This window comes from Mixophyes fleayi, chromosome 10 (genome assembly GCF_038048845.1).
Source record: "Mixophyes fleayi isolate aMixFle1 chromosome 10, aMixFle1.hap1, whole genome shotgun sequence".
Taxonomy (NCBI): domain Eukaryota; kingdom Metazoa; phylum Chordata; class Amphibia; order Anura; family Limnodynastidae; genus Mixophyes; species Mixophyes fleayi.
The window spans coordinates 26,205,141-26,340,713 of NC_134411.1; the positions used below are offsets into that span (position 1 = coordinate 26,205,141).

Consider the following 135,573-nt stretch of genomic DNA (forward strand, 5'->3'; position numbering starts at 1 on the left):
TTTACCCCTGGGCCTCCGTTTATCCCTTTCAGTTGTACTACTGCAGAGAAACGCAATTGTAAGCAAACTTTGCCCAATGTAAACCAACAGATTCAAGCACACACCTCTAATAATGACAGTCTCACTTTATGGCTAATTGAAGCCATCAACTAGTAGACACATTGAAAGCTTTACTTTAACAGACAAAAGAAGTAGGAAGTTGGATTTTTGAATGTGATGTTTACACTTTTCCAGATTGGCCTGTTTAGATTTTTTTCGACCTTTCCGTCCACCTTGGTGTACGTAAAAAGTGAGGACCATACAGACAAACTGGTGCGAATCCAAGGGTTCTACATGATGAGTGTGTTGTCAACTGGATCCTTTGTCTCTAGCACATTTCCTCTGTTAATATCTCACTCCCCCTCTGCTTGTTGGACAATGAGCAATAGCCGGATGATGTACAAGTGTGGACTCCACAAACACGCGATTATCAGGTACTTCTAGCCAAACTTAGTTTTACACCTATACAACTCTTTGTAATGTAGCCTGTCTTACAGGGTTCCTGTGTGTGATCTCGGATGACCCAGCAATTAGACCCAGGTGTTTTGGGGCGTTATTCCTGGGTAGCCTCCAGTGTGAATGGTGAGAGACCCGGGTCTCATCGAAAGCTATTGTATAGTTAAAAAAAATAATAAAAATAAATTCACAAGAGGACCCAATCAAAGCTCCTCTTATGATGTTGCCAGGGAGACCCGGGCAGATCCATGTTCAGTGTGAACACGGTCTACCCAGGTATTTGCCAGGGGGTGTCCTGCACTGTTGCCCGGCAATATCCCGGTTCATAAAACAGCAGCCTATTAGAAACATTTTAAAGGACTGGCCCTGCCCAGAGACCCGTAAAGGTACATTGCGTAAAAGTAATTTTTTACTTCTGCATTGGTTCACTCCAATGAGGACACTAAAATAAAAAAAAAATTGCTAGCCACAGCAAAAGGTTTTTGTTGCTCGTCTTCCGGACAGGAAACCCCTTTCTGCCTCCTGTAATGTGCACTCCAAGTACAAACGTTGTTGTTGGGTGTGATTACAGGTGATAAGTTCAGTGGACAACCAGGAGCAAAGGTCATATGTTAGAAGGAGCAAAACAGAATGTTCTGTCTGATTGGTTAGGTGGAGTGGGAGTAACTCCCCATTTAATCAATGTAATGATTACATCTCTTAGACATTCCAACTGCTAATAACATGTTTTCCTGTACAGTCAGGGAACAATCAGTACTTCAGATTAGTTATCCGTAAGTAGAACTATATCCAGAAAAATACTGTGATCTGTAGAGGAGAGTGAATCATATAGTCTTCCGTTTCTTTAACCCCACTTCTCCTGAGAGCTGTTCAGTAATGTCACCTCAAGTCACAGGGAACAATAAATAAACTTTACATATAAGACTATTAAACAAATAGACAATCAGTTGTTGGTTTAGATACAATACAGCCTACTCAGAAATATCATCAGGGAAGCTTAGTTAGCAAAAACTGGCAGTGCATCATACAGAGATATGAACTAGCTGTTGTGGAACTACAAGTTCCAACATACCCTACCAGAGGCTTAAGTCTGGTATCATGGAGATATGTCAGCTTATATTACCTATGTATTACTGTCACATTACGAGTAGATTGCTAAATTTTGAACCGTTATCTTGCTTGAGGGGTCCAGTTTAATGATTGGGTTTAAAGTTCGACTGTTGTTACCATATAATAGGTACTAGATCTTTTACGCAGGACCTAGGACTCCAGGATGACTTGCAATATTCTTATCGCTATAAGAAGGTGTTTCTTCCAATATACATATTGTGATCCTGGTCAGGGCCTTCTTAACTCTCTCCTGTCTGTTAATGCCCAGTTCTGGTTTTTCTTTTATTATTTTGTTTGTTTGTTCACAATTGTAAAGTGCTGCGGAGTATGTAAATAAATGTCACTAATAACCATAATGAATAGTGATACTGGAGTTTAAACATATTGTTGTCAAATGTTCTCCCCGTGTTTGAGTGGGTTACCTCCGGGTGCTCCGGTTTCCTCCCACACTCCAAAGACATACTGGTAGGTTAATTAGCTACTATCAAAATTGACGTGTGTGTGTTTTAGGGAATTTGGACTAAGCTCCAATGGGGCAGGGACTGATCTGAGTTCTCTGTACAGCGCTGCAGAATTAGTGGCGCTATATAAATAGCAGTTGATGATGATTTGTGTAATTCATATCTTGTATCTCCTCCAGTGTGGGTACTATGAATATGTTAATGCAGCATAGGTGAAACTCCTGGAAAGCTTATTTTGAGAACGCATTTCTCCAGCTATACATTATATACAACGCACGCAAAGCTCCGAGAATGTGCACTATGGGGCATATTCAATTGTTTGAATATCGCGCCGCGTTAAAACTATTACCGTTAATACAGTAATAGTAAGCTGGATTTCAGCTCGTGGCTCAGGGAGTTGCGAGCTGAAATCCAGCGAGAAAACTACCGTAATAACGGTTTTTATGCGCACTATTACCGTAATAACGGCGGTAATAGTGCACGGAGCGTGCGATTTTCGGCGTTTCCGCCGACAATTGAATATGCCCCTAGTGTACTGATCTAACACTGTTGTGGTGATCTGAAGCCCCAGCAATTGGTGCCAGCCTTAGATATGACTGGCAGTGTGCTGCCCCTTTCACAATATAGGCTGTCAGCGCATGCTGGTGATTGTAGTTCCAACTGGAGAATCACTGGTTTCCTTACCTCTCGTGTTAATAACAACTGTGCACCATGTGACAGGTCTGCTTTTATAGACTTGTTTGTATACAGCAAAAATAGTTTCATCATTCCCTACATACATACAGCTGCAGGGCAAATAGTCAAAGATAACGTGCACGAGATTATTACGAAACATGTAGACTGCTTAATACCACGTGATGAATGTTCACAACTTCAATGCATTGTCGTAACAGGATCTTTTGTTTCTGAAGCTGCTACTGTCACTGTGTGGATTAAGGCTACAAGCTGATGACTATTGGACTGGAGTCAGAAATGCTCTACTAAAGATATACAATACTTTAAAGCAAACTTACTTTGCCTAATTTGCAATTGCCCCCTCCCCATGTATTCCCTTTTATCAGCCAGTAAGCTCTTCTATAAGACGTCCTGACATACTCTGTGCCGCTGTGAGGCTCATTTCCCTCCTGTTCCACGTCTGCCGCTCTGCCAATCTCTACATTGGTAGTTTGCTCCCTACAGAATCCAATTCAAACTCATCACCATCACCTACAAAGTCCCTAGTCACCCCTCACCCTACATCTACCATCTCATTTCACACAGCACTCCCTCCTGCCCTCCGGATGATGTACACTATTATGGTTCATTTCTTACATTTATGCTACTTGAATATCCTGTATCTTGCCCTGTTGGTCCGGGGCTGCAGATCAATAAATAATAAAAATGGCTGTTTGTGGACTATACTGGTCCTGCCATGGAAAGACTTTCTAAAACTGCCCCCACACCGAGATTAGGGGAGCGGATGACCTCCATGCTAGGGCATAACGTGTGCAGCCAGTTTCTGACGCATCTTGATCTTATTTGATAAAATCTATAAACTTTGGCTGTGGCCCAATTACTGATGATCCAATCAGATTGTAGCTTGTGTCCAAGATAAAGTCCAGCAGCTGTTAGTAAGAGGAGAGGAGAAGGAACCTCTTACTGAGTAACATTACATTCTAGGGGAGCGCACAGCTATCAGTAAGCAAGAGCGTCGCTACCATAGGTGCAGGTGCTATGGGGCCCCACAGACCAAGGGGACTCGCTTTCCCTGTGGAGCTCCACGGGTAAATGTGACTTTATTGTCATTAGGCAGCACATGGCGGCTCTTACAAAATGATGTTAAAGGGCCCGCAAATGTCTAGTTACACCAAAGAAAAAAAGATTTATCATAAAAACACAATATTTTATTTAACTCTGCAATACATTAATTAAAAAACATTGAATCTGTCAATTTTAATCATTCATAACACATGTAGGTAGGAAACCACTAACTAGTCACTTCTCCACAAGGTATTTACACTGATGTAAATCTGGATCTCGCACATCCCTCCTCCTTGGCCCAAAAGTTCCGATCCCCTGGAGAAAATAATACGTTTAAGGTCCTCAATGTTTTTACCCAAACTGGTCGCTCTATAGTGGTGTTACTCTGTATCTCTTTATTAAATGTTCTGTTGATCGGACTGTACGCACGCTAAGTATTATACTTTGGGGCCTATATATCAAAGATCTCCCCCCTGTAATTTAGAGGTAAATCCCACTAAATTACTATGTATTATTTTAGCATTGCAGCAGATATCTGCTGATTTGCTTCTCTCATTGTTTTACTGAGCACTCCCCCATAACAGTGTATGGGAAGTGCTCAGTAACTCTATGTACCAATGACCGATACTTAGTTTTCAATCATGTTAATGTACGTCACCTGAAGCTGGCGTTCATTACCATGATTGAAAACTTTCACTGAAAACAGCTCTGCTCCAAAGAGCAGAGCTGCATAGCGCATGTGTGGAGGAATCATGTGATCCCTCCATCACATGCCTCGGGTTCCGTCAGACAGGGATCTCTGTGCGCATGCCCGAGTTTATCGGTCGGTGCATATGCACAGGGAGGAGAAGAGAAGACCCAAGTGAAAGGTAAGTGTTAGACTTCACAGGAGCAGCCGCTGTTCCTGTGTTGACTTTTTGATCATACTTACCAACTTTCTTCAGCTCTCTTCCGGGAGCCTGCCAGTGAGGGGGGCGGGGTGGCAAAAATTTGCGGCATTTTGGCCCCGCCCCCCTGGGACATCATGGCGTCATTTGACAGTGGGGGGCGGGGCCAAACGCCGCGATTCACCGGGAATCGTGGCGTTTGGGATCCAATTCTGCCCACTTCACTAGGAAGTGGGCAGAATTTGGGAGATTGCCACACTCACCCGGGAGTCCAGGAGACTCTCACACATTCCGGGCGAGTTGGCAAGTATGTTTTTGATACATATGAGAAACTTTTCAATCCGCATCTATGCGATGAGGATTGAAAAGTTTCAATCATATGTTGCGGTGATTGATAAATAGACCCCTCTTCACTCCACAAATAAAATATCTCAATCCTATCAAAGCAGTCTAAACTTTCTATTCAGCCGGGTCATACAGTTTTACCGTCCACTTACAAGTCCCAGACAGTCTCACAACTTGCTCGCTTTCAGTAAGTTAGTAAGCACATTCCTTGGATCCATAATAGTATAGAATTACTGCAAGCTAAGCGCAGAGCAACATCTTATTAAAAGTAACGTTTAATATAGAAATCCGGAAATTATTGCACAGTGATACAGTACGTCACATTCTTATTTTAAATAGTGCAACATCAAATTCTCTTCCATCTCCATTCTCCTGACACAGAAAGGGCAATTTGTGAGTCCCAGCTCCCGGCCTCCAGCGGCAGTTCCGCTATTTGTGCCTACATTAGCACAAGTAGAAACGATTGTAAACAAGATTAATAGATTTGAACGTGACAGAGAGCATTTTACTATCATTGGTCTAGGCTTACAATGGGATTACTTTCCAGGCACACTTCATATGGGAAAGTTCATTTCTTACCACATTACAACCATTGTAATAAAAGCAGGGAACACAGTAATGACACATATAATGACTCATGATTCATTCAAGATATAAACGAGGCTATAACAAGCAATTTTTAAGTTCATAATGGAAAAGTTGAAATGAATGGACGGCGTTAGAATGATATCAGAGTGGATGTTGCAGTTACGTTATCGCACTTTTATCTATGTACATTCTAGTCGCACCGCAACACCTAAAAAGGACAGAGGCACCTATAGATTTTTGCGCTGCAGTTCCCAGACTGGGTTCCTGCACCTATGTATGCGCCAGGCAAAAAGTTAGGCTCATTTGCAAAAAAGGAAAAAGCTCTGTGTGTTCACGTGTTGCAGTTTTGTACAATGCATTTAAGAAATAAAGAAAAGATTCTCGACTAAGAAGAGATTTCCCTTTTAAGTCCAGTCTGAGGTCTATTGTGTGTCTTCATACAGTGGTCCAGGACATCCCCTGTCAAATTGTTTCCTTGTTACCCAGGTCACCCTGATATAACAGAGGTAATTCCAAGAAGAGATGACAAAGATGTCTTCACAGCTGGGCTGTCAGTGTTACAGACATAGTTTGTGGCAGCTGCTTCACTGGTTTACAGCTGATGCCTCAGGACATCCAGTTTTTCAGCTTCCACCGGACAATGGCGGGTAGGGGCAGCATATCAGCCGAGTCCTTCTGTGTCAAGTTCCGAGCCAGCGTACTGAGACACCGCTCCTCCAGAGTGGGCAAACTGCAACAACGAATCCCCAGGGCCAGCTCCGTTCCGGGACTGGTGGAAGAGACCATGGGATATAACGGTAGCTGGACCTGAAAAGTGAGAGCAATCATCAGATGCCATAATAATACATGGAAATTCTCATCATAGTTTGCTGTATTGTGATGCTGAAAACAACCCACCCCAGTCAACTATCCAAGATGTATACATACAAATATAGTGGGTGATATAGAAATATTATTAACCCCCCAACCCCCCCTCCCCCTTTGAAAATGAAAAATTAATTTATTTAATAAATAAATATTGTTGCTTTTAATTGTCTCAACTGGTAACAGTTAAACATCAGATGGGAGGTGGAGCCGTTTGACATGTTTGTCTTTGACAGCGGTTCCCAAACTGTACACCAAGGCGATCTCAAAGGGGTGCCGCAGCCAGGGCCGATGTAAGCAAGGCGGGGGACTACTTGGTAATTATTTTGGCTATGGGGTGCCTTTAAAAAAACTAAAGTTGCCTCGAAATGAGAAAGCTTGGGATCCACTGCTCTAGGAGTAGATTTAAAGGGGTCACGTAAGAACTTTACCTTTAAACATTAGAAAATAAATACCCATCAGTTTTTTGGCTACAAAAAAAAAAGTTGCATTTCAATTACATAGATTGGCAAGATATGGTTTCCCTATTTTATACTGATTATTATATCACCACTGGAATATTTGATAGTTGTCAACAGTCCCTGATTTGCAAGGCCAGTCCTATATTTTTTGGAATCTTATTTGTCTCAGACGCTGTGTTTGTATTTCAGTTTTAAGCTTCTACCCTCTCTTGTTCTGTATGTGATATTCAGAATCTCTCCTTGCTTTACAGTATATGTTGTATTAGCAAATGATTCATTCTACTGGATTGGTGTATTTGTCCATTGCGGGCGACATGCCCATAAAATTTAAATTCAAATGTCAACAAAGATTTTTTTTCACCAGTTTTAAATGATCTTCTCTCGTCACCTGTGACTCTACCTTGTGTAGTCCGGTGAAGGCCAGGCCCAGACTCTGTCTGTCCCGATAAAAGGTCAGGGTCCCTTCCTCCATATTCAAGTGCACACCGATTACGGTCCCCTCCCGGTAGAACGGCTCAGTGTACCGTCTACTGCTACCTCCATGCCAGATGGTGCCTTTATAGGATAAGCCCCAGCTCTCCGCATCTACCCCTGGGGACAAATGCAAATCAGATCACATCTCTACATCACTCTACATTCAAAACAGAATTGGATTCTATCATCTTCAGATTCCGTCCAGTTTGATTTGGGATGGTATAAAAAATATGTGATCAATTCCAAAACAAATACGTATTTTATTTTCTCTCAACAGCTACACATGATCAGTGCCTCTATCTGCACAATCTCCTATTGGTTGTGACCTGTTGGCCTGACAAGCAGAAGAGGATTAGATTCCACCAGTGACCACACTGCGCTCATTAGTTGCTATGTCTGTAGTTATAAATATAAAACTCACCTAGTAAGTTGACAAACTGGAAGCTCCCAGCATGCAATGCGGCTCTGCTGGTCCCAACACCGACCATGACGGACAATCCAGACGGGGGTTCAAGGAACTCTACCTCCCAGTAATGTTCCCCTTGTAAGAAACCTGTAAGAGGAAACAGCACTGTGAAGAAGGCATGAATGACGAGAAACTGGGAAATAGGAAATAAGAGGAGGTGTTAAGAATTGGTTGAAAATTGTAAAGCAAATCATGTGGGGGCTGGAAAACAAAATATGTTATATATAAAACGTATAACTTTCTTTTTCTCAGATCTTACTGATCGACTCACATGTTTCAGATATAGGATGGTCAAGAAGGGAACTGCAAAGCCCCTCTGTAAGCTATTTTATGTGTAGCTAATTCTGAACAGGTCATCAGCATCTATTTATATAGCGCCACTAGTTCCGCAGCGCTGTACAGAGAACTCACTCACATCAGTCCCTGCCAGTGGCGGATCCAGGGGGCTTAGCAGGGGCTTGCTGCTGACGGCTGCACACTGTGCAGGTCCGTTCAGCAGTGACAGTGTGCTGCCCTGATTGTGTTTTAAACACAATCAGAGCAGCGGGACAGCACACTGTCACTGCTGAACAGACCTGCACATACTGTGCAGCCGTAGAAATTAGAAAGGGGGCGGGGCCTAATCGCCCCCCCCTAAAATCGCCCCGGGTAGAGCAGTTGCCTAGATCCACCCCTGGTCCCTGCCCCCATTGCAGCTTACAGTGTAAATTACCTAACATATATAGACTGAGAGAGACTAAGACTTGGTACACACTGGAGCGTCTTTGTCCAATAATCGGGCAAATCAGCTGACATACGACTGTTCGGTCGGAAGTCGGGTTAGTATGTATAGTGAGACGATGCTCGAAAGTCGTTCCAAAGTGTCGATTGTCAGCTCATTTGGTTGGTCGTACTGTTTAATATTTTCCAACCAATCACCGACCGATCATGTAGTGTGTATACACTCACGCTCACAATCTCCACAGAGTTTACATAGTCGGGCTCTTTCAGCCGATGCTAGCAATGAATGTCACAGTGAATAACTATAGAGAGTGCTGTAGAAAGAATAATTCATTTGTTCGTTCTGAGACAGAATGTTTTGTTTCAGAGTCACAGAAGCGAACGAAATTCATTAGGACATGTGGATAGCTATAGCAAGGCGGTTTTATTCAGTGTGACAATAATGAATGAATGAATGAATTAATATTGTGCTGTCATTCTCTAAAGACTAGAGGACCAGATGAAGAGCACAGATTTGAAGGTAAATCGTGTCGGTGTGTATGTACGAATCACCAGACTGATCGGACCTTCAGTCATAGGTACAATCGTTTGACATAACACGTCGGTCTGAAAATTCGTCAGTGTGTACCCAGCTTAAGGTCTATTTAATAGCAGCCAATTAACCTAGCAGTATGTTTTTGGAGTGTGGGAGGAAATCGGAGCACCTGGAGGAAACTCACGCAAACATGTGGAGAACACACAAACTCCACACAGACAAGGCCATGGTTGGGAATCAAACTCACGACCCCAGTGCTGTGAAGCAGAAATGCTAACTACTGAGCCACCAATCTGCCCCAGAACACAGCAACAACCAGCTGTAAGATACATCCTGAACCCCTGCCAATCTCAATATGTCCAATGTGTTCCTCTTTAGTTGTTTGCTGAGAAAATAATGTTGGCAGGATAATATCCTGGTTTGCAGGACGGCTAAATACAACTTTATTTATCATTTCAACAGGCTGTGTTCCATGCACTGAAGGGCTTCCTGATTGTTGGCTGAAATAACAGCCATTAAAAACACAATTTTAGGAACACTGGAGCCAATGCAAAATATCTCGTCTTCTAACGTTCTGGTAGGAGTGTCTGCAGGACTAATGTTGGATCCCAGGATAAAAGGGCAGATGTGAGTAATCATTTAATATTATTGACAGCCTTAACAAAACTTCTAACAAATGTATCATGAGATCAGCTTGTTTACACTAAGGCAGATAACGCTGTACTTATCTCTTAAGCTTATTAAGGTCTAACCCTTGATCCATTCTCCATGATGGAATTCTGTTATCTCTTTAGCTGATTGGTCATAAAAAGGGCTGATTTTTGCCAACAGGTCTAGAATGTTTGCCATTGTCTTCCCTATTTGGCTGAGATGAAGTTAGGATGTCAACAAAGGTTCTGAACTGCAATGGGAGAATTGTTTTCCTTCCATCCTTGACCTTTCAGCCCCCTGCAGTTAATGCAATCAACAGAGATTAGTTTCTGCCCACTGAAGAGTCAGCAAAGTATTGTGGTAACTTCCTTACTTAGACGCTTCTAAATCGCTTCTAAATCGTCTAAACTGCAGGTTTGAAAAAATGGAGATGTTGCAACCAATCAGATTCTAGCTATCATTTATTTAGTGCATTCTACAAAATGACAGCTAGAATCTGATTGGTTGCTATAGGCAACATCTCCACTTTTTCAAACCCGCAGTTTAGTAAATATACCCCTGGATGTCTTTCCTCTGGGACAGTAACTATGAGAATACCAGCCACCTGTGTTGGAGGATTAGGTTCCGGCTGTAGGGCACGTGATCCTTGGTTCATCATCCCCCGTAGATGGTCTCCCCACCAGTGTGATAGACGTGCATCTGTTATTAATCTGATCCAGTGAGGAGCGAGTGACAGACTCCCTAAATTCAGGCTCTATCGCTGCTCCCACCATCTCCGGTGTCCCTGTCCTGTATGTTTTATATCCTTTCATTAACTGAGTTTGGAGGACAGAACGTGTAATGGGGCCCAGTATTTTCTAGTTACACCCCTTGATGAAGAGCAGGGTCTCTTACCTGTGTCCCCTCGTACTGCTGCTGTCCCGCAGCTCCCCAACACTGGGTCTGTGTGAAAATAAACCTCACGCTGAGACTGGGACAGCTCTGCCATAGGGGCCTGGCCATTCTCCTGCCACACCCAGCTTTCCTGCACATACCCACAGGGCATAGGGGGGTTCTGGGGTTCTGCCCTAAAATCAGAGAGAAAAAGATCCTTAGATAAGTAACCACAACAGGGGTGCACAAATATATTATTACCTAGCTCAGTGTGTAGATAGACAGGAGATGGATGGATATATATATATATATATATATATATATATATATATATATATATATATATATTTCATTATACAGTATATGAGGATATTACCTGGGCTCAGTGTGTATACAAGCAGGACATATATATAATTTTATACAGTATATGATGACATTACCTGGGCTCAGAGTGTATACAGGCAGGATATATAATATTATACAGTATATGATGACATTACTTGGGCTCAGAGTGTATACAGGCAGGATATATAATATTATACAGTATATGATGACATTACCTGGGCTCAGAGTGTATACAGGCAGGATATATATATATTATATAATGCAGTATATGATAACATTACCTGGGCTCAGTGTGTATACAGGCAGGATATATAATATTATACAGTATATGATGACATTACCTGGGCTCAGAGTGTATACAGGCAGGATATATAGATATATATATATATATATTATATAATACAGTATATGATAACATTACCTGGGCTCAGTGTGTATACAGGCAGGATATATAATATTATACAGTATATGATGACATTACTTGGGCTCAGAGTGTATACAGGCAGGATATATAGATATATATATATATATATATATATATATATATATATATATATATATATATATTACAGTATATGATAACATTACCTGGGCTCAGTGTGTATACAGGCAGGATATATAATATTATACAGTATATGAGGATATTACCTGCGCTCAGTGTGTATACAGGCAGGATATATAACATTATACAGTATATGATGACATTACCTGGGCTCAGTGTGTATACAGGTAAGATATATAGATATATATATATTATATAATACAGTATATGATAACATTACCTGGCCTCAGAGTGTTGCTCCCGTAGAATTCTCATGATAACTCTGTTCCAATTTCTTGTTCTACGTTGTTATGGACAGTTGCGCCTATCACTGGTGAAGGCGTTAATGATCCCACCAATAGAATGCAGATACGAATCCAGCCCCCGGAGGTAAAGCTCTGATTGGCTGCGGAGTAGTTCCAGCTACAAACAACACGTAGAACCTCCCCGGGTAATTAGCATATTAACCCTTTCCTGACACTCTAGCCCCGTCTAGTGCTGATAATGTGACTGCACAGATCTGCTGCTCCACTCTCTCCTCCGTGTCTGTGCGTTTTGTAGTATAACATGACACTGTGTGTACATTCCTGTCTATGTTACTGTGTGTAGATTCCTGTCCATGTTACTGTGTGTAGATTCCTGTCCATGTTACTGTGTTTAGATTCCTGTCCATGTTACTGTGTTTAGATTCCTGTCCATGTTACTGTGTTTAGATTCCTGTCCATGTTACTGTGTTTAGATTCCTGTCCATGTTACTGTGTATAGATTCCTGTCCATGTTACTGTGTGCACATTCCTGTCCATGTTACAGCACAACATATTTAGCAAACAACAGGTCGGGCAGGTTTATGGGGCGTTTGGGGTCACGTCTGACCGCAAAAGTTTGCTCTAAATATATCAACCAAAAACGTCCATAGAATCAAATAGAAGAAGTATGTGTGTGGCCAGCAGACACAGGGCGCCGTGGTCCTATCAGCTAACCCTTTACATTCTATGTTGCTATTATATTAATCTTATTATTAGCCATATAAAAGCACAATGCTGTAGACAAAGTATTTTTTTACACAAATCATATATATTATATTGTTATAAGTACAGCCTTATATATTATATAAGAGCATAGCAGGAAAGCCGATATGTAGATCTCAATACAAAGTGCCTTTACGTCACTTTGCAGCATTGGAAGACGTTTTATTATTGAACTTAGTTTCCCAGATGGGTGCCTGTTTGAATATCTGAAAAGCAACATGTGGGTTTTTGTGGCTCACAGGGCTGTTTGGGAGGATGCCTAGGTCCAAGACTAATATAGGCAAATCTTAGTCCCCTCAGACTCCAACTTTTTCCAAGGTGGTATATTGCATTTGCATCTAGTTACAAAACTCCACATTTGTCTCTATCCAAGTGTGAAATGGTTGGGTACATAATGAAGATTATGATCATGCTTCAACTCATGGACAAGGCAGCTGGCTTTTTGTTGCATCATCGACATTTATTTATATAGCGCCACTAATTCCACAGCGCTGTACACAGAACTCATTCACATCAGTCCCTGCCCCATTGGAGCTTACAATCTAAATCCCCTAACATACACAGATCAAGAGAGACTAAGGGCAATTTAATAGCAACCAATTAACCTACCAGTATGTTTTTGGGGTGTGGGGGGGAGACCGGAGCACCCGGAGGAAACACGGAGAGAACATGCAAACTCCACACTGATAAGGCCATGGTCGAGAATCAAACTCGTGCTGTGAGGCAGAAGTGCTAACCACTAAGCCACCGTGCTGCCCATGTTTATATACCCTGATATAGTATGATGGTGCCATCACTACATTCCTATTCCATCCAACCTGTAATTAGTACTCTTCAACATTATGGAAAATTAAATACATGTATTTATACCTTCAAGAACCAGACAGCAAATGTGATTGTATTACAAAAACCGTACAGCAGTGGGCGCTGTTCTGATGGTCAGTCTTACTGACATCATAGTCCATGCATGACTAGGACTGGGAAAGTAGTTTATGTGATAATTCCCAGACAGATTGGAACCTTTCTGAATTCTCTGAGGATACATCAAGTAATCTGTGATTAGACAGTAAAACAAGCAATATCCAGACACATGATTTACTGTTAATATATATGGATATAAGTGTGTATTTGGAACATGAAATATTCATGTCCATTAAAGCCACCTTGTGAAAGACAGTGTAGCTTTATAGTGCAAGCTCCAAACCAGAAAGTATAGCTGAAGGTCAGTGAAGCAGCTGAATAATATGATGATCTTCGAATTTATCCTTTAAACATCATCAAGAAAATCTCAATTATCTGCTTTGGGGCAAGTGAAGGATTCACAGGGGAGATTACGACTCCGCATTTCTCCAGATGTAGGTAGAAATAGGTTGGGGCAAAAGGCTCAGAACTTACAGCACTAAAAACATATCAAAGCATAGCAGTTTTATAGATATAAAATGACACAAGTGAAATTAATATACAGTATGTATAATCTCATGTAAGTAATATATGTATGAACAGTGAATCACTCAGAATGGGTGAGATCTGCCATCATCACTGCAGTTTACATTATGAACATTTATTGAATGGAATAATGCAGTTTGTATTCTGTTACTGCGAATATTAGAAGTCACATGGGCTTTCTGTGATCTGTATATAAGAACCTATACTCTAGCTTTGTGCTTTTATACAGGCAAAAGAACTCCACGAAGACTCCAAAATCCATATAATTACACCATCATCATCATCATCACTATTTATTTATATAGCGCCACTAATTCCGCAGCGCTGTACAGAGAACTCATTCACATCAGTCCCTGCCCCATTGGAGCTTACAGTCTAAATTCCCTAATATACACAGACACACATACACAGACAGAGAGAGAGACTAGGGTCAATTTTGATAGCAGCCAATTAACCTACTAGTATCTTTTTGGAATGTGGGAGGAAACAAGAGCACCCAGAGGAAACCCACACAGACACAGGGAGAGAATACAAACGCCACACAGATATGGTCATGGTTGGGAATTGAACTCATGACCCCAGTGCTGTGAGGCAGAAGTGCTAACCACTTAGCCACTGTGCTGCCGGGAGAGCCGTATCCCATATATACCAGAAAAAACAAAAAAAACCTAAAAGCTCAAAGTTGGACAGTTAAGATACGACACATGCAGATATATGCATTGTTACTTATGAAGTAGACTTTCTAATACAACTCTGACAAAAAAGTACCTGCTCAATCCATAACAAAAATCAGTAGTTCCTCCACATATTAAGAGACTCATGGTGTAATGGGATCTGATGCTGTTTACTATTGTGACATCAAAGTACCTACTTCTGTGTTTGCATCCACCAATCCACAAAGTACGTTTCTAATAGCAAGAGTACAAAGCAGTCACTCACACTCTGCCTGCTCAGTTCGAGAATCACATCCCTCCTAACACAGCACCCTGCTGCGGGCATGCTGCCGTTATATAAATGTATAAAATATATAAAATGTTAATACTGTACTCATCTGCAGCTACCAATGAACATTACATTATTAAAAAAAAAAAAAAAAGCAAGATATTTTCCTATTTGAGTTTTTTGTGGATTTGGATATTAATCTGTTTACACTGGTGACTGCTACAATGAGGTATTAACCCCCCCCCCCCCTTTCTGGTAAAATGGATTTGAGTTTTTATATTACAAATCACAGTAACGTGTAATGTGTATATAAGCAGCATCTTGTCTCCTCCTAACATCCTGAACGTTGTCTACATTGTCTAACAACCAGAGTGGATGGTAGTATAAAAGGACCAAAGGCATGTGTCTTGGAAATACATATATTTATTTTATAATACATATCTGAATTACATCTCTTTCATAATAACAGTGCTGGATTTCCTCCCACTGGATGCCATTGATGTACTGGGAGGGGAAGGTAGCAGCATTAAATCCTCTGCAGATCCCTACTAACGCTATACACCAAACTGCATGCGACTTATCCCGCAGTAACCTAACTCCTGCAGGCAGTGTACCTGAGAGCATCCTATCATCTACAGTAAGGGGCACACTGAGGAAGCCAGTCTGCTGCAGACTCTCTGCCGTGTCCTAAACCTTAACTATTAGTGTTATAACATACAATGTATTATATACATTGAAATACCAAATTCTGCATTTATGGAGTAGTAGATATCAGGATGATAAGCAGGGTGATGAGGAGAAATTGAATATTGGTGCTTGCCCGTTACAGTCATGATAACCCTCTCAGACAGCCGTAAGTGCAGTAAGACTGGGCAGTTACACTGTCTCACCTCTAGGAGGCAGTAGACTGAAAGAGCTGGCAAGACTACAATGAACATCTGTGGCAGTATGACAGCAATAGCGGATATTGTGTACTATATGAGAACCCTTACTTCCTGACATACCAGATATGGACACAGAAAAGAAGGGCTTGATTAACCATATAATGGTATTGCTGATGTTATTTATGCTCTGAGCCCCACGTAGGGCATGCTTGGTGCCAGCCTTGTAACAAAAGCATTGTATTTACAGCAGCTGACTGCGGAGATACAGGGGTTGTAGAGTATTGTTATAGACAACTCTCGCAACTTCTTATGCTCTTCTCATTCAGCTGAGCAGCTCCTGCCTATGGCTCATGTGCCGCCGCTTTAGGAAAAAGGGCAAGTCTGCATTTCCAGCAAAAGTTTAAATAAGGAATCTGGGGCCAGGTTGTAGCAGAATAACTTCTTCATTACTGAATCCTGTACAATTAGCAGCTGTGGCACAAGAATGCCTTAAATGCTCCTTCAAAATAGAATTACAGGTAGGGGGGAAAAACGGGCCTGAGTTTGAAAACAGGGCTGGGCAAATGGAGAGACAAAACTGTACAAGAGCAGTTCCCCAAGATCTGGATCCTCCCTCTTCCTCTTACTGCAACGATTCAACAAAGGCATCAAACTCCTCCATGTTTTTTTCATGCATAGCCAACTTCTCTGGCAACGAATCCTGCAAAGAGTAGCATAGGTTGACAATTGGGCACACTATAAAATGATAAATCTTGCAGTATTGACTTCGATTACCACTTACAGATTTTAATATATTGGTATAATGGGCAGGAAATTATCGCCACATATGGCCTGTGGAAGAACGGGTATAATGGTGCTGGTTTCAGAACACAGACAAGTGTGTTGTAACCCGTAACAACCAATGGGATTGTAATGGTCATTTAACTAGTGGAGTTCGGAAATGAAAGCCAACACTGATTGGTTGCTATGGGTTACAGAACATTTGTGCACACTGAGCCATGCAAGTCCTCACCAGGTCTTCTGCCATTGACTGCACAGCGATATCTATGGAAAGGCTGCTCAGCTGCGGTGGGTTCTGAAACTCCCGGTAGAAAGTCCCCACATCCATAGGAAGGTCATCCTTAGAGAAGGCCGGTCGCTAAAAGACAGAATAGAAGTAAACCACAGTCTAACTTGGTCTAAAGAAAAATCATTTTAAAACACATCATGGGCCAAGTTATCATTAAAGTTGTTTATTACGGCACTTTTTTAATGGAAACAACTTAACTCCATATTCACGACTGTCTACAGTCAAGTTTCCTCCAGATTTCTATGCATTTGTCAATACAATGTTAGCAAAGACCCTTTTTTGATAGTTATATATTTAATGATAGATGTTTATTTTTTTAATGTTAGAGGGTGGCGTCCCCAAATTGACAACACATCTGTGAAGGTGCCTAAAATCTGGTAAACTGCCCTGTGCATTAATACTTAAAGAGGATGCAAACTGCCAAACAAACAGGATAGGATGTGAGCCAACCACATGACGCTCACATCCAATCCGGGGATGACCTGGAGAGTCAGCCCCCCCCACCCAATACCATAAATACTGCAATATGGTCAGAAGGTTCCCGTCCCTCTAATAGTTAGCCAAGTGCAGGCTATAGCGGTATCTCAAACACTGGTCTGGAGTATGGTGCAGGCTTCTTGCCTCTCTCTCCCTCCCTCCCTCTCCTGTGTACAGAACTGTGGGTGTTTAGTTGCAGCAATTGGCTGTAGATCACCGTGGCATTAAAGAGCAGGCCGTGTGGTACCACTTACAAAGTCCACCATCACAAAGTCATCCTGGGGCACCTCACTGCTGGAGCAGGAACTCTGCAGGCTGTGGGCATCTGGTGAGACCTCTTCTGGGGTCTCTGGACAAACCACCTGGAATACAGAGTGGATACAGACAATAGACATTCAGGGTCTATATTAACATCGCCAGCGACTTTAAACATCCTGAAGTTATGTCCCCGGCTCACTCTGCTCTCACGAGACAATGGTTTAAATAAAATACATTAAAAAAAAGGTAAGCGCACTAATTATACAAAGTACTTGCTACATTGTGATACTGAGTTAAGGTTTGTGAGGTAGAGAATTTAGACCGTAAGCTCCACTGGGACGGGAACGGATATGACAGATTAAACTTTCTTTGTACAGCCCGTTGTTATATGTTGGTGCTATACAAAGAAAGGGTCACAATAGAAGTTTATTTATTAATATGAGTTTGTTGTGAAAAGAAAGTGTCTTTGCTGACATAGTGTTAAAAAGGACACTAAGACAATAATAAAACCAATGATAATATTGTTTTCTGTAATCAATGTGATTTACAATATAGGATAAGTCTACCAACAACGTGAATGGGAATTTCAAGTGGGAGGGGCATTGACACCTGTTCGGCTTGTTTCAAACAGGCCAAGCTGGAAGATGGGAGTGGAGTGCGGGACAGTTTGATCTATTGAGGTGCATATGGTAAGTAAGCGCTTTTTATCTAATTATTTTGTAATTAGGACTTATCCTTTCACATTTCCCTCCGTTTTATGGATTCAGGATTCATGTGCACAGTAGTTTGGGAATCACTTGATTTTTGTATTTTTTTATGCATTGAATTGTAATTGAAGCTATAGACAACACAATAAGCCAATGAGTAATAATGCATCCATCTATAGATTGCAGCACAGTGAGAGGTAAGAACCCAATAAGAGGGAGAAATTTACAATTTGCAGCTTCTAAGAAAACGTTTAAAAAAAATCCTTTTTTTTGTAAAAAAAACAATCACAAGAATAAATGATACAGATTTAGAATATTTAAGAAGACTTAAATAGAAGCTATTTATTAAGCAATTCTGCGGACACTACATATTAATAACCATAAACCTCCGTCATCGTCCGTCAGTATCAGGCCAAGCGTGTAGACATTGTACTTGGCTGTGGTACCAGCACATATAGAGAGATCTGTGTTTATCAGTAACCGGGGAGAAGGGGAAGGGGGCACATACCATGGGGTCAGCATCCTCCAGGTCAGTGAGCTTGGGTACAAACACAGCGAATGGTATGTCCGTGCTGGCATAGGTGACCTGTGAGTAGAACAGAGGGAGCAAGAGCTGTCATTATATCACATGCAGGAATGGATAGAAGTTTAGTGTCGGTCTACAATACTACATGATGAGAGCACACACCTATCTGCATCAACCTCGCCACTCACTTTCACTGACCTGAGGGGAGGGTTTGTCCACGAATGCCCCCACTTTGCGGGTGAACAGGACGTGCGGAGGCTTGTTGGGGGAGTTGCTCCTACCTGCGGGGCTGTTGCCGGATGGGGTGTCAGCTTCCTCACTGCAGGGAGAGGAGAACGATAAGTACGAGCACACAGACCCTGCAACACCTCTGTGCACACACACACGCTGCGGGCCTACCTGCTGGAGGTGGTGCCCGCTACGTTCGCCGGCGAAGTCAGAAGAGTTCTGTCGTGATCTGCTTGAGCTCCATGTGCAGGTTGGGTTGTAGTATTGGGCAACCCGCCATCCTTCCCTGGCACCATCATCTATGAATAGAACCCAGGGTCAAAACTAGAGCCTAACTGATCAGCTAAAGCCGCCACAACAGTGGGTACTATACACAGAGTGTAGTGTAAAGAGCAACCGGTACAATGAGCAACACAAAATAACCCTTGGATAGTCGTATAGTTTTAGTCAGACACTTCGTAAAGGTTCCTTAACCTAAAGTACAAGTTTTCTTATATAAAAATGAACTATAAAGAACACATTCACAAATATAAAGGTTTTAGGAGTTTATCAGCATTGAAGTTGTGGAAGATATTTCTCCACACACAGCAGCACCAATCCTATAGAAGGACTCTGCAGGCGGCCTTTTCTATCCTTCTCCTGCAGAACACTGCTGATAACAGAGAACAATAGTTTACACTCATCTGAAAAGCAAAAATACAATAACAACCATTTCAAGTTCTGGCAGATATGAGGTTTTTTTTTACTTTAATATAATTTCGAACGTCATTAGTAGCTCTTTATAGAGGACAACTTGTAATTTAGGTTGAGTGGCCCTTTAAACACAGCAGATGAAGGTCACAGTTTGCTAGTGTCTCACGTGTCAAGCGCATGCCAGGAATGAACACACACATGCAACGCATCCGTGGCCGCTGCGTGAATTCTACAAACTCAGTGAGCACCTAAATCCTATACTGCTAACTCAGAGACAGGACTGCGGAGAGGGGTGTTAAGTGGTGTCTGCATTCCCCCTATAGAACAATGCTTATTAAGATGGAGAAATAAGAAAAATACAGCTGGAGCAATAACACTGACTAATAAGTTTAGGAAGCAGAGTTTCCCTCTGTACCTTTTAGCACCACTTAGGGGGGGATTCAATTCCCTGCATTGTTCTTTAGAACAATGCACATTATTACCGTTGCTACGGTAATTGATGCGCATTATTAATGTTAGTACAGTAATTTCAGCGCCTATTTTTGCTCGCAGCTCCGAGAGCCACTAACAGAAATCCGTTTTAAAATTACCGTGCTAAAGAACAAACGTGGGGAATTGAATCTCCCCCTTGGTGTAGCGAATCCTAAACTACTTAATGAATATACACTCTAAACTATGGGATAGATTTATCAAACCTTCTAAAACGAAAAGTGGAGATTCTAGAATGTACTAGATAACTGATAGCTAGAATGTGATTGGATGCTATGGGCAACACCTACACTCTTTCTAGGTTTGATAAATCTACCCCTGTGTATTTTTATATGTAATTAACATAAGTATTGATAGGTTTGTAGGATATAAATCCTATACATATTGTTAAACAGTTATACCCTCCTATGTCCTTTTAAATGACCAGAGCATATCATGTCATGTCATATATATATATATATATATATATATATATATATATTACACACTTTAAGCATAAAGTCACGTGAACGTCAAGCTTCAGTTTTTAGATCTATTGTATAGGTCAGCAGTGATGTTCTGTGTATGCTCTGGTTTGCGGACGCTCTCCTGAGTGGAATATGATTATTGTTAGGAGAGATCACACTGTAAAATAAAAATATACCTGCAAAAGCCCCCCACCCCCCAGTAATAGTGCACAAGCTCCTCTCACAAAATAAATAAATCTATAATCAGCATGCGTTTCAAGGACTAAGGATCTATACAGCAGCATAGCTGGGGATCTCCGATCCGGAGTACCCTGCAGTAACGGAAAGTGCACCTGTCACACTTATTGGAGGAAGCCATTTTGTGCTGTGAACCAGTCACAGGTCACATGATATCACTGGTTCATAGTGAATGGATAGGCTGCAAAATGGCTACCTCCACTGTAACTGGTACATTTTAAGAGTGAGGAGTGTGGTAATAAGTTTCTCACCACAACCCCCCATCCCTTATATTACTGCCAAACCCTTTGCTTCAACACTTCCCAGCTACATGTATCAGCTTCTGACAGCAGCAAGGATGTAAAGGAAAAATATAGTCAAAATGACAGTTTTGCAAGTTCATATATTCTCCTTCCCAGTATTCTGCGGATCATATATAAACAGAGGCGGTGTTGCAGAGTTGTCCGCAAATTTGGAGTAAAATTACTCTAAACCCCCCCCCCTCCAAAACAAACAAAACCAGCATATTTGCGCCCATATCCAGTACCTGTCTCGAGATGTGGACGCCTCTGCAGCATACGCGCCAGGCTTACAACAAGTGAGTATTAGCACCTGTCCTACAGCCTCATAACTGCAGGTCTGCATGAGCTGCATTTGCATAAACACGCCTTTACTGTACTTAACCGACGCCCCTTCCCTCCCCCGTCCCGCCTCTGGAGGTGCAAGCGGGAGAGTAAGCGCCAGAATCGCACACGTCTGCAATGTCACATATTTCTGGATATGCACAGAGCTATTTCAGGCAGACTGACTTATATCCCACTCCGTATTAGCCCCGAATCTCTCAGCAGAATGAATATTCTCGTTTTCACCTGGCAGACATAGTTTTTAAAGCTATATATCCCTTTAAATCTGTGCTGCTGTGCAGAAAGGAAAAGGTGACAATCGGGCCAGTCTTCTGAGGAACGATCGTACTCACCCCAGCGGACAAGGCCACTGGGTAACACAGCTCAGAGGGTCCTGCTCCTAGGGCAGTCGGCTGATAGGAAAGGCGAGAGCTGTACAGCTAGACAGCACAGGAGGCGGGAGGGAGGAAGAAACAGAGAGATGGAACAAAAGAAGAAATGCAAGATTAATAAGCAATTATCACCCTCCCTTGTGTCATCCCAGTAATGCAGGGTGGTGAGGAGAGATGGTGTTAAACTCCATTTGCCATTCCCATAAGAAGCTGAAGCGGTTACACTAAAGCATCAAAAAAGGATTCATCTAACTGAGTATATGCTAAAATAGATCAGTCATCTACACAGCGGAGGCAGCCATCTTGTGTGCTGAACCAATATATATGAGAAAGCAGCCTATTAATCCACTAGGAGATAGTGACATCACTTTGCGCCTCTATGATGTCACCCAGTTATTAGTGCACACAAGATTGTCTGCAAACCAGTGAGTTTTAGTAAAGAGGCTCTGCAGACTCCGGCAGTAACATCTGCTACACAATTTGTTTTGTTTCTGAAGTATTTTTTAGTCAGAAAATTTTAAATACTTCAGCCACCTACACACAGTGAACGCAGACACTCTGTGGGCTGATCCAAGATTATCGAGAAGGCAGCCAAGGAGCTAAAAATACCAATGTGTGTCTCATGGCTGTGTAATGTCACTAGACCCTAGTAAATGGATATGCCGCTTTTAGGGAATGAATAGGCTGCATTATCAGGATTGGCTAAGCCCACAAAATGGCTGCCGTCACTGTTTAGGTCAGTGATGGCTAACCTGTGACACTCCAGGTGTTGTGAAACTACAAGCCCCAGCATGCTTTGCCAGTAGATAACTAGCTGATAGAGCATGCTGGGACTTGTAGTTTCACAAACAACTGGAGTGTCACAGGTTAGCCATCACTGGTCTAGGTGACCGTTTTGCTTTATTCGTTTTGACAGGAAATAAATGAGAAGTCGTTTTGGAACAGAGACAACTGACAGTATCTAGATAAGCTGGTATAAGCGACTAAAACTAGAGCTTGGTGTAGGAGCTAAATAATATGGAAAAATGCCTTTATATCAAGGTTATAAAAACAAAAAACAAACTAATCAAAACAAAATGGTAGCAAAAGCTTTCACTGTGGTAAAACATCAAAAACAGTTTGTTTACTTTGTTATTTGAAAACAGTTCAACAAACTGTTTTCCTGCAATGTACAGAATATAAAAAGACAAAAAAAACCTAGACGTAACATATAAAAATAATTATAAATAAAGTACATTTAAATGTTTCAAAGTACAAAAGAATCTATATAGAACTTGAATTAACTTCCTGTGAGACTCTAAATGTGTATTAACACCGCTATGTCTGATGTCTCAGATATCTGAACATAAGAAAGTACAGAGCTAGGAATTAAGCAGTTAACTACATTTAAATATACTAAAGATTACATTGTTAAAGATTCATCTTTGCTTCAGAAAATTGAATATAATTATCTAAATAAGCTTAACATGCTCACACTCATGGGCAGGAAGCATTAAAGGAATAATTAATAGTATTGTTCACACAGCACAAACAAACTTTAACCATATCAACCAATCAGATACTAGCTTTAATGTATTTAAAGCTGGATACACACTGCAGGTTTTTCAACCAATTATTGTGCCAATCACATGATAAACGACTGTTAGGTCCGATATTGTATTAGTGTGTACACTCCCATGATCATGTTTTATCAGACCAAAACTCATCATATCTGTTGATTTGGTTTTCTAAACAATCACGTTCAACGATGTCGGTCAATCGTGTAAGTGTGTACACGACCAGCAGTGTAGGTAGATATCTGTAGAGTGTACAGAGCCAGGATATTTTCAGCAGATGGTTATGACAGATGAGGATCTCAGATCTGAAGGTAACTCGTGTAGGTGTGTACACATCAATCTGTATAGTCATCAGGACTTTCAGTGTTGGTGAAATAGTTACAGAAATCTCATCTGCAGAAATTGTCTGTAGTGTGTTCCCAGCTTAACGTGCAATTGTCTGATCAAAGCCAATGTGATTAGTTTGCTGCAGCACCTGTCCTATTTGCATCACATTATAAAACTGGCCATTTAGGGGTTAATACAGTTCTCTTTCACAATTCCACTGAGAAAATTATCAAACACCAATAACGGGTGTAGTACCTATTAACGGTACTGACTACCCCAACAGAGAAGACGACGACAGGAGGAGACAGAATAGCAAGTAGAGTGACCTGAAAAAAAACCTACTTCCTAGGATGCAGATGCCTTCATGGGACGAATCGTCGCGTTGCCGACTGTGCAATATGACGTCATCACAAACCGCGATTTGTCTTAAAGCGGCGATGGACGGACCCAGCTGTCATTGATGTAATGTAAGCATTATTTTAGGGGTTAGGAGAATTAGGTTTAAGCGTTAAGGTTAGGGTTAACCCTACCCCCTAAAATAATACTTACATTACATCAAGGGCCGCCGAGAGGGGGGGGGGTGGTTACGGGTACTAATTACTCGGGCCCGGGCATGTCAATTTTTTTTTTTCAAAACAATTTTTTTGTGGCGGGGAGGGGGCGTCATCATGTCACGCCCAGCATTCAGTCAGTATGGAGCACAGAGTAAAGGGAGGAAAACGGGGGGGGTTTTGGCCTGTCATAGAGGGGTTAAAAAACGAGGGGGGGGGCTGTCATAGAGGGGTTAAAAAAGAGCCCATTGATTTTGATGTGTTAGCCACACCCCCAAATGCATGACCACATATCCCAAAAATTAGGCGGCGCAATTTCTTTTACCATACTCGACTATAAGGGGGGCCCCATTAATTTGTTGTACCGGGGCCATGAATTCCTCTTGGCAGCCCTGATTACATCAATGGCAACTGGGTCCATCCATCGCCGCTTTAAGACAAGTCGCGGTTTGTGATGACGTCACCTTGCACAGTCGGCAACACAACGAGCCATCCCATGAAAACATCTGCATCTTGGTAAGTAGGTTTTTTTTCAGGTCGCTCTACTAGGCATTTGGTCTCCTCCTGTTGTCTTCTTCTTCGTCGAGGTAGTCAGTACCATTAAACTGACTACCACCGTCAATAACTGGATGCAGATGACAAGAGTGAGAGAATGTAAGAATGTAACCTTCGCCCACAGCCTCAAAAAGGTCCCTAGAGACCAGAATTTCCACTGTTTCAAAAGCGTTAGCCGAGCTAATAATCAGTATTTCAAATTCATTAGGAACCAGAGGTATGAGGCACTTTGTTCCTCGTGCCTCAGGGATGCAGCACTGTGCAGAATATCGGTACAGCCCAGAAAACATTGCTGCCTGCACTGCATGTAGGCGATGTTACTGAAGGAGGCTAGTCCCGGGGGGAGGGCTAGCTTCCTGTTGTATAGCTAGGGAGCTGCACAAGACACAGACACAAATGCTCACACGTTATACCTGCCTGTATGGAACTCACTTGGTGTGAGAAAGCCAAACCCAGGACCCTGTGAGAGTCCGTCACCACAGGAGCAGCTGTCTGACACTGTGCCTTACTGAGAGTGAACACACACTACACACAGTACACCAGAGAGAGAAAGAGAGAGAGAGAGAGAGAGATCACACAGGTAAGACATGACTGGAGATACCGGGCTACCTTTCCCTAAGTACCACAAGTTGGCGTATAAAAAGCGAGACACCTACTTCTGAGCGTACACCATCCGCCATCAGACATGAATTTCTCAGCTCTGATTCATAGTGTTTATCACAGATGGATCTCTGCATCAGTGAACACTACAGAGATTTGCATATTGGATGGCGTTGGGTTCTGCAGAAACTACAGTAACAAGATCCGGGCCTGTCTCACCTGCGAGGGGGGGGATGTAGAGAACGACGTGGCACAAACGTCCTGGGAATCCTCCACAGTCGGATAGGCAGCACCCTGCTCCTCAGGAGCCCTGTTGGGAAATAGGAGAAAGATCCTACATAAAGAGATTATGTCAGAGAATGAACAAATTGCTGCTAACATGACCGGTGAGAATGGAAATACCTGCAATGGCCATTACTGCATATTAAGTTGGGGGAGTTAATATATTCCAGATATGCAAGCTGTAAGTCACTGACTAAGGAACCCAGTAGGCAGCTACAACAACAGCAGCATCAACAGACACCACAGCAGTTATGCTGGACACACATGCAAAGATCTGGCCGTCCAGCCTGATTGACCAGATCTGTGGCTTGTTTGCCCACACACGGGCAACCAGACTGAGCAGATTTGGACATTCTGTCTAGTAGCTGAATGCCGGTGACACAAAAGATTCTTTGCCACTGAACAGGATCTCGCTGTGTGTGGCCAGCTTAATACTTCCACTGTTAATATGTTGCAGAGGCTGGTACGAGAACAGGCTGTATGTCTAGCTCTATGAATGTAAAATTAAAAATGATCCCACAACATTTCAGGTGAGGAACTGGATCCTGTGCTAGTGTGTCATAAATGTCTTTATTTAAAGTGAAACCGTCAATAGACACAGTGAAGGCAGCCGCATTCAGCCTACCTATTGGCTAGGAACTAGTGACAGTAGCGAGGCGCCAAGCAAATACTGAATATTGGTTCAGACCATGAAAGTGCTGCCTTCACCATGTAGGCAATAGGTCCCGTTTAGTATTGGTGCAAATAGATAACATGTGCTGTAAACTACAGCAGCCAACCTGGTGCAACATGAACTACCGAGAAGAAGGTTGGCTGCTGGGGGAGAAGACACTAAGTTATCCCTTTGTATTTATGTTCTGTATTTTATCTGGGCAGACTGGAAACATCCTGAGCTGTGGCATTAGATGGTGCGTGTGCATGATGCGTGTGCATGATGCGTGTCTCCTCACCTGTAGTTGCAGGGATGCATGTGTGATGTGCTGGGAAAAGGTCGGTCAACAAAGTGATCAATAATAATCCCCATGATGGGCTGGCTCCTCTCATACTGCCTGAAATGCAACAAACACATTGATGTTATTGAGCTGCCGGGCCTCGCTGTCCTATAGACCACCCGCTCCCATCTCTTAGTCTACAGTGTAAGAAGATCAGGGGGCACAGATGACACAACAGCTAATTGACGGACAAACGTCAGCGCGCCAGGTATCTGGAGCAACGCTCTGTTAGTCTTGGGCAATATGAGTTGTGATGTATGTAAGCTGAGAACAGTGCTGTAGACATTCCTCTACGGAGGGTCCGCAGGGGAGCCGCAGCGACCAGGCTTACCGAGAGGACATGAATGCCAGGTTAGTTCTGTAGGCGCAGGTCAGGGTGAGGGTTCCGATGGGAGTCCCCACGGTGCCGACACGTACTGCTTGGAAGCCTAAATGAAGAAAAACAGGGGAATGAGGTCCAAACACCCAATGCTTATGTTCAAATCACATTACGTGGTCAACATATGGACCCTGAACAGAGACTGTGTATGTAATAAAACTTGTAACCAAGAACTCTGCACAATAAACTGATCTTTCAGCAAACTGGGTTTATCCTATCAATCGTCTATATAAAAAGTGTGTTATCCACTTCTACAATTACATATGAACATTTAAAGGGACACTGAAAATAAAATATTGCTTTATATAAAAGTTTTTTGCTATCAATCTTTCTTTATTATTAGTACACTAGTGGACTTGATCATACGTCTATCTGCTTCAATTACAGTACACTTATTCTATCACTCTTGTGTTGATCTCTGAATTGATGAAGATTGGAAGAGGATGATCTTATATCTGTATAGGACAGTGCCGCTATGGCGGCCACTTAGTTAGCGCAGGGGGGGGGGGGGGTTTCTGGAGACTCAGAAACCCCCCCTGCGTGCGCCACTGCACCGTGCATACATATGAAAGAAATATGAGGTAGATGACAGATACCAGGCAGATAAATATCAGTAGGATAAATATGTGATACTCATATAGATGCTACTGCACATCGGTATAGATCAGTGTAGTTTTGGGCCATCAGGTAGAACATAAAGCAGGTTACCAGACAGAAAAACGCATAGTCAGTTGTCCATTAACAGCAGGGGGGGGGGTTAACACAGCAGATTACTAATGGACTGTTATGTTGGTTATGTACAAGAGTCCTTTAAGGGTTTGTACAGATTGGTTTCTCACATGCGGAGGGAGACATGACAGGCTGGGACCACATTTATCTCTATGCTGTGTCCTGTCTCTAATATCCACATGGGAAACAATGAGATATGTGGTATGGAAAATAGTCTGCAAAACACTGTGTAATCTCTGCACAGCCATTCCAAGCCTACCTACTGGTTTATCTGTGAGGAATGAGATCCCTGTCTGGCTGAATATATCAATGGTGGACAGTGAGGACATTATTACACCCAGCACTGATCAATCACCGCTTGGGACAGCTACACATCTATACATTACCTTCTTTAAGCCCCAAGAGCTGCACATCTCCAAAATAAATCCTACAAAGAGAAGAAGTGAGGCACATTAATAGCTGAATAACACAGCGTGATCTTCTCCCTATAACTGGAAAACATGGAAGGATAGTGAGTAACAAGTACAATGCAGTGGGTTGTAGTTAGAGAGCTCATCTGGTCTACTGGGCAGTATAAATAAGAGTACACTTCATATAAGTTCCTTATTTGTCTTTATACGATTGGTTATATACATCTATGTGGCCTCCTATCATCCTGTCCTAGAAAGGTTCTTCTTTTATTTGGCTTCACTCACTGACGTAATGCCATAAAAGTGGTAGATTGTCTACAAGTGGAATTAGGATAGAACATTAGATTGTCAAACAGATGTGAGAATTCTGACAGATGTAAGATGTCACATGATTAATCATCTCTGTATGGCAGAGAGCCGCACACACACCTGTACAGAATAACATATTCATGTCCCTGCTTCCTGGACAGTCTGTACGCCGGGGTCACCCGAGTGACAGCGAGTAAGGATTTCAGCAGCAATGACAGCCGGTTATATACAGTGTAGGAAACCTTGATGTCCTGATCACACCTTAGATCAAGAAAGAAAACGGTTAGTTAGGGGGTCACACAACCTCTACAGATTACATGTCAATAAGATAGGGACATGGCCATAGAGCTGAGCGAGACTCAGAGCAGAACATCATTAAACTAGAAAAAAGAAACTTATAGTGTTTGCGAGATTTGGTGGCATTCTAGAAGAATAAAACAACACTGGAATAAGTTAGGGCAACTGCTAAGATATACATGCCACACACACTTTAAATTACCGCACACCCCATTCCAATATGCTGCATCCCCATTTGATGGCTGAAAATCAGGTCTATGAACTGCCAATGACAATGCCCATACATGCGTGTACATGAATAGGTATAGCCTGCCAAGGAGTATAAAAGCGAAACAAATGAAAAGACAAAAGTAACAAAAACTACAGGCGCCCATAGAGGGTACGTACACCAACGGATATAGTATTTGAAAAACATGAATTAAAACATGAATTAAACTTTTATTAGGTCATCCCCTTCATAACAGCACACTCACTACAATGCCAGTTCTGTCAGTATAAAGCGGAAACACAGTAACATTGGGCTTTAAAGAGGTAAACATTCCAATGAAAGGTATTAAGTCGGCCTTTCCCAAAAGCAAAACAAAATTGTTACTAACTTTTCGTTCATTTCCAGGCACCAAACTTCAAGCTCCATGGAGTCGCCCTGCAAAACAAGTCAAGATGTTATCACGATTTATACAGAAAGAAAGATTTCCTCTCCCTGCAAACTGCACCTGTCACTTTATATTGCATCTCACTTACAAAGCAAGCTTGATGCGCCGCGCAAAACGCTTTCATTTTGCACCCGTGTGCCCAGATGTTGGGGCCCTGCTCACATCAAGGCGCCCACCTACTCTCCGCTCTCTGAGAAGGGTGCCTTGGTGTGCGGAGAGGCGCACTGTGAAAAGTCTAAACGTCACTTTATAATCTACCTCATAGCTACCCTTAGCGCACTGCTCTACACCTCAGACGTTCTGTGCTCCGTAAGAATCGCCCATCAGAGGAGCTAGAACTATTAACAGACGACTTACGCACCCAGAACATAAGACAGCTATGGTACACATTATATTATGGGCAGCACGGTGGCTAAGTGGTTAGCACTTCGGCCTTACAGCACTGGGGTCACGAGTTCAATTCCCAGAGGAAACCCACGCAAACACGGGGAGAACATACAAACTCCACACAGATAAGGCATCTGTGTGGAGTTTGTATGTTCTGCCCATGTTTGCGTGGGTTTCCTCCCACACTACAAAAACATACTGGTAGGTTAATTGGCTGCTAACAAAATGACCCTAGTCTGTGTGTGTGTGTGTGTGTGTTAGGGAATTTAGACTGTAAGCCCCAATGGGGCAGGGAATGATCTGAGCGAGTTCTCTGTACAGAGCTGCGGATTAGTGGCGCTATAGATATATATATATATATATATATATAAATTGTGATGATGAGGATGATAATGATGATATCCATACCTCTGAGGTCTTCAGAGAGATCTCCACACACATGGAGCGCCCCACGGCTGGCAGCTGGCCAGAAAGAGCTTTTTTAGCTTCCTGGGTCACCTCCGGGATATCTTTGATCGCCAGATTAAACTGCAATAGGCAAAAGTTCATCAATGCTCACATACAAAATACTCGCTCCCCTGCCATTGGGTAAACCATTACATATTACATCAGTGCCATTCATTACGATCTGATTTAATTATTATTATATCACTGCATATTTATGGAGTTAAGTACAGAGGCAACAATTCAAAATGTAATCTAACAGTAAATTATTAGAAACATATAATTGCGGGGAATAGTTGCAGAACCTTTAATTAAAGTTTATGCATCATGAAGGACCTTGTCCTATACGATCACGAGGAGGACCTGGAAGTGGCTTCCGGCATGTGCAAATAGATACTAGCAAGCGGAAGGTTAGCAGGGTGTTGACACACTTCGGCTAGGTACACACTGAAGCGTTTTCGTCCAATAATTGGACAAATCATCTGACACACGACTTCGGTCAGAAGTTAGTTTCGATTGTCGGCAAATTTGGTTGGTCGTACTGTTTAATATTTTATGACCAATCACCTAACGATCATGCAGTGTGTATACACTGCACGATCCCCATAGAGTTTACAGAGTCGGGCTACTTTCAGCCGCTGTTAGCAATGAATGTCCCAGTGAATAAATGTAGAGGGCTGTAGAAGGAATAATTCATTTGTTCATTCTGAGACAGAATGTTTCGTTTCAGAGTCACAGAAGCTAACGAATTTCGTTAGTACATGTGGATAGCTATAACAAGGCGGTTTTAATTAGTGTGACAATGTGACAATAATGAATGAATGAATATTGTGCTGTCATTCTCTGAAGACTAGAGGACCAGATGAAGGACCAGATGAAGAGCACAGATCTGAAGGTAAATCGTGTCACTGTGTATGTGTGAATCACCAGACTGATCGGAACTTCAGTCGTAGGTAAAATTGAGATAACACGTCGGTCGGAAAATTCATCAGTATGTACCTAGCCTTACTAGACGACAGCCAGGTTGGCTTTGCCGAAAATACCAGGGGGCCCATACGGCGTCACATTTAGTTTGTTTATCATGGAGGTAGTAGGTGATGATTTTTATGCTTGTAATAGGTCAGAGGGACGAGAGCAGAAATGTCCAGGGGTCTTTCGGTATTGATTGCTCTGAAAGTGAATAATAGAATGTACTTTGGTCCAGAAAGGTATAATAATTGCGTTAGCCACCAGATGTGGAAGAGAGTGTTCCTGTGTCCACAATTCCGCCAGCAACTCAGGTCAGAGGTTGGGAACATTTTAACTTTAGACAGTTTTCAATGGTATAATATCATCTTTAATAAAAATTATATGCAGTTTTTTTAATCAGAGAGGGAATTAAACCGGTAGCTATTCCCTCTCTAACCTCCTCCCAGCAATATTGGTCAGGGGGTGGTCCCAGATCCCTCACCCTCTCATGTCGGCTCCAAGAGTCAAGGATAACCTTTATAAGTAAATTATAAATCATGGAGATCATATCTTTACTTGTTGGGTTACTATCACAAGTTTTATTAGAAATATTGTTTTTCTTTAGATAAAAATGTTAAGTGACAGTAAGTTACCATACATCAACCAAGGGGAGAGCCGACGGGTCAGGATTCAGAGGTTGCAGATACAATAGTAACAATAGGAGGCAATGAGGAGAGGAACTTACACTCCTCATAATACAAAACTAATATATTATATATTAATATATTTATTCCAAAATGGGAAATAATTAAAACTTTCTCCACCCAAATATGTTTTTTTAATTTGACAGTGCAAATATTTTTCTTTTTTTTTCTTTAATTTGTACAGTGTAATCTGCTGACAGCGCTGTCCACCACTGTCTGATGATTCACCGACCCCTTGTGCTAGATCTTGGTTAACTGTTGCATTCTATCCCCACACTGCACATGGCTTTCCGTTAAGGATGATATACAGCCTATAGTGTCAATATACACGGGCTGGAGAGGCAACAGAGCGGTAAGTACGTTACACACCTAGGGGTATATTTACTAAACTGCTGGTTTGAGAAATTGGAGATGTTGCCTATAGCAACCAATCAGATTCTAGCTGTCGTTTTGCAGAATGTACTAAATAAAGGATAACTAGAATCTGATTGGTTGCTATAGGCAACATCTCCACTTTTTTCAAACCCGCTTTTTAGTAAATATACCGTCTCTTGATTGACTGTGCAAGTCAGTATATTCCCAGTACTTGCTGTCTAATTTCCACCATTAAAGCTGGGACCTTTAATGGCGGAGGAGACGTTCAGTGCTGAAAAGCACACAATCAGTAATGAGTGACTAACAACAACTCAATTTTACTCGCCCTCATCTACAAAGCCCTGAACACCACCCCTTCAAACATCTCAAATCTCATCTCAAAATACTCTCGCTCTAAATCCACCTCTGACCTTTGCGTTGTCTCTTCTGGTAACCACCTCTCACTCCCGCCTACAAGACTTCTCCCGTGCTGCTCCCCCACTTATGGAATGCCCTACCACACCCAATCAGACTCTCCCACAGCCTTCAAATCTTTAAATGCTATCTGGAAACCTGTCTCAATATTAGAGCTTGCCCTACTCCCACCTGCACTACCCACACTGGTACACCCTCATACTGTCCCAATTCCCACCGGTTTGTAAACTCTTTAATGAGCACAGCCCCTCTATTATTTGTTTTCATGTCTGCATTTATTTTGTTTACCTAGTTCGTCCTTATTTTAGGTGTGCCCTGTTTTCCCTAATGTTTGGTGCTGCAGAGCACTGTGGCTCCTTACAAATCAATGCTAACAATAAAAGCAGTACTGGCATTTAAAGTGTGTAAAACCTTTTTTATGATATAAGCCCCCATGAACATCCTGCACTTGCCCCAGCACTTAGTACTCACCCAGTCTGATCCTGTTGGAGAGGAGGATGAACGAGTACATATCTTATCTCCCAGTCGCGCTTGTACGATCACCTGGACAGACTGCGGGATGAAAAGACTGCTGATCAACTCCAGAAAAAAGAACTTCCTAATAACGTTACATTACTTGAAATAAACAATGTAAAAAAGAAAATATCAGTATACATTGGTTAGGTCTATTTTAAGAAGTGCACAAGCAGGAATTAATTATTTTCCTTTATTTATAAAGCCTTGACATATTAGCTGTACGTCGAGGAGACCATGACACAAACAATTTACAAAGATATGAAACAGAAGGTAGAGATGGCTCTATCCAAAAGAGCTTACAGTGTAAGTAGTATGGGGAAGACTTGATACATAAGGTAACGTAATGACAAGTGTAGTTGCTAGTGGGGAAAGTGTGTGTAGCTATTGTAAGGTGCATTATCAGCTGCCAATAATACAGCAGCCATTGATGACCGGCATTTCTCTGTTACTAGTGGTGCGGTATGGTTGGAACGAGGAGACATGAACTAATCATTGAAGAATTTTACAGACAGTTTCCGCGAACTGTAATCGTCCTTCTCCATTTATCTTAACTGAATCTCCTTCCTCTTCTGGTTCTGAGAAAGGGTGTTGCCTTGTGCCTCACGGGCACTCCTGTGGTCATTTTATCATAAAAAGCAATTCTATAGTTTATATATGAATTGCAGTGTATAATGGCTCAGTGGTTAGCACTTCTGCCTCACAGCATTGGGGTCATGAGTTCGATTCCTGACCATGGCCTTATCTGTGTGGAGTTTGTATGTTCTCCCAGTGTTTGAGTGGGCTTCCTCCCACACTTCAAAAAGCACACTTGTAAGTTAATTGGCTGCTATCAAATTGGTCTTAGTTTGTGTGTGTATGTTAGGGAATTTAGACTGTAAGCTCCAACGGGGCAGGGACTGATGTGAATGACAAATATTCTCTATACAGCACTGCGGAATTGGTGGCTCCTTCATAAATGATGATGAGTGTAATTTACTATGACAATAATATTATTAAGTTTACGCATGCACATCGAACAATGCCAATTAAAAATGTGACCTTTATTATTTAGTATTACGTGCACAGTAAAGTTTTAAAATGTAACAGATAAGTATAGTGAAGCTCAGCAGGCAGTAGTGTATATACGCTCAAACATATGAAAACATCAGCAAAGTAATAGCTCCAATAGTTTGATTTGCTCTGTGTGATGCAGTAAATGATGGTTATAAATGGGTCATTCTCATGTCCCATTTATAACCTCGTGTCCTCATCATCATGTTCTTCCATCATACTGCGTCCCAACTCTCAGTCCGTCCAATGTTGTAGTGGCCGTTCAGTCAAACACCGGTCATCACTCTACAGAGTCGCCTCTCTCTCACTCACTCATCCAAACATCTATTATCCAATAGCAAGTCAGCTCCCTCCCCAGCTAACCTTAACAGATAAAGCTACCTTCATGCTGCTACCTGCACAGTGTGATGTAAGGACTTCTTTCAAGGACTTCCTAGGTGTAGCTGGGTGAACTGCTCAGCTGCCGTCTGACCCCATCCTACTATGCACATGAGCTGAACTCAACTTCACACCCGATTCCATGTTTCACTGCACACCCTAAAAATATTCCACAGCCACAAACACTTAGAAAATCTTTCATTACTCAGTTGTTTAGTAGATATGATGGGGAAGAATGACCCAAATCTCATTATCTTCTATGACAGATTGTGAGAGTGGTGTCTTTTTAAACCTACCACACAAATTGATTCTATGTAAAATGTATTTTACTATTCATATATACACATTATTATTTTACATTGTATATAAACTGGCTGTATAGCCAAGTACAGACCTTTGCTATTGAGCATCTGACATTTTTGACATTCAGTGGATCCTTGCACGGTGTTTCAGTAAAGGTGGTGTACAGATTATGGGGTTCCTCTCCGTGGTGTCCTGCGGATTTTACACCTATACTACAAGCAGCATTCAGCAGTCAGTGAACGCAGCTAGACACCACCAGAGGGAGCCAGAGTGTAGTGTATATGGGCATCATATTAATTGGTGTAAAGGGCTTATTTAATGACATGGTACAAAAGGCAATCTGGTTTTGTAACGACCAATTAAATATGTCCATATCATTGCTACACCAGTACATTAATCCTCTTTACATCTGCGTTCAAAGTTTGTTAGTATTATGAATGTTACAATAGTTGCCTTTATGAGGACACAATTTAATTTAAACACAGGGACATTTGTAAAAGTCCAATACAAAGGGTTTACTGAGCACAAACTGACAGCAGGTTCCAGATACTATATATTACTGAGACCGCCAGAGATGGCATCTTCCCCGAGAAGAGCGCTCACTCTTGGAATTTAGGATAAATACACACACTATATGTGGTTTTCATAGACAGGTAATGATGTTCCTGCAACCACCATGGTTATATAATGATACTAATGGTAAAAGTGAGATTGGTCTAACAGAAGAATGTCCCATTACTCTCACCTGCACATCAATGAAAAGCAGCTGACCAACCAGAGGCCTGGATACATTCCATGTCAGCACACAACATTTACTTGACGAAAAACCTTGTTAGGAAACTAACACTTAAAACAATACAGATAACACATTGGTTTACCTTTATAGCAAAGAATTTAACAAACTTATCCAAGTCCTTCCGGTCTTGTGGGCTGAGGTCGGTGTCCATCGTGTCTGTAAACCTTAAAAAATAAGATACGGTATTAGTTAACAATATGTTAGGAAGAGCCATCAATTTGCCAATGGGTCCCCCCAGATAATACTGATAATCATTAAAGGAACTGTGACAATTGCATGCTAGGTTGTGCTGGTTTGTAGCCTGTCCACTGCTGTATCAGTTGTGATCCTCCCTTACAGAATCAAAAGGGTATCTGACTATACCCATCTGGACCTCAGTAGAAAGCTGAGTGTGGAGCGGACCTAGACTTCAGACCAGTTGGTGACAGGAGAGAGTCCTTTCCCTGCATAGCTAAGTGACCAGTGTGACTGGCTGAGCAGGGAACTTCAGAAGTGCAAGGGCTGCGGATTTACATCATAACATTACAGCGAAAATCGGTAGTTTTCTTGGGGTCTAAGTTTGTTATTTTCACTTCTGTTGCTACAGCCGGAAAAAAAAAAGCTACGTTTTTAACTGTGGATTTCCTGGAGTATTTACTTGCACCCAGCAGCTACAACTTGGTCACTGACCTTTAGGACAAAGACCCCACCGAAATAAAGTGAAAGGCCACTCAGGACACACATTACAATACCGAGCCTCACAGTGACATTGGCCTGAAATGCTGATTAAGCCTCGGTCCCATTACAGAAGAGATCCAGAAGAGCTATAGGACTAAGCAACGGACATAACTAACTTATTTATAATGAAGCAGTCTTTGCTTACTTAAAGGTACGGTGATGAGATCAGATGTATGTGCATGTAAGTCCACCTCCACTCAGAGAAACAGGTGACTTCTCTTGTTATGTATATAATTCTCACTAACTACATTTACTCTCTAGGACAGTGAAGGCTAACCTGCGACACTCCAGGTGTTGTGAAACTACAAGTCCCAGCATGCTTTGCCAGCTATCAGCTCGTAATCTACTGGCAAAGCATGCTGGGGCTTGTAGTTTCACAACACCTAGAGTGTCACAGGTTAGCCATCACTGCTCTAGGAGAAGTTCATATTCACTGAAGCGTACTAATAGCAGAGATACATTATAATCAGGCACAATGGGGAACCAGACTCATCATGATATATCAAACCAGCAACTAAGTGTCTCTGAAATTGCAGTGAAATGTTTAAAAAGCTCACACAGATGATTAAACAATGGTAAAATATAATGGCCCCTTGAGATGAGAGAGGGGATGTGTTTCTGAGAATAAGCAGAATACACAGTTGGGTCTGTGGTCACAGATTGAAGCTATGTATGGCCCCAGGGTCATGTTTCCGGAGATACACTAACTAGGGCACTGCACACAGGGACAGACACCAAAACAACAGCTCTCGGCCACAGGTACTGCCTTCCTTCCCATAGGGCCGTTTGATGCCAGGCTCAGCTTCTGGAAAACCAGCTCAGCAGTTTCAGAAGATATATCCCTGGGACACAACAGAATCTAAATATTCAGTTAAATATTTAAACAGAAGCTTCAATTCAACTCCCTGGGAAAGTAATGAATCCTTATTAAGACCCAGCATTTTTACTTCCAAAAACTTTGAAAGGTGTATAGAGCAAACCTGAAGAACCTGTAATGCCCAGACACCATTAGTGTTGCTGTTTTCTCTGCATATTCTATATTATTACAGTGTACTGCGGGTGTAAGGACAGGCCAATAATGACACAGGGTGCTGTAGAAAGAAGAAACTTAAATCTAATTTTGTAGGCACGAGAGTGGCGGTTACATTAATATTGGTCCATGCAATTTAGTTTTACAAGACATTTATGCATCACAATATGAACGCCAAAGTGTTTACCTTGAAGGAACATGACTGGTGTTATAAAGCAAAAAAAAACCACCAAAAAAACCAAACAAATGATGTTTGAGGTCCGCTATGAAAATGTTAAATAATGACAGTAACACACAAAAGCTGCCAGATCTGGCTGTCTGGCCTGATTGACAGGTGCCAAAATGGCACACGTCCCAACAAACCCAGTTCTTAAAGATTTGTTGCAATGTTCCAGTTATATTACTCAACGGCACATAACTACTTCTCTTGTTCATTCCTGCTGGATGCAATTCTCAATATCCATACTTATTTTGTATAAGAGGCAGGATATACGAATTTAGTTTCTCCAAATTAATCAGCATTGTAAACAGTTCTGTATAGTGATCATACCAAGGAGAACAGTATAGCAACAGTTTCTGCATAGTCTACAATATTTTTTTAATCTTCTGTTGATTGATTAAAGTTGGTTGTGTAATATAACCTACATCCTAGTCATGAATTTATACAATACCAATGTATTCAATGGACAAAAGGAAATGTGCTAACAGCACTCAAACCCTCAATCCTTAAGGACACCTAGTATATGGTATTCAATAAAACATGATTTACAGAATAAAATGCAATAAAAAGGGTGCAAATGTGGAGTAACAATTGCATCAAATTGCACTACAAGACAAACATTGTAAAAAATAAAATGTTAAGTTTTGTTTTTGGATAAAATCACTAGTTTTGAGTTCAAACCATAGCACTATGTTAGACCAATATTATTTTTGAGAATGATCTGTGAGACACCTCCCAGTGGTACTGCAAGTTAGGGGCAGGTGGTTTCTGTTGGGAAATTACCCTGGGAATTCTTCTTCACTTAATACAAACCGATCGGGACGACACTGTGATCCATTAGAGGAGTGTACAAAACCGGAGACAGAATTAGTCACACAATAAGTGTTTCGGTGGAGTCCATAACTGATTAGATAAAATTAAAGAATTGCATGTTTGGATAGAAAAAAAGACGAGGAACACAGCAGAGAGTAATAGGCAGGAGAGAAGCCAGACCAGCAGCTGTGGGCGACAGTGCATTGGTGCTGCTAGATCTTTCAGACAGAGGCTTTGGGCTAGATTTACTAAGCTGCGGGTTTGAAAAAGTGGGGATGTTGCCTATAGCAACCAATCAGGTTCTAGCTTTCATTTATTTAGTACCTTCTACAAAATGATAGCTAGAATCTGATTGGTTGCTATAGGCAACATCCCCACTTTTTCAAACCCGCAGCTTAGTGAATCTAGCCCTTTGACAGTAATACAAGACAGTTGAATGACAGACACACCAGTTTGTAGAGAGAAGCAGTCTTATGACAAAAGAAAGAACAACATATTGAGTCCTATGAAACATACAGGGGCTGGCTGAGCTGGGGGGCATCTGTACCCAGGGACGGTCCCATAGTGGGCTATAAAGCTTCGCTTGGCCCCTGAGTAAAGTTTGCCAGCCAGCCCCTGGAAACAAGAAACGCATTACTGCAAAGAAATTTGCCTCATGTAGTGCAAGAAAAGAAAATATGTAAGGGACATATATTGTAAACGGAGAGGCATGAATAGTGGGTGCCACTGGCAGTCTCGTTTGGTACCTGAGAACCATACAAGGGGGTAAATAAACCTGGGAGATGGTTGAGTCACGTAGAAAGCTGTTACATACATACATACACACATATATATATATATATATATATATATATATATATATATATATATATATATATATCTCCCTGATTTCCCATCATTTTCCAACTGCAATTCATTCTGATTTTATAATGCCAATTAATTTGTTGGAGTAACAGGAGCAGGACATGAGGACTCTGTGATGGACAGCCAGGTGTGAGGGTAATGCTGACCCTGTAAAGGACAGCCAGGTGTGAGGGTAATGCTGACCCTGTGATGGACAGCCAGGTGTGAGGGTAATGCTGACCCTGTGATGGACAGCCAGGTGTGAGGGTAATGATGACCCTGTGATGGACAGCCAGGTGTGAGGGTAATGATGACCCTGTGATGGACAGCCAGGTGTGAGGGTAATGCTGACCCTCTGATGGACAGCCAGGTGTGAGGGTAATGCTGACCCTCTGATGGACAGCCAGCTGTGAGGGTAATGCTGACCCTCTGATGGACAGCCAGCTGTGAGGGTAATGCTGACCCTGTGATGGGCAGCCAGGTGTGAGGGTAATGATGACCCTGTGATGGACAGCCAGGTGTGAGGGTAATGATGACCCTGTGATGGACAGCCAGGTGTGAGGGTAATGCTGACCCTCTGATGGACAGCCAGGTGTGAGGGTAATGCTGACCCTCTGATGGACAGCCAGGTGTGAGGGTAATGATGACCCTGTGATAGACAGCCAGGTGTGAGGGTAATGCTGACCCTCTGATGGACAGCCAGGTGTGAGGGTAATGCTGACCCTCTGATGGACAGCCAGGTGTGAGGGTAATGCTGACTCTGTGATGGACAGCCAGGTGTGAGGGTAATGCTGACCCTGTAAAGGACAGCCAGGTGTGAGGGTAATGCTGACCCTGTGATGGACAGCCAGGTGTGAGGGTAATGCTGACCCTGTGATGGACAGCCAGGTGTGAGGGTAATGCTGACCCTCTGATGGACAGCTAGGTGTAAGGGTAATGCTGGGTAACACAGTATAATGAGGGCACAGACATCGGGATAATCACCTCTTCTCATTCCAGGACTGCTCTTTGTCTCCAGCCGATGATATGAGAATCCAGACCCGAAAGGAAGCCCAGCTGCTCGGCCTGTACCGATCACGTCCCCTCCACAGCCCCCAGAGCCGCCATTATTGTTTGTGTTTTGCTTTTTTCCTGTAAGGTAAAGTCAGTCCTGATTTCTCATCAGCACATTCCGCACATCGGCGGACACACCGAGCGCTCCAATAAAAACCCACAGCTCGGCAACACAGCTCCTCGGTGACGGTAACTCGATTACCGAGGACAGAAACGGTATTTCCAGCCCGCGTCTTGTGGAGGAAGGCGGAATCTGCAGATGCCAATGGTAAGACTGAATGTGTGCTGGAGCTAATGAAGCTCAGGGTATGTACACCCAGACCCGTCACCTCTGTAAGTATCTTCATATAATACAGTTGTGGGACATGGTGTGCTGGAACTTGTAGTTCCACAGCAACTGGAACGCTAGAAGTTACATACCTATAGTTTATAAGATGTGTGCAAAGTCTAATATACCAGCTAGCATTTTACAGTGTTGTATGTGTGTGGGTATAATGCGTGCATTTGTTATGCTTTATGTAACTGTTTATATATTAGAATTATCTTATACATGCCTTGCTTATGCACTTTGAGAGTATTTTCTTGTATACATCTGCCCCTCTCACTTGCCATATCCAAAATTGTTCTATTGCACTATGTATTACTTGTAATGATCTTTGACCACCTGTTCTCTCTCCAAAACACAAGACCACTTTAATTTATCCCCTCAGATGTCCTTTCAGTGTTCTTTTGATGTACATTTGCCAATAATCCCTAGTGGCAGAGGATGGTCCTATGCTATCAGTGACATCTTTTTAAGCTGCTTAGAGAGTTGAAGCAGGGCAGTAATTGGTTTTCAGTAGGGCTCATTTACTAATGTGGTACTAAGGGGTAAAATTTGTACTAATCCATAGCAACCAATTATACACTTACTTTTATTGTATGAATTGCCCTGGCTAATTGCTGATTGGTTGCTGGGGTTCATTGCACATGTTGCATGTAAACATAATTCTAATAAATGACCCCCTAATGTGTAGAATGATTCATTAACACCAAGCGGCACGGCCGGTGATGGCACAGCATAACTGAAATCCTATGCTTTGCTATTTATGCTTTTTGTACCTAGTCAGCATCTTTTTAGCCATTGTCTAAAGGCTGTGTCTTTTGTAGAATATGATGGATGGTGGAGGATATACTCCATCACATATTACAAAGCTGCAGTGGAAATTCAAGGTAATAGTTTGTATATACTAGGTCCTGATGCAGAGTTGCATAGTGCAAATTCACACTCCGCATGACCACAAACAGAATGCCTGCATATGCACCAATACAGACTTGCACATGTCTGGCACTTGTACATTCTTACCACTTGTAGCCTCTTACGACTGGAGAAGCAAAACAGGGGAGGGGACGGGAAAGGGGGTGCAAAAGTAGACGAGTACAGTAAGGGCGTGTTCACACAAATGTGGCTTTCTCAGAAACAAGCGTATATGATTTTTTAGGAGGCGTATCTTTTGCACCTGCTAGAAGGCAGATGGTGAAGTATGGACAGTGAATATGCTGCAACCTCTTTTTTCCACTATTCTTGTTCTTCATAAAGCACCTGTATTCGCTGTCACATGTATCTACATATAGATGAACGATTATCTGTTTCTCCGCCATTGTTCTTTCAAGAACTGGAATGGAAGGGAAACAGGTTTAAAAAATAGCCCTGTGCACATGGTGTGACTGTGTCGATTAATAGTATTTCATTGATCTCTATTATATCTGTTCAAGCTGCCAGTAGAGAACAAAAACAAAAATATTGTTTAAAATGAGTGTGTACTTATCTATTGCTCCATTCACATTCAAGAAGCTTTCTGTTTATAGTAATGTGTATTAGTATTTCACAGTACATACGTGTAGATGTTGTAGATATTTGCTAATGGCTACATTGTCCATCATTTCACATTTTCAGATACCCCCGCAGTGATGTAACGCAGGCTGCTTGTGGGAAGATATTTGGGGAACAGTGTTCTAGCGGAGTCATCTGGTGATTTACACATGGCTATTTCTATCACTGTCCTAGACTGCGATCTGCTGCTCTATGGCCGAGGACACCGAACACTTGACCGATTCCGGCTGGATGATGTCACCGACGAGTACTTGGTTTCTACATATGGCTTTCCTCGTCCATTTATAGACTACTTGGTCGAGCTGTTGGGCGGCAGCCTATCCCGGCCAACTCAGCGCTCTCGAGCAATCAGCCCCGAAACCCAGATCATGGCAGCTCTTGGATTTTATACCTCTGGTTCCTTCCAGACGCGCATGGGAGACACAATTGGAATTAGTCAAGCTTCTATGAGCCGATGTGTTACCAACGTCACAGAAGCTTTGGTGGAGAGAGCTTCACAGTTTATTTGTTTCCCACGAGAGGAGGCATCAGTACAGAAGCTAAAGGATGACTTCTATAGCTTGGCCGGGGTTCCTGGAGTGCTGGGAATTGTAGACTGCATTCCTGTAACCATTAAAGCCCCCAATGCGGAGGACTTGTCATATGTGAACAGGAAGGGCTTGCACTCCTTAAACTGCCTCCTTGTTTGTGATGCTCAAGGGGTTCTTCTGTGGGCTGAAACCCACCGACCAGGCAGCGTGCAGGACAATGTGGTCCTACATCAGTCTGACCTCTCTTGCTTGTTTGAGGCCAAAATGCACAAAGAAGGTTGGATGCTGGGTAAGTTACCTGCTGCGTTGATCAGTAAGGCTGGGTACACACTACAGACAATTTCTCTGATTATTGTTTACGATTTTACCAACGACTGAAGAAAAGAAACACTGTCCCGATCAGCAGCCGATTCATGTGTACACACAAAACAAGATTTACAAGATTTACCTTTAGATCTGTGCTCTTCATCTGTCATAACTATCGGCTGAAAAGATCCTGACTCTGCACACTCCACAGAGATCTATGGACACTGCTGGTCCTGAGTGCAGACACACTGCAGAATTGGAACGACATAGTTCCATTGTTGAACGAGATTTTTAGTCCGGTTTCAAAATGATAGCTAGAATCTGATTGGTTGCTATAGGCAACATCTCCACTTTTCAAACCTGCCGGAAAACTCTCGGCTTGATACATTTACCCCCATGTCTTTATTAAGTGCATTTTCTGTTTTTTTTTCATTTTTAAACGTTTTTTGTTTAAATCAACTTGCCTGCAGGGGAGGGGGCCAAGTGTTTTCAGCGACTGTCAGCAAAAAGATTTGAGAACCTACCCTGTCTCAGGACCAACTCTCAACCTCACCGAGACCTACAATCAGCCCTTCACCTCTGTTGCAGCAATGTGATCTCTGCTAATTGCTCTAATCACCTAACCTGGGACTTGATCCCAGAGAACCCCTCGGACTTCCCTTAGGCTTATGTGTTCCTTCCCCATCTCCTAAGTTTGATTGTCAGCACAATTAGTGGAGATCACTGAAGCAAAAACTAAATAGGGGGCAAAGAAGGTTCTCTGTGTACAGGGTGGATGTTTGCTGCCATATAACCTTTAAAATCACTTTTCGGTTTTCTAGAGTGTGTAGTTTCTGGAAATATATGGGTTGTTGGGGAACTAGTGTTGTTTTGTGACTCAATTCCAGTTTTTCCCATAGTGGATTTTCTTTACAAATACTTAGCATATAAATGCTACATGTTTGGGGGATGTGATTGTTATACATAGGGTTCGGATTATCAGCTTACTCAATAGAGTCTCCTTTTTGTTTTTATACATTTTTTTTTATTACAGAACATGTTCTAGTTTAACAAAAGCATAAAATACAGACAGAACATATATAAAATCTTTTACAGTAAGATGTTTGTAAAGTCTTTGTTGCCCAAGATTAAGCTTCATATTTAAATCAAACATTTTGCAGTTTGCTGACATACAAAGGTGACAAAAAAAACAACAAGCTCTCGCACAAGATTAATATAGTATAAATTTTTCTAAGAATTATGCCGGATACTCTATTCCAAACTAATACATTATTATGCCTATAGCAACCAATCAGATTCTAGCTGTCATTTTGTGGAATGTACTAAAGACTTAGTAATGGCTAGCATCTGATTGGTTGCTATAGGCAACATTTCCACTATTTCAAATTCCCAGTTTAGTAAATATACCCCTTAGTGTGGTGTCTTAAAGAAGAACACACTAGCAACTTAGATCAATCTATGTAATAATCTTTATTTATTAATGATTATATTATTCCATACTTATCCCTTTAATTCTTATTTGCATTGAGCATATTTGTAATTATATAAAGCTCAATATAATTATTGGTAATTTTATGTTGTTATAAGAATTGATTTTATTTAATGCCGATATTTGGAGAAATGGGTAAATTCAATACCACTTCATTACTGATTGAGAGGCTAAGAGGATTTAAACCGTAATATATCGAATTTTGTTAGCCTAAAGTTCTTATTTCATTCCTAAATCATTTGTTAATCATATCAAAGTATATTGTAATTTGTATAAGTCATACACGCGTTGTTAATCAGCACAAGTAATTCACTTTAATATCAGGCAGTGAATGGTTAGTGCTTATAAGATGAAAGACTTTGTTATCTCCCAAAATGAATATTGCGGAGAGAATGATTGATAATGTGGTTATAATTCAAGAGCAATGTGTCAAATAGCTTGGAATGGAATAATAATATAATTAATAAATAAATAAATAAGTGGTATTACTATTACAAAGATTGATCTAAGTTCCTAGTGTGTTCTTTTTTTTTTTTTAAGACACCACACTAATGCTCCTACACTTTTTAACTACAAGTTCGCTGGTAAAATGTTTTGAAATATAAATAAGGATATTATTTTAATCATTTTTGTGATTTGTGGAAACTCCATACAGTGTGTAATTTATTTTGATTAGTGTAAAGCATATATTATTTCCAGATAGATGCACCGTTCTCGACTACATGCTTTTCTTTGTCCTTTGTATGAAATTTAAATGTACAAATATTATTTCATATAATAGGGATGTAAACTATACATTTATCAGACAGGAAGTCCTCTCCTAAAGGATTGAGCAAGAGTCTTGGCTTTTGTGCTGGGTTTGATCACTTGATTTAATTTGTGTCATGCACATGTCTTATTTATTTTGCAATCAGCACAAAAATCTGGCCGTGAACAGAACGGTAGTTAAAACTAAAGCATTCTACTCTACACTAACTATAAAAAAAGGTACCAGGGCAAAAAGAAGGACCACAGGCTTAAAAAAAGCAAAAAAAAACAAAAACAGATTGTTGGAACCAATACAGGCAACTTTCCACTACTACACCTTTCCTTCATCAGAATTACTTCCTAGTTATTTTCCTTGTTCATTGTTTTCAACACAAGGCGACACACATTTTTATTTTTTCCAGGTCTAACTAGCCGTTATTTTTCAACTACAAAATAGGTTTGCAGAAAATAACCAAAGTGCAGCAACTGATCACTACGGGCTTAATTTGAGTATTGGTAGCAAATGTATTTATTTTTGCATGCAGGGAAATGCTGTCTGCTTTTGCATGTAACGCACAAATTGTATGTAGCCTTGTTTCTATACTCTGGACTGAGCTAGGACACCCCTTCCCCCTCCTCAACTCTAAATCTGCAGCAATATCACAACCAGCATAAATGGGGCCTGTTCGTGCTTCTGGAAGATGAACGCACACACGGGCTGATAGCCGTCATTTGCAATTATCTTCCCTGCGCACTTACCAACATGATTTTGATAATGATGCTATTAATTTAGATCATACTTGACAACTTTTCCCCGTTGGCTTCAGGGAGATCCCTGGGGATTCCGGACGTGTGGGGGCGGGGCTTGACGAATCGCATCATGTTGGCCCCGCCCTCTAAACGATTGTCACAATTTTGGCCAATTACAGCGGGGTTAAGAATAATGCGATATTTGCGTCATTAAGCCCTGTCCCCTGCCACTTATGTATTGCGGGGACGAGAACCGGGAGGTTGCCCTGCTCTCCCGGGAGGTCTCCCAGAAATGGGGGAGTCTCTCTGACATTCCAGGAGAGTAGGCAACTATGCGTTAAAGAAAAGCAGCTAATGAATCTCTAGAGACTGAAGTGTCTTTTACATTTCTGTCTCCATTACTGAAGTCATGTTGTCTTACCTGTCAGTCTTTGATTAAATCTTGGTCTCCATGAAAATGGCCACCTCCATAGGCATCAATACATGGACATAGGACACAATTTCTGAACTGTGTCATTATGCCACAGATGGCAAAGCCAACCACGTCTTGTACTGGCTCAGCATCTGGGAGAATGCCAGACTCTTCAGGGAGTGAGGGAGATTACCCCTATTTTAGGGAGTCTCCCTGACATTCAAGGAGAGTTGGCAAGTATAATTTAGATTAGATTGTCACGGGGCATTGCAGTAGATATTTTGGCCTACTGGTCCTGAACACACCAACATTAGCTATAATACTTGTGCACAAAGTAATTTGTAGAAAATAATTGTCAGCAATGTTATAATTTTTTTTTTTTAATTTTTTTTTTAACAGCGGACAGTGCTTTCCTTCTCCGACCGTGGCTCATGACTCCGGTGCAAATACCCGAAAGCCCCCAAGAGTATCGTTACAACATGGCTCATGCTGCCACTTACAGCATCATGGAGCGCACCCTGCGGGCGCTTCGCCAACGTTTTCGTTGCCTGGATGGGTCACGGGCAACACTGCAGTACTCGCCTGAGAAATCTGCTCAGATTGTTTTGGCTTGCTGTATCCTACACAACATCGCCCTTCAGCATGGCCTAGACATTTGGTGCGATTCTGGAACAGCTGTCATGGAGAATGAGGAGGAGTGCAGTAGTATGGAAGTGGTGGACACAGAGGCTTACCGCATGAGACAAGAACTCATCTTAACTCATTTCAGCTGACACCGGGACCTTCTAAAAACGTTTCATCAAAAGACTTAATCGCTCCCAACGTTAGACCACATAGTGAAGAAACATTATCAGACGCCTCCATGTACCATAAAATTATAATACTAAAACTTGTATGAACAACTGTTAATAAATCTGCATAAAGGCTTCTGATGTCATCACTAATTTTTAGGAATAACTAAAGGGTACACTATCATAAAAATGTTGTTTTTTACCATTCTTGTGTTTTTATGACTTTTAATACTTCTACATTTAAAAAACAAAAAAATGCTGTAATCAAATGAGTGAAAAATCAATGTTGGGTGGATGCTTGTCTACTGTGTCTCTAAAGAGCCTAGCACAACAGGTAGGTCTGACAGTGATATCTATGAAGCTGGCTGCACACATTGCAATTTTGTCTATCAGTTTGGTTTTTAGACAAATTGGTACATCATGATGGGTGTAGCTTTCCATTAAAATACAAACGTCATGGAAAATCCAGTTAAGCAATAATCATATTGTAATAGTATGTCTTTGGTGAACCGCAAGGCTCAGGCCGTTTGTGATCTGATTGTTGAGATCCCACGTTTGCCTAAACTGGCCACAGAATTGTTTTCTATCTAGTTATTCAATGAGCGGGCTGAGTGTGACCAGCATTACTCATTCAGTCAACCTCAGGCTTCCTACGAAAGTGGTTTCCAACTTTTTGGTGCGTTGATACACTTCTACATACAATATCACTTGATTAACTTTTACCAGTGTTGGCGCTACAACTAGGTGAGCTGAGGGGGCACCTGCAACACTAAATGAGTGGAATAATGTCAGTCATTCAGTGTTTTTATTTTCCCCGCGGTGAACCCACAAGAACGCTGCAATGGAGAAGCAGCACTCACATGTGATGCTGCTCCTATGTCAGTGATAGGTTGGGAGTGTGACGCTGGGTTATGATGTCACAGTCCAGTGCCCCACCCCCCCACTTGCTACGCACACAAGGAGGGCAGCAGCCCTGCATGTTACCCATCCGTATTAAAATATAATAAATAAAAACAGTTTAATTACTAAAACATTGAATGGGATGGCAGAAAAGGATTGATTGGTCCTTCTTGTCAGCCCATTTGAGTGACTTGGTTTTTATTTATTTACTTTTTTAATTTTGGGTTTGGTTGTTTTTTTTTTCAATTTGTAACTTTATTGAAAGGGAAGTGACAGGCTTTAGTTAAAAGTCTTCCCAACAGTCCTACATTTATACCAAAGGGAACTAAAGCTAATTTATTACACTTAAAATATATTTTGCATATAATCCCCATTGTATATCTACAATTTATTTTATATTTAAGGTCCACATGACAACACTCCAGATAGGAATCACTGGTATACAGAGAAGACTATGTCCAGATGATCATGGACAGGAAAATGGTCCTTAGCTCCAGGATGTTGATGGGAAGAGAGAACTGCTTAGAAGGCCATGTGTCCATCATGACCATCTGAGGACTGAGAATGGCTGCGTAGGGGAACTACATGTAGTGTGTTTCACAGTACTTATATCACCCCTTCAACGGAAGCTGTAGAGACGAGATACTGTTTCCTTGGATAGTGCGCTGGAGAAGCAAGAGGGCTATAGGGGAGAGGAGTAGTGGGTTATCTTCCAGTGCCATGGCTTGCAGGGGTGGAAAATAACCCATTGGTTTTGTTCTACTGCATTATGGTTGCAGCCTATTTGATACAACAGATAGTAAGAATTACAGAAGAATAGGGGACATATTAGAAATATACCCTTGATCTTTCTCTGGCTATTCAGTCACAAATGCTAAAGGGGAGCATTTCTAAAGTTGCTTTGTGAAATAATTCATGAAAGGTGGGGCTTTTCCCGAAAATGCAGTGGTAACACCGGTAGAAACATTTATCAAAGACGTAAACACTAGATAGATTTATAAGGCTTTTTACCACCCCAAGGGGCTAGCTTACATGGCAAAACTTTGTATGCTACACTCTGTGTCACGCTGGCTTAGAAAACAAAATGCAAAGTAAGTAATTTGAAAGCAGCAACAAAGAACAAAAAGTTATTTCTCATTTCTTGTGTAAGACATTTAGAATGTTTTGTGTGACTTTTGGACTTATGGGGACAGTTAAAAAAAATGGATAGAAGAGCATTTGCTGGGTGAAGAAGAGTAATACATCTATTTGTTATGATTGCTTTTAACTAGCCAAGGATGTACATCTTGTTCTAGGCCACAGAGGAAAAAAATCTTTAATACTTATGGTGCAAACAGACAGCTGTGATAAAGAGATGCAAAGGGAAGAGAGAGAGCACCGGAAGACACTACATCATTTTCAAGATATAGACATTGCAAAACATACCGAAGAAAATATCATGCCTATCTTTTTTTTTATAAATAATACTGTAGTAGAAACTTTTGAATTTCGCATATGTGCAATTTTATTTACAAAAATATCCTTTTAGCTCATACTATAGAGACGTGTAGAAGCACCTGGGGGTATATTTACTAAACTGTGGGCTTCAAAAAGTGAAGATGTTGCCTATAGCAACCAATCAGATTCTGGGGCCTGGTTCATTAATGATCGTAACTTAAGAAACTTCTTATTTCAGTCTCCTGGACAAAACCATGTTACAATACAAGGGGTGCAAATTAGTTAAATACTGACTTTTTTCATGTAGCACACAAATACTTGATAGCTTATTTGTACACTGAAATTTAAAGTTGATATTTGTGTGCTACATGAAAAAACAGTCAGTATTTAACTTATGTGCAAAACAGAAAACTAATTTGCACCCCTTGCATTGTAATATGGTTTTGTCCAGGAGACTGAAATAAGAAGTTTCTTAAGTTAAGATCCTTAATGAATCAGGTCCCTAGTTATCATTTATTTAATGTATTCTACAAAATGACAGCTAGAATCTGATTGGTTGCTATAGGCAACATCTTCACTTTTTCAAACCCGCAGTTTAGTAAATACATCCCTTAGGGTTACTTATAATGTCTGCTGGTTGTATGTCCACATAATATAAACTGATAGGACCACATAATATAAACTGATACAGCCACATAATATAACCTGATAGCCAATAAATGCATTGCAATGCACATTATATGTAATTTATATAAAGCAAATGTATTATAGAACTTATAAATACAATAATAAAGAACATGAGTCTTGGGTGATCTGTAGCTCTGAAGCTGCCATGGAGGTATCAGCATGCCCTGCTGGCACTTGTAGTTCCACACCTGGAGAGCCAGAGACTCCTCTGCCATTAATCAGCCTACAGCTGTGCTGACAGGTCCCTCGGCGCTCGGCTGCTCTTGCCTGGACCAGACGCCGCCCTCTGATTGGCTCAGTTTGATCCTAGTTGGCTCCCCATCGATGTGCTCGGGTATCCGGTGATTATCGGTTCTCGGCTACTCCGGTCTGGCGGCCGCCATTGTCCCGGATGGTCGCTGCTCTCGGTGTCTGCAGCCGCCGAACCATTTTCTTTTCCTCTCTCCGCCGCCCGCTGGTCGTCCAGGATTCATCTCACACAGAGCTCCGGGACACAGCGCGGCCTGCCAGGCCCAGGCTTCACCCCCTAGTACCCAGGCCGGAGCCGAGGCCTGCGCCGCCCGAGAGGGGACTGCTGAGAGCTACCGGGCAGAGGTGACACCTGACGTCTGTGTGTGTATGTGTGGTGTCCGGGTGTGTGCACATACGGGTCTGCGTGTACTGGCTGCTCCTGGCACACACACAGCTACATGTACACACATATTGGTGGAGCAGTGTGTATGTATGTATATATATATATATATATATATATTAGTGTGTGTGTATATATATATATATATATATATATATATTTATTTATTAATGGCACACACACAGTTACATGTACACACATACTAGTGTAGCAGCAGTATGTAGCACTGCACACTATATATTTATATATATATATATAATATATATCAAACACTGCATGTAGTAGTGCACACTAATATATATATATATATATATATATATATATATATATATATATATATATATATATATTGACACACACACACTCATATGTATATAACAAAAACAGACATAGATCCTCTGCACTCACCATGTACAGACTGGGGTGCAAGAGGGGGTTGCCCACATTGTATAAACAAGAAAACAGGGATACTCTGCACTCTCCAAACTCATAATTAATACTATACCAAGTACTGTTCTATATTAAAAACAGGGAATGTTAGTTCCACGTATTGCAATATATGTTTAAGCTGACCAACTCACGCCAAAGTACTCGGTATAGCAGTAGTTATGTGTTGGAGAGTGCAGAGTATCCGTTTTCTTGTGTGTGTGTGTATATATATATATATTGGACAGCACCAAGGTAGCTCTGTAGTTCTGTCTCTTTTGTATGCATTACCTGACTTGTGTATGTGTGGTATCTGGATAGATTTCACACAGAGATTTGTACAAATATTTATCACTTGTGTTTATTTGTATACCTAAATCACCAAGTGCCATTAATATTTGTAGAAACCTGTAAAATATGTTCTGCTATTTAGAGAGAGTTGTGAGTTCATCACTTTTTTTATTTGGTGCTCAAAGCTTTATACTGATATGCATGTGCACCATGGTTCATTCTTGGTTGGAAATCGTGAAGGTTAGCTCCCGAATTATTTCAATGTGAAAGCAGTAAAAGGGACTTTGTACATTTTTATTAATAACGTCCCAATTTGGGTCAGAAATGACTACATTGTGCACAATTATTTCAACTTCATGTTGATAATAAAGCTGTGTAATTAAAAAGGGTTATTATATACAAGCCTTGTGTTATATGTGAATCACTGTTTTTGACGTTGATTGGCGGGAATCTGTTTAAAAGTGATGGAAGCAATTGTAGCGGAGAGGGAGGCATATGATTGGTTGTGAGAGGCATTGCCTTTTCCAGCTCGTGAACAATCCAATGTTGCCAACTCTGACATTGAACTTCACGTCTTTCAAACTTTACTTAGAGAAATCGCTGTCGGAAGAAGAGAACAGCATTTAACACAACCCCCATAGGTGGCTTTAAAACTCCATCTCTTCAGAATGTGACTATTGGCTATTTTATTTTCATCTTTTTATTTATAACAGCAGGTAATAAAAATACAGGTCATTAAATATTTTAAATATAAATGACAAGGACGGCAAAGAAGGAGCATAAGCAGAGAATAAATAGTATATAATGTTAAGAGAAACGTCCTATCATAATTATTTAATGAAGATCCTTATAGCAAAAATAGAGAGACCATGTACAGTTGGGGACACAGGAGAGGTGAGAGACTGCTGTTTTTATATTTTTTCTAGGGGGTTTCAAAGTAGGAGGAGGGGGTGAGGGCTATTATTAGCGAGGCATGACTATTGGTTATTTTATTCTTCATTGTCTTAAACAGCCTTCGATTGAGCCCTTGGGGTATATTTACTAAACTGTAGGTTTTAAAAAGTGGAGATGTTGCTTATAGCAATCAGATTCTAGTTATAATTTATTTAGTACATTCTACAAAATGACAGCTAGAATCTGATTGGTTGCTATAGGCAACATCTCCACTTTTTAAAACCCGCAGTTTAGTAAATATTCCCCCTTTGTCTGCACTGGAGTGCTGATACCACAATGATACTATTTTCTGGTGGTGGGAGGTGTTTCTTGGGCTAACATCTTTGTAATTGCATTGAGCAATTCTGTTCACTGTATTGAAATAATCTGGAACACTAACACTTTAAAGCCTTTTATCAGCCAAAAAAGTTTAATTCGCAGGTGTCTGGGCCTCACTCATCCAACCCCCATTGTTTTAGTCTGGTTTTTAAATTGACACTTTTTAATGCTCTTGTTGCCTTCCTTTGTACAGTTTTGCAAGATAAATTATCACTTTATAAATTATTGTTTTGTGCAGGGTGCTTGTTGCCTTGTATTTGATGACATGAACAAGTCAACACTTATGTAAGATTTAGTTCGTTGTGAAACTGATCCAGTAAAACATGTTACATAGTGTGCTAGTTATACAATCGAGTATTAAGTTTCTAGATCAGTGCAGACTGCATATACTTGTGTGTATTATTATTTATAAAACACCAGCGTATTAGCTGATTATAGTGCATTACATTTAGACAGTGAGATATATATATATATATATATATATATATATATATATATATATATATATATATATAATCAATCATTGGCCCTTCCTGGTTGTGTGTCTGTTATATAACAATGTGGATAAAGTGTGAAATGGCTATACGCCTTCAGTCTTGCTATTGTTGGCAGGAATCCTTCCAGGAAAGATTTCCTAACAATTAAGTGTTGGTTTTGGGCTGGAACCCTGTGCTGTGTTGTTGTTGTTCTGTCTTAGCAGTGCACTTCAAGTAGTATTTGTATGCAAAATTGATACACGTCTGTGCAAATTGTTTATTGGAAAAAATCTAAGCAAGCAGAAGTTGACATGACTTGTACTAAACTCTACACAAAGTGTTTCTGAAAATTTTGAAGCATTATTAAGCGTACAGATTCAAAATAAATATGAATATGGCTTCTGCAAATGTTTGCATCTTCTCAGTTTGTATTTTGTTACCCCCCCCTCCCCTTGTCTGAAATTACAGTTTATAAGTGGTTCCAAAGTGAAGTCTTTCTGCTCTTAAATGTAGTTATTTTCCCCACTCTATCTTGCAGAACTCTCCTAGCTTAGAAATATTCTTTGGTCTCCGTAATGCGCTCTGTGTGAGATCTCCCCACACGGTTTCAGTAATATTCTAGTTTTACCTGTCTTTCCTGTACGTGCTTCGCTATTTATTTTGAGAAATTATTTGAATTGTAAAAGTTTTCCCACTTCCATTTCATCTTCAATATTCTTGGTCTGGACCATGAGCTTCTTGGATTTGCTGTTATTCAACTGAATTAATTCTTTATTCCACCCACAGTAAACCGTGGTCCCCAATCCCCGTTAGCACCATCATTGCTTACCACTAGATGTCTTCTCTGCACTAAAGTGCATTCAAATGTGTTAATTTCATTATGTCGCCCTCTTTATATCAGCAACCTGACTATAATATTAGTTTTGGCTCATGTTCCCAGCTGGCGTTATAAAGAGACTATCCAGGGTCCTAAGGGTGTGGGAGGAACCTTGGCTATTGGGAAGGTAGTATTACTATATCTGAAAATGTCAATTTTGTGTTAACGTGGTTGTTCTATTAAAATAAAAGTCCACTTGCCGTAACGGTAAGCAATAACCCTGGGGCAATTCTGGTGGCAAGATGTTTCCTTCCCTGGCATCTAATTGGTTGCTTTCCAGTTGAGCAGTCATGTGATTACACACAGATGACATGTGACTAGCAAGACTCAGAGCAATCACCTTCCTAATTATCTCCTGTATGATTGACAGCTGTCTGTGGATGACGAGAAACATAACCATGTTTGGGTTTAGAAATCCTTTAACTGCTGGCAAGTTATTCTTTGCTTTAAATGTTTTATACCTTCTTGCCAAATGTATGTAACTTGGTTGTGCCTAAAGAATTACATTTTTCTTCACTCAAACGCACTTATTCCTCCATGATTATCGTTAGTATTGTTTATATTTGTTGAAATAATAGAAAAGGGTCCCTGACAACTGTTCCACGTATGTCATTGTTGTAGTATTATCTTTTCATTTATAAAATGCTAACGTATTACTCGGCTCTGTACACTGAGGGGGGATCATGACATTACACAAACAAATCACATACAATCCATTATCTTTGTCTCGTCGGACGTTTGGTATATTTTAAGCAAGTGTTTATATTGGCACTCCTTACAGAGGTGAGAGAATTGAGCTGTCAATTGGAAAAATAGTCAATTCTTAGTGCTCTATAGGAAGAAACCGTGACTAAAGATGTGATTCCAAGGCACTTGGATCAGAACCTGAATGATATGTACAGAAGTTTGTGTATGATCCCTATCAGCCTACATTCATGGTCAACCTTCTTTAGAGACCATTCAGGTTCACATCCAAGGCCTGGAATCACATCCTTTCTCTGCTACATTTTGTCTTAAATAATAAGTGAATTATGCATTTGAATTTGACTTATTGCAGCAGATAACTTGACCAAGGGAGGCTAAAAGTTTTCATGCTCCTCTAGTATTGTGTGTTAAGTCAGACGAGGGAATAGTATACGTTTTTAAGTCTTGTAACCCTATTATATGTTGACAATACTATATTAGGGCTTGGCAAGTACCAGCCGCAGTGTCAGCAAATTTTTCTAATTCATCCTCGTTGACTTTTTCTAGGCCGGCAATGTGATTATTAAGCAAGTAAGGAATTTCAGTCCCGAGAATCCCTTTTTTTTTAAAATTCATGCGTACGCACCTTGGTTTCAGCTGTTTTGCAAATCTGCTTGTCCTCTAACCTTTACACGTTACAGTGGTGTGTGTGTGACCTCCACAAACATAATTCCCAAATAATCCATATAGAGTATTACCGGAGGCACCTATAAATCTTGTTAAGACTTGCTGCTTTCGGACGCTCCATCAGGACCTCCAATTAGCTTGGAAGTAATCTGTAGATTGCCCTAGATCTCATCTGAGGTCGTCTCCCGTATTTGTGGCCAGAATCCGTAGTGGTCCTGTCACTCAGCACTCGGACTCTGCAACACAACCGGATCTTGCATGGAAACTTTTTAATAGTAGGTCAAAACTCTGTTCACTATTCAGATTGAATGTAAATCGGCTGATGATCTTTTTTGGAAATAAGTTTAGCAATTTGTGAACATTTCCAGCATCACTAGTTGCTGCTGGCTGCAGGGCAGACTCATTTTAAGAACCTGCATACATTATCTGTTGTGCCACCCCTACTTATGTTTTACTTCTAATAGGGCTACACTTCTACACGTTCTTTAATGAATAAAAGTTTTTGTTCATAGAGGCTTTTTCAGTGCTCCTTCAAAGCTTTCTCAGGGCAATGGGGCAACCATTTAACAAGCTGGGAAAGTGGTATTTGGAACATCATCTAAAATACATTTTAAAGTATATCACTGTGCTGCCCCTGTCTCTCCCATTCCTCAGTAAATAGTTCGGCGGTGCTTCTCACTGACTGTAGGAAGAGGTACTTTCTGTTTGGGTCTGTGTTTTTGGCATCATCACAAAGCATCAGCAATTATTTACTTTTTCTGTCTGGTTTTCTGAATTGTCTGGATGAGCGGTTTCCAGATAATAGATCTCACACCTGTATTGCTTTCCCTGTATTTGAACTACCCCCAGCAACCTTAGATAACCCCGAGGCTGAAGGCAGCTGCTAACCTGGCTGCACACTCTGATATCGCATCTGACAACAACTCAATACCGCAGATGGTCGGCCAAAACCATCCGCAAAGGGCTGAATAACGATGTGTTTGTGGACACTGATCCGTCCGCTTAGCCCATGTGTTACACAAGTTTACCTTCCAATGTAAAAGAGCCAGGTAGGGCACTCCCTCAGCTAAATAACGACTGGTATGGAAGTAGTGTAGATCCACGTTGTTTTATAAAGGTGCAGTTAACCATTATTAATGACACTATGCTTTTATGCCCTCATGGCAACTGTGCGTTAGTGCAAATGATCAGTGCCGTGGGGTTTCTTTGCAAAAAATATATTGGCTCTATATTAAATTTAATATACAGAGCAAACGGTAGCAAAGGTACATGCAAAAATATTATGGCAGAAGTCTGCCAAAATCACACATTTTCACATCTATCATTTGTATCGTCCTGTGGTTATTTTTCTACCCCCTGGCAGACGTCTCTTAGGAACCACGAGTGTTACTTTTGTTTCACTTTGTGTCTTGTTTTCTCTTGCGACACATCCATCATACTTGTGACTTTTATTTTTTTTTGTTTGGAAATAACTTTTTTGCTTCCTTCTGAGAAGCAAAGTGTGGTTTATACCAGGAACTTAATCATGCTTTTATGTGAACATATATTGTTGTGATTAAGAGCTACATAAATGAACTAAGAAAGCATTGCTTAGATTAATGTTAGAAAAGGGGGAAGCAGTCGGAGAGCATAAGAATTATATTACTGGTAAAACTGCTGAAATGAATGGACTGTAGTATCTCCTTTAAAGTGTAAATAATGCTCCTCACAGTGGAGTCACTTTGTGAGCTGGTCCAATGTGTGACAATACAGCTTGTTGTTGCACTAAGAACTAGAGGCATCGCTGAGGTTAGAGGCATTTTATACCTTGGTAATGTCACTAGTTGCTATTGTATGACGGGCACACATTGAGCTCTGCTATCGTCTAGTCACCCCTAGGAAAGTGCCGATATTGTGTGGACTAGTGGTTTCTAAAGTCATCAAAGATCTTCGTAAGATCGTACATGGTCCACTGGGTATTGCTATTCTGTCTTTGTTGTTGAAAACCAGTAATACTTCTTTAATTGAAGTAAGTCTTAAATGGCATGCTACCTGAACAAACTGTAACAGGATTAAGGTTTCTCTCCTAATATTTGCCAGGTACAGGTGCTCTGACCATATCTGCGCACAGAGAGAGAGGTTTTCTCTGACTATTATGGGATGTCAGCCAGCAGTAGAAGCCTCTGTGTATGCCAAGCATTTTTACATATCACTTTTGTACTTTGCAAGTGTATAAAAAACAGTTTTCCTATGGTGCCTGGGATGAGCCCATAACAGTGCCAGTGTCGTGGCATTCACATGTATCCATGTGCTTTTGGTAATGATCTCCCCCAAAGTGAATTGAGCACTGATGAACTTAGGTACATTTACAGAACAGTTGATTTTGTTTATTTGGTTTTTATCAACCTATTCACAATCTGCCAGTTAACATTTTATATGTTTAGGGGACTGTTTCAGAAATGGCAAAGTGTGTCTTTCACGCAATGTGTGCAACAGTGTCTAATGCAATTGTTACGAAGTTGTCTGGCAGGGGTTACTGTTCGTCTGCATTCTAAGCTACGCTACTAAAGTACTACGGTAACAACGCGTTTCATGTTGGAGATCAGCGGCGAGTGTGAGTGAATGTGTTGCAGTGTGTCAGAAAAAGGTGTAATGACTTTATAAGTAAGACAAGTGTTGTAAGGCATCCAGGTATATACAAAGGCCTGACTGTAAATGTGGCACTTTGCTTTGTAATGAGAGGTAAGAACACTTTTCTGACACTTCAATACAACATATCTCTAAGTGTGCATTAGTGATATTTTAGATCTTTATATATTAGATCTTTTTCTTTTTCTTTTTTTTTTACACTTGCAAAGTACAGACAGAACTATGTAAAAATCCATTTATCTACAAAGTGACAGATCCTCTTTTGGTTCAGTGAGTGTTTTGTGTAGGTGGGGGAAAACTACTTTTAAAGGTTTCTTTTATTTTCCTTTATGTGATTTGAGTTCTACCTCTGTTATTTAGTGCTTTGCTGTATTCCCCAGCGTAACACCCCTGTGTCTGTTGGTCATTTAGGCTTCCATGAAGTCTGCCTGTCTGCAGCTGGATGTCAGCTCCTCCGCGTTGTTCTGAGAAGTCGTAGTGACGGCACCAGAGGTGCCATGAGGGTTGTGCCCGAAAAGAATGCGGTCCGGATCCTTTCGGGCCGAGAGAGGGGAACGCAGGCGCAGGGAGCCCAGCGTCTCCTACAGTGTCTGGTGGAGGATAAAACCCGGCTGATGAAATGGGAAGGCAAGGTGAGTGGCCTCTACAGCGTTACAGTAGAGGGAGATCCACACTACACAGGTGCAAGTCTGTCCTTTACCTTGCAGTAGCACCAGACCTCACCGCTTTAATAGTTTTTCTGCACCTCCTTCCTAGTCCTAGTCTCTGGCCAATATCACATTTTTATCAGTTAGAACATTGCAAAACCTTAAAATCTGATAATAGCTTGTGTTATAACCAAGACCATCATGGCAGCTCCTGGGAACTCCTGCTACAAATGAGAAAAGTGCCTCTAGTTTTGCTCTTTGAAAGACAAAACTGTCTCAACGTATGAACATGAGGTGCATTATCTGCAGTGTTTAAATAGCATTTTAATTTGGCACTCGCTGGTCAGCAGCATTTTGTAGTTGGATCTACAGATCCTCTATGCAGCCTGTGAGAATCCTAGCACTGGTAGCAGGGAGAGAGAAAAACGTTTCTCCAGGATCTGACCTTCTCTTGCTGGTCTCCGATGTGCTTTCTACTGTGCTGTTTTAGTTGGTGTAGAGTTCTGTTGGCAGGAGACGAGTGCCACAAATGTGATAATCTCAGCACCCCAGCCAGTGGAATAAATTCAGAGACATATGGTGGATAAGCCTTGAGTGCAGTGTGTGTGTGTGTGTGAGATCACCTCTTGTCTGCTCAATGACAGCATTTAATCAGACCTTGTGACTGTTGTCCTCTCGTGTTTGTCTTTGCAGAAGGTGGAGCTTCCAGACAGTCCGCGTTCGACATTCCTACTGGCGTTCAGCCCAGACAGGTGAGGTTTCTCCTCCTCCTTTTGCTCTTCCTGACAGACCTGTCTGTGAGATGCCACCAGGCCTCTCCTGTCAATAAAACATAGAGAATATTGATCGGAGCTTAGCAGCGAGAGCAGCATTCACTCTGCACCTACCTAAGGGGCTCAATTAGTCTTTGTGAAATGTCATTGCAGGACGCCTGGTTATTTGCTTTGCCTCATTAGTAGCAGTTGGGCCTATTTTTCTTTTTCTTTTATAAAGTAATTGGGAAAAGTGCTATCAATCTATCCTGAGGTTAATTGCCAGTAAATATCTTAAAAGGCCATAAACCCAAAATAGAACTAGATGCAACGTAAATGTGTGTCTACATCTGACCTGGAGGGAGAGACAAGTGTATTTGGAAGCTAAAAAGCCTGGGTCAAAAGTTGGGAGCAATCAGTTTTGTAAGGGGAGAGATTAAAGTATGCCATGCCCATGCAGTATACCAGTCTGTGCCCCCGTATAGCAGGTAGCTCTTACCCGTCTGCATGTCGGGGGCACCACTGCCCCTGTTCCAGTTGCTGGCACAAATGTTTTTTTTTTTAGGCACCATGGTGTCAGGAATTTGATGTCTTCACCAGAAAAAGTCAAAACTATTGCGTATATGTTTGTCATTATTATTAATGGCTCTTTTACATACAAACAACTATTTAAGCTTAGTGCAGTTTATATTCCACGTAAACCTCACCAAACCAACCTATAAGCACACAAATCTACATTAAGAATGAAAGTGTATCCAAACACTTCCCTCCATGTCTGCTGGAGAACGTCCCGTGTCAGACGTGATCAGAATACGCTGTGAAGCATTGTAGAAAGACTTGCTGTTATGTCTTCATTTACCCCCTTAACACTTTCACCCCCACAGGACCTTGCTGGCATCCACTCACGTCAATCACAACATCTACATTACAGAGGTGAAGACCGGACGTTGCATACATTCTCTTGTAGGACATCGCCGTACACCGTGGTGTGTAACCTTTCACCCCACTATCCCAGGCCTGATTGCATCCGGTTGCCTTGATGGAGAAGTGCGAATATGGGATTTACATGTAAGTGTTTGGGGACCTTGCCTAGTAAGCAGGACTGCTCAACGGCCAGGCCCGATCACCCCATTGTTCTGGGCTCAGTGTTGCTGCCTGCACTCCCTTGTTCAACGGTGACCCCATTTATATAGTGAAAGGAGGTGGATGGTCATCCTTCTACCCAAACTTTGTTTTATTCATATGCATTAGGGAAGAATCTGTCCTTATACGCTCCAATTTGGTCTGTCAATATGTACTTTATGAAGAAAATTGACTGATAATTGAAGTGTATAGGATAAAGGCTATTGTGTTCTCCAGAAAAAAAAATTAATCTGTTTGGAACAGATGGAATTGTTTTCATATTTTAAAATCCAAAGGTTTCTGCTGCATGGGTCATTGGTCTGCTTGCAGTGATTGGTGAGGCTGAATGACTGGATCAGCACTTCTGATGTCCGAAAGGTCAACTAGATAATAACGGACTAGAATATTCATTAAGATTCTACACTTATTTATAAGTTTTGTTGATACTTGTGTAAAACAGAAAATGACATATACCGTAAATATTTGTAATTTTCAAATAAGGACATCTCTGTGTAATATGCAAACACTGTGTGTATTGGAGGAGGAAACGTGATTATTCTGTTAGTCCAGTACCTACAGCCACCCACAGGGTGTTTGGGTTGGAGCGGTTGCATGTTAACTATCGCATTTTGTGTCCACCAGGGCGGCAGCGAGAGCTGGTTTACGGATAGTAACAATGCCATCGCATCTCTGGCCTTTCACCCCACTGTCCAGCTGCTCCTTATCGCCACTGCCAATGAAATCCACTTCTGGGACTGGAGCCGGCGAGAGCCCTTTGCCGTGGTGAAGACGGCCAGCGAGATGGAGCGTGTGAGGTGAGTTCTCTTTTTTAGGCGATCGGAGAAGGAAGCAGGGTGGGGTGAGATTTGACATCACTTTTAGGGGGGGAAAGTTGGCGGAGTGCCTGCGCGTCGGTTATGGGCGGCACTGCGCAGCAATGTAACTTTGTAGCTTTCTCCTCACACCCATAGCGGTGTGTGGGAATATCCGTGAAGTTGGGGTACCGTAGTACCCGAAAATGTGCTCAGCCGTGATGTTCTTCAGCACATCATGCACAGTTGATTATCCAACCACTTCACATCTTATGACCTGATCCCTGAAGACATTAGACGGCTGTCATTCTTCCTACCACCCATGCTATATGGTGTTCCCCCTTTATATTACCCCCGTTATAACACCACTATCCTTCCACCAGTTATATTTTCTATCACATTGTACAATACAGTTGCCCACAATTTGTGTGCTACATGCACCACTTACGTCACAAGATGATTTGTACAGATGCCGATCTGCACCTGTAGCTCATTTTGCTCTTAACTCTAAATGAGTCCCACTATGTCTTTATTTACAATTATTTCATCCCTATCGTCCATGAATATTATTTTGGCCAGTCTTGGCTAGACTGACCCCTGCTGGATGATGGAGGAATGACTGCTGAATGCTTTTCATTGAGGGAAATGTACATCCTACTGCACTCTGAATGCTTCTCAAAGAGCTAGAACGGTAGGAGCGAACCCTACATGTTTATAAGGTTACTGGTCATAACCATGATACAAGTATAATATGCTCTTCATATGCATTCCAGCTACAGGAGCAAATAATAATTGTCAGCTCTTTTTCCTAATTTTTGTAGATGTCACCCAGTCTTTGTTACTGCAGTTTTCCCAAATCCATATATATATATATATGAGGAATGATATTATTTTCATTCCTTTAAGCACGGTGGCTCAGTGGTTAGCACTTCTGCCTCACAGCACTCGGGTCATGAGTTCAATTCCCGACCATGGCCTGATCTGTGTGGAGTTTGTATGTTCTCCCCGTTAAAGCGAACCTCACCTGCTAGTTGCTTTAAAATATCTTTAAATTAGTTCTTATTTTTTTAGTTCTTAAAAAGAAAGTAAAATTAGGCTAAAAGGTGCCTTTGACGCTAGAGAGAGATTAGAATGAAGTTCCCCTTTTTCATGAGCTGGCAGACCATCCACAGTACACTGAATAACACTAATAAAACACTAAATGAAATAATAATAATTAGCACCACCGTTTAAATAAATAAATGGGTTTTTTTCCCCTCCAAATTACATCAAAGGTTTTATTTGTCAGAAAACTATGGCATGCAATTTTAGAGCTTAATCGTGTAGCCGCGATAAGTTGTTTTGTATTTAATTGTTTCCGATGAGTTGTGGTGCACAGCTGTAGTGCAACGTCTTCAAGTGTTTAATGTCGCAGTCTCATCTCAGATGAGCAGTCGGAGATTACCATTTAAACTAGGTGGACAAGGTTAGTGGCCTTTTCTCCCCAAGAGATGTTGGGTGATTCTAGCCAGGAACCCCTCATTTAAAATAGAGACCACAGAAAGTTTATCTTGTTTCGGCAAGTAATCTTGTGATTAAGTTGCATGAGGTTTAATCATGAAAATTTCCTGTGTTGCATTAGCCGATATTAGTTATCCACTTGTAAGAGTAAAAAAATGTTTCTATCGTTATGAATCACAGTGTATATATTTAGGTTTTGAAATGATTCATCTCGGCTGTATCCAAGTAACAAGATGAGCCACATACATCGCATCTATCTCCATGGCTGGCAGTCCTTTCCTTTAAGGCAGGTGATTACAGGTGGTCTCAGTGGAAGTCCTGACAGTAGTCCCCGTTCTTCCTGCCCACTTGTGTTAACGTCATACCGGACTACAAGAACACATAATATAGCTGGTACCATGTGTCTCATCACACTGTGCGTACTGTATGCACAGACTAAAAAGAAACAGGGATCACGCACCTACTGACCTGTGCAAAATACAATAATCCAAAAAGGAAATGTTAGCCTGCCTTTAAAGAAAACAGACATGCATTTTGTTGAAGCTATGTGTGGAGACTGACATGACCTATTCTGATTGCTCACTCCATACCTGTATATTGTTGTATGTCTACAGAACCATTGTTTTACCTCAATCCCATAATACTTTTAGCTTTATCTCAACACCTCCCCCTAATAAGAATTAACTAAAAACACCATAGTATTTTTTTTTACTTACGTTCAATACAACCGGGTTATGCAAGTCACTGCAGGTATGTTGTTGTTTAGGCTTGTTCCCGGGGGGGGGGGGGGGCCCAAAAAATGGCAGACAAAGGGGAGTCACGCCTCCAGACAACACCCGCTTTTGCTAATAGACCGTGCAGAGAAGCAACAATGTTATGTCTAAGATATAAATCCCCTTGTACTGGGCAAAATTGAGCAAAAGATTTATGTTGTGACTTTGCACAAAGCATCAGTTATGGGAGTACTCCTGTTTTATTCAGCAAGTGCTTATTTTATGTTTATGCATTGATCAATTCCAGCCGAGATTGAGGTCCCAGTATTTGTCTTGCATTTTGCAGCCTCATTTTGCGGAGATTTAATTTGTCACCACGTGTGAGCACTTGTTGCCATATAATGCAAGCATATGCCTTACAGCATGTCAGTCTCCTTGTGTCATCTATGGACCTTTCTGCCTTTGTTATAGATCACTCTAATGTAATGCAGGAAGCCTGAAAAAGCATGGTGTCATATATTCCTGGATTGTCCTATTCAGGAGCATGCTCTGATTGTATCTCCGTATCGGTTATAAGTGGGTAATCTCACATGGGTTTTGGAGAACTAGGATGCGATAGCTGCTGCCGCTTCAGTCATTGTTAAACGGAGTTCAGCTGCCTTTGATCCGTGACTTGATAGCAAGTTGCTGTATGTCAATGTATAGAATGCACTGTTACTAAGGTCTGAGGACCTGGTCTCACTCTATATCTACTTCTCATCTGTTATGTCCCCAGTTGTAAGTTGATCATTGTTAGGACAACATGAATCCAATTGGATCATCAGGATGTTCACAGCAGCACATATTATTTCAGGATACTGGGGTGCTCATACTATGTATGCAGCGACTTGTCCTCTTTTGTGATGTTAGTGATGGCAGGTCTGCTTGTGGCAGAGTATCGAGGCAAACCGGAAACCACAGATGGAGATATTAGAAGGAGCAGAGTCCTCCATCAGCGCAGAGTTATTACGCGAGTCTTATGTAAAACTGACGCTGGCGTGTTGTGTCCTATAAACCTATATGTGCAACAAAGATCATACATACGTTTTGTCTGCTACGGTGTATAACTTCTTGAATGATTTCATGCATTTATCAGTACTCTTTGTCTCCTGCAGATTGGTACGATTTGACCCCCTTGGGCATTATCTTCTTACTGCTATTGTGAACCCCTCTAACCAGCAGGTAAGTGTCATTGATGTGTTTATTAGACTGACAGTCATGAAACAAAATGTTAAACTGCTCAGGGTAGCTTCCCCTCCGCCAGGCACAGATGTAAGTCCATTCCTGGCTCCACAGAAAGGAGGTATGTGGAGACCACTGAGCCCAGGCGTCTAGTGCCTGTCTTTTGTTGTAACGCTTACAAAAGACTCCAAACTACAGGAAGAGATGGCGCTTTTCATGTGCGTACATAGAGGTAAAGAAGTGGAACGCTCCTGTCTGTAGCTCCTCTCCCGCTGTGCACTTTACAATGAGCATCTCTTCTTATATTCCTTACTTTTTTAGTGCTGTTGACCTCTTTGTGTTTTTAATAATGAGCCTGATGCTTTTTATGCTCTTTCTAATTAATTTGTGATGCTGAGTAGTGAAATGTGACGTTGTGGGAGTTTGTTCTGTACATTTCAATATTCTGGACTAAATGCAAATTTTCAGATAAGAGCTTCTGGGAATTCTCAGTGAATTCTTAGTGAATATCCCTATGTTTTCTCAATATTTATATAAAATATAAGGACAGTTCGCTCCTATTAACCAGTTATGCATTTTATTGCTGTTCCATTAAGAAGTAGGTGTAATTTAGTACATATAATGTAGGGTGTTCAGTCCCTCTGTGTTAGATGTAATAAATCTATATTTTGACCCTCCCTAACCTGTATTGTTGGTTAGATACACTGCAGAGCTAATCTAACGGTGCTGGACTCCTCTCTCTCCTGTAGGCAGCATAGTCTTCAGTCTTGCATATGCCAGACACCCTCTGCCATGTATCTTCCTCTGTCTGTCGTTTTGCACTTTAAGAGCTATTTGGAGTTTTATAAAACCATTAATGTCTAGCAGATGACACGGTGTTGTTGTGGATGTATGCAGGGCTGTATTCTATGCCTGTTCCCTGAAGAGACTACTCTGTATGTCATACACTACCTGCATGTGTAAGCTCTAGTAGAGTGGATCTAATAAATTCTTAGGTGGATTTGTCCATTAGTATTGCTTTACCTATTGGAGTGTAATGTTGCAGACTGGCTCCAGATACCACTGGTCACCTCTTGGTTTTCTTGCAGAGTGATGAAGAGTCAGAGATCCCCCTGGACAGTGCAGAGATCCCCATCTACCGGCAGCGCTCCCTGCTCCAGACCCAACCAGTACGTCGCACCCCGTTGCTCCACAACTTTCTGCACATGCTGTCATCTCGTTCCTCAAGCACTCAGGCTGGAGAGCAGCCACCTGTACAAGACTCTGCTACTCCTTCCCCTCCGCCTCCACCCCCACCTCCCCCTCCAACAACGGAGAGCAATCAAAGGCTCATTTATACTCGCATCCGAGAGCGGGCCCCGTGTGTCACCACTCCTTGCTGCCAAGACCCCAGTATGCTGTGCCTCTGCATCCGCTGCTCTAGCGCACGGCTGTCTTCTCCCCTTTTCCCCCACCCTGAAGCGCCTGGTACTCCCTCCACTTCTTCAGGGGCTACCTCCACTTCCTATTCTCCAGTACAGACAGATCCTCAGCATTCTTTGGAACGTCAGCACCACCAGTCCTCTGCTCAGCACGATCATGGGCTTCTGAGCCGACCTTCTGCCTTCAGCAGCGTACATAGCAGTACAGCCGGTAACACACTGCGCAATCTGAGCCTGGGACCTACGCGCCGCTCGCTTACAGGGCAGCCCTCTCGCTACCAGCCGCCGCCCACAGACCTAGCTGGATCTGAGTGGACTCGCACTGTGCTTAATATGGGAACCCGTTCCGAGGTGGAGCCCATGCCACCGCCCAGGACGAGTGCCTCATCTGTCAGCCTGTTGTCTGTTTTGCGGCAGCAGGAAGGTGAGGCCTCTTCTTCTGTATATACTTCAGCCACCGAGGGACGAGGTTTTCCCAGCACAGAGCAGGAGAGCTCTGCTGCTCCGGCACCCGTTCACCCCACAACAACCCGAACGGAATTACAGTGCGACCTGAGGCGCTTCTTCCTGGAGTATGACCGGCTACATGAGCTGGAACCTGGGGCACCAGGCACTACACCGGGGCAAGCTCATGAGATGCTCAATAACAATATAGAGCCTGAGCAGCCTGGCACCTCCCACCAACCAAACCCGGCACACAGTAGTGACCCCAATGTAAATCAGCCTAGAGGACACCTTAATCGCTGCCGTGCATGCCACAACCTGCTGACCTTCAACAATGACACTCTGCGCTGGGAACGGACCCCACTAGCTTATCCAGAGGCTGCGGGCATGTCCTCATGGCAGCCCCCACCAGTTCCTTCACCAAGCACTTTCCAGGCTGGTCTGGCCGCTGGCAGCACAGAGCAGCCTGGTGCACCCGTGGTGGAAAGATCTGATACCGGAAGCATAGCAGGTGGCAGCGGACGTTTGGAAACTGGGGCATCGCAGGACGAGAGAACAGTGGGTGTAGCGTATAACCCGGAGACTGGACACTGGGAACGGGTCTACAGTCAGCCTGCAACTGTAAACCAAGCTCCGAATGTATCCCAAGAGGCCTTACCCCAGGATCTCCCCGAGGAGAGCACAGAGGAGGACTCCCTGAGGAGGTGAGAAATGGGGCTGAATGTTTCTGTCTGAGTTTATTGTTCTTTGGATGTCTAAATATATGTAATTTTTTTTTTTTTTTTTTTAAAAAAAAGATCGTCTAGACCTAGTATTGCTTTTTACTGTATTTAACTCATTAGTAATAACACAAATATGTCAAAGCTTTCTGCTCTCTCTTTAAAAGTCTTACCAGGACCAATACCAGGCCTATGTAGGGCACAGAGGGTGAACAGCCTATTAGCGTGTGGTATCCATTGCTTTATAAAACACTACATGCATGTGAGGTCATGCAAATGGGCCGACTAATATATATTACATTATACAATAAAATGTTTGATTATTGCTATTTAACCTTCAGAAGGAAATGAATTCCACTGATCTTCGGTCATTACAACTAGATTTGAGTCCACTCTCTCCCAAATCATTGGTGAGAATTCAGTTCCAAGCTACAGTAAGTAATGGCTGGAAATAGGCTCAGCTGCCCATCCTGTCAGCCTATAGGACCTCGCATTGAATAGAATTTCCCCATGGGGGTGGATTCATTGCAGCATGATGTGCCTCAATGTCCGAGAACAAACACCTTTCTGTGCACGTTTATAGGGATCGAGGATTTCTTGCAGGCCGTGACGCTTCAGTGTGTCTACTTGGACTGTTTTGTAGGCACGTTGCGCTGAATTAAAGCTCAGTCATAGTGTCCAGAGAACTGCAACGGGTCTAATATCGGACATGCCCACCATTAGCCCCACACAAACACTAAAGGTGCGTTCTGTAGAGATGTGCCCACCTTATCAGAATGATTGGTGGTTGGCCCTTGATAGGGACACATGAATTGTGAACCTGGGTTGTTTGGCCTACTTCACACCATCAATAATTCTTAGTTGGTGCCCAGGCAACTGATAACCAGTCTTAAAGGCGCCGCACTGTATTAGAAAACATGTATGTTTGGTGTTAAAGTATAATTCCATCCAAAACGGAATCTGGCGAGAATGCAAGGACCGTAACACGCTGTATTCCCTGTTTGAGGCAGGCGGGAGAAGCGATGAAGAAAGTGTTGTTGAAATGTTATAGACCTGACCGTTCAGTGATGCGCTCTTCGATGCTTCTCTCATCGGGCCTCCTGTAAATAATAGTCAATGTCATTGTCTAACTTGAACTCCACTCAAAAACTTTTAATGGATTTAAGTACTCTTATTTGTTGGAATTTGGTCATGCCCTGTAATGGTCCATCTTTCCACTGGGTGGTGCTGTAGGGCTGCAATTTCGTACAGTCTGTTCAGAATATCTATTATCTTGGGTAGTTATCAATTTTAAAGGATTACTGAATGTAAACACATGTTGCATCGATACTGTTACTGATAACATCCGCAAAATGGTGTGTGTGTGTGTATATATATATATATATATATATATATATATATATATATATATATATATATATATATATATATATATATAATAATAAAGTTTTGTATGCATATCAGGTTTGCAGTTGTATACGTGTTGAAAGCCTCCAAAGAGCTTTTGCAATGTACCCATCACCTATCTACAATCACTTTTCACTTCCTACATTGGCTTATAGACGATGACCTTTGTTGGCAGTAACATGACTGAATATTAATCGTGTTCGTTCCTGTTATTTGTATGGGAACTTCCACGTGTGTGTGTGTGTGTGTGTGTGTGTGTGTGTATATATATATATATATATATATATATATATATATATATATATATATATATATATATATATATATATATATATATATATATATATATATATTCCTAGCCATGTGAGAACTAGTAACTATTATAGAAGGTGCAGATACTGGGACTCAGCCAGCCCTGTCTGTCTCTCTCTTTTGTGCATATGGTTAGCATTGATGCCTCACAGCGCTGGGATCATCAGCTATATATATAGCGCCACCAATTCCACAGCCCTGTACAGTGAACTCCCTCACATCAGTCTCTGCCCCATTGGAGCTAAATTTCCTAACATACACACACAGACATAGAGAGAGACTAAGGTCAATTTGATAGCAGCCAATTAATCTACTAGTATGTTTTTGAACCCACGAAGACACGGGAAGAACATACAAACTCCACACAGATAAGGTCGTGGTCAAGAATCAAACTCATGACCCCAGTGCAGTGAGGTAGAAGTGCTAACCACTAAGCCACAGTGCTAGTTGTCAAAGTAAATGTCATGGGTCACATGTACCACTATTAAACTCCTAGCAAGTGTTAATAACACACTCTATTATGTAATATAGTGCCAGATATTGCAGGACTAAAATTTAGATAACTAGTAAGGAGACTAGATAAAGTGGTCCTGGATTCTGTTCTCAATGCCCATGTCATGGGTTTCATTACAACCAGGGCCCTATCTATGTGGAGTTTGTATGTTCTTCCCGTGTTTGCTTGGACTTCCTCTCACACGCCAAAAATATGCTGGTAGGTTAATTGGTTTCTGGCAAACATGGATCTGTGTAGGTGGCAAGAAGTTTAGACTGTAAGCTCCAATGGGGCAGGGACTGATGTGAGGGAGAAATATTCTCTGTACACCGGAGAGTAATATTATTTGTGCTATAGAAATAAACCATAATATACCCCTCTCCCACAGGCCCATCTTCTTCAGCCTCTTATGTATGTCTGTTTTATGGACGATGTGTGACTTGTTGTACCTTCTGTGTGTGTGATTGTTATGTAGAGCAGCATTGCATTAGTTGGGCCCAGCTGCTGGCTCTCTTAGTAACAGACTATAGGATGGAACCTGTTCTTTTGATCAGCATTGTCACACTGACATATATAAAGCTGGAGGGTGCGGTTTGGTGAAAGCATTCATTTGTATATAACAATTAGGCATGTGTTCAGCAGTGACACACAACTGTTCCTAATAACAGACTTGCTGAAGTCAGGACCTCACAGCGAGGATTGCGTATCGGGGAGATGAGACCTGGGCCTCGGCAGAGATGCAAAATGAGTGGTTTTATGCACAGCAGATTGAAGGTGCTAGGTTAATTATCTCTGTTCCGGTTAATGACTCAGTTAACGCATGCTTAATGAGCATAGGATGTCTGTGGCCGTGTTCTATATTAAACACGTAGGATGACTGAAGCTTGTCTGGTGGGATGAAAGTATCTGCTAGCGGAGGACTAGATTGTGGGCGACTTCCTCTACTCTCGGAGAGGGGTGTACAGGGAGAGAAGTCTATTCTAGCTGTAATTTAGTGACCCTTTAAAGCCAGTCACCCTTACAGACCCGTCACACCAGCATGTTGAACACACACTGCAGCAAGAAGGACTCTGACCTAAACCTAGTCATCGGTGATCACCTACAGTGCACATAGGACTTCTATAAAGTGCATACTGTATCGTGAGCTGTAAGGAATGGTACGATCCTTATATAAAATCCCACCTGGTAATTTAGCAAAGAGATTAATTATCACTCTGCTTAAAGAAAAACTAAATCCGGCATGGACATCCTGTGGCTCTCCAGGTGTTGCGAAAGTACAAGTTACAGCGCTCTCTGCCAGCTATCGGCTGACAAAGCATACTGGGACTTGTAGTTTCACAACACCTGGAGAGCCAAAGGTTTTTAGGACAGTGTCCTGATGGGATCTGGTGCTGGTCAGAATGTCTGCAGAGATTTCCCTTGTGACATCACTGCCCCGTACAAGAATCAACCAATCCACACACACTTCTACAAAGCAAATCTGCCTAATGTTCCAGTCACTGTCTCCCACCCAACATGGCAGCCTGCGAAGCCGTCCATCCCTAGTCCAGTGACTGAGAAGGTCACAAAGCAAGCTAGGAATGCAGAAATACCACCTAATGAATAACGCTAGGCATGGCAGAACAGGGGAATCTCCCATGTGTGGGGCTTCCTGCAGTTCATGAGAAACTCGCTCTAATCTTCGCTGCCAATGGTTACTCTCCAATCTGGAGAACGGATGTAATGGTGAGAGGGTTTGAACCAGAAAAGAGAACAGCTTTACGTTTACAGAATTCTGCAGAGGGGTAAACTAGGGCTCTGTCTGGCATTTGCATTCCCCTGGACTAGGCACAATTAAGGAAAGAAAATGTTTAGAGTTACATGTTTATGTCAAACCATTCTGACCAGAATTCATTGCATACGACTTGTCAATTAGCTGAAAAACGACGCGTAAGATGGATCTTCTTTGCCTTTTACAAGTTCTTCTGCTTGTAGTAACTTATCATACACAGTAACATTGCTGCCTGTCCGTAGTTTAATCAGGACACAGAACTCTCGGGATAACGCAAAGATCCAGTTGTATACATAAAGTACCAAACCTATTGAAGTAACTACAGAGCTGCACTTTATAGAGATGGTTAATTGCACCTTCATTTATTTTATTTAAAAAAATGTGGCCCCGAGTCTCCAGCAGAAAAGTGGGGAGCGCCATGATTGGACGCTCCCGACAAACATTGCATGTTGTCCTTGGAACTTTAGTTTCACAAAATAGAAAAGCGTTAAATTAACCTTTTGTGTGAGTTAGTGCAGCTCTATATTTGCTTGAACGCATCTGCATGGATTTTCTTTGGCATGGTGGGTGTGATGCAGACACAGGCTTGATGTGAAACGAGGAGTACTATGTAAGTGTATTGGAGTATTACCAGGACTGCCGTTAGTACCTCTCTTGGTGCCGGACGGACTGTAGCATCTCCAGGAAATACAAGCCAAGTCTGGCTCGGTCAGCCGGAGCCCTGCATCCAGATGTAACCACTCTGTGAGCATCCGCTGCACGGGCAGGTGCTGCCCTCATTCTGCCGATGCTCTGCGAGGGGGAAAGAGCTATTTATGGAAGCAGGTGGTGGGGGCTCCCGCTTACCCTGCATTCCTGAAAGTGATGCCTTTAACCCTTCCCATGCTGGGCAGTAGGCTAGAACCACCTTTTAGAAGAAGTGTTTTACCCCAGTGTTTTGCTGTTTGCAGGTTGCTGCTTTGAATTATATTGGGTCTGGTACTGATGAGCGTTTTTGCAGATGTTACTCAACGCGTTAAGCATGGAAGGCGTCTGGAGTAACTGCTCTGCAATACTGCCTTGCTCTGACCTACGCTTTATACGGCCTCTTATGCGCACAGGCGTCCTGATCGTAGAGGTGAGGGCCGTTTGGTAAACGGGGTGAGCATGTTCTGCAGAAACGCTCGGGTGAATGAGCCTTTTGGGAGGTTTCGTTGGTGTGAATCCTGTGGACAAGCAGAGCAGCCGAACCTGCGCCCTATCGTGTATATTTCAAGAGATCTTTCTTGTCTCGTCTACCTAGTGTGTCTTTTCCAGGCCACTAAATGCCTATGACATAAGGATATGATTCTGTGTTGGGTTATTTCAGCTCAGTGCCTCTTCCTTCTGGGCATCAGCTCCTGCTTGATCGTAATAGATTATTTTCTATACTGATGGAGCAAGAGTGGATGGAACATCACCTTCCCTTACACCTCTAGGGCCAACAAAGGTGCCTATGCACTCTGAAGTGAATTTAACTATAAAATATAAAGGTTTTTACCCTAATAGCACATATGTATTCAGTTACATTTGTACTTTACTTGGTTGGAGACTGTATGATCATTTAAAATCGCACATGCTAGCATCCATCAGCGTTCCCTCATCACCAGATGGTCAATGTAGGAGGATAGTATTCTTATTTTACTTAATTAAATAATAAGGACTGAATATGTCCAGGAGCCAGGTAGCTAATACCTCTTAAAATTACAGCTGGTGCCTAACTGTGGGAGTCGTTTCTGTTGAGGTCCATGGACATATATATCGTATATCTTTCCTGGCTTCTGAGGGCCGGTTTTACTGAGAATTCTAAAAAGAAGTGAAGGAGTTGTCCATAGCAACCAATCAGATTATAGCTCTCCTTTATCTAGTACAGTCTGGATAATGATAGCCAGAATCTGGATATGTTGCCCAAAGCAACAATCACTTTCCCCACTTAGTTTATTAAATCTACCAACTAGATTCCTGCTTTAATGTATCCGTCCCTGATGTAATTTTTTAATAATTGTGTAATTTGAAAGATCTCTCCCTTAGAACAACTTGCAAACTTTCATAATTTATTTTCAGGGCTGTTCGATGCCCTCCTCCTGTTGATGTATAATAGCTGGGTGGGCATTAACTGGTTCTGTTTCCAGTCCAAAGAGCAATGCCAGCCCTCTCCTGTGCGCCACTCACCTTATCTTCCTCCAACTTCTACTTTCCAGCTCACATAGTCTAATGAGAGAACAGCATTGATTGCTGAAACAGACAGTGTCGGTCATTCTGACACTGCTGGCTATGAGACGGAGCAAACTCATCCCAGAAGACAAGATTGGATGGACGGGAAGAGTGGAGGCAGGCATAACAATAGCATTAAAACACAGCTATTTGGAGACTACAAAAATAAATAACTAGAACAGCTTATTTTAATGTGATACCTGACAGGTCCTATTTAATTAGATGGCAGCTTATTAATCCCCACCTAATCAATATTATTTGAAGTCTATAGGTCTTCGTTCTGTAACATACTTATTCAATGTTATGAACTATCTTGGTTAAAAAAAAATATTCCTATTCCTCTTTTCTCTCCAGGAGGTGTGTGTGTGTGTGTGTGTGTGTGTGTGTGTGTGTGTGTGTGTTTTTTTATTTTAACAACTTTTTATTAACCGCACCAAATGAATACAAACGGGATACAAGCTAGCATAAATGCAATCGAGATGCAATATGTTATAGTACAATGATTACATATGAGTGATTGCACAGACAGCGATGCTCAAAAAGGAAAAAAGTGACTGGTCTAGTAGAAATTTTGGTAACCGAAGTTTGAAAACAATGTCTTCTTTGTAGGTATTGGTGAAAAGCAGAGTAGAGGATTCTTGGAGGTTCGCACATGTAGGAAATATACCCACATAAAATCCTTTTTAGAAATTGGTTATTAGCTGATACGCACTTAAGTGAGTCCCAGAGGAAAGTCCATGTTGTGCCAGAGTGGTATAAGGGGAGATGGATCTGGGGTATAAAGTTTGGTACAGTGGGACCATATTGCAAGAGAGCAGTGGATGACGTGGTGAGAATGAGCTTCTGGAGGCCAATGGGCACATGGCAGCCACCTGATGGGAGGAGAATGCCATTGAATACATTGTGCAAGCTGAGCAAAATAAAAATATTTCTTGAAATTTGAGACAAACCAAACTCCAGCCATCCCTGAATGTCGGAGAATATGCCATTCTGGGTTTTTATCTGACCAAATGAACAATGTGACCATTCATTGGAGGGTGTCCAAGGTCCCAGAGGTGGATGTATATGGGTAATGCCTAGAACAGAGTTTCCCAAAGTGTGCGCCGGGGCTCCCAGGGGTGTCGTGACCAGGAAGAAATGAAATAAAAAAACGAACTTACCAATCCGGCGGCACCTGGGACCCAGCAGCCTCCTCGCTTCTCACTGAATGTTGGGGCGTGACATCATCACGTCCGACATATTCAGTGAGAAGCTGCAGGAAAGAGGAGGATACTGGGTCCCGGGCACCGCCGGATTAGCAAGAAGACAGAAGAGGAGACCGAAGAAATAGAAGAAAGAAGGCCAGGTATGGTGAGTAAAGAAAGGGGGGGGTTGGTGATGGGAGACAGCAATGGAGGGGCAAAAGGATGAAGGAGGGGCCCAGGGGGTGTGGGTGAAGGAGCGGCCAAAGTAATGATTTTTGTACACATATTTTGTTTGCTCTTATTCCTCTTAATATTAGCTGTAAATTATTCTTACACAGAAATATAATTGAAAAAAATATATAAAAATATTCTTTTCCCTTGGATTTATGTATATTTTTGCAAACAACTTACTAAGTATTTCTGTCCTGACCTAAATACTAATTACGTTATTTTGACCCAACTACTTATAAAACGGTGATGCTCCGTAATTATTTTGGAGGGGTGCCTTGAAGAAATTATGTAGACTCTAAGGGTGCCGCAAACTGAAAAAGTTTGGGAGCCAATGGCCTAGAATATAGTCCTTAGTGACCTAAATATATAACTTTTTAATTAGCAACCCAATAAATTCAATTTCAAGTAGCTTTTCAGTGGTAGAATGTAAAAAATAAATCATGTATTTCAATTTTATTAGAATTCATTTTAAAATTAGAATGCGCTCCAATAGATAGCTTTATATGCAGATCAAATTCTATTTGTGTCCACAGTGATCTACCTAATACCATGTAGATTGTTCAGAAAAAATTTACTTTTTTTTAGGCAGCGGTGTCTTTAAATGTTTATTGCTAAATGCATGTAATTCATCTGCTGAATTCTCTGCACAGTCGGAACCCTGAAGTGGCAGATTTGTCCCAGAGGAGGCGGAATGTGCTTGTGAGACGTGCGCGCCGCGCTCTGAAGCTGCTCCCATGGCGAGCAGAGGGCCAGGAGCAGTAAATCTTACTGTTCGCGTCTCTGGGGGAGCAGAACAGAGAACGTGAACTTTGAATTAGGACACCCTAGGAAGAGAGAGCCCTGAAAGTGCAGATTGCTCATGTTTATGCCGTACGGCCGACGTTTGCTTCTGTGATTCTAGGTTGTTATAAAACGGCCTCCTCTTGCACCACTCGTACACGGTGATGTAGGGCTTTCATTTGTTGTATTCCCTGTGGGTTTCTATGGCTGTAATACATTTTTAAATCTGACAAATGTCTTATCTTGTGCGTTGTTTTAACAGTCTTTGCCTAAGACCATGATAGAATATTATACGTATATAGCTTTGATGTTCAGGTTTGTTTGTTTGTTTGCTCTTGCCTCCTACGTGACTGAAAATGTAATTTATTCTTAGAGAGCACCTTTCCTGCACACAGTGGGAGCAGCCATTTTGTATGTCTGTCATTGCCTTGAATCCAGTTAAATCATACTTGCTGCTCTTGGGGGAGTTCTCACAGACTGTCTGGATTGAAACGCGTCGTCACGGCCTCCACCCTCTGCATCGCTATGGTGTCATCACACCAATAGGGTCGCTGGAGGTGAGGTCCATAAAGTATGAGTTACATCACGGATCGACAGAACGGCTGCACCTCCATTTTCTAGGAATCTGTCCCGTTACTGAGGCACAAAATGGCTGAACCAGCAGTCACCAGAATGCTGGTGTGCCTGAGTGATGTCACTGGTTCCTATTACATTAATAGGCTGCAATCTTATGAATGATGGTACCGCCCACAAAATGGCTGCCCCCTGTTTATATAAGTGACCGGTGCCCTGTAAATGTTCTCTGCTCGGCTTGGACTTGATTTCTGAATGACACAAAACAAGAATGTTCTGTTTTTCTTGTCTTGTCAACAGTCCTCATCATCATCAGCTATTTATATAGCGCCACTAATTCTGCAGAGCTGTACAGAGAACTCGCTCACATCAGTCCCTGCCCCATTGGAGCTTACAGTCTAAATTCCCTAACACACACACAGACACACGGGTCAATTTGATAGCAGCCGATTAACCTACTAGTATGTTTTTGGAGTGTGGGAGGAAACAGGAGCACCTGGAGGAAACAAACGCAAACACTGGGAGAACATACAAACTCCACACAGATAAGGCCATGGTCGGGAATCAAACTCATGACCCCACTAAGCCACTGTTCTGCAGTATGAATAATTATTGGTTTCTATCTTGGCAGAGTAGACGGCATGGCAGCTTGTATTCACGATAATGAGTACAGATAGGGAGAGAAATAAAGATCTCTGCTAGAAATACGCCAGTGTGAAAAATATTGAAGCAAAGCAAGATTAAAGTAAATCCTACACAGGCGGGGGTTATATTTTCCTTGTCTCCCTGCTGTCATGGCTGCCTTTTGTCTGACCTTTGACCTTTGTGTGGATATCCAGCATCTCTTCTCCTGTCTTTATGTATTCCCTCTGTAGCGCTCTCTGCACTCCTGTATCCTCTCTTCCCCACATTATCTGACTCTGCTCTCTCTCCCCTCTTTCTTTATCTCTTGTCTGTGAAAAGAAGCTTAGCTCCAGGCTCCGTGGAGGCAAGTTGCCGTTTTCAGCGCTGTATTAAACCTGCTGTCACAGATAAGTTTTTAGTACCATTAAACACAATTCAGCATCTTTTCCTTGCCCTCAATTCCATTCTTCCACTCTGGAGAATGGTAGTCCCGCATCACCTGCCACTATCAGGGGTGGGGGGGTGTTATAGCGGCATTGAACGCATACGGGCTTTACCCGTGCCACGTCTTCCACTCCTTTGTTCGTCCTAATAGAATATGTAAATTTCAGTCTGAGAGAAAATGGGAGATTTTTTTTTTTTTTTATGAAATGATGAGTACAAAAGCACTCCAAATCAAAAGGAAAATCCCTTTTGCTTCTGAATCAGCCTGAATCAGGTTTTCGGAGTTGTGTAGAGAAGTGCTGGAGACAGTGAATGGCCTCCGTCGCTTCACTTTCATCCTGCTGAACCAGTCGAGTTCTTCTTATTCCACAGAGCGGACTGAATGCAGCTCTTTGTCCTGTTATCTCCATATAACCCCCCTCCTCACGTACCTGCTGTACAGGCATGCATTGAATGGCACTGTCCTCCGTGGGGCATGTCTGACAATTAGCAGGCACTCTATGCGGTACAACCTGTAATCTACACATGACATAGGATGCGTTTGTCTCGCTTGTCTAGGGAATCTCTAACCTCTGTCGTGTACCAAACGAACAACTGTTAATTTGTCAGTTGTTACTTTTTCCTTACATTCAGCCAAACTATTTTGATTTTGTATATAAAAAAAACCTCTTGCACAGCTACGAGTAAAAATAGTGTTGTTGCCATAGCTACATCATTGTTCTAGTGTTTGTTGCTATGAGTTACAGCATCATTTCTCCATGGTTACCTGTGTACCAGTCTTAATACAAATCCCTTGGTATTTCATGAAATGTATAGGCTTATAGGCAGGAAGTCTGCTGTGCGTAGACTCCTGTGGTAGATTTACTAAAACTTCTACAAACGGAAAAGTTGAGTTGTTGCCTATAGAATGTACTAGGTCAGCAGTGGGCAACAGATGGCCAGCGGCCCGCTGTGCCCTCTCCGATGCCACCCCAGCCTGCTGCTATCAATGCTTTCAGAACGAGGGCGTGTGCAGGGAGTTCACCCGGCATACACTGAGGGTGTCGGTGACACTGTGCTGTCCCTGTTTCCTCTGTGCGGCCCCTTTTGGAGGCTGGAGTGCCTCAATCTCTTTTACTTTGCCCCTCACTGTACTAGATAAAAGCTAGAATCTGATTGGTTGCTACATGGAACACCTTCACCTTTCGTTTTTATTAATAAATTTTAACGATATCTGCCCCTTGCACTTTACCCTGCCCGATGATATGTTCCTGTACACACTCTTGTATAAGTGTGAATGTCACTTGTATCGCTCTTTATACCATAATTTGCTTTTTTAGTTTAGTACTCAATTGAAAGAACATTTTCACCCACTTGGTCAGACTTCTCGGTCTTGCAGTTCAGCTCTGAAAAGAGAAGTTCACCTTCTGACATTATCTTCCATGCATTTTTTTATTTTTTATTTATATCCAACAGCCTTTGTTTCTTGAAATTGTATCTACGTAGCTCTGTTTTTTCTAAGAACAGAAATAAATAATTCTGATTGATAAAGTTGCACAAAGGTGATCTAGTCCTTTATTCTTGGTAGCAGTGGTTACTGGGTGCAAGGCCGTCTCTGTAAATGAAGTACGTTCGGGGATTTTCATCTTTTATTGTAATTGTAGGTCAGTGTCTTTGGTTTTATGGGTGAGCTGTGCTCTAATTTTGGCACAATGTCCCCGTCTGTTTTAAGTCTGAGAATATGCTGGCTGCTTCTCTAAAATCTTCACTTCCCTTTCTCCCCCCTGCTCGATATCAGCTCCTTGCATAGCTGCCCTCCCTCATGTCTGCCTTGTCACCAGGCGGAAAATCTGCTCCTTGCAGCGGAAGATTCTCCATTTAATGGAATTAAGAGATTGGAGTTTGGCTGAGTTTAAAAAAAAAATAAATAAATACTGAAGTGTCCGGGATCAGTGAGCACAGAGAATACTAATAAAATGTCATTTAGCCTTCAGGCAAAGCACTAGTCTGCCCAATGACACACTTGTACATAGTATTAAGTTAGAATCCTATCTAGTATCTCTTATGTGGATACTCCGGTGTATTGGAATGTTTACTGTTAACCCTACATTCTAGAACTCTGCCATTCTATAATCACTCCATAGAGAGCACAACTACATGGCTGGCGGGGATGTGAGCAGATACATTGATGCACATAAAATAATCAAACATTCCATACATGGAATAATGTTCCTGTATGGCTAATGCCTTGTAAAACAATCTGCAGAGACCTTCTCTGGAAAGTCATTTCTATCTGTGTAATATTGTGAGCACAAGCAGGAGGAAGGCTGTGGGGCTGTAAGGACAAGGCACAGTGTGCCATACAGAATGGGATTGCGGTGCTCAGCAGGGGAATAAGCTGGTGGGAGATAGAGGATTACTGTCACAAGTGGCAGACTACTTTTTTTTTTTTTTTTTTTTTTTTTTTATATTAAGGTGTAATATCACCTGTATGTCAGCCCATAGCACACAGATCAGTCTAGTGGTAACCTGTTGTAATCTCATAATGTATTGAATGGCATTTTTCCCATATTAGTAGGTAACCTCTGCGGTGGTAATATTGAGCATGAATTGGGAGTGTTCTAGTGTTTGGATCCTTCGTCATCATCACAATTTATATAGCGCCACTGATTCCGCAGCGCTGTACAGAGAACTCATTCACATCAATCCCTGCCCTATTGGAGCTTACAGTCTAAATTCCCTATCAAACACACGCACGCACGCACACACGCACGCACGCACACACACACACGGGTCAATTTTGATAGCAGCCAATTAACATACCAGTGTGTGTTTGGAGTGTGGGACGAAACCGGAGCACCCGGAGGAAACCCACGCAAACATGGGGAGAACATACAAACTCCACACTGATAACGACATGGTTGGGAATTGAACTCATGACCCCAGCGTTGTGAGACAGAAGTGCTAACCACTAAGCCACCGTCCTTATGAACCACCTTGTTTAGAATACACAATTGCCTAAAAATGTTGCTTTGCAGAGGTTTGATCACTGAGAAGGTTCCGTGACGACTGCATTATTGCATTCATTTATAATGCAGCATAGGAATTGCTGTGTTTTATGGTTGTCACAACTTAGTACTTAATTCCTCCTGTGTAGATGCATAACTCTCTTGAAAACCGGCCTGGTGTCAGTGGCCGTCATCTGTTCGATATGTCTTCTATGTAATTGTGTCCCTCATATTTTTAAGGTGGAGTTTTCCTGGTGTTAGATGTCTGCTCACTGACCTTTAAGCCCCTCGGACTGGGAGAGTAATTTTATGGTTCACAAGAGCTCGGTTCACTGTCTGCAAAGTATTACATGTACATTGTCTTGGAGCATGCAGAAATGGGGCCCCCATCACAGTTCTGGAAGATGGGAAGGTCGCAGAAATAAAAATAACTATTGGATTTGTGTTGTTTATTTAAAAAGTACCACACTTACATAGCGCATGTTTGTGAGCTTTCAGAAGATTACCCTTCTGTTCATAGATTACTAGACTAGTCTGGAAGACTTTGTTTTTGTGCTTTGGAGCAGTGGTCAGAACATCATGGTCTCCTGTGAAGTGTGCACTTCTAAGCAATCAACAGTTTCTGTGATTGACAAGTGTCTGGTCCAATTGCATGACTCCAGGCTAAATCTTTCATCTTTGTTGTAGGCGGCTTCTGGAGTCGTCCCTGATCTCTCTGTCCCGCTACGACGGCACTGGTTCCCGAGATCATCCTATTTACCCCGACCCAGCCAGGTAACGTTATCTTATACAAAGTTTACCTATTGCTTACAAGCAGGAGAGGCTGCAAGCTTGTGAGAATACAGCCTATCGGTGGCCTAGAAGCCGGTGGCGTTGCCCGGGGGATGGCGCTGGTTCCTAGTGAATTGATAGGCTGTTGTCTCACCCTCCCTCCTCCCCTACTTTTAGGATGCATACTATTGCTTGGTGTGACTTGTGACATATTTGGTTGTACTGATTGACAGTCGTTACTCGTTCATATCTCTCACGGTCTCCAGGTTATCACCGGCCGCTTACTACGCACAAAGGATGATCCAGTACCTTTCTCGGAGGGACAGCATCCGGCAGCGCTCTATGCGCTATCAGCAGAACCGCCTACGGTCTTCTGCCTCTGCCCCTTCCTCAAGTGATGGCCAGGGAGCGGTGGAAGCTGGAGACCTGGAGTTTGAGGAGTTTGAGTAAGCGCGCTCTCCTACTTCTTCCTCTTCCGATATTTCATTGCAAGTTATAGAAGTCGCTTCTTGTTTCTGAATATTTTACAAAAAGAGGGAAAAAGACCATCTATCCTGGCCAACACAATTATTCTTGGATCCTAAATAGGTTGCAGTATAATACAAATTCTGTAGGACCATTGAAATTCGCTCTTAACAAATGAGTCTACCGGCTCTTTTTTATTTATATATTCAACCCTCAGCATGCATTGCTTTTCATGTAATCTGTAATCCTGATATAATAGGGACACATGGAATAATCAAATTCCTTTTATCCTGAAGCTTTTCTCTATAGCCAATGCCAGTTCTCTGCATTTCTATGCAAAGAAAAAAAGCTTTTATTGCTGTAAACACGACAAAGGTTTCTCTCTCATTCTTGTTAGTCTGGCAAAATGTCCTTTTAACATGTATTGTTTGGCCCTAGTGTTTTTCTGATAAGCAGACTTTTGTAACATTATGAGCTAACTTGTGCTACACAAGGACTAATGTCACACAGAAGCACTGTCACCCACGCGTTTTACCTTGAGAACTTGGCATTTTTATGCCCTATTTTCCTGCGTAGAGTAGTTGGTGTAAGCGCAAAACTGTCCCATGAAAACTGGTTCATTTTTACAAATGTTACCTGTGGGTTTTTAAGCCTTAAATACGTAGGTGTACACGTACCATAAGCTCTAAGCTTGCAGCAGTTCTGCGGTCCATATTTGTATGGATCTAGAGGTGAATAGAGGGGGAGGAGCGAGGGAAAGTGCTATACCACAAGTATTTAATGTTATGTATACAAATAAACTAAATTAAACCTTGGGTACAAGAGGGATGTGACCACAATGGTCCTGATTCATTAAGGAAAGTAAGGCAAAAAAAGGAGTACGTTTTCTCCCGGACAAACCATGTTACAATCCAAGGGGTGCAAATGAGTTTATTATTTTGCACATAAGATATATACTGGCTGTTTTTTCATGTAGCACACACATATGGATAGCTTTATTTTTACACTGAAATTTAAAGTTGATCTAGGACATGCTCTACCCCAACTATAAATCTGTCCTCACATTTTAAATCCCCCCTCCCCCCTCCAATGCAACATGGTTTTGGCAAGGTACAAAGTTACTCTTTTTTTTTTTTTTTGTGTTTTGTTTTGTTTGCTTTCCTTTCCTTTCCTTAATGAACCAGGCTCCATGTGTAAGCAAAAAAACATGGGTCCTTTTTCACTCACAAAATACATTATTGTATGTATATAAATATGTATATTCTGTGTATACACACACACACACACTCTCACACTCTCACACACACACACACACACACACACACACACACACACACACACACACTATATATCTGCACACAGCACACTTATTCACTTCTTTCCTTTGACTGGAGATGAGATCTGCTGCTGTTAGAACATTGAGCAGGGCACTAGCAGAGATGAGCTTTGATATGTAGACTGCAGGGTGCTGACACACTTTGGGAAAAGTCCTTTCTCCTCGCTCAGCAGCTCCGGATTGCTGTCTGCTCCTTCCAGCATGGCAGGAAGCCTCATCTTTGTGTCTGTGCACCTGCAGATTCTTTGTGAGCAGAAATAGCTTTTCACATTATTCTTTGCATCCTTAACCGTTTAGCTTCCACAAGTCGGCAGTCTCGTTTCTCTTCCCTTCTGAGACATTGAAACCAGGGACAGCAGAGTGGCTCATATTTATACATAGAGATTAGATTATAAAAGTCAAGTGTTGGCTGTGCCATCAGAGGTCGCTGGCCATAAGTAACAGCTGGGTCAGTAATAAGTGATCGGAGGTTGAATCGGGCTGCTCCATTTATGGAAGCAAACATGAAGTGAGGGATTTGGTTTTGATTGGGAACTTGCCGACTGATAGTGAAGTTCCCAACTGTTTAGTCATTAAGTCCTCTCTCACACTGCTGCTTCAGTATGCAGTCTGGTCCATAAGATTACCTCTGCTTGTACAGATTAGAGATGTCTTCTCTAGAGCACTTTCTTCTGTTGTCTTTATTAATGAAGCTGAGCGGTCATATAGATGGGTTATTCCTGCCCTCTGTAAAAGGCATATGCAGGGCAAGGCAGTTTGGGTTGTTTTTCCATTCGGTAGCAGATCATTACCGGATGGTAAAGAAACCTAAGCTGTACACTTTTGTGTTTATGTACACACACATTAACAAATCAGGGGTTTTGTGTTCTGTTACTAGTAAGTAACATTCTGTAACAATAGTTTATTTTGTGTACTTCCATTAGGGATAACGGAGACCGTTCTCGGCACAGGACCCCCAGAAACGCCCGCATGTCCGCTCCGTCACTGGGGCGCTTTGTCCCTAGGTAAGATTATGGTCTCTCTCCTAATACATCAGTTGTGTCTTTTCATATCTTACTCTTTCTCTCCCTCCTAACACCTGTCTGCTTGTCAGTTCTGTCTTCTACACTGTGTGTCTGATCTCCGCAAAACCTTCCTTGCACCCCCTGTGTTTTCTTCTCTCTGGTTTTTAATAACTTAGCATTTTTTGTCATCTCTTTTCCTCTCCTTGCAGGAGATTCCTGCTGCCCGAGTACCTTCCCTATGCTGGAATTTTTCACGAGCGTGGTCAGCCTGGGTTGGCAACACACTCCTCTGTCAACAGAGTCCTGGCAGGTATGGGCAAGATATATCTGGCTTAATTGAGGTTATGTCCTATACTATATCATCATTATCATCTCCTCCTTCTTTCTCCCTAAGATTTAGTTTCAACGATTGTTTTATCTTTTTGGTTGCTCATATTATATTCTATGTCGTTATAATGTCTATAACCTTCCCCCTCCATGTAACAACCCCCCTCTCAATAGAAGTGCACTCATAAAACAATCGTCTTGCAACACCTTCTAGTTTCAGATATTTGCTACATGGGGACAGGTAACAAATTGGGGGAGTTCTACAAACTATCACCCCCCTCCCTTTAATCTTTGGTTTTACTTTTTTATTGGTTCCGAAGCAAGACTAAACAGAGTAAACAAAGATAAGGGGATATAATGATGGAAGTAGAAGCTGAGTAAATACTTGAATGATACCCTGTATATGGTCATTAATGTAGTAAATTGGTATTATACCAGTGAAACATAAAATTAAAAAGATTATAAAATGCATAAATCCCAATTAAATGAATATATTTCATATAGAAAACGTTCCTCCTATTGCAAAATCATTTGGCTGTTAATGTTGGGTGATTTCTTCTCCTATATATGAACGGGAGGGTTCTTGTCAATGGCTCTCAGTTCATACCAGGATGTAAGAGAGAAACGTTTATAGATTTGGGATTTTGTGAATCTGTGGAGCTTTCCCACATCTCAGAACTTTTGAACTCTCGTTTCCTTAGCCCGTGTGGCCTCCAGCCAGTCATTTTATATATGTTAAACATTTTATCCCAGTAGAATAGTTTGAAAAGAGAAACTCCCAGCAATGACCATACCTGCAAAATAGTTTTTCTTTTGCCTGCTGCACTGGTAGCCAAAAGAAGCTTTTTGCCCCCTCTTGACATCGCTATTTCCCAGGATGGCCCATTCTGGTGTGACAGTGGAGGTAGATTACTAATCCCTCCAACGCAGCGCTTAAACCAGAGATCGTTCTGATGGGCCTCCCCATTGACAGTGTAATATATCTGCCAGATCTTCACATTTTAAGCTTTATTCACTGGTCCTGTCCCATCTTCGTCACACACAATGATGAAACTTCTGATGACTCCTATGTGAATATTGCTAAATGTTAAGGACACATACAAGTCATGTAAATATGACATACTTTTCCTAGGTCTGTCTAAGCGATGTTTATTGATTGCAATGTGCTGGTGTTATGATATCTGCTGCCTTAATTTAGTCCACTTAACTGTGTAGTTTGCAATGCCAGATTGCCTGCAAGAGGCTGCCCTCATCATCATCATCACCATTTATTTCTATAGCGCCACTAATTCCGCAGCGCTGTACAGAGAACTCGCTCACATCAGTCCCTGCCCCATTGGAGCTTACAGTTTCGTAGCACAGACAGAGAGAGAGACTAGGGTCAATTTGATAGCAGCCAATTAATCTACTAGTATGTTTTTTGTATCAAGGGTAAAATGCAATGATTTGGGGTTGACGTTTTGCATTCCACTAGGTTTTTTTCGAGGGCCAGTTTCAGATCCCTGTATAGCTTGCTGCATGTTATGTAGGAATTCCACAAGGTATTTTCTCCAAGGGGATTCAGAACTCTGAAGCGTCTTTGCAGCTGTTATTCCAGTGACCCCCTTAAATGGGTGCATCAGGAAACCTTTCCGTCAGGGGATAATTAACCCAATTACCTCTCGCTTTAACGAGGAAGAGCAAAGCAGCGATTGGGTTGCCATGACAACACAGGAGTCCAGACAGTTCTATGCTATCCCTGAAAGCTCAGTGTGGAAATGCCTCTACCATAGCTGTCCTGTGTCAGTTGTGGAGTGTGCAGGACTTACGCCCAGGTTACTAAATCCCCCCTCCCTCTATGGTTGCCGTAGTTACTGGGCTCTATTCCACTGGGATTTATAGTAATTAAAGCTGCCGCGTCCCTGGAATTAAGGCTGTAATAAAACTTCAAATAACTTTTGTAATACAGGTTGTTTATAAATAAATTGGAAATGCCTTTGTAAATGAGGGACACCAAACATATTAAAAGCAAGGGCTTCCATACCGGTGTGCCTCATGTGTTAAGAAAATAACATCCCAGGATGGTTGTCTATAGTTATGGCAGCAAGAGGTGACTATGAAAGAGGGGGTGATATCGGGGTGGAATCCAAGGGAAAAACATAATCTGCAAAGTGCAACAGTGGGCAGAAGCGCATGCTCGGGATTCTGGGATTAGTGCGTTTATCTGCCACTGCGGATCTATTGACAGCCAATCTCGACCTGTGATGCAAGCAGCCAGTATCATCGGAAACAGTACCACAAGAACTCCACATAGCAGGGTGTCCTATGCAGGTTGCAGTGCTTATACATCACAGCTGACTATGCACATTTGCAAGTTAGTGATGCAAAGAGCATAGGCGTTCGATACAGGGCAATGGAGGAAGGTGATCTGATCAGATAAATCTGCCTTCATGTTCATTTCAAACAGATGAGTGTACGTGTGGTACCTAAAGAACTCTATAGCCTGAGCACTGGTTTCCAGTTGTGAAGGGTTCTGCAATATTGTGAGGTGCAGTCCTTCCTTTAGAAAGTCTATGTTGATAGTGACTTAACGGTACCAAATCGTCATCTCCATCCCATGTTACAGCATTCCTCTCGTGGTGAGAGGTGTGACTCCCATATGTCATTGCCTTCAGTCACGGTGTGACCAGTTTTGACCACAGGGCCGTAGTGTTCTCTACAGTTCCATACTATTCGGGATTTGTACGACCAATTTCTGGCCTTGCTGTATTTGAATCTTTTCCCTTTTCTCTGTGCTGCAGGGGGCTTGTTTGCCTGATCTTCCCTGCCATTTAATACTTGATTGAGCATTAAATCAGCCGCAGAATTGTTTTCGGAAGATAATTTGAAAATGAATTTCCCTGCAGATGGGCCGTCAGCCTCTGAATCTTTCGTAAATGTCATATCTGCGGCGGTTGTCAGTGCTGGGTCAGCAGGCGTTTGTAAAGAAAGCGAGCGTTTCCTCCTACTGCTTCTAAAGCAGAGAGTAGATGTTGTACACATTAACCTATTTGCTTCTAGGTTAAAGGCTAGCATCCCATCTGTGAACACACATGATATATTCCTACATTAGTCTAACCTGTGTGGTTCTATCTTCATAGAGCTGTGTTCAATAGACACACCGGCTTACTTCTCATAGTGTATGTGTAGTCATGGACTTTTACAGTAATGAGGATATAACTAATTAGAGGCAGCTTTCAGTAATGCTTTTTAATGGCACCACAGGATCAGATTCCTATGTAACCATAGTGAATAGGTGAAGATAATGTAAATGATATGTCTCACCTTGTACTGTAACTCGTTTGTCCCTGTACGGCGCTACGGACACCTTGTGGCGCCCTATAAATAAAAATTAATAATAATATGCTGATTGTTTTTGTTTCATTTTGACTATATCGCTATCTGGTTAAAAAAAAGGTTTGGCCGCACCCCTCCGTTTTTTTTGTTTTTTTTTCCGTTTTAAAACTAAAATTACTGCTAAATTAAATAATCTGTTATGATTTTTTTTTTTTTTTTTTTTTTTTCTTTAAAGGTTACCGTTTGATTGCTGGGCAGGAAAAGTAATAATCACACAAACTTTAGTTTACTTTGTACAGTCAGGCTGGGAACTTCAACCTGGTTAAAGAGCGCTGTGTTGTAATAGGGGTCGCTAATGTGTCTATAAGGGTAGTGGGTAGCTTTCCAATAGAGGCGGTACAATCTAGTGGAGTTGGGAAATTTTAAATATACATGAGACAGATGTAAGGCTAAATGTGTAAAAAGTTAAGGGTCAGATAGGGTCTGAGGTTATATAAAAACAAAAAATAGGGCATCTAAGTGGTTCTTATCTGCCATCAAATTCTGTATTCAATATAAAGTGGAGCTCTACAATGACTATTGGTAAATCTATTGCTGTTGATGGACTTGTCACACTCTAGATCAGTGTTGGCTAAACCTGTGACACTCCAGGTGTTGTGAAACTACAAGTCCCAGCATGCTTTGCCAATATATAGCAACTTATTGCTGGACTTGTAGTTTCAAAACACCTGGAGTGTCACAGGTTAGCCAACACTGCTCTAGATGGAGCTACTCTGTCCCAAAGAAAAGCTTTTAACCTGTATGCTCACGGATCACTGGCAAGAGCCTATGATGTTAGGCTATGTGATCGTTATATTATATTGCTCTTAGATTGAGATTTACCAGGGCTAAATTGCCAATCGCCAACATCAGAATAAGTTGTACCACTTACACACAGGTAGTGTGTGACATTGTGCTAGTCAGCAGTTCAGATGCAAGGAGAATGTTTTGGGGAGGGGGGTGGGGGGCACTCAAAATGTGAAACGTACGTTTTAATGATAAATGATTGCCCTAGCTATCGGAAGTATTCATGCCTGAAGAAGCAGGCTCTCTGCCGGAACGCTGGCTGTATCTATCAGATTAATTTGCCTTCTCGTGGTATGATTTTTTTTCCTGCCTCTGCTGAAAATGTCCAGCAACAGCCACTAGTGTGGTCTACAGACCACAGGAAAATAAATTGGTGACATGCAGTAAGAACAGGTCGTGTTCCTTTGTGTATAGTTAGTCCCAGAGGTGTAGTTCGTCATTAACCCAAAGTCCGCATTTCGCGTACTCAGTGTGGCTGAAGATTGTTCCCATTAAGGGTAATAAGACAATCCGCTTCAATGAGAATTTTGAGTAACTCCTTTCCGCTGAACACCGGGAACCTGTTTTTTTTTTTTTTGTTTTTTGTTTTTTGTTTTTTTTTTTTTTTTTTGGTTTTCTTTTGGTTTTTTTTTTAACTTATGGCCCTGTAATAGTACATCTGAGTCTACTATAGACCGTAGAAGTCAAATTTCTAATCCTACTATACGTGACTGAGTATATGTAATGCTTTAAAGATGAAATCACCTAGGGTTTTAGTTTTGGGCTCCTGTCAATCCCTAATATACTTTCAATGAAAGTATTTATATAAAATGCCCCTCTCACATGTTTCACTGCCCAGTCGATTATGAAACACTACTGCTAGTTTTTCTATAAGCCTGTTTTACAGCTTCCCGTTAGAATAACATTAGCCAGGCAAGTTCTGCTTTGGAACTTTGTGAAACCATCGACAATCCAGCACTCACTGATGTTATGACCTGAGAGTGACTCTATCGCTTCGGTTCAGTTCTTCAGATGGAATTGGAACACTAATTAGTTTACTCTCATAAATGAAAGGGCACCAGTCTAAGACTCTCTCTCTCCATTAACTATCTCCATATTGAGCGTCCATCTTTTGTCTAGCTGGAAACACTGCAAATGAGATTTCCTAATGAGCCATAAGCCTTATGGGGACAGTTATGTATTTGCGGAGTGTGAAGGCAGCCTAATGGGACCTCCATTAGAGGCCCTGTCTGCTGAAATCGCCCCCTTCATTCCCATTAGCCAGCTCTCGGAGCGTGCTGCCCCCCAGGCCCTACCTTGAAAGGCTGCCTGGGACATGTTCCACTGACCCCACCGTCTCCCTGTCTGTTCCTTTCAGAGTTTTCAGGGCATGAAACTCCTGAGTAAGCTGTACAGGTTTTCTCTATTATGTTCTGGCTTCTGCTATAAGTGTGGTCAGATGAGGACTGACCACACGTAACCCTTTCAGGCTCTTTCAGTCACAATTGTCATGTTCTGTTAGTAAGTTGGGAGGAAGGATGTTGATCTGTTACTATACCACGCTCACATTTGTGGGACCCTGGGGACCGCGCGGCTACTGATTGGCTCTTACCTTCAGGGAGGGGCGAGAGCCCCGATAAGAACCCAAGAAACAAGATATGAACTATGGGTGATGATTATTGTGCAGAGTAAGGAACAGGATTGAGAAACACGACCTGAGACTTCACACAGAGAGTTATACATTGTTTTACAGGGAATACTGTTCCGTATTGTTTCTCTCTACTGTTGATTCTTAAAGCTTTCCTAGATATCATCTGCTTTTACGATCTGATTGAAACTCTCGATTTGCTTGTTTAGCTTTAGATATTTAGGTTACATCCGGTTCAGGAAAAAGCCTTTAACATAGACAACTTTGCAGTTCATACACATTCACCTCTCCGATCAGTTCATCAACTTTCTCCGCTTTAGTGTTTACTGTTAGTGAGTGTTTTGCATGAATTCTAGTTCCCTGTTTTTGTCTAAACATCCAAGTTATTTCTCCTGTCTGTTCTACTGTTGTTGTCCCTTTAGGGTCCCTCTTTGTTTTCTATTGTATGGTCATCTATATCTCCCCATATACTGCTGTCCTTTAGTGTCTCCCCTGGGGAGGTTTTAGTGGTATAGTGCTTTGGTGGTGGCATGCAGTTTAGGTGTTGGTACATCGTATCCGTGTCCTGAGGGTTCCATCTGAAGGGTGAGGTCCAAGACGTTGACCTTGCATTCCCGGTGTCTTTGCTCAGTATGGGTGACGTTGTTCTCTCGGTCTGGCCAGGGATCATGTGGCTTTTAGTCTCCCTGTGGTGCCTCTGGTGTTAGGGCAGCACAGTGGCCTAGTGGTTAGCACTTCTGCCTCACAGCACTGGGGTCATGAGTTCGAATCCGACCATGGCCTTATCTGTGTGGAGTTTATATGTTCTCCCTGTGTTTGCGTGGGTTTCCTCCGGGTGCTCCAGTTTCCTCCCACACTCCAAAAAACATACTGGTAGGTTAATTGGCTGCTATCAAAAATTTACCCTAGTCTCTCACTGTCTGTCTCCCTCCCTGTCCGTCTGTCTGTGTGAGTGTGTGTGTCTATATTAGGAAATTTAGACTGTAAGCTCCAATGGGGCAGGGACTGATGTGAATAATTTCTCTGTACAGCGCTGCGGAATTAGTGGCACTATATATATAAATTGATGATGATGTACTCCTGGACTCTCCTCCTCTCATAGTTACTCTGCTCTGACAGTACTGCCTACCACTTTCCCCTATCTGCTACCTCTAAGCCACTCTGTTGTTTTTCTTTTCTCTGTAATCCCTTCAATTTCAATTGTCCTTTTAAACTGCTTGCTACAATTATTGGTTTTTAAAAGAACTGTATTTTCCTTTCTTTGTTGTTTGTTTCCTTTTCAGTTTCTTCCTCTATTTAACACCATATTAGGTCAGCATTCGTTCATACAGATATTTCTGCTTAGTATCCTTGTGTTTATCAGGATCCCTCTGCTCTAATCTCACTCTCATCTCGTGAGACATTATTTTATCTTTTCATTCTGATAAAGATGTTGTCCGCTTCTGCAAGACCCATGTGTTTACAAATGTAGGTGCTCTACATCTAGGGTATTCCCTTGCCTCATAGCAGCTGCTTTTCAGTTCAGACTAGAGGAATTTTCACAACTGGATACTGGTCGGAGCATTCAAATGGAAGCGTATAGAAGTTGTACATTGACCGGGTCACCTAACCAGACAGGTCCTGATTTTATCCAACCCGCTGCCTCGTTAAAACATACTCTTTCCTTCTAGCAGCTTGAGTGTATGGAAAGTCCAGTATGGCTAGTGAGTGCCAGCTGCTATGAGGTACTCATGGTAGACCCAAGGAGGATTCCCAGAGATGTTGATACATAGGTAGCAGGAGGAGGGGATGCTTAGAATAAACTGTCCCTTTAACTGATTGCACAATATGTGGTCTCAGATCGATGTCTCGTTTCCTCCACAGGTGCTGTGATTGGAGATGGACAATCTGCTGTGGCCAGTAACATTGCAAACACAACCTATAGATTGCAGTGGTGGGACTTCACTAAATATGATTTGCCAGAGATCAGTAACGGTAAGTGGTCATTTATAGGACTGCCTGTTTCCCTTTAATAAGACTGCTCCAGTATGGAGGGGATGATAAAATAAACTGTGACCCCTCTGTTGTTGCAGCTACTGCTAATGTACTTGTTCAGAACTGCAAAATCTACAACGATGCCAGTTGTGACATCTCTTCTGACGGGCAGCTACTTGCAGCCTTTATCCCAAGCAGCCAACGGGGTTTCCCCGACGAGGGCATTTTGGCGGTCTATTCCTTGGCCCCACACAACCTGGGCGAGATCCTCTTCACTAAGCGTTTTGGTAAGTCGCAGGCTTGTTTGGTGCCAAATTCTGTGTACACATCTTGGGGCGTATTACACTACAACCTATGTGCTTTGTGCAGGTCCCAACGCCATCTCAGTGAGCCTGTCACCTATGGGCAGATACGTCATGGTAGGTCTGGCCTCTCGCAGGATCCTGCTTCACCCTTCCACGGAGCATATGGTGGCTCAGGTCTTCCGGCTTCAGAAACCTCACGGAGGGGAGACTTCTATGAGAGTGAGTAATCTGCATTGGTAATACGATTGCATGAGTATACACAGCCTAGATTGAATAAGGAGTGTAGGTCCTGAAACAGCAGTGTGTACAGGTGTGTCCCGTCTTCTATGCAGAGGTCGCTCTTTATTGCAGATCGTTCTGTCTGAGAGCTTTCTGCTCTCTAATGATATTACAACTTGTGTTTCCTTTCATTCTGCCTTAATTTAAATGTTTTCTATGTCCACCGGCTGCCGGCTCTCGGTTGTCATATTCCCAGCAGTTTGTGCGCACACTGTTCACAGGCAGACACTGGGGTGGCAGTGCCAGAAATAAGCTGGCAGACAGAACAGGCAGCCTAGGAGCGCTGCCTGCGGGGGCTGCTGGTGCTTGTATAGGAATCTGAACTCATGCCAAGGATATGTCTGCTCAGGCTCTCTTCACTGCACTATATGGAGTGCAAAACCATTTCCTTCCTTCGACTCCTTCCCACCACCAGGCCTTAGTCCGTCACAAGTGCCAGGCTGCGATCTGGCAGAAGGAGGGTGCTGAACACTCCTGCTCCCCCGCAGTGGGCAGTCAGATCTCTCCATGCATCTCTTCCTCCTCCTGGGAACATATGTAACCATTGTTGTGTGGTTCTACAAGCCATGCACCAGGCACCATTCTGTATTAGAGGAAGACAAGGTGAAAGAACAGAAGAATTGTATTTTCAGGGCACTCTTCTTTTTTTTTTTTTTTTTTCTTTTTTTTTATTACTCTTTGTGTATGATCAGCCATTATAAAAAGTATATATTTTATTGGTATGCAATAAAAACAATTATAGCGAAATATTACAAAAAGGAGAAAATTACACTCATTACCATTTTCTCCTTTTTGTAATATTTTGCTATAATTGTTTTTATTGCATACCAATAAAATATATACTTTTAATAATGGATTATCATACACAAAGAGTAAAAAAAAAGAGTACCCTGGAAATACAATTCTTCTGTTCTTTCATCTTGTCTTCTTCAAATGTTTAAATGTATGCGGGTGCACCTCCCCTCACTAATTATTGATAGACTTATGTGATCATAGAGGGGTTGATTCACACTCTGTGTGGTGCATTCCGACTTCCTTCATCATTCTGTATTAACCATGCTTGTGCTTTCTGTGCCAGTCTAATAAGCAATGTGCCCGCCCTGCTGACAAACCTCTCCTGTCAGTAGCTGTCAATTTCTGTCTTGGAATACGACCTTGTTTGTCCACCATCTTAAATTTGTGTGTAAACAATATAATCACAGTGGTTCTCTTTTGTTTGTCAGACAAAACAAATGCAGTATACATATCTTTCGCACTGTTCAGATCTGGGGGGGGACATAGGCAAACTGAGGGGGGTTTCCTGGTGCCTGGAAACCCCCTCCAAGCCTGGGGCACTGTATAATGGAGGTGGCTGGACCCTGCCCTCGCTTCACACGGCTCTGCTTGAAAAGGGAGAGCTGCGTGCACTACTGTTAGGAGATTTAATTAGGGATCAGTGGGCATAATGGATATGTACGCCAACCACAGCTCCCAGACCTTGTCTTATTTGTCCAGCAAAATACTAGATAATGTTTAAGGTGTTATCCATGACAAGTTGGTATACAGTGGATTGATTAAAAATTGAAGAACGCTGGGATATAGCAGGGTGGTGGGGATAAGTGTGGAACGGCTTTATTTAATAGAATTTCGGGTATTCCTATTTCATTGTTGTGGAGGTGGAACCTTCTGAAACAAAGTATGTGTTCTTTCTGTGTGTTCATTATGCCAGCAATACAATGCATTGATTGGCAGTTAATCAATCAATCAGATGCGTTGCCCATTTCCAGCTATATTGTTAGGAAGCTAAAGCTGGTAAAACATAGTTTCTGATTGTTCAAGTTAAGCAATAATGACCATATCTATGTCCAGTTTAGCCACCCTTGGCCTAGTCAGCGCCGTTGGCTGACCGCCTACACAGGTGACCAGGATTGACAACGATCATCAAATGTCATCAGTTTAAGATCCTTTCTTGAGAGCTGATTGGTCAGTCAAAATACCTAGGCCTCTAATAAATGGACTCACCTGTGGACAAGCAGGAATTGCTAGTTGGAATAACCTTGAAGAATTGGGGCACAGGTTCTGAAATGATCGTGTTGTGTTTTCTAGACGTTGATATGGATTCTAGCTTAACCACACCAAGAGAACGTAGCGCATGTTTGTTGTTGTAGCAATAGATTAATAACATTATCTATCTATTTTTTTTATTTGTGATGCTTATGCAGGTGCAGATAAAATGTAGTAATGGTCAAGACTGGAATGGAATGCACAGTGTTTACAATGACAAATTGTCTGTACTAATAATATCCAAACATCTCCAGTTTATCATTACTGTAGTACAACAGCTGAGTAAAGTAATAAATTTGTGCCAGAATGACATTTTACTCTTCCTCGACGGTGGTTGTGGTTACACGTAGACACTCGCTGTTTAAAGCTCTTCTGTTCCGTGTTGGACTTTTAATCTTGGATTTCTTTGTGTTGGCTTTCTGTCCTTTTCACAGTTACAAAATCCTCATTTCATCATTTAATACTAGTACAGCTTTCTTACAGTTAATATCCACCACATTCTGTCTGTGGCATCTCCATGATTTGCTACTTATGTTTGTAATGATTTAAGTCATTTGATCCTGTAACGTAGACAAAATATAATATATTAAACTTCACAAGCAGAAGAAAAGCAATACAAAACTAAACTAGGTACACACTACAGAAAATGACTGCAGATGCAATTTCTGTATTGATTTTACCAACGACTGAAAGTCCCGATCAGCTTGCAGATTCATGTGTGTACATACCTACACCAGTTACCTTCAGGTCTGTGATCTTTATCGGTCATAACCATCTGCTGAAAAGATCCTGACCCTGTAAACTCTATGGAGATCTGCCTACACTACTGGTCCTGAGTGCATACACATATTGCAAAATGCCGACATCGTTCCATTGTTGATTGTGGTTTTTAGGAAGTTTATGAAAACAAATGAAACCATACGATAAAATATGATCATGGGAGCATACACACTAATGCGATATCGGTCCTAATGGTCGTTTATCTTTTGATATAGTTAATAGTTCAAAAGCATTATCAGATGTGTTCCAGTAATCACTGACTAGTAGAAGACCCTGTCAAACCAGTGGCGGATCCAAGGGGAGGGGGGACCGCGGTCGGGGCAATATCCCCCCCTAACATTAGAAGTCCTTTAAATTTGGGTCCAAGATGCTGATCAAAACGGGTGGAGGGGCGGGTCCAATCTCAGGTGATGGGCGGGGTTTTCCGGGCCAGCCAATCGGAATGAAGGAGGGGCGGGATTATGCAAAATCGCCCACCCCCCTAAAAATTACGTCTAGGTTCGCCCCTGTGTCTAACCTGGAACTCTCACTAGGATGCAGGGTACTGGAGGGTTGGAAAGTTATCACAAAGGATGTGATCGAGCATCGGATTCGATTGATGCTTGATTTTCAGGCATTGTGACTCTTCCGAAGATACTCTATTTTGGCAACATAGAGGTTCAAGGGGATAACACTGCCCCCACCGCCTTTGAACGCTCAAGTTTCTAGTGCTCAGTTATTGGCCAATCAGTGAGGTTCGGATGTACCTGAGACCTAACACTTTGGAAATATTCACATGGTCATTTTTATTATTATTATTATTGTTTGTTTGTTTTATTTTTTTAAATATGCATCCTAAAAAAGTTGCATCAATAAACATGCTTTAAATAGGATGATTCTGTCCAGCGTTTCTGAATATGAAACACTGAATAGATGTTGGCTAAATCTTAGCATTACTCTGCCCTACACCTCTATACTTATTGTCTCTTACAAGGCAACGGCTCGCAAATGACCTTTCATTCTTTGACATTTTGAGAAAAATACAAATACTCTTTTAGTTCTACTGACCTTTTTAAGTGCTATATAGAATTTAGGACTGTCAAATGCTCTAGAGTTTATTCCGGTCTCCCTCGTTAATTGTTAAAGGATCACAAAGCTTAAGATGACAATATTCGCCAACGTCTAGGTGACAGTTCCTATAGCCCACATTCTCTGTAACCTTGTTATCTACCTCACTGCAAGCTGTTGTCCTTGTTTGCAGCCAGCTCAGGCACACAATTACTGCAATGTTACATTTTGTATAACAATGCTCCCCTGTGATTGAATTATTTACCCAAAATGTTTAGTTCTGAAACCCTTACATGTATACAGTATACCTGGATGGTGTTAGATATTATTTTATATGAGAACAGCTTGCATTAGAAGTTAAATGGTCCTTTAATAATGGCCGGAAGAATGAGTGACAGTCGACCTGCCAGGTAATTAAGCTGAACTTGTGGCGTTAAGCTGGTCATGGTTGACAGGTCAGTTTTATAATAAGGTGCTAGTTGTTGGGTGCCATGGTAACCGTGTACATTGGGGAACATTCAAGCGAGTTTGAGGTTCTGTGTGGGAGGGTAGGTACAAATCTAGAATAGCAAATGGGCCCTGCAGGGCATAGAAAGTTGCCGGGATAGGGATGTGTGGCTCTTGGTGGCATCAGGAACAGGGTTTTAGGGGATGCTGCAGGCCAGGATGGATGGTGCAGAGTTGGTTTTGCAGTGCCTCTGATGAGGAGTTGCTGTAAGCTGTGTGTGTGGGATGGAGGGAATAGAGAGAAGGATTAATTGCACAGGGCAGTCGCCCCTGATTATCTCTTCTCAAGATCCAATCTTGTTAATTTTCTGTGAAACAGTGTCATGCGATTAAAAGCAGCTTCCTCGGTAATTATGACACATGCGACCTCGGCAGTAGGGTCGTGTTGATAAGCCTTTATTGGCAACACGAGTCTAAAAGCTCTCTGGGGAGCGTGTGAATGTGAGGGAGGCAGAGAGGTTACGGGCTGACGGCAGCCACAGACTCTCTGCTTTTTAATGACAGTTTTAGGAAAGCTCTCAGCACACACACATACACAGAACCTCACAAGGGAATAGGGAGGAGAGGAGGCTTCAGCCTTTTCATTGCTAAATGGGAGCTCCCTGGTTTCCTTGCTCAGTCTCCTTGTGTTTCTCGAACTTCTTCAAATGTAACCCTCTTTGTTACATAATTGCCATTTGGATGATGCTGGGTGGTTTGTGAGGCACCTCAATGCTCATCCACATATTTTGTATTGTATTAACTTTTTTTGTGTGGGTGACCTGGATTTTGGATTGCTCGCTTGTTGTCTGGTTGCCAAACATCATAATGCTTTATCAGTACGAGGGGCTCTCAACCATTATACCACTACCCTTCACACTTCTACATGAACTCTGCTTGAAAGCCAACCTTCCATCTAATTAAAAAAAAAAAAAATTCACCAAGATTGTCTTACCCTACGCATTGCTCGGTACACTTATATATGAAACTTATACACCCACATTTAATGTGATGTCACATACACTGATGCGGAGCGCAACACCGTTTTAAAATGATGGGTGGGTAATTGATAGTCTTTAGAAACCCACTCGCCCTGGATGACCTGACTCACTTGCCGTTAGACAGCCAAAGAAGAAACATCACTATCACCCGTGTCGTACGTAGAACCGCTTAGTATACACAGCAGTTCTGCTCCCTGGATATCCAAAGCAGAAGCCCTCAGTCTGGTGTTGGGAGAAGCTCCGGATGTCACATACAGGAACTACTGTCCCGCCGGGTTCTAAATTTACATACTGTGCAGAGTGATGGTGAGGGAGGGGGGGGGGGGGGGAATAGACTATCCTTAAACTGACCACCGACGTTTCTCCTCACTCCAGTGGTCTGAGTGTAACTGCTAAGTCCAGGATTTTTTAAAAAAAATTCTTGGGATATGCAACCAAGCACCTCATGCTTAGTTGTATATCCCAAGTGGTGTTCTGTATGCATCAAAATATTCTCAGGGGACCTGCTTCATTTTTTGCCTGTGAAACATTAATACTAAAAACATCTTTTATAGGGATTTTGCTACCTTTTTACTTTTTCACACATGGCGTTGTCTTGTCAACTCCCTTTTATTTTGTTGAATAAACAATGACCATAAATTTGGTTGCGTTACTTGACGTGTGAGATTGGATGTAGCACGTGCTTGTTCACATGACTGTGCGAGGGAGAATCTTGTTTCATTTATTGACACCCACGTGTTCTGGATTCCAATATCTACTGCTGGTATTGATTCATGTTCATGAAGTCATAATGGGTTATCTGTCAGTGCCACATTGCTTACAATCTCTTCGTTTTAGGATGGATAAGACTGTACCAATTATACGTGGGAGGGGGATGTTCCATGGTTAGAGCAGTCCACAGGTTTCTCTCCTCTCTCTCGTCCGTGACAAGATTATCTGCTACTCTCAAAGTCTATTACTTATTTATATCCTAACAAAATTAAGATGATCATTGTCGTATTACTTATCACGACACTAAGCATATGTTGGATGTTAAGTCTTGTCTACAGTATCTAGAACTTATACTGACTTTCTCTCCTTTATTTTTAGCGTGTCTTTAACGTGCTGTATCCCATGCCTGCGGACCAAAGGAGACACGTCAGCATCAACTCTGCCCGTTGGCTGCCTGAACCTGGCCTAGGATTAGCATATGGTACCAATAAGGGAGACTTGGTGATCTGCCGACCAGAGTAAGTGTTAGGTGGAAGATGGAATTGTTCGTCACCTAGTTGTGATGTGTTTATTTATACTTCAGTATAGGTTAGTACAAAGTTCTGCCCAACGTGTCTCTTACAGGTTTGTATTTCGGGCTGGGCAGTACAGCCACTACCTTCCCCCTTGGTAGTCTCACTCTTTCCTGATCATTTGCGTATGGGCTCACTGCTTTCTTGCCATCCAATGTCCGTTCCTGACATTTATATAAGTACACAGAAAATTCCCCCAGCACACGACTTGCATTTTTATCTACAGTAGAAATGGCAGAAGTCTTAGTTGCACACATTTGCAAATGTATGTTTAAGCCACCCGCCACTCCACGGCGCTTTTGCTAATAGGATGGTCCTAACTCTAAACAGTGTTCCTTTTAGGATAACCCCACCCTTTCAAGCACCTCCAATGAGCCTATAAATTGATTGAGCAACTTCATTTCTGAATTTATATAAGTACGCACTACGATTTTATAAAGTTCTTTTCTATTCTGCTGACTTATGCAAGTTCTCATTTCATCAGTACCCCTGGTGTCTTCGTTCCTTCTCTCCCTCCTGCCAAGTTATACCACAGTCTTCAGAACGCTTTGTCTCGGGGTGGGTTGCTGATAGTACGGACAGCTCCTTTATTTTACATTGCGTGATAGAAAGAAGCCCACTCTCTCCTGTATTAGGAAAAATGGCTTCCAACGTGATTGATGGAACCTGGTGGGAAATAAGAGTTAGGTGTCCATATATGCACATCCTCAAATTCATCCCTGCAAGGTTTCTGTCCTTTTATGGCGTCTGGTGTCCTTTTATTTTATCTTTTCTGTCGAAGCTTTGAGCAATCGGCATTCGTTACCCTGGATATTGGCTTATTTCCCCAGGAGCTTTAAGACAACAGCCCAGGATACTTGTTGTACTGACGTTGCCGCTAATGAGCTCCATGTGTCAGTTTAATGTTATGTCGTTTGTTTGATTCCTTTTAAATCAGGTTTCATCTTCTAAGCGCCATTAGTTTATCGCTTCCTGTGGTTATTGATCATCCGGTCAATATCCCTAATTAACAAGAGTCTTTCAGATACATTGTTGTGTTCTCCCATGTGGCTTTCAGTGAAGTCTGTCACTGAGCAGAGAGAGCAAAAACCAATGAAGATGTATGGTGAAAAGTGGTGTTATGTATGGAGGCATTGTGCGTGTGTGTGTTAGAAAGGTGGGGATAACAAAGACTATGTATGTAGACAGATGTTTTCACAACTACACCTTCTCCCTGTGTGTCTAGGAGGTGTTTGCCAAGCAGCCCCTCTTCTATTGTTTTGCATTTGCATTGATTTGTACTAGAGTACTCTTAATTGTTGAATTCATTACAGTTGAGTATGGAATAGCTTGTGTAACTTGATGTTCAGTGACCAGTCCTTTAGACAGAGCAGCGCCCCCAGAAACTCAGCATTTGAGAGGTACTGCAGGATAAAATACTTGGGCTGTAACAGAAGTATGTTTTGCTGAATTAACCAGGTAGAGTACTTGAAGTTTCTGAGATTCTGAAAGAAGACAACAGTACATTGCTGAGGTCTGTATTTAATGAAAGTCCACCAGTGTTTGATATTTAATTGTAAACTGATGAGAGAGACAAAAGCTTGCCAAAATTTAGTCACAGTACCCATTCGCATCGGAGCCATTGCTTAGCAACCAGCGGAAGATATTCTTTGTTCATAATACAGACTCGCACAAGGAGGCTATCGTCTATCAAAACAATGCATTGTAGTAGGGAACAGAGAGCTATTTTCAGAGCACAGTTTGTTTTTATAATGCACTGAAATGTCACCGCATACATGAGGATTGTCTTGTGTCTCTGACACCTGGATGATGATTTAAAGTGTACTGGTTACCTACATAAAGTGGGGGCAGCCACTGGGCGGGATGAACCAGTATGTAATAATGCAGCATGTCATTCGCTATGAACCAGTGATATCCCTGCAATATGAGGCAGTCTGAGCCTCATGCCTCAGTAATGTCACTGTTTCCTTATGAAATAATAGGGAGTATTATAAATGGCCATAAATAATAAAACAAATAGAGTAATACTAACTAGTGGATATATGTAGATTTACCCTCAGATTCCTAATGGTGTTGTGTGCCGACTGTTTATAGATCGGAGTCAGTAAGTCCTTGCTGTTGTGTCACTGAGTTTTTAATATTTTCTCTTTTCAGGGCATTTGACAACGTATGTGACCAGTTTTGGGAGCAGATGAATGAGGCTATTCTGCAGCATAACACTACTCGGACCAGTGAGAGACCTGGGTGAGAGAGAGAATGAGATGACTATAAACCAGTGTTGGCTAACCTGTGACACTCCAGGTGTTGTGAAACTACAAGTCCCAGCATACCCTTCCAGCAATAAGCTGCTATATATTGGCAAAGCATGCTGGGACTTGTAGTTTCACAAACACCTGGAGTGTCACAGGTTAACCAACACTGCTATAGGGGGTTAGATGCCACCATGATGAGAGAGAGAGGGGTGACTCCTCCACAGTGTTATACATGAAGGTGGTTTGCTTTGTTCTATGTCTCATCACTGAATGGCTGGTGATGGGATTGGGATAGTCAGAGGTCGCCTGGGATATGGGGATGCACTCATTAAATACAGCAGAATTGGAGCGGCACAGTACACAATGCATTTTCTATATTTATAGATCACATCAGCTTCAGGCTGGGGTGACATCAATATATAAAATATTAATGCAAAATATTACTTGCCTAAGTTCCAGAGATGTGACTGGACCCCTGATGTCTGCTGCAGTCAGGGAAGTCTGTCCTGACCATGGACCACAACACTACCTATCGGTCTCCAATAAAATGGCTGCCTTGGCAGGAGTGAGTTTCAACCTTCCTGAGGGCTGCAGCTGTAGGGGACAATGCTGTATTGCCGAAACATAGGCAAGAAATATTTTACACTCAATAATATGCTTTTTCACCTTGTCTTTGTAGCACCAGTTTATATGCTCTGGGATATGATGCAGAGCTGATCTGTGATTACAACTGTATTCATTACAAAGAGCATATCAGCTGTGTTGTATCCCAGGGCAACGAAAGTAAACATATGATTTGAAGAACTAAAGACATGGCTAAAAGGCGCAGAGGTAAGCCTTGCAGGTGAACAAGTACAACTTTAAATTTTAGTCTCTTTAAGATGGATAGTTCCTTAAACGTTGGCCTCCCCAAAAATGTCCTACACATGATTCGGGGCCAGATAAACTTCACTTGGTGAGGGGAAAAACGCATTTCTTGGTTAACAATTGAACCAGATATAAAGGGTTGATAAGTTGAAGTGACGCTGTAATGGTCACACTGTGTGTCCTGTTCCTCTCTCAGGACCAGCCGTGCCACCTGGAGGTCAGACAGAGACATGGGTCTGATGAATGCCATTGGCCTCCAGCCTCGGAATCCAAGCACCTCTGTGACTTCCCAGGGCACCCAGACTCCCGCCCCGCAGTTACAGAATGCAGAGACACAGACTGAAAGGGAGGTACCGGAGACGAGGCCCACTGTTCCAAGTGCTGAGGGTAAGCGGCTACATTGGGCCATAGCTAGTATCCCCATTGCTGCCATTTTTTCACACAGCAGTGCCATGTGTAATATTTTAGTATTATATAGAACAGCTCTGATTTAAAAAAAAATAAAAAAAATGGGGCAGGGCTGGACACCTCCGCCTCAGAAGTAGTGACAGAGGATTGCAGCATATGGAAGATAGTAAGTATCTTTTTGCGCCAATCTCTACCAATTCTCAGGCAATGCCTAAAGGATAATAATAATAATGTCCCCTTAATGGGCAGTTGTGCCAACTGGCTGCTTGAAAGCAAATATTGAGGAAAGAGTTGGAATGCACCGCTCTTCCATTTTGTTCTTTGGTTCACGTTCCCCATTGTTGGTAACTTGTTTGTTTTCTGATTGCATCTCTGAATGCTGGATACTTTTCCTGCAGATCTAAGTGCGCTAGATACTACCTGTACTATACTAGCTGGACCAGCCACCACCACTTTTGATTTGTTTTGCTTATTCACTCCCACTTTTTGAGCTTTTTGTGTGAAGTTTATCAGAATCTAAAGCAGAACTTGCAGTGTGAAGGATGAGGTCAACATTCATCTAATCTTATTGTGCTATCTTCTCGTCTACTCTAGCAGGTTCCACTAATGAGCAAGTGGCACAGTCCAGCAGCACTTCCGAGGGCACAACTGCAGCAGAGTTGCAAGAAGGGAACCTGGAGTCTGGAGAGGCGCCCGGCTCAGGTGGGATGGGTTAAATCTTGACCTGTTTTCTCAAATTTACAGCTGCGATTTATTAGTACTTCTGCTGGATGTAAGGATTTACAACAATGCTTTGCTGTGCAATAAAGGCCTACGCTTACAGGGCTAAGCACTCGTTCAGCCTTCCACTTCATGCTTGTTGTGAATCCTCACACTCTATTACATATAGACAATTTATTTTTTGTTTGTATTGTCTCCTGGGTTGGGTCATTTCCCCAAACTTGTCACTTTTTATCTTCAGGACATAACCTCTTATACTGGCACTTTTTATGCTTCTCTCTCTATTGTACTACAGCCCTTCTCTTCCCTCACACTCTGCCCCTTCATGTCCGACAGGAGAGGGTCAGGAGGACGCTCTGAGCAGAATCCAGCGACTTATGGCAGAAGGAGGGATGACTGCAGTGGTCCAGAGAGAGCAGAGCACAACTATGGCATCTATGGGGGGTTTCGGCAATAATATCATCGTGAGCCACCGAATCCACCGTAGCTCCCAAACGGCATCTGATCCTGCTTCTCGCACCTCCACCCCGCGCTCTCCACAGCCCTCCACTTCTAGAGAAACTGTGGCGGAGCTTGAACGGCACCTTTCTCCCCTCCAACCAAGACGGTCCCTGCTCTCGGAGCCAGTGCCACTGACAAACAACAACAACGACGGTGACCTTAGCACGCAGCCAACGAGTGGCACCTTTCCTGGCGTGGAGAGGTAGAGACGTTGAGTTGCCAACCTGGTACTGCTGTAAGGACAAAATCTTTCCCCACCTCTTGCTCACGGTGGGGGCTCTCAAGCTGTGGACTATGGTGCTATAGACTCGGAGAGGAATTTTATTTGAGAACTGACCCTCCCAACGTGTGGGGGGGAGGTGCAGAGCTTAGGATGAGAAGTAAAAAAAATCGCAGCTGGCCTTTCTCACACTGCCCCTTCTCTACACCCCATCTTCTTTGTCTAGCAAAGAGGAGACATCTCCCGAAACACTTTTATAAAAGGGGTTCAGCCTTTTTACTCTTCCCTCTGCTTTCTTGAAGCTGAACTTCAGGAAGCGAAGAGTAGAATCTTACAGATTCCTGTTTCCCATTTAGGTTTTTATTTGTTTTCATAGGTATTGGTCATGATGGGGGAATTAGCACTAATCTTCTCCGTGTCGATTTCAAGGAGCTGCTATGAGACTGTTACTGCCCTCCTTGCTTTGACTGAAGTTTAAGGAAGGGATGCATGCACTACAGGGAAGGGTGGGGCTTATAAAGAGCCCCTCCTCCATACCAGGCATGTGTGTCCGGGTACTCTGCTCCTCCTTACACACGCGGTGAGGCCTACAGTCCCCACTGCTCATTCTAGATGGGGATGATCAGTCTGCCCCATCACACACAACCCGGCAATGACGCCAACAAACGTTTGTTCAATAAGGACATAATCATTCTCATTGCAGTGGTCACAAGCCCCAAAAAATCAGCCCCTTCACTAAGCTGAGTTTTTTTTGGGATGCCAAATAGGTCCAGAAATATGCTGCGGTTAGACTTCTCATACCTGCTTATTCTGTTCTTTTTTTTATTTTATTTTTTAGTTTTTTTGTTTTGCAAGCGTGACCTGTATAGCCTTGCAGGTCTAAGCCAGCTCCGTTGCTTTTCCTACCCTCTCGGTCTGCAATGTGTGTTTGACTAAATTGGATGAATTTTGCTCCCCCCAACCCCCCCACCCCATGCTTTGTATAAATCCGTCAGCCCAAATCCTTGCCAAAGGCCAGTAGCGCAGCTTTTGTGTTAACCCTTCCCTGCCAGAGCAGTCGGCAGCTTACAGGAGACCCGCTTGGCAGGGGCTAGGTTTAATGTCTGCAGCTGCACCTTTCAACTCAGTAGTTCATCATACATCCGACACACCCGGACACTTGCACCCACTAGCCCACCCCCCCGACAGGCTGCGCAGACTGCACATGTCTCGCCAGTTACAAATAGTTGTTTGACAGTATTAAAAATGAATGTTACAGAAGGGGCCGGGTTACGTGTTAAAGCTCTTGCATGAGAAATACTATTGAGTTAATATGAGAGCAAGTGCTGGCTATCCCTCGTTTTCAACTAAGCAGCCTGCGCTTCTTTAATGCAGCCCCCCCCATCTCCCCTGCCTGCAGGATCCCAGCAGTGGGACTCGCTAGGTGCTTGTGAGCTGCAGAACACTAGCAGGCAGGTTGCACATATCATGACAGTCATCTCACGGGAGACAGCTCCTTAGCTGAGACGGCCTCTGCCCCTCTCTCTTTTGCTCCTTGTGAGAGCCCCTCCGATGTGTACAGCATCCCGCTGAGCATAGCCCACGTCCCGACACATTATTATGGACATCCGATGCTCCATCAATACTGCAGTGTTACTTCAATAATGGCTTTATTACCAGCGTCTATAGCAAAACCTTGCTTTACTTCCTACTGTATAATTAATCTCAGTGGCAGAGCGTTGCTGCCATGTATTCTGTAGCAGTGAGTGCTGGAGGACATCACTCCAGTACTTTGTTTCCCACCATCTCCCGTATCATTGAAACCTGCAGAGCTTCACTCCAGTGCCCTGCTGTAACATTATATAAGAATTACAGAGCCTTCCTCCAGTAATCTGTAATGCTTAATTGGTTTTGCTCTTATGTGTAACACTTTTTTTTTTCTCACGGTGCTGTGCAAAGCATCATTCTAATAACCCATTGTGACCTTTAGGGCATGACTTGATCCATGTAACAATTGTTGAATCTGCAGAGCATTGCGCCAGTAAACCCTGTGACACCAACAGAATTTGTTTGTTTTTTTGCTGTGTTTTGTTTTTTTTTTTATTCGTTTTGGTTGAATATTTGAGATTGTGTGACAAATATAACGGTTTATTCCTCAGTTGTCCAGTGTTGCTGATGAAGACAGGGTTGAGGGCAGATTGTGGGTGTCTTGTTTTAATTGGCTTTTTGTTCCCGCCTTCAAATGGTTATTCACAGCAGCCCTGGCCCACAAGATACTGGCTTGTTGCTGGCCTATCGAGCCTCAGTAATTGGTCTCCGCTGAGACATCTGGCAGAATGAGGGCGACACAGACAGGCAGCTGGAACAGTCGTCGCAACAACTGCAACTGTTCTGCCTGTGATTTGGCAGAAGTTTGCAAGATTTGAACATCATTTCTGTTGCCAGTTGCCACAAAGCCAAACCCTCTTAGATAGACATGTCCTGAAGGAACACTACCGTTAAGTGCAACTTACTTTGTAATTACTACTGGCCAGGGTAACCTCTGTACATGGGCTGCTGTATAAATGTAGTTCCTGCCCGCACAGATCAAGTTGTCCGAAATGTAATGATTCACATAATGTGGCACGCTGAGCAGATGGTATGAATATAACACTCAACCTGTATTCAGAGCCTCAGCTGCATGCAAAGGTAACAGATTCTTATGGATGATATGACATGTGGAAAGATATATAAATCTAGCAAGTCATTTCTTCTCCTCTCTGTCCTATTGTTGCGCTCACCTGACCTATTCTGGCAGTAACCACCTTCCTGCAGTGCTGCACCCTCACCCCCCCCCCCCCCCCCCCTCTGTCTGTAGTAGTGTATCCACCCGATTTCTTTGTTCTTTTAGTGCTCGGCGTTATTCCTCCACCCATTTCCTCTCCTTGCTCCTCTGCATTTTTATTGCACACTTCAACAATGTTGAGAGTAGGAAGTCCTAGGATATTGTCTTTGATTTGTTTTTATGTGCTACCATAGTAGCTATCAGAGTGTGATAAGGACTACTGGTATCTAATAAAGTCATGGTCCAGCCTGCGGGCTGACATAGTTGGGTATTGGGCCAGTACCCTGTATGACCTCTATATCAAGAAAAGGTGAGTGACAGTAAATGTGTATAATGGATGGCTGGCTGCGAGATGAGGAATCCTGCTGCGATGAAGACACGTCCGTGCTGCTCCATTAATCCACCTCTTTACGGTGTCATAAGATTGGACAACATCTGCTCTGTGTCTAGATACAAGTTAGTTAGAGAAAAAGCAAGAGCTGGATACAGTGTCTATTTACAGAGTACAAGGCAGTGTGTGTGTGTCTGTCTTGCTAACTGATTAGGCGTTAATCTTTTATATTTATAGGAATACAATAACAAAGAGACATCAACAAAACCATCCAAATCCACTTTTCCCAGAAAGTAAAGGGAACATTCAGATGTATGAGTAAGGCAGCCAGACACAGACACAAACACAACACTTATTACATGGCTTTGCACTTAGGCTACTTGTGTACAATTCACTACTTTATACTGCTCATAAAGTTCTGAACCACACTGATCAGTACCAGTAGCTTTTATATTTAATTGACGAGATGTATTAGTAAGGCGTTCAATCATACTGAAAGTCTTACACACTTCTCATTTGTTCATTGTCAGTTTCTCAGAATGGTGTAAGGCCTGTCTTTAGCTGATGTGCAGCTAGAGCCCCCAACCTCTCTTTTGAACCCTCTTAGGCCCACTGTGGCTCTCCAGGAGCCTCCCAGGCTCCATCTGCATGTTTTGGTTAGCCACCACCTTTCCTACATGCTTGCCGATAGCAAAGTTATCATACCTATCCCTAATGAATCCTATCTTTCTATAACTCACAAATCTGCATTTTAGGGATGTTCATTGAGAAGGTACAGAAATGTGTTTGATTGATCGGGGAGGGGTGGGTGTTGGAGGTTGCACTTTAAAAATATCGCATAACTTTACTGTTTTGCACCTCTGGAGATGTTTCTTCTTATGGGCGCACTGCTGGGCTGTGACTCTTCCTGAGGATAGGAGAGTCTCCAGCAGACCATCCCAGATGCACAACCAAAATGTCTCGCAGTCCCCATCAGCAATTACCTCCACTGTGTGAAAGTAATTGATGCACTCTAAACTGGAACTAAACCTGCCAAAATTCTCAGACGGCAAATAAGACTCAATCTAGCACTTTCACGTGTATGAATAGAGACAATGCATCAGATCCACACTCTAACAGACCTAACATCTGCAAGAATGGAGAAAGAGGCCAATAATCTGCATATAAAATTACATTTTTAAAAACATTTGTATATTAGGGACATTAAATAGCTAACAGAGACTATTGATTTTTTTTCTGATTTAACAGTGAAACGTGTTGGGGTTCGGATTAGAGTTTAAAGAACTTTGGTAACAGTTTGGTGTAGGAGTGTGGAACTTCAGCCTGACCTCAGTGTTCTGTTTTCCGTTACAGTATCATGGTGGGTAAACCATCCGTCAGCTGTTGCATGTATTGCTATTAACATCATAGTTTATTTATTAAAGTCAGTGACTTGCACGTTGGAGGGATTGTTGTAAGGGAGTCTTTTCTTCTATGTTTTCTAATAGTATCCATATTAGTCATTTTCTAGTGTGATGTATAACCTACAACATGGCTGCCTGCTGTGTGTAGGTGACAGGAACGTATTAAAAAGTGTATGAGTACACAGAGCTGACTATACAAGGGCAGGTAAGGCTATGGTCTGATCAGCCCTGTAAATCTTTGCTCATTGCAATTGGTTCACATGAATTATCTATGGTTGACCAAAGAAATCATCGTCATCACAGTGGCTCAGTGGTTAGCACTTATGACCCCCCAGCGCTGTGAGGCAGGAGTTCGATTCCCGACCATGGCCTTATCTGTGTGGAGTTTGTATATTCTTCCCGTGTTTGTGTGGCTTTCCTCCAGGTGCTCTGGTTTCCTGCCAGACTCCAAAAACATACTGGTAGTTTAATTGGCTGCTATTAAATTGACCCTGGTCTGTGTGTGTGTGTGTGTGTTTAGACTGTAAGCCCCAATGGGGCAGGGACTGATGTGAGCGAGTTCTCTGTACATCGCTGTGGAATTAGTGGCGCTATATAAATAGCTGATGATGACCGCAGCTCATTGTGTTAGTAATCCATGAAATGCATAGTAGCCAACATTTTTTAAATCTTTTCCAGGACCTATTCTCTGCTGAGCCGGTGAAGTAGAGTTCATTTTGCACAACAACGTCTCCGTGGATTTTGGATGCACTACAGTCCCTCACCTGAAGTTTTGTTATATTCACCCTCCTGGGAATGCAGCACAGGGTAACACACTACAAGAAGATGTTACGCCACTCCTAGATGCTGATTTATACCTTTATCCTGTCTACTTATGTGTGTCGGTGTCCCTCCTGCTACCCCCCACCCCCAATCTTATCTGTGTCCTACTCTTTGGGTGGATGTGGAAGCAGTGAGCCTTGCTGTACAACCCCGTGTCTTGCTGTCTGTGCTTGCACAGAAGCTCCCTCATTAGCAGCTTTTTCTTTTGAAGAACACGATCGCTCTTCACAGAGACTTCAGATCTCCCTGGCAGACACGGCTGACAAGCGCTTGCTGTCCCTGTGTCTCCCCGCACCTTCCTCTCTCAGCTACAATTCATTAGGCTGAAAAATCTTTTCCCCCTATAGAAAAGGTTACAGAGATGTGAAGGATTACCAGCACAAACCAGCTTCCGCAGAGAAGTGACGGGAATTAAAGCAGAAAGAGTTTGCAAAGGAGACCAGAATTAGTCTCAAAATTGCCTTAACCCTTACATTGCTGGCTGGACATGGGGTGGCGCATTTGCCTCACCCCCCAGGCCAATCCCATAGTGGGCTACCTTGGGCTGGATCATTGGGCTACCTGCCTTTTTTTCCCCTGTTCCTAAGAGGCTCCTGAGCAGAGTATCTCTCCCCCCTAAGCTAAAATTTGCCAGCCAGCCCCTGCCAGTGATACAGCTTCTGAACCACTGCTACATTCTGTGCAGTGGGAAGCCCTAATAACAAATGCTCTAGTTAATCTTTGCTTGTGTGACAAATTCAACCTAATGATCCCAGGCTGCAGCCGTGTGTTGTCTGCTTTCATGTGACTTTCTACTTCACTGAGCTGTGGGCAGCCGTGTTAAAGTTAGTCGGAGCCATTTAATCTCACACTAATCTGAGCTCCCGTGTGCTAATATTGCCGTATCATCCTACAATCTGCTCTTCCTGAGGCTGCTAGCTATTCTGTGTTTGCCTCTGGGAGTTTGTACTGTATCCTTAGTGCACAGTACATTGACACCTTACTTACGCCAGAAAATGTCTTCACATGCCCTCAGATTGCATATGTACCCCAAAACTGCCCACTTCGTTTATAAACTAAAAGAATGGTATAAGATTGAGATTGTCCGATCGGGAGCATAGAGCTGAAGGTGAAAGGACAAAAGGTCATGGGTCACCTGTTGCCCACCATGGTCTTAAAGCACAATTAATAGGCTTAGACATTGATAGTCCAAAAAAAAAACCGGAATGTAAGGGAATGGATACTTTCTGACAAGCATTCACTGTGCTTCTTCATCTTAATTTTAAAGTTTGCATCGAGGCTTTGAGAACATGCTTTCAAAGCTGTTTTAAAGCGATAAAAACATACAATATTTCGTCTGTGCTTTTACCGGACGTTGGTCATTAAGGCCATGTGTGCAATGGCCAGAGGGTGTGCTGCAACATTAAAATCTTAATATACTTGTTTTTTTTATCCAATGTGCAGTCTTTCAAATCTTAAAGGGGCTAGACAGTGAAAATGTCTAATATCGCTATTACTATCCAACTATGTTTGCATCTCATAATACCGTGGTAAGTTAGACCTCTACCTCCTAGGTATAGAGGGGCACATTTATCAATATTCACATAAAGTGAAAAGTAGTTTTCAATCCTTATCGCAATGATAAATGTGAGAAATAGTTCAATCCTTATGTACAGCCCTGCCCAGAAACAGCAGTTCCGAAAAACTGCTCTTTCAGTGATAAAAAAAAAATCATACTTACCCCCCTCTTCGGAAGCGCTGTCTTCGGGTCTTCTCTTCACTCTTCAATTGCGCATGTCCACTTCCAAGAACTGGACATGCGCACACAGATCCCCTCTCTGTGTTGCAGAGAGCGCGCTGGGTGACAGGGAGGGATCATGTGATCCCTCCACACATGCGCTGTCCAGCTCTGCTCTTCGGAGCAGAGCTGACAGCATTAGATTTCTTCAATTCGGATGATGTACGCCAGCTTCAGCTGGCGTACATTAACATGACATTTTTTTCGGGAACCTGTTTTTTCGGGACTTGTTAAATTGCGGCCAGGAGCAGTCACCATTCTGTTGAATGGTGACTGCTTTTCACTTCAGATCGTTTTTGGGAGCAGTCATTTTCATCAGTGCGATGGGACTTTAATAAATTTGCGTTGGACACTTTCTGGACCAAATTACACGGTAAGTGCACGATAGTGCAATACCGTTTTTTCTTAAATATGCCCCATATATACAGGAACTGGCATAGAGAGGGATGAATAAAAACGGTCTCTGAACGATCGCTGGTTCCAGGCCACTTGTCAGTGATTTTCAAGTATGGTTCAAGGTTCTGAAAACAACATCAGCACCTGAAATTAGTTTATAACAATTCATTGTTAACAACATTGACTCTAACCTCAAGGTTTGGTTCTAGAGATTTCAGTTACCACACCCAAGCTTTTAGGAGGAGACACTAGGGAGCAGCGGTGTAGTGTGATTTTCATACGACCACATTGAAAGTAGTAGGTTATTGATTCAGAAACTGTGGGCTTTACTACTCATTTTCAGTTCTCTGGACCATAATCACACTGCAGCTATACAATATAATGTATATAATAGTATAAATTATATTAATGATAGATATCTTGTAACTGTTAGTATAATCTTGCACACTGAGCATAACGGTTCTATATAGCTGATACAATAAGAGATTAACTTCCTTTCCTAATGTACCTACACACAGATAGTGTCTCTTATCTTCGTCTGTGTAGGTGTATGTGTATTTCATGTCGGTATTAGCTCAGCGTTCCCATATAACACAGCGGCATCCTAATATATTGTTTACAAGGAATCTGTGCTAGATAACAATCTACATAACCATAAATATTTCTCTAGCTTCCTACTTGGGGCTCTCCAGATTAGACACACTTAGTTAATGATTTGAAGCAGAAGCTCCTGCATCTCTATAGCCCTCCACCCGTGGTCAACAAGCTTGTTTTTAAGTGCCCAGGTGTAGGGCACTTTTTTACTGAGCTGCAATGGTAGCAAAAAAAATCATTTTTAGCAGTAACTTCTATTGTCAGTGTTCCTTCTGGAACGATTTTCAAGACCCTCAATGTGTCCATTGAGGGCCTCAAAATTGATCCGGAGATCTGAGAATTCTTGCTCTCCATGTGCACATGTTCCTGTAAATAATGTTTCTTCACTGTAATTGGACATTTAATCAGGTGAGGGACATGCAGCTGACTCAGTCTGAGATGTAAATTCAATGTCTGGATAGCCTTAGGTAAGTAGATGGTAAAATATACCGTCAGTTTCAGGGTGCCTTTGCTGTGTCTGGGAACCAGAATGAGTCTGTTTTATTTGGGTGATAGTTCGGAAATAATTTGTTGTTTGAATGGAATGAGTGGTTTGTTGGGTAACTAGACCTATATCATTTTAGGTGTGTAATAGAGACCGCGGAAGTAATTATTAATTTTTATTTATAAGGCGCCACAAGGTGTCCCTGTACGACGCTACGGACAAACGAATTACTGGTTACTCTCCCATTGTACAGTATTGTAAGCACAGTAACTCAGTAAGCTCAATGCACAGCTAAAGAGGGCGGGGAAGGGAGGATCCGCAAATGACGGGGCCCAAGAAGGAGGGCGTGGAAGACAGGAGGAGAGATTTCATTGTCCTTATAACAGGTAAGAATAATAATAAAAGGTAAAAAGTAGGTACTTGTAAAATGTACAATCAGGAAAAGCAAAATAATGGCATATAAAATAATGTTTTATATGCAGTTGATGCAGATAAGCCAGGGATTCAGCAGGAGAGGTTAACTGACGATCCACTGTGTACCGACCCGGCTTAAGTTGACAAGGTGTTGTCTCTCTGGAGCCCTTGACCAACCACATTTATATCAATTAAAAAGTGAATTAAAACTATAAATATATTGCTATTTATTTATATAAAAGGTATAGGGCCCGGTGAAGAGGATGGCAATAGGCCTCAGGTTCAGAGGGGATACATTGGGTTTTGACATCTGGCAAGAGAAGAGGACTGAGCTTGCAGTATAGTTACGACTGCTAAATGGTTGAAATCACCATGAATGCTGATGGAACTAGGTTTTATCAGGATTGCTGTGGAGCTTACAAGAACCATCTCTACCATGGTAGACCGCTAGAGCCTGCCCTACAATAATATTTTTACTAATCATATTAAACCATGTGATATGTCACTATGAGAATGCTAGTGGTCTGAGCAGTGGGTTGGATTTTTACTAACCAACCTTTAATCTTACTGATGGGTGAAAATTTGGCATCTAATTTACAGGTCGGCAGTAAATATACCGGCCATTTTCAATCCTGTCCTGTGCTGCCCTTTATGCAGCTTCCTGTACTATTACTGGAAACTTAGAGGGTAATAAGAGACAGTTGTCAACTAACATTTTCAGGGATACATTTGTAAAACTTGGAACAATAAGTTCCAAGAAATGTCCTTATTTTTCAAAACAGTCCATTACATCTTCTGTATATTGGATGTAATTTTCACTATCTGTTCTTAAGGTAATAATTAAAGAGCATTTAATATGACTTTATAAACTGTTCAGTGAACATGTAACAATAGAGATTGTAGTGCAGTAATGTCTGCTGCACTACAAACACGCTAACTTGCACCTTGTCACCAGCAACTATTCCCTGTAAATGTTTTCTCATGCTGCCAATTATACTCTTAACGACTTTATTCCCGTTATGTGAGTGCGCCTTTATAAATATATTTAGCTTATCTCTAAAGCATAAGCTAAATATAATTGAACCCAAGATGACATTTTAACAACTCAGATGCCCAGATTCGGGTCTAGACAGATCAGGCAAATTTTGAAGCACCGTACTGGTCTAGATATGCGAGTATGTGCCCTGGTGATGTCAATTGTGTGTCACATTACCACAGCACCACCCTGCCCAGCGAACACCAAGTGGGAAGGTGCATGATGGTGCAATTTATGTTATCGTATGCCCTGACCGCTAGATGACGACGTAGATTGTATTGTCAAGACACCAGCTTGTCCCCTCCCCCTTTCCCGTGGCAGCCCTGCTGTCTATGCACTGGAATCTTTGAGCCTGCTTGAGATAGAGTTCCAATATATAATGGGTAAGGGAACTGGTGCAAATTCCAAAAACCTAAAAAGTTACCTTTTATAAACATTAGAAACCATGACACATGTAAAACTGACAAGCCAACCAACTGAATTGAATTCATTTATTGATATTTTCTAAACAGCATCTTTGACAATTGAAGAAATTGCAAAGTATGTCAAGTTTGACACACTTTAAAGTATATACAGTCACCTTGAAAGATGCTTTACAAGATTTCCTTCCCTTTGACAGACATAAAATCAGGTTACTAGGTTGTTTAGTAAATCTAGCCCTAGGGCTAAACTGTGGGTTTGAAAAAGTGGAGATGTTGCCTATAGCAACCAATCAGATTCTAGCTGTCATTTTGTAGAATGTACTAAATAAATGACAGCTAGAATCTGATTGGTTGCTATAGGCAACATCTCCACTTTTTCAAACCCGCAGTTTTATTAAAGACTAGGGGCAAGTGTTTAAATCCATCCTGTGCCAGAGGCCCTTTGTATTTCTGTCATCGTCAGTAATCTGCACTTACTGATCACGCTATTGGTGCTACTGATACAAATACACACTTGCTGTTTGCACAGTCGTCTCCACACCAGCCATGAATTCAGAATAAGTATTTTAAATATTGGACCAATCCTAGTGGGGGATATGAGCAGGGTGACCAATTCGGGAGTGGTGGGGAAACAACGAGCCAGCCAATCAGGACTAGATACAGCCGAGTCAATGGGCAAGGACTTTCTGCTCAGATGCAGCTCCTCATTGTATAAATACATTTATACAATAAGTTGTTTCTTCCCAGTTTTGTGAGGAGGAAGGGGGACCCAGCTTCAGCCTTGTATAGAGAGATGGGAGGAGTAAACCCAGCTAGAAGATTCAATTTCGCACCTTGGCAAAACCATGTTGTGCTGCAAGGGGAACTTTAAATGTCTGCACATTTTGAGAGGTTGGAGGGGAGTGGATTCCAGATAAACGATAAATCGTAATATTGAAACAAAGCTGCCCAGTAAATCTGTTCTACATACAAAAGCGTACATTACTGTCATTTGCACCCTTTGCATTGGAACACGGTTTGATCTGGTGCAATCTTACACCCATTAGCTCAGAGATAGGCAGCCTGATGCAGTTCAGGGGCAGACCTCTAACCTTTAAAAGGGCCGTACATTACCCCTTAATCTCAGTAATAAGCTAAAGCAATACATTTAATGAAAGAATGAGACATCTGTCTGTTATAACATTATCAGTAGGTATAAAAAGTGTTGCTAGGTATAGCAAAACACATCTGACAATAAAGCAGGAAGGAGCAGAACACACTACTTTCATACTTTTGACCGGTAGTTATTCCCTTTAATAACATCTGGCCTGAAAATCTTCCATTGTGCAATTTAACAACAAAAATGTCATGGGGGCAGCTGAATGATGCTCCGGAGATAGCAGCGATACTTGTACCACCTGCTGTCGTCTACTATAGCTTTACTGGCCAGGGGGCACTGATAAATAGGAAAACAACCTAAATTAGATTTCACCCGTTCTATATTTCTCCTATTGATCATCATCATCATTTATTTATATAGCGCCACTAATTTCGCAGCACTGTAAAGAGAACTCACTCACATCAGTCTCTGCCCCATAGGGAATTTAGACTGTAAGCCCCAAACACACACACGTCAAATTGTTAGCAGCCAATTAACCTACTAGTATGTTTTTGGAGTGTGGGAGGAAAGCAGAGCACCCGGAGGAAACCCATGCAAACACGGGGAGAACATACAAACTCCACACAGATCAATTCCCGACCATGGCCTTAACTCCTGCCTTACAGCACTGGGGTCATGAGTGCTAACCACTAAGCCACAGTGCTGCCCATTAATAGAGGTTTATTTATCTCCAATGCAAGAGCAACTCTCGGGGGAATACGACACATTTCAAAGTTTATGCTTGGTGTCTATTTCTTTTGGGCTTATAACACATATTTCAATCATTTATATTTCACTCGTTATATTGTGATTTTATGAACATAGGTTCCACAACATATTGATCTTTCTCCCCAGATTGCTAGGGAAGGCTTCATATTGTGTCTTTGGAAACGTCCCGCTGCGCTGATCAGGAAAGAAGATTTTCTTGTTCTGGGGGTCGCAGTTTTTCTCTCATACTTAACATATTCAGAGAAGAAAACTAAGCGCTTCTTCTTCTCTATTACCTGCTTTCTTCCTCTCTCTCCGCTCACCATAATAATCCGGCGCCCTCTGCTCCGGAATCCTCTGAACTTAGATTTGTGCTTCAGTGTTTCCTTATGCTGAAGTCTTTTGATAATAGAGATGGAGATGAGGAGTGAGGAAGGAGGTTTGGGTGAGTGAAGGTTATCGAGACTTGTAAAATGCTGACAATAATGTGTGCATACTTTCCTCAGATGAGATTGTGCTTTGGGTGAGATGGAGAAGACAGCATCCAGCTCTGTGAGACAGCTGGGGGGAGGGAGAGAGTTACAGCTCTGATGTGTTTTGTCATTTGCCTGTCATTAGAGAACAGCTTTCTCTTTTCATCATCCACAATGGTACATACAGACAGCTGCCGCGCTCTCTCAACAATCTGATCCCGCACCTGACACAGAGCTCCCCCTATGGGCTGGGGTCATTGAAGGTTGGGGATCACCAGAACCCTTCCTATTGATCCATGTTCTTTCTTTATATTTACGTGTATCTATCTGTCACTCCATCTTTTTCAAACGACCATAGGAGAACATAAATAATTTCAACGTTGAATTTAGTCAGCATTGTGTGTAGGTGATCACTGCTTTTTGTTTGGTGCCCCACATACACACCTCCAGGATCAGTACATCCAGTCCTCTTTCAAGACAGCTATTTTACCATCTGATCTTATCAATGGCTATAAAATCACAGGTAATCAACAGTAAAGAATTGTCTTGAAGAACTTGATTCACACACCCTCATTTATGTGTGCACAAAACTTTATATAGCGCCAATAAAATAGATGATGACGATGGTAATCTGCAGGGTACAAAGAGCTCGCATTAGTCCCTGCCCCATTGGAGCTTACAGTCTAAATTCCCTAACATACAGAGAAGGTCAATTTAATAGTTGATTAACCTATCAGTATGTTTTTGGAGTGTAGAAGGAAACCAGAGCACCTGGCAGCTCTCTAAGCTTAACTACAGCATAGTGCACTAATGTAGTTTAATGAGCATTCCCATACAACTCAGTTGTGTTATACCTAGCGTTAATGCTTCTAAACAATGTGGAGTACATTGACACTTTCAGACCAGCATTAGTTTTACTTTGCTTCGATTTCAGAGTATAGGTCGCTCACTTACTTTTTGTGAACTACTGTCATCAAAGTATATGTGTTAAATCGACTCAGAGGATTGAATAATGCCTGTATGTACAAGGACTTACGGTTTAGTGTTCATTGTTTGTAGCTATGAGCAAAAATCTGTGTGTTGGACTTTTAGTTATACCTGATGTCTTTAGTGCCGGTCTTTGTCACTAATGTTGGGCAGTGTAGGACTGCTTCTATTACTTTGGTCTGGATGCAAAGGTTAAAATTAGAGATGGGTGGGTCCGGTTCTCCGAGAACCGAACCCACCCGAACTTTGGGTATCCGAGTACCGAGCTGAGCAGCTCGGTACTCTCCCGCCCATTCCGAATCCAAATCGAGGCCGAACGTCATTGTGACGTCGTTGGATCTCGGGGCTCGGTTCTCGAGATACTTCAACTTTATAAATACACGCCTCCACAGCAATCCATCGCCATTTGACAGAGGGAGAGAGCAGGGTGTAGTCATAGGCTAATTAGAGCAGGGACAGAGAATACAATATTGTTCTTGCAATTGCTCTAACCAAAATCGCTAGTGCAGAGAAGAGGATAGAGGTTTATTATTTTTTCTTCATAGTTGGCACTCCCCAGCGCTTTTGGGGTGTCCTCCCTAATTGTGCATTAATATTTCTGGCTGTCAAAAGTCATAACTGTCAGCAGTATCTACTAAATAATTTTTAGCACTCCCCAGTGGTTTGCGCTCAGAATGGATTCAAAGCAGTCCACATATGATCTGAATGAGCAACCAGGTTCTGTCACCAGTTCTGATGTTAGTGTTCCCAGTACGTCATCTGGCCAAGGCGATGTCAAACAACAGAGTGTTTTCAAATTAGTGCAAAAAACAAAAACCAAAAAAATTTTTACTGTATTGAAGCGAAAAAGAAGTGTAACTGAGCAAAAGTTAAGTGACGATAAAAAAAAAAAATTGCAAGCATGCCATTCTACACACGCAGTGGCAAAGAGAGAATGAGGCCTTCACCTTTGGCTATTAGTGGCAGATCCCAAAAAGTTACCCAGCCTACAATTGGTGCACAACTACTGTTACGCGTCAAAGCCGAGCTGCAAGATAACAGTGAGGCATTACAGGAGAATATTTGCTCTGATTCACAAATGACAACAATCCCTGTGGAGAGTCCATCCAACAGTGGGATGTCTAATCGTGAGCATTCTGCTGATGTGTGCCTTAATAGCCCGAGTGTAGCCGGTGATACCCAAATTGAGGATGCCACTTTGGAATTAGAAGAGGATGAGGGGGAGATTTGTGTAGGCGACGAGGGCGCTAATGATGATGTTGATGATTATGATGCAGACAGATACCAAACTGCCTTTCTCCATGTCAATTAATATTGTACAGTCTATAATGGCTGAATTTTTTGTTTTTTTAAAAAAGTGGAGGGGGGGGCTATAGAGACAGAAAGCAAACTGTCTTTTTCCATTTCTTTACATATTTAACTATAAGTGTAGGGTGTAATATACATCCAAAGACGATGGCTGCATTGCCAATATGCATAGATGGAGAGGAAGACAATCTGTTTTGTGTGTAGAATAAATGAAGGCCTACCAACGAAGAATTAAACAGTTTTTTGGATGATTTATTACCTCAACAATTAGATTACTTATCTCTAAAACAGTTGGAGCACTAAATTGGGTTATTTTAGGCACAAAAACATGTATTTTCCAACAAAATAGCAAAACAAAACCAAAACACGCAATGGCGGTTTTGCAAAACCAAAACCAAAACACGACGGTAATCCAGATCCAAAACCGAATCCAAAACCAAAACACGGGGGTCAGTGACCATCTCTAGTTAAAATAAACAAGAATAATAATAGGGGGTATTGTAGAACTGATACTAGGGAGAGCTATGCATGTATCAGTGAAGCTTTACCTCTTCCTACTGCAACTAGGTAGGCCAGTCCATGTCCCTGTTGGATTTACTTGTGCACACATCATTCACCCTTTAGCAATTGAACATACTAGACTATCATCTGCGGGTGACGCCATTCTGCACAAGCGATTTTCAAACTTTCCAGCACAAAAGGTTTGCAGAATGCCAGTAAGACACAAGGTAATGGAAAATATATATTATATATATGTATTCATCTATACTAGAACAATCTTGATTTTTACAGTTTACAAATGTGCTCATCTCCTTTAGTTGCTGTATATCGCACCAATTCTAGTTGTGAAAACTGCAGCTCTATCTATAAACGGATGTGTCTAATAGATGTAAGGCTTTCTCCATAATGTACATGATGCCTTTTCAGTTCCACCATCTATGTCATCTCAGGAAGCGAGAAGACGTGTATCACCTCCGGTGGTTATTTACAAAACGGGAAAATGTGGATGCTCAGCATCATCATCATTTATTTATATAGCGCCACTGATTCCGCAGCGCTGTACAGAGAACTCTCTCACATCAGTCCCTGCCCCATTGGAGCTTACAGTCTAAATTCCCTAACACACACACAGACAGACTAGGGTCAATTTTGATAGCAGCTAATTAACCTACCAGTATGTTTTTGGAGTGTGGGAGGAAACCGGAGCACCCGGAGTGAACCCACACAAACACAGGGAGAACATACAAACTCCACACAGATAAGGCCATGGTCGGAAATTGAACTCATGACCCCAGCGCTGTGAGGCAGAAGGGCTAACCGCTAAGCCACCGTGCTGCCCTTATGCTCATATATATTCAAATGGTGATTTTTTTTTTTAAATATTACACAGCAAACAAATTAGGAACAGACTCCTGGTTACCAAAGTGTGCACACCCCACCCCTTAAAGTTCATCAGAAAACCTTATCAGGATATCCATAGTTACTTAAAAAAGAGAGTTTATGCTGTATATCAGCAAGGATACGTGCTACGGGTTTACGGTTTTCTCTGCGCTTTACACCATGTGGCTCAGTGGTGCCATTAGATCCTAATCATCACAATTTCAGGAATTTTGGTTTAACCCATTATTAAAAAAAAACCCACACATTTTGGTTTTCGGATCAACTTGATCCCATTAACAAGTTGGTGGCCATACGCTTCAGTGACTTCCATCCTACCAGATTACAGTATGCAGGTTACAATCTGAAGGACTTTTTGCTTTCAGCATGCGAAAGCACTACTGCTATTTTAATCAAGGACCATTACCATAAGCAAACATTAATGTTATCTAAAGTGTATGCTTTTTGATGTTAACAGACTAGAAAAACAGCCCAATCTGTACTCTTGACCCAGTTTAACATATATTACTTATACCATCAAATGAATCATTCTCCTTGATGTATGACACAGCCCTTAGATGTGCAGCTAAAATAAAACATAAAGTAGTAGAAACAATAAGAATAAAATATGACACCATATGTATTGAAAGATGGATGAAAGAAGTCAGGTTTTCACAAATGCAAACTTAGGACTATTGGGGGGTAGAAGCGCAATAGATGAGAAATAGAGGGAGCTGGCCATTAAGTATCTCAGACTGCAGTTTTAGAATTTAAGAAACAAGAAAGTACAAAGTTGGTGTTGGTTTTTCAGATACTTCTACCAAAGTTGTTGCTCCAGGTCATCCATAGTTTGAATTTAATAAAAATTGAGAATACTAATTGTTCAATATCAAAATGGCAAAAATCAATTACTCACAATTGCTGCTCATTTTTGTGCTACTTCAGAGCTTAAAACAGTATTTAAATGTAATATATCTGCAGCATTAACCTAGTTAACCTTAAAGAATTAATTAACCAAAATTATCTTGCAAAATCTAAATGTATCAAACAAAGCCTACAAATTCTAGCTAGCAGCCAAGGTCTGTTCTTGACATTATCACACTTGTGGATACATCGCACGACGACCAAGATGATGGTTCTACTTTGGAACCCACATTCTGTGTCTATCACTCATACCATGTACAACATTTACAATGACAGTACTAATTGTAAATTATAGCTTTTTCCTACTGTTATTAATTACTATTTATTACACCTAGAGCTAAAAGTCTGGATGCTTTTATGCCTGAGCTATTTTTTTTCATTTCATTACTAGAGTCATAAAGGTCATTGTGAGCATGACCTATACCTTTCCTGTTGATAAAGGCAGCCATCACATTTAGTGTATGGTCAAAGAGGGATTCCTCAGGGCAAGTGGCCTCAGCAGGCTAGAGGACTACTAAAATAATAAACAGTGAGTGAGCCACCTTGGGAGATAATCAGAAACCATGACAGGCAGGAGATATTATTATGATCATAACAGGTTTGTGACCTTGGGGGGCTCAAAATGGGGGATGTAAGCAGCATAGGTAACTAAAATGAATATGAAGACCCTCTTAAAAACCGTTTTACTTTCTACTTTGTGACCCAAGAGAAAACATTTTTCCAGTAAGAATATGGGAAAGTGACACAATTACAGATACAAATTTCTGTAATAAAAAATAACAACTAATAGTATAAATCTAAAAGAATATATTGCATAATGTATTCCCTACTGTGTATTACCTACTGTAAATTATAAGGATATTAGAAGCCACCAAGGTCACAGGCTGAGTGTTATTACAAAAGGTCATCTTGAAGATCTGTCCCCTGTATACATTTACAGTTGGGGTGTGTAATTCCTTATAATACACAAGCTTTTCTATTGAACACTGAATTAATGACACCAGAACTCAAGGCTTTAAATTGTTAACATCTGTATTTCACAGAAAGGTCTGATGTTAGCATCAAATTTGTGCATTATAAGAAGATTAAAAGCTAGCAATATCATTATTCGAGTGCTAAATGAGTTGCAAGACAAACAGCCATCACGTTTCTTATTTTGCTCAGGGACAGTTGTGGGATCCATTACTCAGAATTTTGCCAATTGAATTCCCTCGTTAAATTAAAAGTAGGTGCGACCAAATTGTTTATGTTATTCATTATTTAATTTTAATTTAAAAATTAAATATGTTGTTTTTGTAAATACATAACATAATGTAAATTAATACATAAAATTGTATAATTCCTTCGTTAACTGTTATTATATGTAGGCAATCATATTACACAGAGCTGTACAGAGAATGTGTAGGGATGTACATCAGTTTTTTTTAAAACACATAAATCAGGCATACGCACACCCTAATTAATCAAGGAGCGGAGGAGGTAAAGATACGTCTGTTGTTGAATATGTGTCTAAATACGCACTCCGCTAACAGACAATACACTGCAGGATTCACACAATACATATGTGGAAGTCCCAAAACAACACACAGAAAAAGAAAAAACAATGTCACCTATTATTAATAATGACAAAACATAAGCAAAAAAAAACAAAAAACCCTCCACCCCATAGAATGTGATGTCTACTGTACATAAAATGCAGACACATGGTCTAGCGTCCTTATGCGACAGTCATCACTAGTAATCAGCATTTATATCAGACCTGTAGCTGGTGAAAGTGATAAGGAGAACTCGTACCTTAGAGATATACCCAAAGCTTGAATCAGACGCTGCTGCGTGCGCTCAAACTTGCAACAACCTTAGTGTACATTGACTATGTGCACACGCCCAGTCCCCTCCTTGTTCCACCCCTGAAATCGTAGGTTGTCGCAAGTGTTCTTTGCGCTCGAAGATTAATTGGATACACTTGCGTCGTCTGGTGTATAGTTCGTTTCTGGGCATGCACTTTGCAATTTAACGCAAAATATGTCATGTATCGGCATTTGCCTTCCTTGATGAATGAGACCGACGGCCATATGTTTAGCATTCTGGTGGTAATAACAACATATTAGTAGAGTAATTTAAACCGCTTTGTGAATTAGATGTTAAGAAGACGGGATTCTTTAGGAAGAGACGTTTGTGAATATCATTAAAAGCATTTTGCAGTTTAATCAGCATCTGAAACCGGTCGTGGGCATATGAAGGCAGCATCCAATTAATTGGCATAATCCTTAATCATAAAGGGTCTCTCAGTTATGTGCACATAGGCAGTGTCTGGAAGAACTGCTATTTGAATGATGCATCTATTTTTTAGGTATGAAAGGTTATAGAGGGTACTAGATCACATATAGACAAGCCCGGAAGTCATGGCTGAGACGATGCCACTTGCACATGAGTTAGAAGTGGTTTGTATGACAGTCATTTGTCCTGCATGCACTTAGTAATGACTCACATTCCCAACAGAGGTATTTTCAGATGTATGTGAAAACAGGGTAGTCCTGGACTTCAAGTGAGTTAAGACTCTTAAAATGTTCTTAATTGGAGTTTGGAATTGGTGGGCAGTGTATATATTTTTAAGGTACGTATAACTAGGGCCAGGGCACCGTTACGTATTCAGTCATCATCTGTTCATGCATTATGTTCCGCAGCTTTAAAGTGGGCGGGGACAGAACGATTGGCAGCCAATTGGACTATCGTAATCCCCACAGCAGCACATAATACTTCAGGAGATGAGCTGATCTAGTTAGAGGCTTTTTTGTGTCCACACGTGTTGTGAGAGGGGAGAAGAGAGAGCTGCTTATCACAGGGGCAGTGTCATGATGTCAGGGGGGAATGGAGGCAGCAGGAAGCCACAGACAGAGTTAAATAATGGAACAGGGGCCACAGTAAGAAGTTTGGACCTATAAACCTCTCATACATCCGACTTGTGTTTTCAAAGGGTCAGTGGTCAGAATGGTCCAATATTAAAGATCGGTTATGATTTGGATTGTATCCATTAATAAACATTAATGAAGTGCTATCCTTTGTGATACTGCATCTAATTGGTATTAAAGACAATTATTTTCTTTGGTTGCTCTGGCCATAGGTAGTGTTACGGGGATAACGTTTTTGTGTGAATCTCTTTTTTCATAATGGTCTAAAGTCTTGCTCTCAGCCACAATGCCTTTTATGGTGGTCGTACAAGATGCTATTATTATTGTGGTTTATAAAGCACCCACATATTACGTAACACTGTACAATGAGGGGATTACGATACAAATAAATCATCACCATTTATTTATGTAGCGCCACTAATTCCACAGCGCTGTACAGAGAACTCACTCACATCAGTCCCTGCCCCATTGGAGCTTACAGTCTAAATTTCCTAACATACACAGACAAACAGAGGGGCAGAGAGAGACTAGGGTCAATTTGATAGCAGCCAATTCAAAAACATACAAGTAGGTTGAGTGTGGGAGGAAACCGGAGCACCCAGAGGAAACCCACGCAAACACGGGGAGAACATACAAACGCCACACAGATAAGGCCATGGTTGGGAATTGAACTCATGACCCCAGTGCTGTGAGGCAGAAGTGCTAACCACTTCCTCCCACACTTCAAAAACATACTAGTAGGTTAATTGGCTGCTAACAAATTGACGTGTGTGTGTGTGTGTGTGTGTGTGTGTGTGTGTGTGTTAGGGTATTTAGACTGTAAGCTCCAATGGGGCACGGACTGATGTGAGTGAGTTCTCTGTACAGCACTGCGGAATCAGTGGCGCTTATAAATAAATGGTGATGATGATGATACCACACACAATCCGATAGTTGAAAATGAAACCAAATATGCACAGCTTCACAGACAGCAAATCCAAATCAATAAACAAATGAAATAGAAATCTGAAGTCAATGTTAAACATCAAATTTATATCTTGAACAAAATACCGAAACATATTTTTTTTAATGATAGTGTCCTTTTAAATTGTGATGGAGTTGCCTAAACTGGAGGTATGGGATAATAGTAAGCCAGCTTTTGAATGACAGCTGGTGAAATCAAGATACTGTATCTGTTTGTATCAACTTCCCTGTAATAAGTTCTTATCATGCTACTGCACTTATCAGCCAAACGGATGCTTCGGGTCTAGGACGGCAGCATCCAGACGGCTGGACTGCAAGGAGACGGAGCGATGTGCGACAGTAGTCTGCATCTACATCCCGAAATGCATTGGTTCATGAATTTAACACAAGAGCCCAGGGGAGAGAATAATCAGATACAATGTAGAAAGGATGAGTAATCCTTACAGGTGTACCACATGCGAAAATAATAGACCTATCCCAATAATCATTGGTCAGAATGTATTTTACCATAGCAATAACCCACATTTTTTTTCTCTAAATATCTCATCCCCTATTTCTTTTTCCTGCACTCTTCTCTTTCTCCAATTCTCTCTCGTTACACTCTCCACACACTCCCTCTGGGTCTGCCAAGATTAATCGACTTGTCCGGTAATGTACTGCGAGCCTCTCCAGCAATAAAGAGGAGTTAATGCAGTTTAAATGATATCATAATCATCACAAACCAGGCAGGATCAGAACTCATACTGATAGATCCAAACAGACAGACTCAAAAAATGTGTCATTCAATAGAAGCCAATAATTTAATCCCCAGTTATTATTTCCAGCAGCTGATATCAGCGGCTTGTGTTTCTGCAAAATTACTTCATGCCGGGAGGAAGAGAATGCAGCACAATCAGGTTAATTTGGGTGTAGAGCAGAAAGAGGTGTAATAGACAGCGGTGCTCATTTATCTTCCAAATGTTTCATTTTCAATATTCCATTATTATCCTATTACACAGCTCCCATCTCCGCCAACTCTCGTCACAAACAGTTTTGACTTTACTGATCTCATTGACACTTGTCCCTTTCATTATATCACAAATCATTCTGATTTGACTTTTTATCTATTGCCCTCCCCTTCACAGTTATACAGCTTCTTCTGTGACTCTTCACTTACCCACTTCTCCAATACCAGCCCTTCCCTTTCCCAGATAGATGGCTCCCTTAACCCATAACCTCTCTCACCGAGGTCCTATAGGAACCTAGAATGATGCGATTTAGTGGGATCTTTCTGATACAGCATTTATCTGCACTCATTTTTGCTTGCACCTAATAGAAGAGCAAGCAAAAATAAGCATGTTTTCAGCCCCCTTGAAACACATTACTCAAGGTTCCTACAGAAAAGCTAGCACCACGGTGGCTTAGTGGTTAGCACTTTTGCCTCACTCACAGCAATGGGGTCATGAGTTTGATTCCCAACCATGGCCTTATCTGTGTGGAGTTTGTATGTGGTCCCAGTGATAGTGTGGGTTTCCTCTGGCTGCTCCAGTTCCCCCTCACACTCCAATAAAAACTAAAATATATTAGAAGGTTAATTGGCTGCTATTGAATTGACTCTAAACTGTCTGTATGTAGACTGTAAGCTCCAAGGGGGCAGGGACTGGTGTGAATGAGTTCTCTATATAGCGCCACTGATTCCGCAGTGCTGTACAAATAAAATAAATGATGATGAATGATCTTCCCCAGTGAGAGAGGTTAAGGGAGTAATGACAGAAGATGTTCTTTGCTGCCATGACTTTATATTCATTGTTTTCTGTGTTTCCATAAATTCCTTCCTTTTCGTTACAGGTTGTTTCTTTCATTTAAACCTTTGCACACATTCGCTTTCCAATATTTCCTTCTCGGCTATTACTTCCTCCACAAGCTTTTCCCACTGTCAAATCTCCTTAATTCCGAAATATCACTCCCTCTTTCTTCATCCTATTAATTTACCTCTATATTTGCTATTCTCCAACTCATTTACCCCTATATTCTTACCCGGCACTCCCTGCAAGCTCTTTCTTCAACTGTCTTTTGCTCGTGTGGTTTCCTGACATGTAAGATTATATATATATATATAATCTTACATATCTATTTTCTTGGAAAGCAGAGACTGGCACTTACAGGTCCTGTGAAAAACATCAAAGAGGTTTATTGTAACAAGATCAATGTTTTGGTTCTCCTTGGAACATGTCTTGAAAAAGGTTTCAATGAGAACTGAAACGTTGATGTTGTAATGATAATACGTTTTCATATTTTGTCACAAGAGCCGTAAGTGCCAGTCTCTGCCTTGCAAGAATAGTTGTTAAATACTAATTTGACTGTGCACCAGGGCACCTTTCCAAATGAAAGACTGTACACTATGGGGTATATTTACTAAACTGCAGGTTTGAAAAAGATATTGCCTAGAGCAACCAATCAGATTCTAGCTGTCATTTATTAAGTACATTTAACAAAATGACAGCTAGAATCTGATTGGTTTCTCTAGGCCACATCTCCACTTTTTCAAACCTGCAGCTTAGTAAATATACCCATTTATGTCTACCATTTCAGCTAAAGTAAGCAGATAAATACATTTTAATCTGTCTATGCTGCGCACACATTCAGATTTCATTGTCCAATTTGGGTTTGTTTATCCACATTGGAAAAACAATTATCTGTTAAATCTAATCCTACCTAGGCAGGAGGCCTCATCGGCTGAGCGGCCCCACTGGCACATGTGGAATCCAGAAATAGTGGGAAGTGTGTCTAAATTACGATACAGTTATTTAGCCTAATGCACGAGAAATCAGATCTGTGCACATTGGTCCCCCGAAGTCGATGATTGTTTCGAACATTCCGTTGCAAACAGAGTGCTCAGCATTAGACGTGGTCGATGACGGTGATTCAAGAAAAACTTTATTGCAACTGGCACTTGAATTAAAGCACCAGCCACAGTTTATACCAGCACATCAGACAGGTTGTAGAATGCTACAATCATTTCTTTGAAGACATTGATAGAGCAGCTGCAAGTTACCACAGCTTTCATTAGCAGTAAAAAGGGTCAAGCCAATCCAAGGCAGGGGGATTGGTACATGTTTTGGACCTAAACACATAACAGTATCAAATAAATAATTAAGAGAATTTTTGTTTGAAATGTACTAAAATATTACCCTACCCCCCACCCTGCAGAGAAACTCACAGATCACTGAATCCCTGACCCCCTCCCTGTCTCCACATCAGAGGACATGGAGACGCCAGAGGGACATATACTTCTTTGATATTTCACTGTCCCCATTAGTGAGAAAGAAAACCTCAGATAGCTCCAAGGCTTTCATTTCAGATGCCAAGTTGTGCCAGTGCTGCAGATGTGCCGTTAACTCTGCCGTATGTCAGGGTAGGAACATATTCAGGTGATAAGGGACAGGAAGGAGACCCCAGGCAAACAGTATTGTAGTACACCTACAAATAACATGGAGATAAAATTAATTTGTAAAAATCTATTTGAGTGATGTTTGCTCAGTTCTGAGACACAGAGTGGGCCTGATTCATCAAGGAGCGTACATGCCGATTTTGTGCGTATAATCTGTAGATTTCAAATGCACTTGTTCAGAACAGGATCATACTCAACCAAATGCAGCAGCGTTCAATTCATCTTTGTAAGCTGTAGTAAGAGTCCTTTTGCGTACAATTTCTGGGAGAGAATGGGGTTGTTAAGGGGCGTTCGTCTGTAGTCAATGTATACCAAGCTCAAGCGCTTGCAACCACCAGAGAGAGAGGGCAAGAGAGAGAGAGCGAGAGAGAGATTTTCTGTAATAAGTTTGTACTGATATATAGTATGTCCTTATTCTACATGGGGAAGTTGTAAGTGGTTCTTTGTAATACATACCCCATTTAGGTCGGCCTCTCCTTCAGTTTGTACCATCTAGAACCTTACAGTTCTTACTTTGCTGAATGTCACTTTATTAAATAATAGCAAACTTGTAGTATAAAAGTAATGTCTCTGGAGATCGGTGGAACATTGCCCTGTTTCATGTACCCAGTGACAGATACACATATCGTGCAGCCTTGAAGTCACAGATAGCCCAATGGCTGCACATACTTCCACCCTCCAATGTCTGAAAATCATCAGCTCTGCAGGAGCAGCACTTATGAGTAAATTCAGGAGCTCTTCTCCACATTTGTACTAATGAGTGATAGATACATACACATCATGGAGACAGAGACATTTGCTGCAAAAATGGTGCATCTACGCAACTCAAGATGACCATGTAAATGCGTCTGCATGAAGACAGGGTTATAGTGCAAACCAAGCATGATGCGGAAGCATGCTTGAGTCGCCATTGATCATTATCAACATGATAATGATAAATTGTATTTTAAAAAATATTTAATAAATAGAAAATATTGCACCCGCCCACTGCAAAAGTGATCTAAGTACAAGCGCTCATAGCCTGGGATTGGTGCTGCAAATATCCCCCACAAGAGCCGCAGCAAGCACCGGGCTATGAGACTGGGCTGGTCATACTAGAAAAGGGAAACCCACAGTGTTGGGGTCTCACTGTAATAGTGGGCACAGCCCCAGCCTGTTCTGCACAGGACAAAATTCCCTAGGGGAATCTGGCCGGCAAACAACATGCAGGCCCCCCCCATAAGAAGAAAAAAGTCCTGTGCTGAAAGCACTGCAGCTCCTCTTTACCCCAATGGCCACTGGGTACATGGTATGATCGTGTTTAATGGTTTAAAAATAGCATCAAACGGCTTGGGTAATGCTGACATTTGTAGAACTACAAGCACCAGCATGCCCTTGCATATATGGGCCACTGGGACCTGTAGTGGCACATAAAAAAAAAGTTTAAAAAAAAATACTACACACACAATGAATAAAGACTTCCCAAATATCTTCTTCCCCAATTTATCAATCACTGAATTTCACAGGGATCCTATTTTTTTATGTTTTCAATCCACAGGTAAAAAAAAATAAAAAAATGGGACAATGCAAGGAGCAGAACCTAACGCAAATGACAGTTCAGAAGGGGTGTCAGCAACTAACCAATGCAGAGCGGCCTCCCCTGATTGGTCAGAGTGCAAGAAAGGCGCTCTGATTCCTTCGTTGTGGCTACGCCCCCAGGGGCCTATTCAGAATGAACTTCATTGTAGCAAGAGGCTACAACAGCAAATACAATGTAATGTCAGGCATTTAACAGTATCAAGAGGAAAAAAAATAAAAGCATAGAATAAATAAAATCACTGTTCACTCTGACATGCCCCAGACTAAATCGCTGCACCTAAAATGGTTTCTGCTAGCCTTAACTAAAGATACAGTATATAAAATATACACCTATATATTATATAATTAGGGTATATTATAATAAATCTAATTATATATCAATGATAATATTTATTCGTCAAATAAACTACTAAGGTAAGCAGCACGATTCATGACGTCAGTTCAAAATTCAAATGTACTTATTGCAGGTAAATCAGATCCCTATATTGCTGAGATTGTGTAATAATTATATATGTAGTAGGCTATTTACGTTGCACACAAACTGCACGGATATCAAAGGCTTCTTCCATAGTTTATTTAATATTGACGATAAATGTGTGATCTGTGTGAATTACAATATTAAGATTGTTGACTGGTTTGCTCTGAATCATGACGTCTTAGATCTAATCTACGGAAAGATTTTCGATCTTGATGCATTTCGGCGCAAACAAACATATAATTACATCAGAATCTCAGCAATACGGAGATCTGATTTCTTTACCACCAATAAGTATATTTGAACTAACACTGTGATATAAGGACAGTACTACAATTCATAAAGGTTTTGATGCTTATCCGCTACTAATGTGAACAGAGTTTGGATACATACTCTAAAAACAATAAATAATACGCATTAGCAGCATAAAGTGCCACGTGCGTTACCATTTAGAGGCTACGAATGCTGATTCTTGGACTACTATTTTTTTGTTGATGGGAGGAGCACCTTTTAAAAACATTGATTTAAACTTTTTTGCACATCAGTAGGTATCATCATCATCATCATCATCATAATAATTAGACTAAATGGTAGGGGTTAATTGTATTTAAACCTGTATTGTTCTATTGGGCGGGGCGACCAATGCTAGCTAGTTGACCGGTGACTGTCTAGCCAGAGCCAGGGTCATCTGGTGTCATCCTGAAAAAAAAGTGTGCTGTATTATTAGTGATGTGAACAATAAAAGCACCATTTATTCAAGCAAGTATCTGTGGCTGCTTCAACCTCTAATCATCTTGCAACTCCGTGAAAATGTCTTTACCTCCCCCATTCCACCTCTCCAGGAGTAAGGGGCTTGCGTCCAACCCAAAAGGAGCTGCAGAGTGTGTAGATTAAAGGATAGGAAGAAAAATAATGATGGCATGTAGGCAGCAAAGGGAAATGTATTTTGCATAAAGCTGGGTGGGCGATATACAGTGTATATGTAATATATATATATATATATATATATATATATATATATATATATATATATACACACATATATACATACATACATACATACATACACACACACACACACACACAAGTTAACCCGTGCATGATACTCATGCATTCTAGTCAAATCAAGCTACTTAAGGTATTAAAAAGGTTATTGTCATGCATTTGTGCCATAGCCCAGGCCTCCTCAGGGGAAGAGCGTTACTTCCAGCTACTTAAGGTGTTAAAAACTCCCCACTGTCACCCCCGGCAACCACCAACCACTCCCCACTGTCACCCCCGGCAACCACCAACCACTCCCAACTGTCACTTCTCCTTCAAGAAATATATAGGTCAGTGTATAACTCTGCCCAGCAGGTGGCGCTGCAGCTTGTTTGTTTTTTTCCCACACACGCCACTAGGCATATATATAGTAGATATTTTTTTATTAAGAGAGCATTGATGCCACTTGTGCCACATGACATGTTCATCTCGTACAATCACATTTTCAGTTTAAAATTGACAGCTGTGCATTTTAAGGAAAAATGTATCCCCTTGCGAAATATAAAGGATAAGACACCATGCATTACAGTAAGGAGGAATATTATATGTATGTATTCACACCGCTTGCTTGGGTTGGTTTTGCTTGAATTTAACCGCAGAGAAACAGTTGTGTCAGCGTAGGTGCTCATTAAGGGAAAGACACCGGGATCTTAATTCAGAAAGTTTTTTAAAAGTAGCCCCCTGTAGCAGAACAGAGAGATTGGCTGCTGAGAATATATTTGTGTTATAAAATTATAATTATATATATATTTCATATTATACACACACACACACATTACATACTCACATATATATTTTACACATGTCTAGAAATCTATACAGCACACAGCTATGCAAGTCATAGTTTCAGACATGTCATGATTTGTACAATGGAGCATTTCTGGAGCCCAAGGCAGAAAGGGTTAGATAAAGGGATTCTCTCCCCTTATGCAAACAATTGCATCCATTACCAATTGTGCTGCCGAGCAAGAAACTAAATTGCAGTCGGACAGAGAGAGTTGTAGCAAAATTTCAGCACAAATGTATAAATGGCTCCATTGTAGCAATTTCCCCTGAGTGTTATTACCACTCCGACCACATTCTACCAACAATATATTTGCAGGGAAAATGATTCTGTAACAATGATTACTTCCTTTGTAAAGCAGGAGATGATTGAGAGGTCGGGTCACTTGATATATTGTCACATAATTCCAAGAGACCTTGTACTCACACATCTGTCTCATTGGAGCTCCAATTCTTAGGTTGGGGTGATCTAGAGCTCTTGTGTGGTTGCGCCAGCATTACAAAGACAACAGGCCAGCAATGGTCCGACATTGGAACAAAGGGAGTACAATACATCTATCATATGCAGAAGTCATTTTTTTCCCATTAAAAAAACATGCATGTGTAGGTTCTCTATACAATACACTAGATCCATATGTCTTGTGTTAGCAGCCGTATTGGAAGCGGTTTAGCCTCTTTGAAGGTTTCTTCCAATTTTATTAATATTTGTCAATTCCCTCAACCCACTCAATAATCCTGTGACTAAATGCTCCTATTACTTACCAATTTTGGTACCCAAGCAGTAATATATATGAGTTACCCTTTGTTTAAACTTGACTACTCAATGCCCGTAGGCAGCTGTTGACTAATCTCCCCTGTAGGTATTATTTGCCATACCTGGTGCCCATTAAATTCCATATCTCAGGTTAGCCGCACAGCAGGCCGGCTACTTTACCTCAAGCCTGGCCTACATCCATATAGTGCTTCCGGGAAGCTCCATGGAGATGTGGGTCTGCCAACCTGTCAAATAGTTGCTCTACCTGCAGGGCGCGGGAAGCGGACAACAGTAGTCATGCAGGCGATTTCATGCTCAGCAAATAAAAGCAATTTAATCATTTTTACTGTGAATGGTGGAAGGGGTTGGCTTACAAATATGAATTAAAAGTGGAGAAACACTGCTAATATTTAACATTGTCACATTTATGCTGATAATATGAATATGAAAGTTTCCTACCGCAATAGACACATTCTCACTTAAAAATATTAGAGCTACGATCAGTGAGGGAACTTGATGCTCCTATTGGCTCAGTGAATTGGCACTTTGGTATTATTAAAAAGCTGTTAATATAGAGGGGAGGGGTATTATCAGTCTAATTTTCCATTGAGACAGAAATCTTCCTTTGTTGTGGAATGACTCCATGCTGATGACAGATTGCTACATCCCGCTCCAGTTATCTCTAAAGTTTGTTGTGTTTTTTTTCAATTTGTTAATTGAAACCCTGAACAATGAGTACATTAAAGTAAATATTTACTATCCAGTGCCCTTATAATAGGACAGCCTTCATAGGGTTTCATAGTAAATTACACACAAACAAGTGTTCAGAGAAGCGTGCCTGGTTCCCTTTGTTAATTGCACTCTGATAGTCAATAACATCCACTCTCGCTGTCCATGGTGCTGAACTGGAGATAGTCCCCAGAGTCTACAGCTCCGGGCTGTAGTCTAACTTTTTATTTTTTAAAAAAAAAATGATTAAGGCTTTTTTTCTCGTGTAGCAAAGAGTCGGGCTTGTCTTTTCTATCAGGCAGCTCTGTTGTTTGGGTAATTACTGCAAGCCATGAAACATCTGACAGGCAGGCTAATTCTGGAACATCTGGCTTCAAGAGCTACAGCAACAGACGGTTGAACAGAACTGTATCGGCCCCCAACATGTCTTTGGGTTCCGTATGAACGAATATACAAGAGTTTATTAATACAAGCAGTGTATAAATTAACACTTGCAATGCTTTTTATCTACGAATAAAGACCCAAACCTCTGGGGTCTTATTCAAACCGAGTGTTGTCAGTGCACTGGTCATTGGTGCAAAGATACTAGGGCTCAATGCCAACATTGCATTTAGGTGCACTGAAGCAGAGCAACCAATCAGACAGCTTCTTTTATGGCCTAACTTGTTTAAGACAGATGAAAGCTATTTGTTGGTTGGCTGCAATTAAGGTATATTTGTCTATTTGTCTACTGTAAAATAGC

The 135,573-nt window shown here is 41.8% G+C and overlaps 4 protein-coding genes across 13 annotated transcripts; 2 read left to right on the forward strand and 2 right to left on the reverse strand.

Moving 5' to 3' along the window:
- Window positions 1–5,295: 5,295 nt before the first annotated feature.
- On the reverse strand, window positions 5,296–11,890 carry LOC142103873 (SPRY domain-containing SOCS box protein 3-like). Its single transcript, XM_075188193.1, has 5 exons — window positions 11,798–11,890; window positions 10,692–10,864; window positions 7,847–7,978; window positions 7,352–7,542; window positions 5,296–6,433 (listed from the first exon to the last, which is right to left on the reverse strand). Exons 1-5 carry the CDS (start codon window positions 11,830–11,832, stop codon window positions 6,233–6,235), a joined length of 732 nt encoding a protein of 243 aa, XP_075044294.1. The 5' UTR covers window positions 11,833–11,890; the 3' UTR covers window positions 5,296–6,232.
- Window positions 11,891–15,377: 3,487 nt separating this feature from the next.
- Window positions 15,378–40,792, reverse strand: ATG13 (autophagy related 13). 6 transcript variants are annotated; one of them, XM_075188194.1, is made up of 18 exons: window positions 40,564–40,792; window positions 36,039–36,120; window positions 33,385–33,465; window positions 30,437–30,556; window positions 29,585–29,631; window positions 28,812–28,952; window positions 28,359–28,399; window positions 27,196–27,292; window positions 26,823–26,921; window positions 25,810–25,900; window positions 25,423–25,515; window positions 21,963–22,049; window positions 19,293–19,420; window positions 19,092–19,212; window positions 18,876–18,953; window positions 17,657–17,764; window positions 16,869–16,994; window positions 15,378–16,556 (listed from the first exon to the last, which is right to left on the reverse strand). In XM_075188194.1, exons 2-18 carry the CDS (start codon window positions 36,105–36,107, stop codon window positions 16,479–16,481), a joined length of 1,605 nt encoding a protein of 534 aa, XP_075044295.1. In that variant the 5' UTR covers window positions 36,108–36,120; window positions 40,564–40,792; the 3' UTR covers window positions 15,378–16,478. The 6 variants fall into 6 exon arrangements, with proteins under 6 accessions (XP_075044295.1, XP_075044298.1, XP_075044296.1 ...); XM_075188197.1 differs by lacking the exon at window positions 26,823–26,921; XM_075188195.1 differs by lacking the exon at window positions 21,963–22,049 and having other exon boundaries at window positions 40,564–40,790.
- HARBI1 (harbinger transposase derived 1) lies at window positions 40,685–47,667 on the forward strand. 3 transcript variants are annotated; one of them, XM_075188202.1, is made up of 4 exons: window positions 40,938–40,965; window positions 41,782–41,844; window positions 42,569–43,324; window positions 47,139–47,667. In XM_075188202.1, the coding sequence occupies exons 3-4, from the start codon at window positions 42,655–42,657 to the stop codon at window positions 47,510–47,512; spliced, it is 1,044 nt and encodes a 347-aa protein (XP_075044303.1). In that variant the 5' UTR covers window positions 40,938–40,965; window positions 41,782–41,844; window positions 42,569–42,654; the 3' UTR covers window positions 47,513–47,667. The 3 variants fall into 3 exon arrangements, with proteins under 3 accessions (XP_075044302.1, XP_075044301.1, XP_075044303.1); XM_075188201.1 differs by lacking the exons at window positions 40,938–40,965; window positions 41,782–41,844 and adding an exon at window positions 40,685–40,900; XM_075188200.1 differs by lacking the exon at window positions 41,782–41,844 and having other exon boundaries at window positions 40,902–40,965.
- A 3,222-nt stretch (window positions 47,668–50,889) lies between these two features.
- Window positions 50,890–106,816, forward strand: AMBRA1 (autophagy and beclin 1 regulator 1). 3 transcript variants are annotated; one of them, XM_075188204.1, is made up of 19 exons: window positions 50,890–51,148; window positions 58,938–59,158; window positions 59,867–59,925; window positions 60,810–60,993; window positions 61,690–61,862; window positions 65,227–65,293; window positions 66,382–67,862; window positions 81,603–81,689; window positions 81,953–82,132; window positions 84,411–84,491; window positions 84,701–84,801; window positions 92,470–92,580; window positions 92,679–92,867; window positions 92,950–93,104; window positions 99,611–99,750; window positions 101,959–102,048; window positions 103,120–103,310; window positions 103,929–104,033; window positions 104,388–106,816. In XM_075188204.1, the coding sequence occupies exons 2-19, from the start codon at window positions 59,024–59,026 to the stop codon at window positions 104,756–104,758; spliced, it is 3,900 nt and encodes a 1,299-aa protein (XP_075044305.1). In that variant the 5' UTR covers window positions 50,890–51,148; window positions 58,938–59,023; the 3' UTR covers window positions 104,759–106,816. The 3 variants fall into 3 exon arrangements, with proteins under 3 accessions (XP_075044305.1, XP_075044306.1, XP_075044304.1); XM_075188205.1 differs by having other exon boundaries at window positions 103,926–104,033; window positions 104,347–104,544; XM_075188203.1 differs by having other exon boundaries at window positions 50,891–51,148; window positions 103,926–104,033.
- The last annotated feature ends 28,757 nt before the right edge of the window (window positions 106,817–135,573 follow it).

Bases quoted from the DNA above. Each gene is read 5' to 3' on its own strand.
- LOC142103873 (XM_075188193.1), bottom strand. From the start codon at position 11,832: ATGAGAATTCTACGGGAGCAACACTCTGAGGCCAG. The intron at 7,979-10,691 runs GTAAGAGACCCT...TTCCTCTTACAG, and splicing joins AGCAGTACGAGGGGACACAG to GTTTCTTACAAGGGGAACAT. The intron at 7,543-7,846 runs GTGAGTTTTATA...ATTTGTCCCCAG, and splicing joins CCAGTTTGTCAACTTACTAG to GGGTAGATGCGGAGAGCTGG.
- ATG13 (XM_075188194.1), bottom strand. From the start codon at position 36,107: ATGGACACCGACCTCAGCCCACAAGACCGGAAGGACTTGGATAAGTTT. The intron at 28,953-29,584 runs GTTAGTAACAAT...TCTTGATCTAAG, and splicing joins TGCCTGGAAATGAACGAAAA to GTGTGATCAGGACATCAAGG. The intron at 26,922-27,195 runs GTAAGCCTGGTC...GTTGCATTTCAG, and splicing joins CTGGCATTCATGTCCTCTCG to GCAGTATGAGAGGAGCCAGC.
- HARBI1 (XM_075188201.1), top strand. From the start codon at position 42,655: ATGGCTATTTCTATCACTGTCCTAGACTGCGATCTGCTGCTCTATGGC. The intron at 43,325-47,138 runs GTAAGTTACCTG...TTTTTTTAACAG, and splicing joins CAAAGAAGGTTGGATGCTGG to CGGACAGTGCTTTCCTTCTC.
- AMBRA1 (XM_075188203.1), top strand. From the start codon at position 59,024: ATGAGGGTTGTGCCCGAAAAGAATGCGGTCCGGATCCTTTCGGGCCGA. The intron at 60,994-61,689 runs GTAAGTGTTTGG...TGTGTCCACCAG, and splicing joins TGCGAATATGGGATTTACAT to GGCGGCAGCGAGAGCTGGTT. The intron at 92,581-92,678 runs GTAAGTGGTCAT...CTGTTGTTGCAG, and splicing joins TTTGCCAGAGATCAGTAACG to CTACTGCTAATGTACTTGTT.